Source organism: Lycorma delicatula, chromosome 11 (assembly GCF_047948215.1).
Source record: "Lycorma delicatula isolate Av1 chromosome 11, ASM4794821v1, whole genome shotgun sequence".
NCBI classification, from domain to species: Eukaryota; Metazoa; Arthropoda; class Insecta; order Hemiptera; family Fulgoridae; genus Lycorma; species Lycorma delicatula.
Window position 1 is genome coordinate 13,182,084 of NC_134465.1, and position 121,896 is coordinate 13,303,979.

General features: G+C 31.0%; 4 protein-coding genes across 9 annotated transcripts; 2 read left to right on the top strand and 2 right to left on the bottom strand.

Moving 5' to 3' along the window:
• Positions 1-25,067: 25,067 nt before the first annotated feature.
• On the bottom strand, positions 25,068-28,665 carry LOC142332578 (RNA-binding protein squid-like). The gene is made up of 2 exons (XM_075379078.1): positions 28,527-28,665; positions 25,068-26,654 (listed from the first exon to the last, which is right to left on the bottom strand). Exons 1-2 carry the CDS (start codon positions 28,530-28,532, stop codon positions 25,833-25,835), a joined length of 828 nt encoding a protein of 275 aa, XP_075235193.1. The 5' UTR covers positions 28,533-28,665; the 3' UTR covers positions 25,068-25,832.
• Positions 27,065-41,258, top strand: LOC142332577 (uncharacterized). Of its 4 annotated transcripts, none has more exons than XM_075379072.1 (5): positions 27,065-27,381; positions 29,050-29,440; positions 33,681-33,919; positions 38,432-38,640; positions 40,934-41,258. In XM_075379072.1, exons 1-5 carry the CDS (start codon positions 27,184-27,186, stop codon positions 41,241-41,243), a joined length of 1,347 nt encoding a protein of 448 aa, XP_075235187.1. In that variant the 5' UTR covers positions 27,065-27,183; the 3' UTR covers positions 41,244-41,258. The 4 variants fall into 4 exon arrangements, with proteins under 4 accessions (XP_075235187.1, XP_075235189.1, XP_075235188.1 ...); XM_075379074.1 differs by having other exon boundaries at positions 29,090-29,440; XM_075379073.1 differs by lacking the exon at positions 27,065-27,381 and adding an exon at positions 27,596-27,739.
• A 6,099-nt stretch (positions 41,259-47,357) lies between these two features.
• waw (Translation factor waclaw) lies at positions 47,358-115,020 on the bottom strand. Of its 3 annotated transcripts, none has more exons than XM_075378716.1 (12): positions 114,355-115,006; positions 109,568-109,689; positions 101,701-101,910; positions 96,757-97,105; positions 87,765-88,033; positions 79,875-80,114; positions 75,522-75,649; positions 72,004-72,141; positions 58,967-59,181; positions 49,990-50,118; positions 48,767-48,850; positions 47,358-47,547 (listed from the first exon to the last, which is right to left on the bottom strand). In XM_075378716.1, exons 1-12 carry the CDS (start codon positions 114,379-114,381, stop codon positions 47,422-47,424), a joined length of 2,037 nt encoding a protein of 678 aa, XP_075234831.1. In that variant the 5' UTR covers positions 114,382-115,006; the 3' UTR covers positions 47,358-47,421. The 3 variants fall into 3 exon arrangements, with proteins under 3 accessions (XP_075234831.1, XP_075234834.1, XP_075234833.1); XM_075378719.1 differs by having other exon boundaries at positions 109,584-109,689; positions 114,355-115,002; XM_075378718.1 differs by lacking the exon at positions 48,767-48,850 and having other exon boundaries at positions 114,355-115,020.
• A 264-nt stretch (positions 115,021-115,284) lies between these two features.
• Positions 115,285-121,476, top strand: REPTOR-BP (REPTOR-binding partner). Its single transcript, XM_075378720.1, has 4 exons — positions 115,285-115,472; positions 116,647-116,737; positions 117,671-117,792; positions 121,109-121,476. Exons 1-4 carry the CDS (start codon positions 115,422-115,424, stop codon positions 121,202-121,204), a joined length of 360 nt encoding a protein of 119 aa, XP_075234835.1. The 5' UTR covers positions 115,285-115,421; the 3' UTR covers positions 121,205-121,476.
• The last annotated feature ends 420 nt before the right edge of the window (positions 121,477-121,896 follow it).

A 121,896-nucleotide genomic window follows, 5' to 3' on the forward strand; every position in this document is an offset into this window, starting at 1 on the left:
GCACTGCATAGCTTATGTTTCTATGTGGATTGGTTGAGACAACAGACATTATCAATCAAAGCAAAGGTTTTGATAATGGGAGGGATCAACCTCCCTGGGAAAGCCCAGGGAGGTTGATCGGTTGAATTCGTTTTGATATACAAATGTCAAAGGTAAAGAAAACCTCGCTTTAGAAGAATTTTATTATTCTTTCAAAAACCTAAAAGTCAAATGTAAGTCGGTGCTGTCAGACTTTGTATCGTATGATCAATGTGTAAATTATTACGTAGAAAATGTACCAACTTGTACAAAAAAATTAGTAGTAGTATAGTACCAAGGAAAATTTATAAATAGATTTTAAGTCAAAAAAGACCTATCTGTGTAAGTACATATGATGGCGAGAGTATTTCTACCTGCAAAGTTATTTTTTTATAAATTGACAACTTTTTGGTGACAGACAGTCTTAAAAAAAAACAGAACAGTCTTAAAACTTATTACAGAAACAAAAATTTCTGTAATATAAATAAAACTGTTTTTAACAAAATGATACTGATATCAAACAAGGTAAGATACTACATTTCTATTATCAAAATCTATTTAATTTAGAATTTTCTTTAAAAAAAAAAATAAAAAAATCACATGTTAAATATACGTAATAGATAATAGATATACAATGATAGATAACAAACAATGTTTAAGCGTTCCATATACGACAAAACATTTGCCTACCGGTCGGCTTTCAAACAGATCATTGTACCATCCAACAGATTCATCAAATTTTCCCTAATATTCAGACAGCTTCAGACAAAAAGTCTGCTCTGCTTGTTCTTCTTGATATCTGCCAAGTCAAAAGAAGTGTAACATGCTGGCCTTTTTAAAATTAATCGACATCTACATTATCAGTTTTTTAACATTTTCAGTTCTTTTTTAAGTGATAGATATTTCAAGATTACATTCGAGACTGAATTATCTCTAATATTTTCCGTAACTGTAGGCACTGCTCAAGGAAGTGTATTCTACATGCACTTCCAATATGCTTGTTCTCACAACACTACAATAGCATATTTTAAGCGATTTGCTTGTAGTGTGTAAAAGTAATTCACAAGTTCACAGCACCTTCAAGAAGAGTTAAACAACATTGAAGCATGGCAGAAGTTGTGACAAATAAAGTCTAATGAAAATTAAAAGTACACATTTTAGTTATGCATTTTCAAAGCAGCAACTAAAGTGTTCACCAAAGCATTTTAGTGAATACCAAAATGCTTTGGTATTTACTTTGACAAAAGGCTCACATTTGTAAAAAAAGGAACAACTGAATACTACTAAATTTTGTCAAATGTACTGGATTCTAAATTGAAACTCAAAATTATCTCTGAACAAGATTATTATTTACAAAGCCATCGCAAATTTGATCTGGACTTACGGCAGAAATATTAACAGAATCTAATATAATTATATTATGTATACAATACAAAGTTTTACACATCATCACATTACAATAAACCACCGAATAAATGTCATTGGCACCGATGAGAAACAGCTGTGAGGTAGACTTTATTTCCTTACAACTTTGTACAATACGAATAACAATGTACATGATTCAAGTACCTATAGTTACAGAAGAAATCTCAATTTGTAAACCAAAACTCAACAGTCATCCAAATGTTCTGACAGTTAATCTTTGACATTTATATCCAATTGACCTTTTTTTAAAATTCAAGATCTTTAAGAAGTAAATCCTTTTATGAGAAGTATGATGTAAATAAGAGTTAACTTTTGCTGTTAAGGTTCTCCTTCAAGACAGTTGTAATCATTTATTCATTGTCCTGAACAAACGGATTATAGGTATCTATTTGCATTAAAAAAAAAAAAGTTTATACAGTTGTTATTTATTTCAACCACATTCTAAAATATGTTAATACGATTTAAAAAAATAAACCGCCTAATAATGTCATTTGGAACCAATGAGAAACAGCTGTGAGGTAGACTTATCTCCTTACTCAGTTACTGTCATGTCATAACTGCTTCATGTCGTATCTGTACACCAGCGAGTACGATTTTTTCTCGTATCGTGATGTCCTTGATGATGTCAAGCAGATGATCTTTGTGTGTTAAGTAGACAAATCCTAGGTGTTGTTGAGCGAACCACCGGGTTAGTCTAGTGGTGAACGTGTCTTCCCAAATCAACTGATTTGGAAGTCGAGAGTTCCAGCGTTCAAGTCCAGTTACTTTTAAACAGATTTGAATACTAAATCAAAGATACAGGTGTTCTTTGGTGGTTGGGTTTCAATTAACCATGCATCTCAGATATGGTCTACCTGAGACTGTACAAGACACCTCATTTACACTCATACATATCATTCTCAGAAATAATACCTGATGATGATTCCTGTAGGTTAAACAGGAATAAGAAAAAAAAAGGTGTTGTTGAGTAGCCTATGGTATAGGAGTTCATTAAATGATACTCCCAGAAGTGAAAGGTGTTTTAGTGGTGATTTTGGTAATGTAAAGTGTTAGATTACGTAAAATGAGTGTTTCTTAAGAATCATACGAGTGGGTGTAATTTACTTTTGTAAATTAATGAGTAATTGAGTAATCACGTTTTCAGTGAAGTGTACTTCAACTGTTATAGTGTTTTTACATTAAGAGTGGCCAGTTAGATTCGGCAGGATTGTTACTGTCAGTTTTGTAGTGTACAGCTATGGCAATATTCTAAACAGGTATTGCCAATTGGAATATTTTCTAAGTCTAAGGTGAGCTATAAGGGGAAATTCCTTCTTTTTATTTTCAGTTATCTCCGGATCCCCTGACTTCCACCAAATCATATCCCAGATTTAGTTTATACATTTTCCGACCCCCCTGCCGCCCCAAATAGTGAAAGTGGGTACTCAAATTTCAGATTTTTTTTGTGTAATCAGTTTCTGAACTCGGTTTGTTAAAAATAATTTTTTGTAAAAATTTATAAACATTTAAAGTTTATGGAGCCACATAATTAATTTCTATCTCCTACGACAGAAAGCGTTCTTCAGTGATGTCTAGGAAGGCGTAAAGAATAAGTCCAACCAATGGATGTTGCCTCTGGCAGTAAGGATAAAGAGACGGTGGTCACTGGTATAGATGTTAAAGGGAAATCGACTGAGGTAAATGGTGTTAAGGCAGCTGACAAGCAACAGGCAAGTGTGTCTGTTGAAATGGATATATGTTGAAATGGATAAGTCGACTCCTGAACAGGAAGTTAGTGGTAGAAAGGAGACGATCAGGCTACATATTAGGTTGAGTAAGAGCACTCGAACAGGGCGGATGTGTTGTTTCTTTGCTCCATGTTTTTTAGAATTTTTATTGGTTTTTCAGTTTGGGCTATTGGTGAATATATTAGTTCATGTGTTTTAAAGAAAATTGTGATTAAAGGATAACAGACTACTTTTTTATAACGTCGACCTTATTGCCATAGGCATTAAGGACTACATTTGAGTGGCTGTATTGTTTTTAAGATTTGACAAGTAACCAAATACAGTAAACAAGGACTTAGGAAATTTTCTTCAATCTTCGTGGTGAGCATGTAAATTTTTTCTTAGTCCAGAGACAGGAATATAAAGCGGAACGGTTTTTCCTCAATAGATCTCTTCCTGTACTGCCTACCCCCAAACCCCCTGGGATCTATCTGTCCCAGGTCCTTTCCGATCCACCTTCCTTTCCCAATTTTTTTGACTTTATTTTGGGGGGATACATTTTCGACCCCCCCCCAAATTTTTGGCTTCATAAATTTTATCTAACCCCTCCAAAAAACCCGTTCCCCCTTTTTTCCGAGCCTCAAAATCCGGCAGCAATAAACAAAAACATAATGGATGAAGAGGACGAGTCCTCTTCTGTCTCGACCGGCTTGTCAGCATCCAAACCAGCTAGATCTGACAAAGGACAGAAGGAGTTAAAAAATCATCAACGGATTAAGAGGATCCATCATGAGGAAACCTGAAAACCTTGACCAACAGACTGGGGCTTGCCCTGTAGATTTTCAGACAGAACCACGGTACTGGATTTCATGTTTTTATCAACACGCACGAAAAAGAACTGCAAGCTATTCTCAGTGGTCTCCAGGAACTGCTTGACTTTACTACACCCACTAAACGAACTACACAGGGGACACAGACTGAAGAACCACACATGTTCAATATGCGTAAAATCCTAGATGAAAAACTGACTGATGCTGAACTAATCAGCTTAACAAAAAAAACGCTGGCCAACAGACCTATCTGGACACGTGCAACTGCTGGCCAATGCAGGTTTGGCTGAGGGAGATGTCTGCACATTCAGAACTCTTGAACGTCGGCGGGACTCGGTAAATGTGGGTGCACAGCCCTCAGACATTATATTATTGAATGGGGATATTATTGAAGAAGCTATCATTATGGGCAAGAAAGCTAATAAATCCTTTAAAGGAAAATATAAGATTTTCTATGACCTGGAGGAAGGAGAAGAAAATACAGTATGTGGCAGCTTAGGGACGATTAGGAAGGTGGTGGAGGATTCCTCGTCACCGAGTTTTGTTTTACCAGACAGAAAAATCTGTATGGCAATAAAATGCATGTTAATATATATGCTGAGAGGGAGAATTGGTAAAATAAAAATGGTGTTGTCACAGACAACGGCAAAAGCTCAAAGTGGACCTGTTCAGAACGTCAGGTTGACGATGCCAGCAGTTTCTGGCAGTACCACGCTAATAGTAAGATCCGCGGGAAGATCATACGCTGACCTTCTTCGCACTGTAAAACAATGTGTTACAAGAGAAGAGTGTGGAGATGTCCTGGCATTACGTATGGGTGCTGATGAGCAATTATGCATTCGGGTCAAGGGTCATACGAATGCAGAGGATTTAAAAAACGTACTCAGGGACAGAGCCGCAGACCTACAGATTGATTTAAAACAAGAGGCAGTCGCAGGACTGTGGTCCAGCTCAGACTTGGACTCAACACAACTGAGAATGAAATAAGAAATGTGGTGGCTCAAGTCATTGGTGATAAAGATGAATTTAAAATATCATCAATAAGACCCGCTTACGGTAGTATGCAAAATGCGTCACTTATCACAACACACAGAGCGACAATGAAATTTATACAGGCGAGAATTTGTATACAATGGGTACTTTATAGAGTTCAGATAAGAATCCTATACTCTCTACTTTAGATGCTGGGAGATGGGTCACTCCTCCTCTCAATGTTACAGGGCTGATCGCACTGGTCGTTGTTATAACTGCGGCGGACAAGGCCATAAGAAAAGAGACTGTACGGAGTCTTCAAGGTGCCTGAAATGTAATAAGGCTGGCATCAGACTGACAGTGGGGCCTGCAAGAAGACCGACTGATGAAACTGATGCAAGTCAATGCAAACCGTAGCGCCTTTGCGCACGACGTGATTTGGAGAATGGCCATTGACTTGGAAAACATTGACTTTCTAGCGGTTTCAGAACCTAATATGAGGAGGGTGACTGCCTACACTTGGGAGGCTGATGCAGCTATTCTGAACGTATCAGGTCGGTATGCACAGAGAGGTGTCTCTAGACATAATGGATTTGTTGCTGTGGAGTTGATTGAACATATACTAATATCTGCATATATCTCCCCCAACTCGGGGATGGCAATGTTTTCTGAATTTATAGAAGAACTTGAAGAATTTATAAGAGGACATCGCAAACCCATTGTGTTAATGGGCAATCTGAATTTTGAATGTTGTAACCTGGACGTCACAAAGATTTAATTTTTAATTATACTGTTAAATTTGAGGAATCTTTAACTAATGATTCCAAATATTTCTTTTAAATCTACTAACAAAAATGATGACAGATCTTCTATTTTATGTACTTATGATTTTCTATTCACAGGTTTCATGCCCATTTATCTGAATTAAATAAATAAATAAAGTTAAACATTTACCACACTTACAGAAATTTAAAAAAAATATCAAATACCAATTACTCAGCCTTTGCTTGAGGATAAAAATGGAAAATTAGCTCTTAACAACAAAGAAAATTGCAAAATTATAGAAAGTACTTCAAAAAATTATTATGTTGTTTGAGTCTAGCGGGTCCATTACTACCACACACCTCGCAAGCTTATCAGTCGATACGATGTTATATCATTAGATGGTTTACCTAGTTTGATTGGTTTCAGCTATTTTCCATAGATCCACAAAATATTTATTTTTGAGAATGGATGTAAAGCACTAATAATTAAAACTAGCTAAACAAGAACGTTATGACGAGCAAAGTTCACATTGTAGATAGTTTATGAATTACATGGTATATGAACAATCTCAAAAAAAACATATGAGTATGTGTATGTAGTAGTGGAGATTTATGGGTTGAAGGATAAACTTTAATGAATTGAATTAATGAACTGAGAGTCTCTGTCACTGTGTGACCTGGGTTTGAAATGAATGATTCATATTGGTCAATTGAATAATATTACAAAAATAATACAAGTAATATTAACAAAATTTCTGTAACAACAAATTTTTGTTACAGTAATAAAATTTCTGTTTAGCCATGAGACTTCCAGTGGGGACTGCATGTGAGGCTAGAGTGATGAGATATATGAGCACCTCATGGGAGGCTAGACCAATCATTACCATCACTGGTAACAAACAGGACGCCCCTAGGACGCTGTTTTAGGAGATGCAATGTGGTGCTGTTATAATATCTTTGCACACAATCATCCGATTTTCAAAATTCAAATGGAGAATATATATATTATAAATTATAAAGTTATAAAGGTACATATTACATAAAGCTGCAGTAGATGGCAGCACTTTTTCAAATAAGGATAATGAATAAATAATTCAATTTAATTCAAATCCACATAGTACTTGGATGGATCAATTTGGTTTATAATTTGTATATTAGTACAGAGGAATATGGGTCTTCAAAAAATTGACTTTAAAAAGATTATTGTATATCTATATAAAATAAACAGAAAATTAATAAAGACCTGAAATGTATAGATAATATTATAAACATCATTAGAAATATACGTAAACAAAATTATTTTAAGTTTAACAACAAATTTTTACACACCAGATAATACTTTACCCATGGGATTTCCATCATTGGCCGTTATGGCCAAAATTTATTTACAGGAATTTGAGAGTAGAATAGTATATGGTATTACCCACATTTATAAAATTCAATCACAGGTTTGATATGTGGATGATATTTATATTTTGGTAATCTATGAACCTATTATAAATAATGAACAGTTAATAATTTTAAAAAAAACTTAATTCTTATAATAATTTAAAATTTACATTCGAAACTGACAAATACAGAAAAATATTTTCTTTAGATGTTGACAGAAATTAGTAAAAGTAATAAAATTATAACACATGTATATAGAAAACCAACAACTAATAAAATAACTATTAACAAAAATTCAAATCATCCTTGGGCTAAGATTGCACATTCTCAGTTCGACCATTCCTGAGATGTGTGGTTAATTGATACCCAACCACCAAAGAACACCGGTATCCATGATCTAGTATTCAAATCCGTGAAAAAATAACTTGCTTTACTAGGACTTGAACGCTGTAACTCTCGACTTCCAAATCAGCTGATTTGGGAAGACGCTTTCACCACGAGACCAACCCGGTCTAGTGACCGGGTTAGTCTAGTAACGGACTTAAATCAAATCTTATTATAATCTGGTTATATTAATATAACCAGATATAATATATATTATATTAATTATCTTACACTGATTTCTTATAATCTGGTTTTATATTAATTTATTGATCTGTATAATGTATTATTCTGTTCTGATGAGAATAAAGATTAATTTATTTTACTTAGTGGAAATGAAATACAATATTCTTATACGTTTAGGATAAACTAAATGACAATAATTATTTTCAAACTTGGATAACCGTTGCATTATCCTAACATTGTTACTTGTATGAGCAGAATTCCCATTAATTAATGATAATATTTATCATAGCCCATAAAGTGAAATTTCTGGTTGTTATATTAGATGGCAAATCCTCTTAGGATCAAACTGATTTTTTTCCTATTCTTTTGCTTTAAAACACCTTAATAAACTTGTAACCATGACAATCTACTATATTTTGTTTATGAATATTCTTATCTGAAATATGTCATCTGTTTTTGAAGGAGGCTCCTTCAAAAAGTTAAAACAAGTTTCTAGGATACAGAAATGGGTTGTTAGATCGTTATTTCACAATAATAAGTATAAACTTGTAAACCATTGTTTTTTTTTTTTTTGTCTTCAGTCATTTAACTGGTTTGATGCAGCTCTCCAAGATTCCCTATCTAGTGCTAGTCGTTTCATTTCAGTATACCCTCTACATCCTACATCCCTAACAATTTGTTTTACATATTCCAAACGTGGCCTGCCTATACAATTTTTCCCTTCTACCTGACCTTCCAATATTAAAGCGACTATTCCAGGATGCCTTAGTATGTGGCCTATAAGTCTGTCTCTTCTTTTAACTATATTTTTCCAAATGCTTCTTTCTTCATCTATTTGCCGCAATACCTCTTTATTTGTCACTTTATCCATCCATCTGATTTTTAACATTCTCCTATAGCACCACATTTCAAAAGCTTCTAATCTTTTCTTCTCAGATACTCCGATCGTCCAAGTTTCACTTACATATAAAGCGACACTCCAAACATACACTTTCAAAAATCTTTTCCTGACATTTAAATTAATTTTTGATGTAAACAAATTATATTTCTTACTGAAGGCTCGTTTAGCTTGTGCTATTCGGCATTTTATATCGCTCCTGCTTCGTCCATCTTTAGTAATTCTACTTCCCAAATAACAAAATTTTTCTACCTCCATAATCTTTTCTCCTCCTATTTTCACATTCAGCGGTCCATCTTTGTTATTTCTACTACATTTCATTACTTTTGTTTTGTTCTTGTTTATTTTCATGCAATAGTTCTTGCATAGGACTTCATCTATGCCGTTCATTGTTTCTTCTAAATCCTTTTTACTCTTGGCTAGAATTACTATATCATCAGCAAATTTTAGTATCTTTATCTTTTCACCTTGTACTGTTACTCCAGATCTAAATTGTTCTTTAACATCATTAACTGCTAGTTATATGTAAAGGTTAAAAAGTAACTGTGACAGGGAACATCCTTGTTAGACTCCCATTTTTTTTTTACGGCTTCTTTCTTATCTTCCTCAATTATAACTGTTGCCGTTGGTTCCTGTAAATGTTAGAAATTTTTCACCTGTCTCTGTACTTAAACCCTACTTTTTTTTTAAAATGCTGAATATTTTATTCCAGTCTAAGTTATTGAATGCCTTATTAGGTCTATATATACGTTGGGTTTGTTTTAATTTATCTGTGCGGTAAAATTGCTTTCCCTGAAACCAAATTGATCTTCTCCTAACACTTCTTCTGTTTCTAATTAAAATTTTTGATGCACGACTAGTTAAGCTAATTGTTCTGCATTCTTCACATTTATCAGCTCCTGCTTGTTTTGGTATCATGACTATAACACTCTTTTTGAAGTCTTGACAAAACTTCCCCTTTTTCGTAAATATTACACACTAGTTTGTATAATTTATCAATCGCTTCCTCACCTGAACTGCACAGTAATTCTGCAGGTATTCCGTCTATTCTAGGAGCCTTTCTGTCATTCAAATCTTAATGATCTCTTAAATTCAGATCTCAGTATTGTTTCTCCCCTTTCACTTCCTCTTCTTCAAAAAACACATTTTCCAATTCATTTCCTCCATATAACTCTTCAGTATATTCCACCCACGTATCTGCTTTTCCTTTCGTACTATAAATCGGTGTAGCATCTTCAACACATTATTAGATTTTAATTTATGTACCCCATAACATTCCTGTATGCTCCATTAATTTTACAATGTTCATTTCTCTTTCACTAGTTTGCACTTCCTGTTTTTCTTAACTGTCGATAGTGCCTTTTACTTTCTTCATCACTGGCATTCTTATATTTTGGTGTAAGTTCATCCATCATCTGCAATATATCTTCTGAAATCCAAGGTTTTCTACCAGTTCTCTTTGTTCTGTCTAAATTCACTTCTGCTGATTTAAGAATTTCCTTTTTAACATTCTCCCATTCTTCTTTACTCGGACTTCTTGCTATGTCTTCCTCAAGCATCTCTAAATTCCACCGATTCATCTGACACCTTTTCTTCAGGATTTTATATCCCAATCTACATTTTATTATCACTAAATTATGGTCGCTATCAATGTCTGCTCCAGGGTAAGTTATGTAGTATCACCTGGGTTTTCCATGTGTATATTCTTCTATTACGATTTTTAAACTGGGTGTTGGCAATTACTACATTATACTTTGTGCAAAACTCTCTAAGTTGGTTACCTCTTTCATTACTTTTGCCCAGCCCATATTCACCCCAATATTACCTTCCTTGCCTTTTCCAGTGCTTGGATTCCATTCTCCAACTAATATTAAATTTTCATTCCCTTTTACGTGTTTAATTGCTTTGTCAATTTCTTTGTATTCACACTACCTCATCATCATCATGAGCACTTGTAGGCATATAGACGTTAATAATCGTTATTGGAAGTTTCAATTTTATCCTTATTACAATGATTCTAACATTATGCAGTTTGAAATACTCTACTCTCTTCCCTATCTTCTTGTTCATTACGAAACCTACTCCTGCCTGCCCATTATTTGAAGCTGAGGAAATTATTCTAAAATCACCTGACCAAAAGTCATTTTCCTCTTCCCACCAAACCTCGCTAATTCTTACTACATCTACATTTATCCTATCCATTTCCCTCTTTAAATTTTCTAACCTATCAACCTTTTTTAGACTTCTAACATTTCACGCTGATTCGTAGAATGTTATTTTTTAATTTTCTGGTGATTTCCTTAATAGTCCCCACCCAGAGATCCGAATGGGAGACTAAAACTACTAGTCTCCCATTTGGATCTCTGGAGGTAAACACCTCCGGAATATTTTACCAAGGAAGACACCTGCACCTTTGTTATATGAAAATGCACAGAGCAACATTTTCTTTGAAAAAAAGCAACTGTAGTTTTCCATTGCTTTTAGCTCCTCAGTATCATCAGGTGATGATATGGTTGTTTAAGTCATCCTGACCTACGCAAACAACTACTGAAAGAGCTGCTGCCCTCTTTCACGAATCATTCCTTAGTCTGGCTTTCAACAGATATCTCTCCAATATGGTTACACCTTTGTTCCAGCTACTCTGTATCACTGAGTATCAAGCCCCCTCATCATCAGCAAGGTCTCAAGATTCATAGAGGGAGGGTAGTGTATGCCGATAACAAAAATTCTCCTAAATCATACTGTATATATGTGAAAATGCTAATTTAAATTTTGCATCCCAAATCTTCAAAGCATTGTTATTTATTTCATAATGGAATAAATACTGTAATACTTCGTGCTATTATTCAATTTACTTCACTCACAAATATTAAATGAATATATAACGGAAAGAAAGAATATCTATATAAATACCACACTTCATTTATTTTTTTAACGTCAACTTTTTATTTAATAATCTACTGGCACAGAGTAGAATGATAATAAACATGTGCTACAATCCTTCCAATTTGATGCATTTTTTGAGGTGTATGTATTTAGCAGTTAAAAAAGAAAATGATACAAAATCTTTTATTGAAATTAATATACATCTTTGTGTGCATCCAACTGACTTCAGATGGAGATTGTGTTTTAGTATCCTGTTGTCAATCTTGTTGAGTAATTCATGTTATTTACAAAATAATGTCCAACATTCAAGACTATATACAGTAATACACATAAATAGGGAAACAAACCTCTAAACATATCAGGTAACAAAAATTCAATTTTTTTATATTCAGAAAAGCAGGAAAAGATGTTTATTTTTTAAAATTATATTGAGAAAATTTATAAACAATAATGTATAAGAAAAAAATTGGATAATCATTAAATCACATAAAAATAATGAAAATGTTAATAAAATAAGGATAAAAGCAACAATATATTCATCAACATTCTAGAACAAAAGTGTACCATTACTTACTGATATCTTAAAAAGAAAGAAAATAATTAAACATTAACAGAACCAGTTAAAAAAAAAGAGCAATAAACATCTGTAATTGAAATACAAAATAAATTCCACCCTATTTTAAAATGCTTCAATATAATTTTTATACTAAAAATCCAATGACAATATATTACATATTATTAATAAATGCATTATAATTGGTTTTATATTCAGCTACTACACTGACAATTAATAAGAATTACTAGTTATTATTTTAACAGTATAAAGTTAACATTTTTTTAATTTCAAATCTGATCAACTTATATAAATAAGCATAATAAAAATTTTGGGGCTATTATAACATAATTTAATACTAACATATAAATATAAAAAAGCTCAAGAGAAGTAAATCTGAAAACCTAAACAATAAGTCGACATCAGTGTAATGTAAATACTCTGTACACACGTTTTTCCTTATCAGACTCTCACTTATCCAGTCTTAACTATCCATAAATATAAAAATATATTAAAGAAAATCGGCTGGAGTCAATTCAAGTATTGCACACTATGCACAATATTGACACGTTCAGAAAAAAAAAATATTACATATTATTACACAATTATGACAATTTAATCGACTAATGGAAGGGAGACAAGGGTATTTTAACATGCAAAATAAATAACAATTAACTTATATCAGTATTTCTACATACTTACATGTTAAAAGCTTGAAACAAAATTTACCCCCGCTGTCCAATCATTCATTCAATATTTATAGCTTCTGGCTCAAAATAAGAATGAAATTTTTTAAGTAATTGGGTAAACGCATAGGCAAAATATGGACAGTTGTTCTTTAATGTTTTAATACTAAGCAAATTTCAAGAATCTATTTTAAAAAACATTCATGGAGGCCACAATCAATCATTTTATCATGAATATATTCCATTCTTGAAATGGAAATTTCACACATATTTAAATCTAATATCACATAATAGATGTCTATACATCATTTATCTTTTAATAATTTTTTGGATTATTTAAATGCAACAGAGTTTGCCACTACGCTAATAGAAGGGAGAACAAAAGGTATTTAAAGATGTAATGTGAATAATAACAATATGAAATAACCTATATTAGTATTTCTTCATATCTACATGTTAAAAGTTCAAAATAAAACTTCTCAGCTGCACATTCAGTCATTCAATATTTATAGATACGTTTTTAATAATAAGCACCAGATAAGTAAAGAGAATTATCTGTACTTCAGTTAATGCATAATAAATATTTAAAATAATATGCCTAAAATTTTATTTTTACTTTGCAAAGTAAATAATTATAAATTTTAAAAACTTGTACTTGGGAGTTTTTAAAATAACTTAATAATGTTATTATAATAATCACACAACCTTCAGAGTGATGAAATGGATGCTCCTTAATAGCTACAGTATATTACTTAACTTTTTACTTTTATTACATCAGTGATAAATCATCTAATGTTTGTAAAGCAATTCAAAAACAGTAGAAAAATTATACACAAAAATGGAAAAAACACAGTCATAATTAATTTTTGTTCTTGTGTTTAGATGTCTAGCTGCAATAATTTGTAGTTTGTTACTAATTTTATCAAAAAAATATTGATGTAATATAAAAAAATTTCTTATACATTTTTTTTCTAGTGTATGGATTTGGACAAAACTGTACCCCATCCCCTGTTCTGTATAGACATAATTTCTATAAAGTAGTTTACAAGAAACCACTGCCTTACATATATAGACAGTCAACTATACTACTTGTACAGCAATATTTGCTGCTATTGTAGCAAAGAAAGATTTCAAAGCTGTCATTATAGACTTGAACATTTTTCAATATACCGTCAACCAGGGCTACTTTGTCCAACATGAAAAAGAATTAATTTTTATACTGAATAAACAATACATGATAAAAGGGAGTTTTGGGCTTGAAAAATATCCAATTTTAGAGTAATTTAATAGTTTGGGGCGAGTTTAATTTTTTGTTAGTGGCAACACTGGGGGTTTTGCTTGGTTAAGAGTTTTACTGTTCAAACTTTCTCCTGTGAAGCAATCTGGAAAAGATTGCTTCACAGGAGAAAGTTTGGTAACTATGATGTGTGATCATAGTTTTTCTTTAAATTTTTTGTTCAGACAGTAAATTTAAAAGTTTTCATGAACATAACCTAAAAACCAGTTTTCAGGGGCTACTCTGTGCCAGGACCAGCTACTTATAAATACCATTTTTGCCACCAAAATGTTTTTAACATTTTTTTCAAATGTTACTGTAGTTATTTTTGTTCCATTTGCTGAAAACATCATGATGAAAAATTTTAAAGAAAGACTGGTTTGAGAAAATATGCTGAGATCTTGCAAGCTTGTTCGATGGTCATAAGAAGTAGATTAAGAACACAAAGAGATGCAGAAAGTCAGTCAGTATTATAATATACCTAGAAGCACAATAATAAATAAAAAACCAGGCCAAACAGGAGGTAAAAAAATGGCCATCCAACAGTGTTTTTTTTCAAGAATGTTCATTTGAATTCATATCAACAGGTCGGCTAAATTTGGATTGGATTTCAAATTATTGATCTTGATTAGAGATACTCCATTAAATGCTTTCTTGACAAACAGGGGCATACAGCAAATAACTTTAAAAAACAATTTCTCAGGACATGATTGGGTAGCATTGTTTAGAAACACCACCCAAACTGTCCTCAGTGATGTGCCAGATGAAAATATCTGAACTACAAGACGACCTAAGGTCAAGCAAGGTTATTTGTAAAAGAGGACTAAAGCGTGTAGAACATATTATGGAGTCCAGAAATCCATTTACCAATTTTAGTAAATATATGACAAGCGAGCGGTTGGGATATGTAAGTCAGTGGTATATGGCACTGTGCTTAGTCCGCTCACGCTGTTAGGTAAGCTCTAGGAGCTATTTAGGATACTGGTCGCTAAACTGTTTCAAGGCTTGGTAGCTGTTTATGGTGCAGACATTTGCAATTATGCTTACAGCAACTGAATGGGGTGGTGGCGGGAGAAATCCCAAGCAAACCAATTCCCCTACAAATGCGCAAAGCATAAAGCAATGATTGTATTGAAAAGTTGGCTGTGAACAGTATTCATTATTACACCTGACTGTGTTTATTTTGTAATTTTAAGATGATTGATACCTAAGTCTTATACTTTTGATAGAATGATGACGGATCTATGTCTGACTGTTTTCAAATATTTTGGTGTAATTTATTGTCTTTTTGATTTTTAGAATTTTTAAAAATATATTTTTAATTTCTAGAAGCTTATTATATATAGTAATACCTCGACTTACGCGGATCCAGTTACGCGATTTTTGAATCTTCCAATTCAAACTAAATTCCTCACTCCACCTGCACTAGTGTTCAGTTCAGCTTACGACATGGTCAGACACATGTTTTGCACAGAGTCAATACATAGCTACAAATTATTATTTTGTGTTAGTTATTGTTAGTGTGCTTTTTATATTGTGTTCGTTATATCTATGGAGACTTGTTAGACTCTACTGCGTCATCCAAATGAAGTAGAACTGATTCTTTTGCACCAAATGAGAAAAGAAAAACATTATCTTTTGAATGTTAACTTAACATTATCAAAGACTTATGCAAAAACAGAAATCTGTGAATCGGCAAAGAAGTTTGATCTGACAGTCAGAACAATTATAAAAGGCGAAGAAAAAATTCTTGAAGCTGTGAAAATGTTCAATCTTTGAATTCAAGCATCATTCGTAAACATCATTGTATTATCGCTGAGATGGAAACAATGTTAAAATTACGGTGTGATAATCAACTAATTGTGAAAAATTGTCCTGTTGATAAGAACACGGTGTGCTCTCAAGCTAAGCTGATTTTTGAGAGATTAAAGGAAGCTGGGGAGATGGCTAAAGATGAAATTTTTAAAGATAGTAAAGGTTGGTTCATCCGATTCAAGTCGTAATTGGCATAGCATTACAGAAAGTGCTGATAAAGAGGCTGCGTCTCTCTATACAGAAAAAACTCAAAGCTATGATGGAAGAAAGAGGCTACACCAGCCATATCATATTCAACGTGGATGAGACTGCCCTGTTCTGGGCGGAACATGTTGGTGGGGGGGGTGGCGACCAAAATGTAACTAGGCGGATGTCTTCCCCTACGGGATTGGGATGCCTGTTCTGGAAAAGAAGATGCCTAAAAGAACTTTTATCGCACATGAAGAGAAAACCTTTCCAGGTTTTAAGGCCGCCAAAAATTGATTGACAGTGATGGTTGGCATGAATGCAGTTAGTGATTGTAACTTAAAACCTCTCTTAGTTTATTGTTCAGAAAATCAGAGCATTAAAAAATAAATTAAAGCTGGCTTGTCTGTGATTTGAAAGTTGAATTGTAAAGTTGGGTGACAGCTTCCCTTTTTGAGGACTGGTTTGGTCTTCACTTCATACCTGAAGTCGAACTTTATTGCCAATCTAAACAGATCCCACTTAAAGTGATGCTGTTAATCGACAATGCACCAGGTCATCCTCCGGCTACTTAAACTAATTTCAACCCACACGTAAGAGTAATATTTTTGCCACCAAATACCAGCTTGCTTCAACCGATGGACCAGGCAGTCATCAAAACATTCAAAGCTTATAACACCAGACAATCATTTGTGCATTTGGAATCATTGTTTTGAGACAAAACAATGAGCTGTCTGTTACACTTCTGGAAAAAATTCAATATTTTAGATGCCATGAGAATCATTAGACAATCTTGGAATGGAATTTCACAAAACACTTTAAATGGCATATGGAAATACCTGTGTCCATTTTTTTCACCACTGAAACTCAGGTGGAATCAGCGCCAGAGCCTGATTAAATTGGTAATGTGATTGAAGTTGTCGATCTTGCCAGACAAATAAATTTAGAAGTTGATAGTGATGATGTTCAAGAACTGCTGGATTCACACAAACATGAGCTGACAACTGATGAGCTCATAGAAATGCCTGATCAACAGACATTGAAGAATCTCATTCTTTAGACCTAGTTCAATTAGAAGATTAAATGACGATTGGAAACTAGACAGAAGGCCTCAGTTCAATTGAAAAGGGGTTACAAATTTTGGAAAACATATACTCCAAAAGAGCACATTTCTGCTACCAAACAAGGAAATATTATTAGCATGCTAAGAAGAAATTTGTGATGAGAAGTCGTTGATATGTCAGATAACATTGAATTTATGAAGCCTTCTACATCAAAATAACTATGGTTTACGTTTTTGCGATTCATAATATGTAATATAATTTGTTTTTAAGTATTGTATCATCTAAGATTTTATTTTACACATCTTTCTCCTAAATTATTGTTTTCTTTAGTTTTTGATCCCAATTAAACATAACTTGTATGCATTTATAATGCAAAATTGTACCCCGATTTACTTGATTAATCAACTTGATTCACCCAAGTACAGAATTAAGAAATATCTTACCTTATTTTGTTGTTTTTCTACAAGAGTACTTTCGCGGGATCCCCCATCATCAGCTGTATGTAAAAAAACATTTTGTATAATTACAATAAAACATGAAAAATATTAAGAGATTAAAATATAAACACATATGCTGGCCACATGCATGTTACCCGATTGACTCTTTATTCTAATTTTATCGTATCGTATTTTAATCTTTTAAATTTTCAATTTTTAATTCTAATTTTAATAGTTTAATATTTTTAACTGTAAAAAGTTTTTTACATACAACTGATTATGTGGGATACCACGAAAGTGCTCTTGTAGAAAAACAATAAAATAAGTTATCATATTTCTTAATTTTGTACTTGGGTGCATCAAGTTGATTTACATTATATATTTATTAGTACAAAAATGATATGGGTCTTGAAAGGGATGATTTTAGAAAAATAATAGTATTGAAATATTTTAATTTTAATTTTTTGCACTTGAAATTTTTACTTTATGATTTAATATTGTAAGATTTACCATGAGTCAAACATCGTAATGACTTCTAATATTGAAAGGCTTATGTGAAGTTGTGATATTACTGCAGCCTAAATATAACCAATTTACAGCACATGTTCTTAATCTTGTACCATTGTACTTTTTTTATTAAATTGTGTTACTATTTAAAACAAAAGTAATTTTTTTAAATAGTTCAAAGATCACCATTAATTAATAATTTTATTAAGTTATAGCATAAATTTACAAATAAATACGTTAGGAGCATTTGTAGTAACAAGTGATTTTTCCAGGGTCAACAAGTTCTAATGGTACGTCTATTTCGGACAGTAACTTGGAGAATACTAATATTATGAGAAAGTTGATAGAGTTGAGGATCAGAGTTGTAATAATGGGCTTACTTCGAATGAGACCTTGAGACACATTGGACACACTCAAGACCTTGGATAATACTGCCCTATTAGAGATAATTGAAGGCAAGTGACATTAAATTACTTTATACATCAATACAAAATTACTATACAGTTTTAACAAAGAATATTAAGAAAATCTGGTATAGAAGTTTAGCAATTAGTAACAAAGTTTTGTCTTTATTGCATTGAATGATGAAAATGAGATGTAACCTCTTCACACTACCGATTCATATTCTGTACCAGGATCAAGTTCTGAATCATTGTCAGAGCTTTCAGATGACACAGAAGCTGATTTTGATTTAACAAGTTCTGAATTAACGGAAAGTAACACTCAAAAAAAAGAAGCAGAAGACACAATCTAGTCAACGATCAAACTTCAGATAAAATTAAATCTAGAGAGGCAAGCATTACCTGCACATTGGAAAAAGAATAGAATAAAATTCAATCTTACAAAAAAAAAATACCACCATGCCAGATTGATAAATGTGTGCTCCTTGCAGTATACAAGTCAGTTTCAATGCAGCAATAAATTTACCGATGGTGATTTAACATATACAGGCCCTGGCTGATGTTAATAATCAAAGATACTTTATTTCAGTAGCGTGCTTGAAATCTGCCCAAAACGTAGGAACTTTTATACAAAAACCTGAATAGCATTTGCACAAACCTAATACTGCATTTCATTTTATTAACTCAAAGAAGGTATGTTGTGTATGCAAACATTTATTCACAGCCCCATTAGGAATCACAAATAGATATATTTGTATGATTTTGGTCAAGAAAAAATGGCGTTTTGAGGATGATTGTACAGGAAAACATAAAAATAAGAAAAATACAAAGTGAAATAAAAAAAAAGATACTTGTACCTATCTCTAAAATAACAACAACAAAAAGTCACTATGTTAGAGGATGCACTGAAAAACAATTGCTGGATGGTACAGGGCCTATAAGGATGAATGTGAGAAAGAAGGAAAGTCTTACGGAAATTTAACAAAGTCCAAAAAAAACAGTGTAATATTTATGTAGCTTATGAAAATACAGAACGAGAAAGGCAAAAATGACTTGCAAATATCATATCAGATTCATGAAGAGGAGGAAAGATTAAGCCGACAGGGAAAATTATATGACAAGAACAAAATTAATAGTTTATATTAAAGTGGCTTGTTTTGATCTGCAAGCTGTATTACAGTCTCCTAGAGACAAAATTTCATCTTAATATTTATTACAAGTCTAAATTATCAATATAAATTTACAATCTGAGTTAAACAGCAAAAGAAATAAATGGTGATATTCACAACTTTATATGACATGACAGGGAGGGAAGAACAGAAGCAATAGAAACAGGTTCATGCTTGCATTATTTCTTAAAATATGGCAGAAAAAGTTTTATTTCTAAAAACATAGCAAAAAAAGGTGAATCAGAAGTTTTTGTAGTTATTTACTTTAACTGCTGTGGACAACAAAATAATAAATATATATTTCTGTGTGCTGTGGCAAATTGTAAAATAAAAATTTTTCACAAATTTCAAAATGAAGGAGATGCAGTGCATTCAATAACTGAAGGGGAAAAACCGTTAAACTATTGTTAAGGTCTGGACCAATGTATACTTAATATCAGTTGGTATATAATACACCAGCTCAATATGCAACACTAATAAGGATAGCAAAAATATCTGGAAATCCTATTAAATGAAATGAAATGTAAAAAGATTGTATTTTAAGATCTGAAATGGACTGTACAAGTTTAAATTTCAACAAAAATACAGAAGGTAATTCTTTTAAATTCGTTAATATTTCAGTATTAAAAACTGAAAGTATGGTACATACTTTCTCATATAAACTATCCTACAAAAGTATTTGTATATCTAATTTAATACCAAAGTGTCATGCCAGCTTTTAAAACGCACTGCAACATTCTCAGTAATTTACGTTATTACCTACCAGATTCCAATTAACGTGATCAAAAATTTTGATCATTTTAAAACTGCCAAATATTATTTGCCCTTGTTTTTGTTTCCATTTTTTCTCAATTATAAAAAAAAAAATTGTTTTGGTTCATTTGAAGTTAATTTGAATTCAAAATCTGTTTAATTCGTTTTGTGTTATGCATCACTGTAAAATTTTTTTTCTAAAAAATTTACAAATTATTTAATAACAAGCACAATTTTTCCAGATTACTGTTCATTTCTAAAATATTTTTTATAATAAAAATATATTTTTGAAGGTAAAATAGTACTTCATTTAATGGTCTATTAGTTAGAACTTCATAAATTAGTTGCAAGAATGGAGTGAGTAGCTGTGGCACAACTCAGAAAGGGGTTGTTTCTTTTGGTAAAATGCAATAAAATTCACAATTTTTTTTTTAAATAAAAAATTACCTTATACTTGTGAAGGTGTTTGTTTTACCAGAAATGTAAAACAAAGTTTGAAACTAAATCCAAACGGGTGGAAAAAAATATTTAAAAAATCAAACTTTGTTATTTTCATTCTTGAAAAGTACTTTTAATGAATTGTGCCACTATTGCTGCCATGAGCGATAAAAAAAAATATATAATTTGCAAAAAAAAATTATTTATATGTAATTTACGTCAAAGAAATGAAATTTAATTAAGCAAATACTTCATTTCTTTGACACAAAAAACTGATTTTTATCATTTCACTTAAAATATTTTCTACTGTACAATCACAGATTAATAATTAAATCAACAATTATCCAAATATATACATTATATAGCATTTCTTATTGTATTAGTTCCAAAACCTATAGTAATTTATCGTTAAAAAATTAAATACCTGAATCTGTCTCCCAAGAGTAATAATATCCAATATTAATTAAAGATAAAAATCCATAATCATTCTATAAAACTGAGAATTGTGTGGAATTATGTGATAATGTGAAAATTTAACAAAAAGAAAAATGAAATATTTTATTAATAAATAGAACTTTACCCAATACTCTGGGTAAAAATGTTTAACTATGTTTAATTCAATGCATAATTACTCTACTAATAACACAAAACAATTATTTGTAAACTAATGGAAAACTTTGTAATTATAATTATACAAAAAAAAATTACTAAAATTAATTCTACAAATATATTGTATATGGAAGAATTGCAATATTTTAAAACAAATTGACCGGTTAACATCATATTGAATAATTGTGTGTGCTCTTTGAATCAACATATAATGAGCATTTACGCTAATTTTTATTAAAAGATAAATTACATTATAATTTACAAAAGCTGAAGGGGTGGCATTAATACTTTATATACACTAGTCATCATCAATTTAAAATATAATTAATCATTAACGTGAAATGTTATTTGTAAATACAAATTATCAAGAATTTTTTATATTTTCTTAAATAAAAAATATGATAAATTAAAGGGTAATTAGTGAATAATTTTATCGTTGATAATAATAAAAAAAATAAATAATCTTTTTATTTTATATGACAATGCTGAAAATATTTTTATTAATTAATTTCTTTGGCAGCATTATATCTCCGAAACTAACTTAAAATACAAATATTAACCGATGGTAAGCAACAAACATTGAAGCAATATCATTGCACCTAAAATTGGAATTATATAATGCTGAAAATTATAAAGCATGACTTTGCTATGAGCACCAAACTAAGCTGCTCACACCTTCATTAAGAACATATTATTTTCCATATAAATCATGTAAACTTGATCGATACTAGCATTGTGCTATAATCTAATGCAGTATAAAAACAGGTTTTTACAAAAAAAAAAAAAAAAAAAAAAAAATTTTCTATAACAGTAAAATCACTACCATTACACTGGTTAGAATTTGGTAACAAGACGTTTCAAAACACAAAAATAAAAATTAAATATAAAATTACTTGCTACTGTAACATCATATTCACACTAATTATTACTGTAAGAATTTCTAATCTAACATTTTTAACTGCCTATTAATATTACATAGCTTACTAATTAAATGGAATATTAAATAACTACTTCTACAAGACTTGTAAGACACGAAAATAAATTCTTAGTAATATAATAAAAAACCCACACATTAACATGTTACAATAATAATTCACATATAAATACAATAAACAATATTTTTAATACAATCTTTTAAATAGTACATTATATTACATAATTTTTAAATAACTTACTGTTAATAATTATTAATTTGTACTTAAAAATTATTCTGTATTTTTTTATTTATATATTTTTTGTACTATATTAGATTTATGTGTTAAAATAAATAAAAATTGTTAATGCATTAGATTTTTTTACAGTTATATATAGAATAAATTATTGACCCTTCAGTACAATATGACATATATTTACACATAAGCATAACAAATAAAGTATTGGCCACAAATAAAGTTATTTTGTATGGCCACACATTTCATTTCTAGAGGTCTTCACTTTTTAAACACCACATTTTATACTACAGATTCTACAAAAAATTATCCCAGATAATGTTTACATTCTGCTAATTAAAATTTACAGTTTCTTTTTATTTTTGTAAGCGATTAAAATAAACATCTATACAGTACTGAGAATATATTACAGTTAAAATTGTGTAACTGAATTATAACATCGTATGAATCTCAGGTTAAACTAACAGATAATATGCCGATAGAAAAACACCTAATCAGAAACTGATTAAGCTCAAATTGCAAAATAAAAGTGATTCTAACAAATTAAAAGTGAATCAGAAAAGTAGACAAAATGCAGAACATATGTTAAATATGGACTTTAATTAGAAAACAGTTGCACCACAGAAGAATAAAAAATCTGTCAACATAAATTTTGAAGCAGATTTGTGTATTATTTCCTACACACACACACACACACACACACACATACACACAAAGAAAAAAATGGGATAGATAAGATTTCTAAAACAAAAGTATGACAGAAGAATAAATATTACATTAATAAATAAGTCTAAAATATTTCTGATAACAAAAATTTCTTAAGTCACTTAATACAAAAATTATATAAATAATAGAAAAAACTACGTTTATATACAAGCTAATAAATTTCCAGCGCAACAGTTGTTCATTATAAAATTATCAGCTTAGAACATCCATTTATTCACCTTGTCTATATACAATGTACGCACATTTTTTCCATTAAACTAAATATTCCCAGCACAACAGCAATTTACAAGATATTAAAAAATAATGGTGCCTGCATATAATTGATGAGAGTACAACAGCACTTATAAAGAGAAATGTATTGATATTTAAAATATTCATTAATGAAGGACATAAAGGATATGTCATGGTGGGTGCACTTTCCACCATTTAATTGACATACAAATGATTGGTATACAAATATTGGTCAACCAATATCAAAGTATAAAACAACACAAAGCATTGCAAAAATTTTTGTTATGTAAAAGAAGAATTGTTTTTTATAGTTCATTTTAAAGAGAGAAACTTTTTACGTGTAGCATCTGGTAGAGGTTTGTTCTTGTGGTTAAGGAATCTAAGACAGCAGTAAAGGGAAGACCTCTTCAAGTGATGTTAGTAAAACCACAACAGCTAGCTTTTGTTACGATTACAAGACCAAAATAATTATGACTGCATTTTCAACTGTAACATTAAAACCTTTAAACATTTTAAATGTTTATTATAAAAAAAGTGGTTAAATTTATTGGCACTACTCAAAATCTGGCTCAATATGATTAATTTATGAATAATAGTAAACTGATAAACTTTTAAACCGGTTATAAAAAGATTTAATGGTTTTGTTTTTTTAAAACAAGCCAAGGCACATATAAAATAGCTGAACTTTATATAAATTAAGAAAGTTTAAAACCGCACTGAAAATACTTATGTTACAAATACAAGATAGGATTAACAACTAAATTATTACTAATGAATTTGTAATAACATTTTGATAAATAATAATGAAAATAAAAGTAATTATATTCATATGTTGAATGTTTCAATATAGGTGAAATTTGGAATGGTATAAATAATACATAAAAATAAAAAATTACATAAAATAGTACAAAAAAAGTTAAGTATTATTCAACAAAGTATTAACTTTTAATTAAAAAACATTAGTAATTCAGAAAACTATAGTAAAATAATAATATTGAATAACAGTAAAAATTAAATCCATGTGGGTAAATTTCTTAAAGAAAAAAGTAAGTAAATTTAGCAATAAGACAAACTTAAAAAACTGTAATGACAAAAAAATAATCACAGGTAAAATTAATTACATGATCTTCAAAATAAATGTTATAAAAATCACTATTAAGTTCATAAAACTTGATTAGTAATAACCTACCTGATAAAAAATAAAATACATTGGCAGTGTAAATGGCAGGAAGGTAAACAGTAATTTAGTAATTATAATTATTTTAATCTTTTAAAATTGTATAAGAAAAATATGGCATGAATATGAAATCTCCAATTCAGCGGCATTAGCTATTAAGTCACCAAATTATACAGTGTGAAAATTCACGATGAATTTAAGATTGGCAGCACATGTAAGAAAATTTAATAATCAAACTGTTAATACTTACATCAAAATACGTTTACTGTTTTTAACTTAACAAAATTAAAAAAAATAAATAAATAGAAAATACATACATTACAGATTATACAGTAGATCCCAGTTACTTCTATGTAAAGGAAAAAATTATATCATAACAAGAAGTCTGGCAACTATTGAAAAAAAAAAAACAAAAAAAACTAAACAGCATTTATATTATGTAAAATAAATATTAAGTACGTAATTAAAAACACACATACATAAGACTTGCATAAACCATGATGAAAAGTGTAACTGGGATTCACAGTACTCAAGACAAAAAAGTAAAATCAAAAATAGTCTTAATTCCAAAACAATTTTAATAACAAATTTAAAGCAATTCCAAAATATACTCATATAAATCAAACAGTGTTTATTAAGTTACATACAAATAATTAAAATTAAAAACATAAAAATTTGCAATTGCTTTAATCATTAAACATCTGGCTTAGAGATCTACTTCATTATTATAATTACAGAATCTCATTCAATTTTGAACTTGAAAATAATATACTTTCCAACTAAAATTCATTATAAATAAAATATTTATGAACTGCATCCAACAAACTACTACCATTAAATGCTAACAACTGGTAAAAAATGTTAGGAGATATCTTAACTTTATATCTTAACAATAACAAATTTAGAAGAGTACTTGTTGAAAATTGCAATCACTAATAATAGTGATCATAGTAACTATAATTTCATGAAGGGCTTATGTACACACTTTATATACCGTATTACAAAATGGCATGTTTTTGTTTGTTTACTGTTTAAACTACACAAATATTAACCTAAACATAATAAAAACTACGCTACTACACAAAATATCAAATACATACATCATACCAATACTGTTAAAAGTATTTTCTTTTTTTTAACCTATACATAAATAAATATATATTTAGAAAACAAGGAACATTTAATATGGCTGATGCCGTTGATATTGGTTTTCACGGAATTTTCCACCTCCAGCACCAGTAGGAGCACTACCACTAACTACACCATATCCCCCTTGAAACCCATAGCCATTTCCACCATAAGGTCCATAACCATAATCCGCATATCCACCATAATAATTTTCATAACCGTCATAGCCATAACCACCAGTGTAGGCTGCTTGTGGATAGCCTTGCTGACCAAAACCATAAACTGGGTACATAACTTTCCCACTTCGGAAACCAGTTCCCATTGTCTCTGGGTTAAATATAACTTTCTTTACATCTACGTTTTTACCATTAATTGTTTGTTTAGGAGATTTCAATACTTTATAAACAATATCTTTACTTTCAAAGGTGATAAAACAAAAGCCTTTCCTTTGTTTTTTCTTTTTGTCCATAGGAGCTTGGTATTCAACAATACTACCAAACTGTGAAAAATAATCTTGTACTATTGAATCTGTCATTTCTGGTGTAAGTCCACCAACAAAAATTTTACAATTTAATGGTAACTGTTTTTTTGTCACCTTTTTTGGATCAATCTTTTTGCTACCGATGTAGTGTGTACCAGCAGATAACAATTCATCGATAACCTTTGAATTTTTAAAAGTTACAAAAGCAAAACCTCTCGATTGTCCAGTATACTGATCTACCTTAATGTTAACACTTTCAACCTCACCGTATTTGCTGAAGTAATCTTTCACATCTTTTTCAGTCAGGTTGCGTCCAAGACCGCCAACAAACAATTTTCTGTCATCATCATGTCCGGGTCCAGAACCATTAGTTTGTCCAGCCATTATCAATACCTAATTAATTTAAATATAAGTATTATCACAAGGGTTCTTAATTTAAAATATAATATATTAAAATACTAAGAAACTATTATAAATATCAAACCGGCAACAAAACAAACAACCCAAGCTAAAATGGCGGTAACCCACGCAATCTCCTCAAATGAACAGGGATACAAAATAACGCGTTCTTACATAGAGATTAGCGTAAAAAGATAATTTTTTTATTGTAAAAGAGACCTTACACTAATAAAAATGTGATTTACCTAAATTTTGTTTATGTAAAAAAATTATTGAGGCGATTCAATTTAATTTCTACAAAATTATAACATTTCCATATGTAATTAAATTTCTAACAAAATAAGAATGTTCGCGTAATACGTTTTTTCCTTGTATGGAATATTTTATCAAAAAGTAGGCATTCTTTGATTACGTAGTATTTTCTTTTTGTCACTACTAAATTGCAGTAATGCGAGGTGTGTTAAACGGGTAGTTAGTTGGCTGCATACAATTGCATAAAAAATTCATTAGATATGAAGTTATTATGTGTTCTATTAAATATAATCGAACTGAAGTAGTAATGGATAATCCTTTGTGTAGTATTATTTCAAATTGGGGGAAATGGGCATTTTCTACAGAAGCCAAAGATTGCATGAAAAAAAAAAATTTCGGTAATGAAGGGAGTAATGAATTACCTCTAACTTGGCAGTTGTTATTATCTCATTTACCTGAAATTAAAAAGGTATGTGCCAAGATATGTCGCAGTATCTAAGTTACTGTTATGAATCTGTTTATATAATTCATATATCTTAAATTATTACTGGTTTGCTCTTTGTAAAGAGTGAATTCCTAACTTCAAATATATCGTAAATCAGACATTTAAATTATAAGTGATTTTGTACGTGTAGTACTGAATAAATATTTAAATCGGCGATATAAAAATTAGTCATAAAATTTGTTGACAGTATTCCAGCTTTCATTAGTAAATCTTCGAGTAATACGTATTTTGCGTTCTTAAATATTTTTTACAGCATTCAGGACCTTTTTAAACGCTGCTAGTACATTCGTTGTTTTTTTTAATGTTCCGTATAATAGATAATGTATGAAATACCAATTTATAAATTGAATCTGCTTTTGTCAAATTTAGGATTACTGTGAATTTCATGTTAAAGTATGGTTAGATGTTTTTTGTGTGTTCCGTTCACAATTTCATTTTGTGGTTGTCTTTGTTCATTTCTATGAGTGAATTGCAAAGTTTGATTCTTTTGCTATGTTTAGTTTATGTATATATTTTTTATATCTGTGGGTGAATGTGTATGCATACACAAGTTGGTGTTATCAGTATTATTAATTTGATGACTGTGTATTTCATACTTTTGACTAACTTGCCTATTATTTTGTATCGCTTGTCAACTGTCATAATTGTGTGTAGGTATTCTGATTTTTTGTGTGTCATGTAGAATACTGCCTGTAACCAGGCAGGTGGGTGGGTAACCTTTAATCTGTGCCAAATATTTTATTATAGATTTATTCTTTGCAGTTTCCTAAAAAGGTAAATCTGTTTTTCTAATAAAGGTAAATATGTTGTAAAACATGTCAGCTGTTATGGATTTTCTGTATCTAAATGTGTGTGTTTATTTATTTTGGATATGGTTGGTCAGAGAAGTAATTTGATGTGTTCACATTATGCAGTGAAAATTAACCCTTTTTTTGCTTCAACCTAAATACATTTCATCATAATAGAATTTAAGTTATTGAATACATTATACAGTCCATAATTTGGTTTTAAAATTTCTGTATAACCATATAAATTGTTATTGTTAAAATAATATTTACTATTGTCATTTCTGCTAAGATCACCATAGTTTCTATGTTTAGTCTTCTTACCTTCATTCTTTTATCTGTAGTTGGTGCATTTCTGAACCACTCCTTTGTCAAAACTTATTTTACTGACAAAAATTTCTTTTAAAAGAATGTTAATCTTTATATTCCGTTTAGTCAATTCCCCTCCCTATATTTGACATCATACCTTATCTGGCCTTCTTGTTTACTTGGTTATACTTATCTTTTAATTTTATTTATCTATTTTCCTGTTTTTAGTAAATTGAGGTTCTTGAAAAGTTATCAGCTTCATTATTGATCTGTTCATTTATGATGATATTATTACTGCTTTTTAGTGTAAAGATTCCTAGATTTTCTAAAATCTTCCTTTAACACATTTGTGAATTAATTTTTTGATTCTTCCATTTTAATTGGTATAAAAAAAATAATAGAAGGACATATTTCATTAGACTCTCATTCCCTCTTCAGGGAATGAGTTTGATTATGGTAGTTTACATCTTGTCCAGTACCATACTATGTTTTATTCTATTATTGCACCTTGTAATTTTTAAAGTATTTTTATGTTCAGGAACAAAATGTTAGTGAAGAAGATGATGAATCGTTTTCAGATTCAACTCTGCCAATGGATGTTGATGAAGAAGAATGGGAAGATTTAAAGATTTATGCAATTAGAAACAAAAAATTACAACGCATACGTAGTGGGAAATCATGTACACTTCTTAAAAGTAACTTACATGATGAACCAAATGATCGATTACAGATTAGTAAAAAAAGTAATTTTTTAACTGCAAATATAAACAGTTGGTTTGATGGAAACAATTTACTTAATAGTGACAATATTCATTTAAAAATAGATGATGGTAGATGTAAAATGAACCCAAGGAAAACACAGCCAAATGATTGCAGTAGCATATTCAATGATATTTCAGATGTTGGTATAACTGCATTTAATATTTCTAGTAAGTAATGTAAATCGTTGTACAGTATTTATATATGTTATATTTTTACAATTTCAGAAAATATTAAATAGAGCAGACATCTTTACATGAATGATATTATGATGAAAATTACTTTTTTTCTTTTTTAATATAAAATTGCATTTAGTACAAGTCGAATGGGGCATAAATGATTGATTCGTATCTGGCTTAATTTTCTTGCAGACAACAGTACATAAATGCTGACTTCCTATTAAAATAATAAATGTTTCTTAATAACTTTAACTCTATAATAGTTAGTTATATTGTAAATGAAATGTTTTTTCTCAAACCAAATTAATTGTGTAAATTATGAAACTGTAAAATAAAAAAAAATCTGATGTCGATACTACATGACTTCCTTGTATGCCCATTAAATTATATGTACACATTTTTTTTTAAAATTAAAAGTACATAAAATGTTATTTCATTAATAACTATTTTTTCATATTTTTTTATTGCTATTATTTAATTATCATTTATTGTAAAAATGTTTCCACAATCAAAGGTTAATTAATTATTTTTTGGACACTTTTGGTCCACTGGATTGCAATCAAAAGGGGAGGTGCACAACTAAATGTTATACAACAGTCCTAAATCCAAAATTTGAACATCTAACGACTAATTGTTTTTTTGAGTTATGTACATATGTCAGTCACGCCGAAAAATGAATATCATTTCGAAAATGGATATTTCTGTTGAAATCTGAAAACAGAGATTTTACTTTGTACAAGGTAAAAATGTTAGTTATTTAAAATAAATCTAAAAAGATGTATATGGTATTTAAAATAAATGTTAGAAAATAGAAGTGATAAATGAAATTTTTTTTTTTTTGTCTTTAGTCATTTGACTAATTTGATGCAGCGCTCCAAGATCCCCTATCTAGTGCTAGTTGTTTCATTGCAATATACCACCCCTTACATCCTATATCCCAAACAATTTGTCTTACATATTGCAAATGTTGCCTGCCTGCACAATTTTTTCTTTCTACCTGTCCCTCCAATATTAAAGCGATTGTTCCAGGATGCCTTAAATATGTGGCCTATAAGTCTGTCACTTCTTTAACTATATATTTCCAGATGCTTCTTTCTTCATCAATTTGCCACAACACCTCTTCATTTGTCACTTTATTCACCCACCTGATTTTTAACATTCTCCTACAGCACCTCATTTCAAAACTTCGAATATTTTCTTCTCAGGTACTTTGATCGTCCAAGTTTCACTTTATAAAGCTACGCTTCAAACATATATACTTTCAAAAATGTTTTCCTGATGTTTAAATTAATTTTTGATGTAAACAAATTATATTTCTGAGTGAAGGCTCATTTCGCCTGTGCTATTGGGCATTTTATATCGCTACTGCTTCATCCAACTTAGTAATTCTATTTCCGAAATAACAAAATTTTTCTGCTTCCATAATCTTTTCTCTTCCTATTTTTAAATTCAGTGGTCCATCTTCGTTATTTTTACTACATTTCATTACTTTCGTTTTGTTCTTGTTTATTTTCTTGCGTAGGACTTCATGCCATTCGTTGTTTCTTCTAAATCCTTTTTACTCTCAGCTAGAATTACTATATCATTAGCAAATCATATCATCTAGGTCTTTTCACCTTGTACTGTTACTCCGGATCTAAATTGTTCTTTAATATCATTAATTGCTAGTTCTATATAAAGATTAAAAAGTAACGAGGATAGGCAACATCTTGTCAGAATCTTCTTATTATGGCTTCTTTCATATGTTCTTCAATTATTACTGTTGCTGTTTGGTTCCTATAAATGTTAGCAATCGTTCTATCTCTGTTTTTGAACCCTAATTTTTTTTTAATTCTGAACATTTTATTCCAGTCTACGTTGTCGAATGCCTTTTCTAGGTCTATAAATGCCAAGTATGTTCGTTTGTTTTTCTTTAATCTGCTTTCTACTATTAATCTGAGCCCTAAAATTGCTTTCCTTGTTCCTATACTTTTCCTGAAACCAAATTGGCCTTCCACTCCTCTCAATTCTTCTGTACAGAATTCTAGTATTCTATTTTGTGGCAATTCGCCAGACTCCATCCTTTTGATAACTTTTATTTAAACAAGTCCTGATAATTCGCCTTTCTGTTTTAAGTAATTTCTTCATTTTACTTTCATTCTTAATCTGAAAGATAGTCTCACAAGCACAAAGTGCTACCGGGACATTTTTTATGGTATGTTTACCAAGTTAGACTTTGTGCTCTTTTAATTTTAGTTATTCTGTTTTGCCATGTTTGTTTTTCCTTTAATCTGCAGTGAATGATTTTACCTAAGTATTTAAATTGTTCAACTATTTTTATTTCTTTATCATTAACTTTGATTTTGCTTATACAGAGGGAATCCATGCCCATTATTTCTGTCTTTTCATAAGAAATTTTCATGCTAATCCTTTGGGAAATTTTTTCTAGGCTGGTGATTTGTTTTTTAACCTCTTCAATTTTTAGTGCTAGTAAGGTCAAATCATCAGCAAATCCTATTATATTAGTTTTGATTGAATTTTTACATGTTTCTATTATTGCCTTAACAACATTTTCCTTTGCCAAATTTTAATTATGTAGTCCAGTAATATTAATAGCAGTGGGGAAAGTCCATCACCTTGTCTCTTCTTTATCGGGAAGGGTTCAGACATCACCCCTCTAAATTTAACCTTGGACTGTATATTTATTAATCTTAATTCTATATAATTTTCACCAATTTTGGGTGACGCCCATAATTACATAGGATTTCTAGCATAGCTGGTCTGTGATTATAATCATATACCTTTTTAAAGTCAATGAAAGTTATAAATAATTGCTTGTTATTTATTTTAAAGTTTTCCATTATTAATTTTAATGTAATCTGGTCTGCACAACTTCTACATGGCCTTATACACCCTTAATCCAGCAACAAAAAACAAGAACCATTGTCGACTTTGGTTGGTTATGTTAGATTTTAATTTATGTACCACAAATATTTCCTAAACTTTCCTGTATGCTCCATCTACTTTACAAATGTTCATTTCTCTTTCCACTTCACTTTTCTATAATCCACTCTTCTTTTGCTAGTTTGCACTTCTTGTTTATATTATTTCTTAATTGTCGATAGTTCCTTTTACTTTCTTCATCACTAGCATTCTTATATTTTCTACATTCGTACATCAGCTGCAATATATCTTCTGACATCCAAGGTTTTCTAACTGTTCTCTTTGTTCCACCTAAGTTTTATTTTGCTGATTTAAGAATGTCCTTTTTAATATTCTCCCATTCTTCTACCTTATCTTTTTTTATTCAGACCTCTTGTGATGTCCTCCTCAAAAATCTTCTTTACCTTCTCTTCCTCAAGCTTCTCTAAATTCCACCGATTCATCTGATACCTTTTCTTCAGGATTTTAAATGCCAATCTGCATTTCATTATTACTAAATTACGATCACTATCAATGTCTGCTCCAGGGTAATCTTTGCTTAACCATGATATGTATATCAGACACCTTGCAGTATCACCAGGTTTTTTCCATGTGTATATTCTTCTATTATGATTTTAAACTGGGTGTTGTCAATTATTAAATTATACTTCGTGCAAAACTCTATAAAAGTCGGTCCCCTCTTTCATTACTTTTGCCCTGCCCATATTCACTCCAATATTTCCTTCCTTGCCTTTTCCAATGCTTGCATTCCATTCTGCAATTATTATTAAATTTTCATCCCCTTTTATGTGATTAATATCTTCATCAATTTCTTTGTATACACACTACCTCATCATCATCATCATCATGGCCGCTTGTAGGCATATAGAGGTTAATCATCAGTTTAGGTTTTGATTTAATCCTTATTACAATGATTCTGTTGCTATGCATTTTGAAATACTCTCTTTCCTATCTTCTTGTTCATTATGAAACCTACTTCTGCCTGCCCTTTATTTAAAGCTGTGTTAATTATTATAAAATCACGTGACCAAAAGTCGTTTTCCTCTTCCCACTGAACCTTGCTAATTCCTACATCTACATTTAATCTATCCATTTCCCTCTTTAAATTTTCTAACCTATCAACCTTTTATAGATTTGTAACATTTTTGGTTCATTTGTAATATAATATACACCTTTTTAATAAGACCACAGAAGCTTTGACAGATTTCAAGAAAGTTTTGTTTTTATCTTAGTACTTTTATAACTTTTTAATTTATTAATTATTGATGTGTTTTATTTAAACAGTTTTTTTTATTTATTTTTGCAATAGGTCAGCAAACACGAAACGAGGGTAGCGTTGTTTCTTTACTGATAGAACTGTTAGAAAAAGAAGATCCAAACTTTGAAGAAGTATTTAATTTGTTAAATTCTCATGAAGTAACAAAACAACAATTAATATATGTTTGGTCTGAACTTACATTAAATACATCTCGATTATGTTTATGCTCAATATTAGCCAATGATAAATCAAAAAATGTATTTTTATGCCAAAAGTTATTACTTCCTTGGGTAATTTTTATATTTCTTATTATTTAAATAAGGTATTAGGAGTTTTAATAGTAAGGTAATATATTAAGCCAGAATCTAATGAATGTGAATAAAATTACAGCTCTGCTTGTTTCTAATATATATATATATGAAATAAAATCAATTCTTTTTTTTATTTGTCCATATTTTCCTCTGTACCCATCATGTCAAAGACAAAAGTATAACGCAGTTACACCAACTACCAACAGTACAGAATTCAATAATGCCTCGCCTTATGCTTATTGTTTTTCCATTTTAAGAGTGCTTTTGATGGTTTCCCTCATCATCAGTTAATAAAAACTTTTCAGTCAACATTAAAATTGTCGCATATTATAAAAACATGTAGTCAAAAAATTAAAATAAAATATTTCATGTGGTCAGTCGCACATATAGTACTGTACTAACATTACTTAAAATTTTATTTAATATAAAAATGTATTGTTATCTATGGCAGTTTTGATAAGAAAGTCATTATCAAACTGTCTGTACATAATCAAGTTAAACTTTTTTCTACACTTGTATGAATAATATTTTTTTAAATATTTAATTTTTTATTATCATCCTTTAATAATTTCCATTATTTTTAAATTTATATCAGAGTCAGTGATTGAATGTTTATTGATTATTAAATGGTCTGCAAGATTGCAGAAACCTAATTTGTTGTTTTTATAAGATCCTCTAATTTTAATTAGATCTAATGATCTGCAAACCTTGTTCTAAATGATCTACTAGTTTTCCCAATATTAATTCTCCAATCTTGCAGATCATTTAATAATCAATAAACATTCACAGACTCGGATACAAATTTAAAAATAATAGAAATTGTAAAAGGATGTAATAATAATAATAATAAAAAATTAAATATTTTAGAAAAATATGTATAGAAGTATAGACAGAAGTTTAACTTGATTAATGTATAGACAAGAGTTTGATAATGACTTATAAAAACTGCTGTAGATAACAACACATTTGTATAATTTATTAAATAAAATTTTAAATAATGTTAGTACAGTACTGTATGTGTGGCCAGCCCCACATGAAATATTTTATAATTTTTTGATTACATATTTTTATAATATGCGACAATTTTAATGTTTTTGAGTTTAATGTGCGGTTTTGAAAAGTTTTTATTATTATGATGAGGGAAATCCTCAAAAGCACTATTAAAATGGAAAAACAGTAAGGATAAGGTGAGAGATATTATTGAATTCTGTACTGTTGGTGGAAAACTGTTATACTTTTGTCTTTGATATATATATTTTTTTTATTTTGAGAATTCAAGTAATTCATTAACATACTGACTGCTGTGGTACTAAAATTTAATATTAAATGAAATTTAAACCACCAAAACACAATAAATAGATAAGATAAACTTACAATCTTAATTCCAAGAATTTAGTTTTACGAGATCCTGCATTTTCATTTGGTATTTAATTCTATAATTTTATTAAAATAAATAAGTTTTAATAATTTTTGAATTTGTTGAAAATTTTAGTTTTATAAATTTTGAAATTATGGATGAATACACAAATTCTGTAGTCTAGTAATGGAACGGTTTATTCCAACAAGATGGCGCCACAGTGCACATAGCTAACAGGTTAATAACTTTCTTACAAAATGTCTTTGGTGAACAATTCATTTCGAAGGATTTGTGGTCTGTATGATTGCCCAATCTGACTCCTCTATATTAATTTCTATGGGGGACAGAGAAACAAGCAGTGTATCGTAACAGACCATGCAAGATTGACAAACTAAAAACTGCAATAATGGCTATGTACAAGACATTCCAGTATATCTGCTGCTCAGAGTGTTTGAAAACAAATTGAAACACGTGCAGTGTTGTATTGATGTTGGAGAAGGTCATTTTCAACACTTTTTATAAACTATTCCGGTTGTTGTAATATCAGTTTCTATAAAATAATGAAATAAAAATACTAAGTAATAATTTTCTGAATGGACTATATTACTCTACAAAATAAAAATTTATATTGTATATTATTTCTTCAAAATTTTAGCAGTATTTGATATTAAGGAACTAGGTCTATATTTTGAAACATTGTGTTATTATCTCCAGATTTGTAAATAAGAACCACTTCAGCATTTTTTTAGCGCGTCTGGTCAAACAGCTTGCTCAGTACATAGATTAATTATATACATTACATTACATTAATTATATATATATTATGGACACAAATTATTTTCAGTATGTTGGTGTTTCTCATTAATTTCTTATCTTTTTTTGTATACTAGTATATATAATTTTGTTTATTGATATATCTGTCAAAAATTAAATGTATTTAATCTGAATATTCAAGTACATAACTGAACCACATGCAAGTTGACAATAAATTTCCATGATATGAAGGTCAATCAAATATGAATCGGAATCTTGATTTTAACATTTGTTAGTGCAGGATTAAAATACAAAACATATTTACTGTTTTTCTACTTAGTCTCCCTAAAATTCTACAAATTGTCCTAATGTATGGGAAGCTCTTCTTCGTAAAAGGTTTGAGGATATGTCAAGGGCCAATTGCGCCTAAACTCCTCTAGTTCATTATCGATGCCCTTCAGTGACCAAACAAAAAGAAATCACAGAAGATAAATCTGAACCGTATAAGGGATGTTCTAAGGTTACCCAGTTTTTTGGAGTGGTAACGGCTATATGAGGCCTGATGTCATGAAGGAGACTTGGATCTCTGATTGTGCCTTTTGTTCCTATAAAAAGCAATTTTCACATTGGCCAACAGCTGGCAGAAGTACACAGCATTTACAGTATAACATTCATGGAGAAAATAAACAAGACTTTCCAGTCCCAAAAGACAGATGCAAGGATTTCAACAATTGACAGGTGTGTTTTTGCCTTTACAGGACAACGATTTCCCCTCTTATGCCACTCCATACTTGTCGATGACACACATAGTGATGGAGACATAATTATTGTGCAAAATGTTACTCACCTCTTATTAAAATCAATTCAGATTCCTTCGGAAAATTTTTTGTCAAGCCTGTTTGATTATTTTACCCAAAGAAATTTCTCTCTCTCTCTCTCTATGTATATATATAATATAGAATGCAACAAAAAAGTGGTACTCATTTTCAGATTCTATTTATCAAAATGAACAAAAAGTGGTAATTCCTGTTAATTTTTATTCTTCCTGTCATTTTGTTTTTTAAATCATTTCTCAAGATTAAACAGAGGACTGTATTGAAACATGTTTAACTTCTAAGTATAAATAACTATTTTGAAAAAGTAAAACGCAGAAAGATTGATATCAAAATAATTAAACTAATAATCAGTCATTTTCAAAATTAAAAAAAAAAAACACTGAAAAGAATGAAAATAACTGATTAGTACTACTACCCCTGTACAACAACTATTACAGCTGGTCAAATTTACAACTATATTAATAAATGTAATTTATATACACTTTTTTATTGCTGTTGGAGATAAAATCTAGCTGAAAATTATCTTGTAAATTTTCTACAATAACTCTGTTATTCATACTGATTTTCAAAAATATGGTGCTATTTTGTTTACTATGAAAAGGCTTAATATTTTACTTACCTGATAAAACTAATGATTAGCTTTAAATGATTAAAATTGATATGGCTGTCATTTTGGATATTATCATTCTTTCTCCCTTCAAGCTTGATAAAATTTTTTTTTTTAACTCATAAAACATTTATTGTTATCTTTTATAAGTAGAATGTAAGAATGAAGCACCAGGTATATTTTTTGTTACTCCTATATATATATATATATATATATATATATATATATATATATATATATATATATATATATGAACAAGTTTGCAGTATTTCTACTTTTCATGATAGCTGGCAGTTGTTAGAACATATGTATCTTAAAACAGTTTCTATTCATATCAGTTTCATGTTGTATCTGTAAAACATAACTAATACTGATATCATCACCTATCAATAACATGCTAGTCATACTGAAAATTATATCTATTATCATATAAAAACATAAAATGAAACTAAAAGTAGAAAAGAAAAAGTAATACTTTGTTATGGAATTAAAAAATATTAAAAATAAAAAAAAAAATCAATAAAACCTCTTATATAATTGTATAAAAATTAAAATAGTACTCCTAGTTGGATTGTCAGTAATTGTTACGTAGTAGCACTATACTGTAAACCCAATAACAACCTTTAAATTTATAATTGATCTGCCTAGCGGTGTTCACTATTGTCAAGATGTCACTATTAACACAAAAAGTAAGCTGGAATTTCCTCTTCAAAGTTAATAATTACCTAAAATGATACATACACGTTTATCGATTACTGTAATTATTCATGTTTAAAATTAAACTGGTCTGATTTTAAACCATCATACCATACCAACAATTATGCATGCCATACAGGAACATCGTATATTTCATTACAAGTATAGTTAAAATTCTAATTTCATAAAAGTACAAATTTTCAAATAAATATTTAAATACAGTTATTTTCATTTTGTTTCAGTTTGATGATCAAACAGCACAGATACGTGAAATTGTACAAAAGGTATCGGATTTTTTACCAAAATTTTCAGATGTTGCTGTTAAAAATTTAATTTTACCTATATTTAATAATGCAACTGAGTGTAATAATAATCCATTTAGAAAAGATATATATTTACTGCAAGATATAATGTCTAAACTTGGACCTCAATATTGGACATTATTATTTAAGTAAGTATAAATAAATTTTAAGCGATTTTTTTTTTTTTTTTTTTATTTTTTTTTTTTTGTTTTACACAAACCTTATAGTTTGTGTAACTAATTTAAAAAAAAATTATTTTATAAAAATTTATACATTTGTTAAATATTTTACAATGTAAACTTTTGCATATGTGTAATTTATAAAAATATGTAAAGAAAACATTTTCTGTGAATAATTTGGATATAGCCAAAATAGAATTTGAAGAAAGTAGTTATAAATTAACTGAAAACAATAAAAAGTACACAGTAGAATTTTGATTTTTGCAGTATACAAAGTTTTCAATTTTAATTTAATAAATGTAACTTTAATAAGCGTTTTAAATAAATGAATGCTGGAAGTAGAAACTGGATCATCATATTTTGACAGAGGCTCATTAAATATATTTTTCAAGCATTTTAATACAAACCTAACAAAAAAACGCATGATTATTATTATCATGCGTTTCAAAATGAATATCAGGGTTTTAAAGCTTTAATATTTCTCAAGTTTCATGTACATTGATTAATTATACATGAAATGAAAGAGGAACTCTACAGTTTTAGTTATGTTGTGCAAGCTTATAAACCGTTTCCTATACCTTCTGCTTGAAAGCAGCTAATGGCAAAGATGGTGACCCCTCCCCCCACAGAAAGCATTTTTTTTTAACCTCAGAGACCACCATCTCTGGTATGAAGTAATACGTAACGTATTACTTCAGAGAATGAGATGAATGACAATTTTGTAGTGTGTGAAAGTGCCACTCCTGATTCATACCTAGGACCTACGGATGAAAGCTGAGACACTACCGCTTGTGCCATGGAGGCCGGCTGTGTTTTTTAGTTAGCAAAGTGTGAATTATACTGTTCAATGTGCGCTCGGTTTCTTTCATTGTGATCCTCCTGAGTGACAATAACATTTGTAGATGGTATAAACAATTTGAATCCACCAGCTGTATTTGTAAAGGGAAGAGAGTACAGGATGTCGGAGCGTGTCCAAAGACAATGTTGAATGTGTAAGAGAGCCTTTGTGCGCAGTCCTAGGAAATCCGTAAGGAAGGCTGGCCACAAATAAGCAGTTCCAGTGATGTCTGTGTGGAGAGTTTTAAGGAAATGTTTACAATTGGGTCGATATCATTTACAGCTTACAAGCTCTAAAGCCTACAGATTGTGGTTTGTGTGGTAGCTTTGCAAGCGAAATGATGTACCGTGACTATGAAGACTTTCTTTATTGTGTCGTATTCAGTGACGAATCGACTTTTCATGTTAATGGAAAAGTACACACTCATAATGTGCGTATCTGGGGATCAGAAAATCCTCATGAAATATTGCAGTGTGAACGAGACTCCCCAGAACTGAATGTTTTGTTTTTGCTTTAACTGCAATATGAACCACAGAACTTTATTTGGAAAAAAGACGGTGTGCCTCCTGACTGGCATTAACACTGTACATGATCGGTTGAATGAAATTCTCTTCAACTGCTGGGGACCACATAACACAGGGCTTATTTGCCATGGCCTCCACTTTCACCTGATCTGACCCCATGTGATTTTTTCTTTGGGGGTTCATAAAGGATCAAATATATATCTGCCACCATTACCAGCTGATCTATCTGATCTTAGGACAGGATTGAAGCAGCTACTGCATTAATTGCTCCAGACTTGCTGAGTATGGAATGAACTCTCCTATTGGCTGGATGTGTGCCGAAGTTAAATTTATGTGAATTATATAACTTCAAAATATTCATTTTGAAACACACAGTATTTGTCGGCAAAAGTTCTTATTAATACTGAATCGCTTTAATTGAACATAGAAACAAAGATGAACTCAAATTTAAAGCTTTGATATTGTATTAAATTTGTTTGATCATATTTCAAATAATGGTTCATGTATAGGCTTGCAATTCTTTTATTATGGACATCCAATTTTGAAATTGTTTGAAAATAAATCACAGCGATACAACACTGTTTTTTTTCAACATTCATTTATTCATAAATGTATAAATCTTTTAAAATCAATTATTCATAAAACAAAACAGAACCTAATACTAATCTATAAATATTAGTCTGCAAGTAGGATGTAGTTACGTGCCCCACTATTTGCCAATAATTTTATAGCCAGATATAAAACAGTAAAAACATAAGTTCATCATCACACTGTTGCTAGCCTCACATTTTCACCATATAAAATTCTTTTTTTATTATAAATAAAACCATAAACTTTATTGACATAGCAGCTGCAGCTTTAGTCTGTTTTACAAATGACTACAACCTTTTTTTTTTTTCAGAGAACTCCTTACTGATATGACTCTAGAAGAATGGAATATACCTTTCTTCAAGCTGATAATTGAATCTATGGATAATGATGGTGCAAACACCGATAATTTAAATAAATTATTGCATTTAATGAATTCAGTATTAAATGAATTTTCAAATAATAGAAATTTTGGATTATTAATTATTTCACTTATAAATAAAATTATTAAAACAGAAAATACTTCACTTGTAATTATAAAACAATTGACAAATATTGGAGAAAATTATAAAGGATCTATGCGTTTTAAAATAATGAATTCTATTAAAAAGATTCCTAAATGATATATTTTTTAGTCGTGTAAATAATTATATAATAAATTTTATATATATATATTTTTTTTAGTAATATTATTTGTATTTTTCCCTGATAACTAATATATAGTAAAGGTATTTGCTTTTTTACAGATTTGGATACTAGGTCATGGATACCAGTATTCTCTAACTATTAAAAATAATGCAATTATATAATTATTTATATTAATTATGTATATAAATATACATAATTATATAGTGAATGAAATATCTAGGCTTATCACTAAGTATAATAAAAAAAAAAAATTGAAATATATTATGTGATTTCATACATACAATTAATTGTGAGACAGACACATTCTGGGCAGTTTACATGTTATCGATTTCAACATGATGCAGCAATTATGCACTTTCTTATCAACATCATTCTAGTTTTAATAGTACTATAATAATGTTAAATAAAATACAAAAGAAAAAATCAAACTCGCTAATTGTCACCGGGCAATTTGATTTCATACAATAGCCTACACCTATAAGTTTATCCCTGAACCTTTCTCAGTTTTGGTACCCAGAGACTATGACATTAAAATGTCTTATGGATTAAAAGTTAGATGAAAGCAGGGAATCATAATACAATCTTCAAAATCAGAAATAATTCAACTTTATAAATTTTGATATTTGTTTAATTTTTTCTGTTGTTGAAGATCTAGTCCTTATTTATAATGTTTGAGTAAAAGTTTCTTTGTATTTTAATGCACAAGTAAAACAATTTAAATTTAAAATGAAGTTTCTTAAACCAAATATGTACTGTTTTGATTCATTACCTTTCGACATTTTTTCAATAAATACATAATCCCATCGCTATAGAACTTTTGTGTTTTCACATATAAGTGATTTTCACAGGCCTCTTTTGAAGCCAGCTTTATATAGTTAATGAGAGTTCTTTAGATACTAAAACAAATGTTAGTGTAATGGTGCAAGGTCAGGAGTATATCACAGATGTATCAAAATTTCCTGACCAATCTCTTTCAATTGTCAATAGGTCATCAAAGATGTATAGGGTCTGGCATTGTTGTGATGGAAGACGACACTTTTCCTACAGATTCATTCTGGTCGCTTCAATTCAATTGCTTGGCGTAATCTTTTAAGCTGTTGACAGTAGAGGGTAGAAGCTCATTGTAACAATCCCACCGCATACACAAAAAAATCACTTTTCTTGGCATCAGTCCTGGCCTTGCCCCACCATTTGCAGTGATTTAATTCATTAAATAAAATAATGAGTGATCAATCAACTTTCAGATGGTTTTAATTTGTTTAGATATAATTTCAATATGTAGAAATAGGTCTGGTCTTACATCACTAAGAAAATTTTGTCCTTCAACAAGAATATTTAAATGCATTCGAGGGGGGGCTCTGAATAGTAACTTTCCTACATTAAAGAGCTCTGAATAGTAATTATTTTATATTAGAGCCTCTCGACTGCATTTAAATATTTTTGTTGATGGGTTTTCTTATCGATGTAAGACCTGGTGAGATCTTAACATTAGACAACCTTAAATAGCTGCTATTTCTACAACATGAAAAATATATTTAAACAAATATAAACAAAAACTGTCTGAAAGTTGATTGGTCACACATTATTTTATTTAATTAAATACTGCATAATGATTTAGTCCTTTATTTCCATACCCTGTTTTCTTTTTATTAGTTCGATTCATTGTCCCCTTTTCAGTAGTTGTTTTTAATAGTTAAGAACTTATGGATATAATGTATTCAACATACTGAGCCAAATGAGGAAACCGTATCTATTGAATTATATCAATCTATTTAATTGGTTATACTATTCTTAAGCGATTGTTCCTCAAGAGACTTTTTATCATATGGCTCATACAGCAATTGTAGTGTCATCAAACAATACAAATACCATTTTTGGGAGCTCACTGGTCTCTGTGTAGTGCAGGCCAGTCAAATTTTTGTTCTGGTTTTGTGGTTCCATTGTGATTTTGTATTATACTAGCAATTACCCTGTTTGAATTTTGAAAACTAGAAGATTGGATGCGAAGATAAAACATTTCCGAATAACCTGATCTGTTAGATTGAGTGTACCTGAAGCGTTCAAAACTTAGCCTTCAACCTACTGATAAATACCTCATGTGGATTTTGAAAATTGGTTGATTGAGATTATAAGAGCACCCCGATTGCACCTCCCAAAATAGCGTCCCAGGGGCATCCCATCTATTAATTACGAGTTGATGATTATTGGTTTAGCCTCACATGAGGTGCTCACATCACCTCACCACTCTAGTCTCACACACAAACCCTGCGGGAAGTATTATTCATTATTACTATTATTATTTTAAATTTATTTTATTTAACATAAATTTAATTCTATTATTTTTTAATATTCTTCATTCGATTGATTTGAATCATTCAATTCAAACACAGTGATAGAAGCTTCACGATTCATTAAAGTTTGTGCTTCAACGGCAAATCTCCACTACTACATATGTACTAGGGTTGATGGAAAGTTTTGAGCTTCAACATGAAGATGGCAGCACTTGTCAACAAAAGCTAGGGAATGTATTCATGCATACGTTAAAATTTCTGCCATTTTGGATGCTCAGTTGTCGTTTGATAATCGTCAAGTCATTGTGAGTGTTTTTGTGAAAATGAAAAAAATTGAGTAAAATGCGGTGACTAAATACTTGTATTTGAAAGGCAATATGTCTATGCAAATTAGAACAGAGTTGGATGCTGTTTACGGGGACTCAGTCCCATCATTTGCCACCATGAAAAGAGCAGCTGAATTTAAACATGGTCGTACCAGCTTGATTGATGAGCGTTCAGGACAACCAAAAACTGCAACCACAACCAATATCAAAAAACTTCACTAAATGGTACTGGACGACCAACAAATTAAGGTTAGAGAGATAGCAGAGGATACGGGCATATCGAAAGAACATGTTTGTCGTATATTAACTGAAGAATTGGATGCTGTATTTTTTCACTTTGAACCAAAACCACTACATTCCTGAGATGAAACAACAGTTAAAACAGTGGACTGCAAAGGGTGAAACTGCTCTGAAAAAGGTGAAGACGGTTTCATTGGCCTAGAAGGTGATGGCAACTGTTTTTTTGGGATAATATTGAAATTTTGTTTATTGATTATCTTCAAAAAGGTAAAACAATAACAGGAGAGTATCACGCATCTTTACTTGACAAGCTGAAGGCAGAAACTGCAAAACAACAACCCCATTTGAAGAAGAAACTGCTTTTCATCAGGACAATGTGCCTGCTCACACTTTGATGGTTGCCTTGGGTAAAATTCATTGCACTGAATTGGTTAACCACTCACCATATTCACCAGATCTGGCCCCAAGCGGCTTTTTCTTTTCTAACCTCCAAGTTTTGCCTCGAGGAAGAAATTTTCATTGGACAAGGAGGTTATCACATACATAAAACCTATTTTGTGAAGAAAGACACCAGCTACTATTTGAAAGGGTTAAAGAGGTTAGAGTATTGCTGGAAAAAGTGTATCAACTTGAAAAATACGTCTTTCTATGTTAGGCTCAAAACTTTAGACAACTTTCATATATATATATTTATTTATAGCCTATGACACTCCTGGTAATGTAAAGATTCCAACGTGGGGTCAATACATCTAAATTGGTTCGGCCATTGAGCTGCTACGGTGGAATATACATACGTACATCCTAAATACATTATTCTCCTTTTTGGGCAGTTGTGCATACAAAATAAACATTTTTTAAATGTTTTTTCCTTTCTCTAGAATTTTTTTGCATAATTACAGAATCTATACAAATCTGAGGGTGATAGAATCTTTCTGTTGGCTTCATTTTAATAAAATGACACATTAAGGGTCTATAAAAGATTAATTAATTAATGTTATGGGATATCATATTTACATTAAAACTTCTTAGTATGTGCTTTTCTTTTGTAGGAAGCATCAAATGCACCTCAAATTAAGTTCAACATTAATCAGCTAGCATGTTAACACAATATTTGTCTTTTTAGAAACATTCAGATTGTTCATCATTTAATGCCCCAAGGTTTGGCTGGAGGAAATACAGATGTGATATATTACATCCCATTACTATGTAAAATTTATATGTTAACTACAATATCCTGGTAATTTTGTGTTTTATGTATACCCAATGCTGTCCAAGTAATAACTTCTACATTGATCGATAGTTTTTAATTTTTGCTTCACTTGCTTTTGAGAATTTTCACTTTGTGTACAAGAATCCTTTACTGTCCTTCTTTATAGCTTTTACAAAATTTTCTTAATGATTCCAAGTTTTTTTCACCAGGAGTTAAGTTCTCACATTTCTTTTGTTTTACTATATAATGCTGATCCCAGTTAGGTTGTCCCATTCACAAATAAAATAGTATGCTTAATAAAAAAGCTATTACTTTTAAATTTCCACATCGCATTCCAACTATGCTTTTTGTAATTTACTTTTACAATAAAAGTTTTCATAAAATCGTACTTTTCTTTCATGTTAATCTCATACCAAATTGGTAGAGAAGGATATTTATTACTTTTGTGAAGAACTGCTTTTAAGCTATACTTACTTGGATCAATGAAAAGGGGCCACTCATCAGGTTCATGAACTTCCCCTAATTGTAACATAAGCTCATCAATATTCTACAGTAATCTAAGTAATTTCTATCACCAAAGTACTGTAAAAAAATCTTTTGTCAGCTTCAATAGTCTGAGATTTTTGTATCTTTTTAAAGTAAATTCCAACCTTGCAATCTTGAACCTGAAGTTCAGATTGAGTTTTTGGTAAGTTTTAATCTCTTAGTCATTAACCTCTGTGATATAAAATCTGGCTTACTGGTTTGCAAGTCAGTCTGACTCGTGACTGTCTTTTTCTATAATGTCTGCTTCTTCATCACTGTTTTTATGATACAACTTTTCAGGAATCTCTGAAAATGTTGATTCCTGAAGAATCTTCAATTTTTGAGAGTAGAAGTTAGGGCACTTGTCCTGTTAAGATAGAAGAGCCAAAATTGGTCAACAGTATTAGGATGCAGAAGGCAACAGGAAACCACTCCATTAAAGATCCTGAAGGATATCCCTTTGAGTTCATACGGCATGGCTCTGTTTAATGTAAAATTATAAGGACAGCCAACCTTTGCTAAGAAGAATGCACTTAAATGATTGTTTTGGTTCATTCCAAAACACTAAATGACAAGGTCTAACTAACCACCAAAGGGTCACCAAATGATAACGTCTTTTGTGTGCCTTTTATTAGCCATCCTTATAAATTGACTGCACAGTTACTACATATACAACCCACCGGGTTGGTCTAGTGGTGAACATGTCTTCCAAAATCAGCCGATTTGGAAGTCGAGAGTTCCAGTGTTCAAGTCCTAGTAAAGTCAGTTATTTTTACACGGATTTGAATACTAGATCGTGGATAGCAGTGTTCTTTGGTGGTTGGGTTTCAATTAACCACACATCACAGGAATGGTTGAACTTAAATTGTACAAGACTACACTCGTACATATCATCCTCTGAAGTAGTATCTGAAACGTAGTTACCTAAACAGGAAAAAGAAAGACAAGTTACTATATATACAGAGCCCATGTCTTATCCTGATCACTGATTTTACAATCAAAGTACAATTTATTTAACAAAAACTGTGAATCATTCACACATTTATGATCCATTATGAAACTTTACTGTTCATTCACTTAATACAGTTATCACCCTGACTGAAGAGATTATACTATTAAAAGCAGTAGGCTATCAGAGCCAACAATCTTGTGTTGTTTTGAATAATAGTCATATGAATCTTGTTCATGTATGCTTCAAATGATGACATGATACGTGATGTATGTGTTATGACTTATATTATTGTTTTATGGTTGGTAATTGATTAATTAAGTAAAAAATACATACAGAGCACATAAATATAAAATAAAACGAATATATTTTTTTTATCATGCATGCATTATTACATCGATTTTCAAAATTTTAATTCTAACATCTTTTAAAAACAGTGATGAAAAAATTCTGACTTCATATTTGTTTTCAGCATTAAAAAACAGATCGGTTTCATCTTAAACAAATATTGTGTTTATGAGTATTATCAGAATGGAAGCATAAAGATAAAAACATAAAAAAAAAGTTTATTAAATTATTTAAATAACAAAAAATATACATTTTACTATCATTTTATCTTTTTAAGACCTCAATAAAAGTTTCCCTAGGTATTTGGATATTTGCAACTAATTTCATTCTGCGTTTTCCTTCAGCTTGTTTTTTCAGTAATTTCATCTTCCTAGTTACATCTCCTCCATACTATGAATAAAAATGAAAAAAGGACATTTTTAATTGTAAAAAAAAAAATAAAGTAATACACAGAATTAAGAAATGGGTATTTCTTACATTTACTAATTATGATATTAATTTTTTGATTTCTAATGCATTTTATATTTATAAATATTTAAACTCTCAGAGAGCACATCTTAGATGGACTGGCAGCCACAAAATAAATCTTAATGTATTAGAATTTTGGAGTCTATGTTTAAAGAAACATAGACTCCAAAATCATTATCAAATGTATACCAAATGCATTAGAAACCTTTTAAGATTGTGAACTATAACCTGGAACATTTTCAATGCCAACAGCCATATAAGTAAATTCAGTAAATCACCTTTAGATTATTAAATTTTAGTAATATCAGGTGCAGTTTGAGTGTTTATTTGTTTGTAACAAATAACCACAGCAATTGACAGTAATAAAATTTATTTTTAAAAATCACTGTATAAAAAAGATATGTAATGATAGAAAATTTCTATCAGTTCTATTATGTTTTTCAAAATAAACCTCTATTAAAGTGTAAAATTTAATTTTTTCATTTATAAAAGGATGGTTTATAAAATAATGATATATTAAATCAAGCACCTGACCTACTTCACAAAAATGTATATTCTTTACATTAAATATAAATTTCTTAAACATGGTTTTCGCTGATATACTTAATAAAATAATAAAAACGTCCACCTTACCAGCAAATAAAAATTACACTCTCTAGAGTGTAAAATACTAAAACTTTGAGTATACTGTTGAAAAGCAAACAGTCATGACTGCAGTTCATTTTAATTTTTGACTTTTATAAGACAGTGTAATTTTTATTTGCTGGTAAAGGTAGATTTTCACTTTTTAATTATTTTACATTAAATGCAGAACAGTTTATAACAGGTAGAGAGCAAAGTTCTAGTCTAAAAACAAGGCAATAGAAAAGGTTTTTTTTTGGACAGATGTGATATTACTATTCCGTGAATTGAGGAACCTGCAGAACTACATATACGTCCTCGATATGAAACATGTCAATTCATCTAGTCAATTTTTTTTTAAATTACAAAAATATAATGATACAATTATAAAATATTTTTCTTTAGGGTTAATCATTATATTCAATTCTGTTTCTTTTAAATACTTTGCTTCTAAAACTATAAAACAAATAATACCATTTTGCATCACCAAAACAACATATCAATACAAATCATTTCTTACAAGTTTAGCAGTAACATCTTTGCGATAAGCTTTTAAAGTCTCCCTGGCATAAACTTTATTCCCCACTGCTGCTTGAATAGCAATCTGGAAAAATAAATAAACACAGATAATATTTATTTATATTTCTTTAACCACTAAAATCCAGTTAGGATAGTGAGTGAAAATACTTATCATGCTTTCAATTCTCAATTGCATCATCAGCCAAATAATTAAAATAATTACATATAAATTAAATTAGCAGAATGTTTCACACGGTTACATAATAATGTTCCTTGTTATCCCTAAAGGCCTAAAAATGAATTATTTTTAATTACTTTCTTATTATCTGATATATCAATTCTGTCAACTTGAATGATTCCTTATTCAAATATCTGGTGCTTAATTATCCATTTACTACATACTTCTTTTCATAAGTATTTAATATTTCTAAACTATTTACATTTATGCCTTTTTTAATAATTTCTTCTGTTTCACTGGAGAAGTGGACACTTCTATGTTTGTAATATGATTACATCCTTTTTTAAATTATGTTACAGCCCTTCAAATATAAATGTCATTGCAATTATTATACTTTATTTTGTACGTCCCACATAAATCAAATTTTACATATCAATTAGATTTTTGGTTTTCTGTTCTACCTCTTTTATTTCATTCCATTTCAGTTATTTTTATATGTTTAACAGATTTACTTTCTACTACATATTAATGTATTAATTTCTGTACGATCCTTTGATCTCATAGTAAAGTAACATTTACTCAGGGTAGTGATATTACAGGTTTCTTTTTATTCATTTACCATGAGTAAAAAAATAATTTTTCTATCTCAAAATGTTTTATGACAATATCAATAACACACATTAAACAAGGGTCAATAAATTAAATAAATTCACATCAACAATTACAATTGTAACTAATACTTAATTGTGCACAATTCTGAGCAAAAAAAAAAAAAAAAAAAACACTGAATTTTCTTCAGTCTGCTGTATAATTTAAAAAAAAAAATTATGTAAACCATAGTACATTTTGTAACAAAATTTGAAAACAATGTGTAACATACTACTACAGCTATAAAATAATTATATTTGCTTACAATATGCTTCAACATACTGTGAAAATGATATGAATCCTGCAGCAGCAAATCACAACCCACTATTTAAAAAGGATAAGTAAATAAACAATGTCACTGTCAATAAATTGGTGCCTGATGATCATAAAAATAATACCTGATACTGCTGACGTGGAATTATTTCAACAAGCTTTTGACATAATCTACGACCAGTGGCTTGTACTTTTGATGAATGAATAATAGTAGACAATTCTTCCACTGGAGTTCCATTAAGTAAAATATTCATCTAGAGGATAATTAAATTAAAAAACAATTGTTAATGAATGAATTATATATATATATATAAATACAAATTTTTTTACAAAGCTATTTTTAATTTTGAGGTGTCGCAGTAAAATTTAAAAATATTTATTTTTAATTTACATGAAAAACTAAACTTTGAGTTATTAAAAACATGATAGTAAGAGCAACTGGTTGTTAAATAAATTAAATATGTAGAATATATAAAAAAATAATAATTTGAAAATGATAAGACTATTTTTAACATACAACAAAAATAATCAAAAGCTAGATGAATTCTGAAATCAACTACAATGAATAACTGGCAACAAATAAAGATATAGAGATGACAGGGAAAGAAGGAGAGGCCTAGTAAACATCTAAATTTAGAGCAACTTAGGACATAAATCCCTCTATGAATCATGGGACCTTGTCGTTGGTGAGGGGGCTTGAGTGCTCAGTGATACAGAATAGCTGGACTGAAGGTGCAAGCCTATCGGAGAGATATCTGTTGAGAGCCAGACTAAGGAATGATTCCTGAAACAGCTCTTTCAGTAGTTGTTAAAGGCGTAGATCAGGATGACTTAAATGGCCATATTAACATCACTCAATCCTCTAAGTACTGCGTAGCTGAAAGCGATGGAAAACTACAGCTGCTTTTTATCCAAGAAAATGTAGCTCTGCATTTTCATATAAAAATGATGGAGGCGCCTTCCTTGGTAAAATATTATGGAAGTAAACTAGATATTATGGCCGATCAGATCTTCGTGTGGGGACTGCTAAGGAAGGGACACCAGAAACTTAAAAAATAACATTCTACGAATCGGAGTGTGGAATGTTAGAAGTCTAAAAAAGATTGTTAGGATAGAAAATTTAAAGAGGGAAATGGATAGGATAAATGTAGATGTAGTAGGAATTAGCAAGGTTTGGTGGAAAGAGGAAAACGACTTTTGGTCAGGTGATTTTAGAATAATTACCTCAGCTTCAAATAATGGGCAAGCAGGAGTAGGTTTTGTAATGAACAAGAAGATAGGGAAGAGAGTACAATATATCTAAATGCATAATGTTAGAATCATTGGAATAAGGATAAAATCAAAACCTAAACCGACAACGATTGTTAACGTCTACATGCCTACAAGCGCCCATGATGATGATGAGGTAGAGTGTGTATACGAAGAGATTGATGAAGCAATTAAACACGTAAAAGGAAATGAAAATTTAATAATAGTTGGAGATTGGAATGCAAGCATTGGAAAAGGCAAGGGGGGAAATACAGTGGGTGAATACAGGCTGGGCAAAAGTTATGAAAGAAGGGACTGACTTGTAGAGTTTTGCACAAAGTATAATTTAGTAATTGCAAACACCCAGTTTAAAAATCATAATAGAAGAATATACACTTGGAAAAAGCCAGGTGATACTGCAAGGTATCAGATAGATTATATCATGGTTAAGCAAAGATTTAGAAATCAACTTGTTGACTGCAAAACTTACTCTGGAGTAGACATTGATAGCGACCATAATTCAGTGTTAATGAAATGTAGATTGGGGTTTAAAAACCTGAAGAAAAGGTCCCAGATGAATCGGTAGAATTTAGAGAGGCTTAATGAAGAGGAGGAAAGGAAGATTTTTGAGGCCATCGCAAGAGGTCTGATTAAAAAATAAGGTAGAAAATGTAGAAGAGTGGGAGAATGTTAAAAAGGAAATTCTTGAATCAGCAGAAGCAAACTTAGGTGGAACAAAGAGAACTGGTAAAAAACCTTGGATTTCAGATGATATATTACAGATGAATGTAGAAAAATAAGAATGCTAGGGATGAAGAAAGTAAAAGGAACTATCGACAATTAAGAAATACCATAAACAGGAAGTGCAAACTAGCGAAAGAAGTGGATTAAAAAAAGTGTTCAAAAGTGGAAAGAGAAATGAACATTGGTAAAATAAATGGAGCATACAGGAAAATTTTGGGATACATAAATTAAAATCTAATAATGTGTTAAACAAAGATGGTACACCGATATATAATACAAAAGGCAAAGTCGATAGTGGGTGGAATATATTGAAGAATTATATAGAGGAAATCAATTAGAAAATGGTGTTATAGAGGAAAAAAAGAGGATGAAAGGGGAGAAACAATACTGAGATCTGAATTTAAGAGAGCATTAAAAGATTTGAATGCCAGAAAGACTCCTGGAATAGACGGAATACCTGTAGAATTACTATGGAGTGCATGTGAGGAAACAATTGATAGGTTATACAAATTGGTGTGTAATATTTATGAAAAAGGGGAAGTTCCGTCAGACTTCATAAAAAGTGTTATAGTTATGATACCAAAGAAAGCAGGAGCAGATAAATGTGAAGAATACAGAACAATTAGCCTAACTAGTCGTGCATAAAAAATCTTAACTTGAAGAACAATTTAGATCCAGAGTAACAGTACAAGGTGAAAAGACAAAGATGCTACGATTTGCTGATGATATAGTAATTCTAGCTGAGAGTAAAAAGGATTTAGAAGGAACAATGAACGGCATGGATGAAGTCCTACACAAGAACTACCGCATGAAAATAAACAAGAATAAAACGAAAGTAATAAGATTATGGAGGTAGAAGATTTTTGTCATTTGGGAAGTAGAATTACTAAAGATGGACGAAGCAGGAGTGATATAAAATGCTGAATAGCACAGGCGAAAAAGCCTTGTGAGAAATATAATTTGTTTACATCATAAATTAATTTAAACATCAGGAAAAGGTTTTTGAAAGTATATGTTTTTGTGAAATGTAGTGCTATAGGAGAATGTTAAAAATCAGATGGGTGGATAAAGTGACAAATGGAGAGGTGTTGCGACAAATAGATGAAGAAAGAATCATTTGGAAAAATTTAGTTGAAAGAAGAGACAGACTTATAGGCCACATATTAAGGCATCCTGGAATAAGCACTTTAATATTGGAGGGACAATAAAAGGAAGAAATAGTGCAGGTAGGCACAGTTTGGAATATGTAAAACAAAATGTTAGGGATGTAGGATGTAGGAGGTATACCGAAATGAAATGACTAGCACTAGATAGGGAATCTTGGAGAGCTGCATTAAACCAATCAAATGATTGAAGGCAAAATAATGGAAACACATATTCTTATCTTGTACATCACAAAATATTAATTGTCATTGATGGAGAGACACTATTTATTTCTAATTCACTATCATGGATTTAAACAAAAATGCTTTTCAAAAACTGCAGCAGTTCTTTATAAATCTTAAAATTTTGTAGATATAATTGGGTATTACACCAAGAATATGGTATAAGTGGAAGAAGACTCAGATGAAGAGCAAAATGGAATGCGCAGAACAAGAAGAAATGAAATTTTCTATTAATGTTATTACTCCCAACAATTTATTTTAATCATTATGTAAAACATAAATAAAAACAGAATGAAAATAATAATATATTTTTTTAGGATTCTTCTCCTTTGCCCCAACAGAGAACTTCTTTCCTCTGAACAAAGAGAGAAGATGGGAAGCATTAAAAAAAAAATGAGGAAAAAACATACAACAAAAACTAGTATTGATAAGCCAATAATTGCTTTACACATCAAAAGCAAGCAATTAGAGAAGAAAGAAAAAATCAGTTAATAATTTCAGATTTCAACTAAAATTATTAATACAGAAATACCATTATATTGACCAATGAAACTGACCATATTTCAAGTCAACTGCAAACCTCATTCATCTAATGCTAGGATGCTGTACTTTGCTGCCTGGGACAGTAATTTCTTATTCAATTTTTTGTGTCTTTAGTATATATATATATATATATATATATATATATATAATTCTGTATCAAGACTGTTTCTGATTGTGTGTCAAAAGTTTCTGATTTTGTTTTGGAACCCACTTGCATACTTTGCAGAACCCAAGGAGTTTTGTGGGAATGGAATGGGGACTTCAGTGACTGATACCCATTTCCAATATAATTTCATTAACTTTAGTGCTATTCGTCTTCATGGACTGTTCGAATGTTGTTCTCTGTCACACTTGTCCTGGAATGCCTACTGTAATTCATTTTCTACGGCTTCATGCTCTCCTTTAAATTTGCTAGCCCTCACAGACTAGGGTATGTGACGTCACATGCTCAAACTGGACAAGGTTTAATGCCCTCATTCATTAGAAACTTCACAATATTACAACGCACAACCAATGATAAGAAAACCTCGCTCTGATACGATTCTACTGACCAGAGATCTGAGGTGACTGAAGCATCCATCCCCTTCTCACATCACCACCGTCCAAATTCCACCACACTTCCCCACTTATATTTGTTTGTGAGATGTGAATCACTTAAGTCCAGTTTATTTTTGATATCCTCATTCTTACAGATTTTAAGATCTAAAATTTACATTTAAGCAAGAAATTAAGCCATTTTGACATTCAATATTATTTCAGTGTGTGTTCTATTGCAGGTGATGATAGAATAGTTTAAATTACATCTCACACAAACTTTATAAAGCAACAGGCAAGTAATCAAATTATGGAAAGTCTTGCCTTTCCATAATTTCATTATGTTTGGCTTTGCTTACTATATAATTTACATGTCCATTCATACAATCTGCTACCCAGTATCACGCCAAGGTTCCCGACTTAACTTTCTCTTTTAATAATAAGTGAATGGATGGTGTATACAGACAGAGGTATCTGTTTTCTTGTAAAAGATTAGATGAAATTTGCTTCAATGATATTCTATTTTTTAGAGCCGAGTTAGAAATAGTTTAATGTTTCTCTGTAGAAAAGAATGGTCAGTCAGAGATTTAATTTGATGATATAAGAGGGTTATTTTTTTTTCAAGGTCCGATCGATTACAAAATTAAAACCACAGTGAAAATAAAAAATTTTTTATTTTTGACTAGTACTTACTCTGATTTAGACATTTGTTGTAGCGTGGTTCCAACTTTCCAATACCCTCGTCATAGAACGGAGCCGCCTGTGTTTTCACCCATGTTTCTACGCCGGTCTGTAGCTCGATGTCTGTACCAAAATGTTGTCCTCCCAGCCAGCGTTTCATGTAAACAAAGAGGTGAAAATCGGATGGAGCCAAGTCCGGGCTGTATGGTGGGTGATTGAACACTTCCCAACGAAAACGCTGCAGGATCTTCTTTGTTATACAGCTGCAGAAATGTGGCCGAGCATTGTCATGGAGGAAGACAATGCCTGATGACAACATTCCTCTCCGCTTATTCTGAATTGTCCAGAAACGAATCACTCAATACAAAAATTGTGAACCAACGATTTTCTCGAATTGTCTTATCCACTTGCTCAACGAGATCATCGGTTGACACTCACTTCCTTCCCTGACCGCCTGCATCATGAACATCTGTACGTCCTGCTTTAAAGTTCCTGCATCATTGTTGCACTTTGCTGTCACTCATTGAAGTTTCAGTACACATTACTTATTTGTCGATGAATTTCAGCCGCATTACACCCCTCAGCCTGAAGAAATCGAATTACTGCACGCACTTCACACTTCTGGCGGGAGATGCTATTGTTGTAGACATGTTTACGTGCTAGCTGCGTGTTCAGAACTAAATGAAGTGACGCGGCGTGTGAAGACCATACTAGAGATGCTGTGCAACACATATGCAAAAAGGTTCATCTGATTTTTGCACAGATTTTTATTTCGCGACCGATCGGACCTTGAAAAAAAAATAACCCTCGAATATTTTTTGGTAGTTTGCAAAAAGTTTAAGAATTCTTGAAAAACTTCAAAAATACCATTAATAAATAAAAAGAATAATAAATCCAATATGGAGATCTGTGGTAATCTGCAGCTAGCTCTTAAAATTGCACTTGAAGCAATACCAACAAAACATACTTTAAATCTTCTGTCCCAGATATGATGCAATCTACCTGATGAATCTTGCTGAAACTACACTTGTGAAGCTTCTGTAATACAATATAATGTGGTGTTTAATTTAATGCCATTTGAAAATCAGAGTAATGTTGTCAATTTGACCTTTATTTCCTACAACCAAAAAAAAAAAGATGACAAGAAGAATATAACATAATTGTAAATGTGGTTGCAGATAACGCTTTTAAAAATTTTGAAAAATAAATTGAGGACAGAAATAAAATGGTAATTTAATTGTAGGAGTTTCTGTTTGAAAATAAGTTTTACAATAGTAAATTCCAAAGATCAGGAAAATACCAGAGGATGAACTCCAATTATACAATAATATAAGAATGAGGGAAGTGGTGTGGTCGATTTCTTTCATAATAAAAAGTATAAGTGGATCTAGAATTCAGAAAATTCATAGAAACAGCAATATCATCATTCTGATCCCAAAGGGAAGGCACCCTCCATGGTATATAGGTCGCTATACTCTACTCCCTCCATACCTAGCTCTTCGGGGCTTTACCGGAGATTACCTTCAGTACTTCAGCAACAGTCATCTCCCAGTCTCGACTGCCTAAGTCAGAATGCCATGAATGACACTCCTTTTGGTGAACTAATGCTAACCTAAAGGAATGTACTTAAAACGGTCTCAAACAAGTCCTCAATGATTGAGCTGTTCCACCCAACCTACCCAAAAATGGTAAAAGGTGAGCTGGACACCAGATGAAAATCAAGAAGATATAATAAACTAAATTAATCCAAACAAAACAAACGCAGACTATAAACATGTAAATAACCTAAACTAAAACACCAAAACAAGAGTAGCAATCAGGTATATTTTTGAAGTTCTGGTAAATTTTTTTTGGAAATAATTTCACTCAGTAATAATAATAGCATTACTGCAGCAAACAACAGTAAAACAATATCACTCTTTCTTAATACATGCTTGGTAACAAACTAAATTTTAAATAGAATTTGAAATGATTTTATGAAGATTATCTACTGCTTCAAGAGTAGAACACAAAAGTACACTGCACCAACATCCCTAATATTCTAATACAGGGATAAAAATTAACTCTGTGACCGTATGAAGGCAACAGATTGCCAAACTGAATCCAATGAAAGTTCTTTATTAAAAAGAAAACCGATGTCTGATAAGCCAATCCCGCTAAGGATCATAATTCAGTGTGTCATTTGTTTCAATTAAATCTAATTTTAAGAAAAATGGCATATCACCAATTTTAACATTTGAAGAAAAACTGTGTTTATACAGTCCACAGTAAAGGTTGCATCTGCTTAACATTTAGCATAAAAATGAATGTCAGGTCAAGTGAATGTGTTGTTGATAAACATACTTCAAAAACATTAAAAATCCTGAGAGATTTTTTCTTAGCATTCCTCCCCTTCGTTTCCTACTAGTATTTTTTAAGTCTATCACTAAAGTTTTGTTTTCCTGAATTCTGTCCCACACTTAGTAGTATTGATTAAGTCAGAGCTGACTGAAGAAACTTTTAACTAATAGATGAATAAACAAATGGAGAAAAGTAATGATTACCACTCAATAGGTTCTTTCACTAGTATTTTGAAGCATCACTTATTTCAGCAGCAATTTTTTGACAGGAAACAAAATTTAATGCTGACTGTCTGTTCTTTATGATCACCCATCGCAAAAATCCACAGAAATGTTTTACAAATATCAACAAAAACAGACACAGAACATCTTAGCAATCATCTGAACAATATAGAACGATTTCATTTAGCAGAATGCCATAGGATTCTTCACACACTTAATAAAGAGAATTTACAATTATGTCTAGGTTGCATGCCCGGTAAATATTCGGTTACTTTTTTTTGGTACATCCTTGTACATGAAGAATTCAGTCTTTATTTGAACAAATCAAATGTAAAAATGTAACTTAGTAATTTATAAAAAAAATGATCTCCCACTTAAAAAAAATTTTGATTTCAATTGTAGCTTATATTCTCTTCAGAGGAAGTTGTTTAAATGCTTTTTTTTTACATTAACTATATATTATTTTAATTATTATATGACTGCATTAATAAATTATTAAGTTATTAATTAAAAATGAAGATCTACGAAATCATAGTACCATTAAGACATTTCTCAAGTTGGTCAATTTGCTTTATTGCAATACAATATACTTTGTTAGTTATTATTGATAAATTTTTTTTTTCAAGATTGATAAGTATTTTATCAAACTTCTACCACAAGCAAGTTAATAAATATTTAAGAAATGTTCAATTTTTATTTAAAATTCTTAATCTTACAAGACCAGGAAGATATGATAGTTTGATCTAATATTTAAAAATAGATTTTTCAAAAACTATTGAAATTTTTAATAAATGATTCATATGAGTGTGCACACACAGAATGAGAGAGGGGATGTATGGCTTCTTTTTTTGCAAAACATCTTTTATTGGTCTAGTGATTTCCTTTGTCAGAGGTTATATCAACATTCTTCAATTATTTATGGTTTTGGTGATGCAACATTATTTCTTCTACTTCTGCTAGTATTTTTGATTGTGTGAATGTAAATGATTTTGTATTTATGTATATGAATTAGTGTAAGATAAGATATATTTTAGATAACAACCAGTTGTTATTAGCAAAAAATATTAATCATTAAATACAAATATCAAATCACTAACCAAATTATATGTTTTTGGGGAGTTATTACACCATCAGTTTTTTAATATATAATTACAAATTTAATGCAGTTTTATAAAAGAAAAAACTGTCAAGAATGTATTATATGTACAATTTATTGACATATATTTTTAAAAGGAAAGAAAAAAAGATCAATAACATTTTTCAGTACTGTTACATAATTTTGTTAAGTACTTTTATTTTTATATAATTACATACATACATAAAAACGTAACAAATGATAAATACATTTGAATATAATATATGAATAAAAATAAAAGAAAAAAGGAAACTAACAGAAATAAACTTACCTTGACTAATTTAGAAGGTACATAATCATGATCTTCATAATCAAAACTAGCAAACCCTGAAGTAGCAGATTTTAATGAATCATGAAAATCTACAATTATTTCATTTAATGGTAATAAAAATTGTATCATTATACGATTTTTGTCAATGTTTATTATATTTTTTTGTATACCACGTTTTTCTATACAAAGTTGTATAATTCTACCAACATACTTATCTGAAACAAAAGAAAAAACTTTTTTCTAAAAATCATAACTATTAAATAAATCAATACCAATAACATTTAATAAAAACTGACAGTAAGAGTTTATTTTAACTTCATTTTTCTATAACAGGTTGCACTGGAAATTATCAGCTGCACATTAATTTTTTTTTAATTAAAGAAAAAATGATGTTCCACAATGTCTTTTTAACACAAAAACTGCAGATTTTGGATCGACGAACAATCATGGTGTTCTATAGTGAGGTGTAATATTCTACTTTCATGCCTAGTGTGTTTTAATACCTCTACATTATAGTAGATGTAATATCTTAAGGCGGATTCATAATAAGCTATGGCATCCCCTCCACTCCTCTTTACATCACTCAGTGAGTTCTGCTCACACCAGCAGCCATAGTAGTGTATCCTAAAAGTCACATCAATTAATTTGCAGTGACTTACACAGTATCTATTTATAACGTCACTATTTATACAAACAAAATATGTTCTGGTAATTTGTTATTGTAAATAAAATTATTTATGAAAAATATTTTTGTCCAAGATATATACGAAGCAATTTATTTATTCATTCATTGAAAGAATATGTTTTTTTCAAGTATGATAATATAAGGTTTTGCTATAAACAAATACTGACGCAATACAAAGAATATGAAATGAATTGTTTATTATAGGCTATAATGTTATGATTTTCTTTGACGTGGCATAGTTATTTACAAAAATAATTTTTTAATAGCACATATGCATTACTTAGTTGCAAACAGAAGCACGTGTTACCCATGCCAGGTTTTAGAAGTGGAGTAGAGAAGGCAAGTAGAGGCAGCTTAGAGGGAGGATCCCGCCTTTAGATTATACATGTATTATAATTCCTGCCTGTTTTATAATTCCCTAGGTCTAATCAAATGAATGTAGACTAATTTTATTTCATGTTTAGACCTCTCTAAACTCTTAAGGACACTTAATAGATGTATGAAGGAAATCTAATGAACACACTGAAATGTAATACAGCAACTGATTTACAGTTGTTTTTTTTTAATATACAATGTGTGAAAATAACCAAAATTTTTATAATTGCAACAGTAGTAGCAGTAAATTAAACCAAAATTAACCAAAATTTTGCTTACTCATTACATCTATGTCAAGTCATGGGCATACTATGTGTGACAGACCACACTGCACATGTCAAAAATTCAATTTTACATTTGGTATATTTTCAAATATGAAATTATAAATTGTTATAGTACTAGAATTATATGAGTATGTACTAAAAAAACACGAAAAAATGAAGGTAGATTTTGTGTCTGTACTCTTAAGTGTTAAAAATGCAAAAAACCAGCAAAAATTCAACACCAGGTACCCCTGTCCCAAGATTAATAGAATGTACTTAAAAACAATCCAAATGACAATAGTTTAGTAGGATATTTGAATAAAGAATTAATTTTAAAATTAATCAGCATTTCAAGTGTTATTGTCGACATGAATGATAATTTTGTAAACTAACTCAACCTAATCTCTCATTTAGTAAAACATAAATACAAAAAAATTAAAAGAAAAATTTATTAGAAAAAGATAAGTTGGATGAGGAAACATTTAGAAAAGTTTACAGTTTCCAGTTTTTTTGAAGTGTGGAAGTGAATTATCTCTGAACTGTTCATAAAGGTAGAAAACCATTTCATTTACATTTAATGTAAAAATAGGATAAGAAACTCAAATTTTTTTTATATAAATAAAAATTTTCCAGGAGGATATTTCTTGACTGTTATCAATAATCTTGATTTGTTAAATTTAGATTAGATTAGATTATAGAGGAATAACAGACCTGATTTACTTGTAGTCTCAAGCTTAGTTTATGCAATCTCCAGATGAAAGCACAGAGTCTTTAAACAATTCTACAGGCATATCTGCCTACTTCACTGAGCTCTAATAAAGAGCTGTCCTGTCAGTTAATACCAGATGATGTTACAAGGGTGACGGCTGACCCAAGTTTCATGATATGTATCCACAAAATAACAAATAGAGTAAAAAAAGGGAGGAGAGAGAGAGAGAGAGAGAGAGAGAGGGAGAGAGAGAGGGTGAGAGAGTGAGAGAGGACTGCTTCTAATCAAGGAAGCTTACTTACTATCTTCTTGCCCAGGATCTGGGCAAACTGTTTTACATAAACTGTTTTACATCGAAACAGCAGTAGCATATAAACTTTAAAATGATACAATGGAATGATATAAATAAAAAATTGCATTTATCTATTTACTTTTTTTATTTCATAATTTGAGTAAAAAACAATTTTCTCCAAATTAATGTCAAAATCTGAAAAAATCATGAGTTTCTCCAACAGGAAAAGCTAAGTTTTTCTTAAATATATAAAAAATAAAGCTAAATATTCTAAGTTTGAAAGTTTGCTATGAACATCAACTAGTAAACAGTACTACAAAAAAAATATTAAAAGGAGTATAGGAGGAATTAAAAAAAAAAATCCAAGCAGCAGTTTTACGTTTATACGAGGGTAAGTCAATTATTATCTGCAATGTAGTTATAAATTTTATTGCAATACAAATAGGAAACTTTCATGTACTCATTTTTCAACAAGCAAGATCAGGACTATATGGAGGATGAGCCAGTACTTCAGAGTTGTGTTTCTGGAGCGTTTCAGCATTGTGGACGAGCATTGTCATGCAACAACACAATACCTTTCGACAGCAGTCCTCAGCATTTGCTTTGAATTGCAGGCTTCAGCTTGGCAGTAAGCATCTCACTGTAAAGCGCACTGTTTATTGTCGTGCCCCTTTCCTCATAATGTTCCAGTACTGGGCCTTGTGAGTCCCAAAAAACCGTAAGAATCAGTTTTCTTGCAGATGGTTGGGTCTTGAACTTTTTTTGCAGGGTGAATTTGGATGTTCCCATTCCATATTCTGTCGTTTATTCTCTGGCTCGTAATGATGGATCCATGTTTCATCAACAGTGATGATTCTGTCTCAGAAGATGTCCCGTTCATTCCATAGCGATCCAAATGTTTTTGGCAGATGTCCAAGCGTGTTTGTTTATGCAACTGTGCGAGTTGTTTTGGGACCCATCTTGCACAGACTTTAAGATATCCAAGTCTATTGTAGATGATTTTGTAGGCGGAACCGTGACTAATTTGCAGGCGATGTGCAACTTCATCAATAGTTACTCGTCTGTCTAAGAAAACCATGTCACATGCACGCTCAATGTTTTCCTCATTTGTGGCAGTAAATGGCCATCCGGCTCCTTCGTTGTGTGTAACACTTGTACGACCATTTTTGAATTTTTCAATCCATTCGTAGACATTCCGTTGCGGCAACACACTGTTCCCGTACTGTACCGAAAGTCTTCAATGAATTTCGGCCCCTGATACACCTTCCGACCACAAAAAAACAGATCACTGAACGTTGCTCTTCTTTGGTGCAAATAGAAAGTGGAGCAGCTATGGTTAACAGCAGGGCAGCGATAATGGAACTAGCCTAGCAGCATCAAACCTACACAGACATAACAACAATTAAACCACGCATGCGTCATCTATGCAACACGGCAGTACTACCAAAATAACAAAAATATAACTAAATTGCGGATAATAATTGACTTACCCTCGTAGATCTTTCTGATTTTAAATCTTAACTGAAACTGAAAGTTATTTCACTAAATGCTAATAAATGCCAGTAGCATACAGTGATACGCCAACCAGCATCGTTCAACGTCAGTGATCAATGGGGAGTGTAATAAAACCATGTTTAATTAGAACTTTTAGCCGATGGCATTTTTTTTTGCTTCAAAACCTTAATTTCACAATAAAAAACCAGACTTCATTTACTAAAAAAAAAAAAACTATTTTTTACATGAAAATAATATTGGCCAAATACAATAGACAGTTCTTTTTAACCGATAAAAAACACTTAAAGGTTTTTCAATATTACGCATAATTTTTTAATGTACTCCAAAAACCTTACTTTTTATTAAATGCACTGACTTTGAAGATTCTTTTTTTTATTTTGTAAGAAAGTCCTGGTGGTTGAGTTTTTTTTAGACTTGGAGATTTTTTAAAAACAAATTACAAGTTTGAATTTTTATATCCATGATAAATTCTATTACTCTTTTGAATAAAGTGATATACCCAGTTAGCTATTAGGAAGGGAGATATTGTGTTTGAACCCGAAGGAACTGGTGACTGTTACACACGATTGGCTCATCAAAGAGAATATTGGACTTAACTGGGCTAAGGATAGAGGCATGTGGAGAATAATACAAAAGAGATAAAGAAGGCAGATTTACATGTATATAAATAGAGGGAGGGCAATATTATTGTAAACTAATCAGATGCCATCAGCCAAAATGTTTTTTATCAATAATTTTTTTTGTTTTTAAATAACTATATTTTTAAGCAATTTGGGAAGAATGGGAAAGAAGAGGGTCTCTATTAATTTTTAGATTATATTTTGTTATAAAACGCATGGCAGTATTATACATGACCAATTATTAGGTTATGAGTATAATTAGTGAAAGGGGGAGATTTGTTTTTGACTTATTTTGATTACAGATAGAAATTGCTCGGTTAATAGAACGACTTAGAATTAAGGTTAATTTATTCAGATCATATGCCTCTATTGATAATTTTGAGATCTCTAGTTACAAAGAGAGATGAACACTTCCACTTTTATTGAAGTTAAACTGGGTTAAAAAGAAATGAATTGAAACACGCAACAAAATAAACTAATAACTGTAGTAATATGGAACATTTACTGGCAGATAATGAGACACTAGTAGTATTAAATAATTTAGTTTATAATTTAGAAAATTAACTTTTAATATACAGGGTTGAAAGTTTATGTATCAATACTGGTATGATGGGAAACGTGAGAAAGTTAGGAAATGAATATTTGCATTATTATAGATGTTTAAAAATAATATTAAAAATGGTTAAGACTGAATATTTTAAAACTTGAGAGAAAAACATAAGAGCCTATATAAAAGAAAGAATATCATATCTACTGAATTTAAAAAAACTATGGATGGATGAATTTTGAGAATACAACATAAATTTACTAAGAGAGTTTGCTTGCAGTACAAGTACATATGTGGGAGAGCAAGTTAATTATTTTAAACAGCTGTGTATCTCTGAGAGATGCACTGGGCTGGCACAATTTGATGTCCTGTTAATAAATAAACGGTTGTTAGATTTGCCTAGTCATATTAATTGTTAATGTATTAAAAAAAAAGTATTTGATAATAAGACAACAGGAGTTGTTAAAATTTCAGGGGATTTTATATACAAGTACCTTACAAGACAGGAAGTTGCTTGTAAAATTTTTTAACGCTTTGGATCCTAGACATTTGTGATATGCATGATCCCTATATCCTTTCTTTTCTTTCTTTTTTCTATTTACCCTCCGGAATCACCGTACGGTATTACTTCAGAGATTGATATGTATGAATCCGAATGAAGTGCAGTCTTGTAGAGTCTTGGATCAACCACTCCTGAGAAGCGTAGATAATTGAAACCAACCCCCAAAGAATACCGGTATCCATGATCTAGTATTCATATCCGTATAAAGTACCTTCACTAGGATTTGAAACTTAGAACTCTCTACTTTAAAATCAGCTGATTTGCGATGACGAGTTCACACTAGTCTAGCCCGATGGGCTATGGTCCCTGTATCCTGGGACTTATTAAGTGTTAAAAAAGTGTGAATGATATGAACATGTTTAGAAAGAGAACAAAATGCAGTTTATTTTAATGTATTACACGAAATACTTACTTTACTTATTTAAAAAATTATGATGTTATATACAAATATTGTTTTAATTGTACTTAGCTTTAGTATGGTAAATTTTGAAACAGTCACGTACACACAAAGCTACTGCAGACTCAGGACAACACCAAGTAGTTTCCTTTCTTCCAGCTTTCCCTGTGGCTGGCTGCCTTTGTTTTTTCAGAGTAAACTTTACAGACCCTTGCGGGCTGCACTTTCATTTCAGTCAGGAGTATTTTCTCAGGAAAGTGACAACCTGTTAGTCTGTTTATTTTTAATGCTCTTGGAGTGAGTGACTTCCTGCGTAAGAACTCCTGCCTTTTTTCCTAAAGCCATTCCAATCGATATAATAAATTTTTCTAAATAAGATTTATGCCTCAAATGTGATGGTTGTGATTCCCGTATAAGATAAGGCATGGCGATTGATATCATAAATAAATAGAAAAATAATTTTTTCCCCCACTTTATTTCTTATATTTGAATGGATAGGATGAAATAATCTGATAATTTCTATCAGTCCCCATTTTATTTTTATTATAATCGATAATAATAAATCCAGTTTAGTTTTTGAAATCAAGCCCCCTTTAGAGCGCACATGTACTTCACTTTCAGTCATTTTGTGAACTGAAGATAAGGCTAATATATCACTGATGTCTTTTCATTTAACACATAGGAGATAATTTCTTCTCATGTAAATAGACTAGTTTCATTTTAGTTTTTTACTACATTTATTTTTGGTAGCTCTTCCAATTAAATATACAAATACCAACACCTTTAGTTTGTCGCTGCCATAAAAAACCAAAAACAGCTGGTGAGCTGTAAAGCCAGTCCATGAGTATTGTATGTCCCTTGTCAAGATAATCAGAAATAAACCTTTGGAAAGAGACCCTTATGAAATAATTCTTATGTTATTACTGTCAGATTTACCCCGTGTAAATTTCAAATTAAAGTACATTTGCAGTTGACGAATCACAAACAATATGATATATTGTAAAATAATTTTATACCATATTTATCCGACTTGTTTTTGTTATGAACACAAAATCATATCCTGCCTCTAAATCTACATAGTCCTTCATAAACTGTCAAATTTTCCCTTGGAGAAAAGCATGCTGGATAATCAAGAAATCAAATGGTTCAAAAAAGGCATCAATTTGTTCATAGGATCATGGCATACCATGTTATAAGGTATATAATGAGTATTACCATTTACATGAAAATTAGCAACAATAGCAAAAAAACGACCTCTAGTCGTTAGTGATGATGAAGTATTTATAAATTCATTAATTAACCAATAATCCCTCAGTTTTGGTTTATAGAATATACATATATGCAAAACGACTGAAAAAAATCCGTAAACTTCATGCAACCTGACAGTTGTCCAATTACCCCACAAGCTATTAGTTTTCAATTTATCAGCTCTCTTCAGTTTATCAGAGTATGATCTTGAATATTTATTTCTGATTTAAATAATTTCATAATGGATTCAGGGGAAAAAATTGAAAAAACCTCAATGTGTACAGTTCATTTACTGGACCAGTAATTCCAGTCTTTTGTTTGAAAATTGGAAGGGCAGATTGAATGTCTGTGAATGACCAGACCAAATCTGAGTAAAATTGTATACTTTGTCTTTTTCTGTTAGAAGTGGACAGACTGGGATCAATAATGTTACTATTAAACTCTGAATCTGATGTAACCTCAAAATCAGGATCCTCATCAGTATCGTTTTCCGAACCCGAATCGTAAATCGGCATGTAAATTTTTATGAGAAATTCCTACACGTGAATTATTTTGATGTCCACGAACAAAGTTATTACTTGGTTCAGACTCCGAATCTTCACAAGAATCGTAATCTGATAACATTTCACAAAATAGATCTAAAGTTTAGGGATCATGAATATCCATATTTGGACAGAAAACGATAAAACTTGAAACTAAAATATACACCGATAAATATTTTTACTTACGAATAAAAAAAAAAAAAAAACAATTACACAAATAATTACTTTGTTTATAACCAATTCAATATGACAAACAGCATCTCTAATCCTAAACAACGAAAAAAAAACCATTAGTTGCTTATACTCAACATTTTCAAAAATATCCGGCAGAGTGCGTTTTAAAACAAACAAATCATTCCAAATGAACTAAAGAATGATCCGATGAACCGTAACAACGAATGCAACATGTGTGAAATTTTATAATGGAATTAAATATGATTGCCCATGGATTTCATAGGCTCCAGTTACTACACAAATTTTGATAGCTTGTGAATTCTACGGACTTAGGATTCAAAGTGTTAATAATTTTAGAAAATGAGTTGGTGGTACCATTGTTAACTCACTCTATAATTTCCCATTACTAAGAAGAGCCAGACAAAAGAGATGTTAATAATTACAGGGGTATTTTATTTATAAATACTGCATCTAACATTTTTGTAGCGATTTTATTGGAGAAATTACATGGGTAGGAACAAAAGAGGAAAATTATAAGGGAAAATCAGGCACGCTTCAGATGTGAATATTTGGCTACATTCTGACCCTGAAGTGGAAGATCCCGCCATATGACGATTCCGATTGCCAAGCCACCCCCTTCATACTTAGTCCTGATGGGCTTTACCAGAAGTCATCTTTTGAACCCACAGACTGAATAAAATTTCTCAGTTAACAGCTTGGTCTTCATCAGGAAGCCACCAATGCAAATGCCACAAATGACATTTCCATCGGTGTAAGAATGTACTATCAATTACCACAAAACAAACTACTCAAATGAACAGAACCAAACAGGAATAAAATATTTAAAGTTTGAGCTATATCCCTACCACAAAATAACAGAACAAAACTATGGAATGCCTATCTTGGTGACAACAGAACACCCAAGCCACCTGGGTAACTCAGAACTCCCCATCCTACACGCCCTTCGCAACTCGCTGAAGAACCAAATATTTCATGAAGTTCTCCACAATTGACCATTCGACCTGGCTTTTCCAGTTAACATTTAAATCTAAAATAAACCAAGTATCCTTGAGCTGTCTCAGTACTTTTAATCATCTTTCATCATACTGATGACAAACATAAAAAACGTGAAAGACATCATCTAATACGCCACACCATGGACACAGACCCAAATCAGCCAAGCCGAAACGAGAAAACCTATCCCTAAAAGCACCATGGCGTGAAAGAAATGAGTTATATACTTGTTAGGAGACAGCCAAGAGGTGCTCTGCAGACTCCTCACATAAGGGAAAAGACGATGCATGGGCACAGCTGAAACACTACTACTATTTCACAGTTGAAATCCATCATTCTCTATCTATGTAATTTTAACAGAAGTTAGTTGATCCAACAGGTAACATTATTGTTTTAGCCAGTATAATGAAATCATTGGAAGAAAATCTAATGTCTTTTTTGTAGATTATAAGGCTGCCTTTTATAATACATCAAAGATACTCTTTCTTCAGATAACATGAGTTACGTATTTCAAATAGATTTAATAAAAGAGTTATATACACATGTCTCCTTCAGTCCTTACACATACACTTTTGTAGAAATATATTTAGCAGTTTAATTTTCTTAAATTGTATATTGTTACTGAATTTAATGTGTTTAAAACATTCTTTAAAGAGTAAACCTGACACCTGAATGAGTTTTGAGTTATTCAATTTCTTTATTTCTTTTTTAGTCTTTTTTTTTTTTAGTTAAGTTATTAAACCTTTTTAAAAAGATGTTACTTAATAAATGTTTGTAATAAATCATTTAAATTTTACAAAAGTTGAGGTTAGCATCCAAAATAATTTGTATACATACTTTTATATTAGATCTCGCCAATTATGTAGCTTACAAATATTTATACAAATTTGTGTACAATGAGTACAGTCTATATGGAAATTTAAGGTAAATTATTATTATTATCATTACTAACTAATTATTTTTAGTCATCTTACTTAAAATTATGTATAAAATTGTATACAATTGATAAATGAAATTATGGATTACATTTTTCAAAATTAATTTTGTATATTTTAGTTTGCATTATTCTTAACCGTACTCAATTTTTTTATGTTTCAGAAACTTAATTTAGAAACCTACCCTGCTAATCGATGAGGAACTGTTTGAGGCACTTAACAGTGAAGAGCAGGATGTTAATTATGTTCAAATGAAAAGACAGTGACATGAATACAGATTCTGTCACTGTTAATGAAGTTCTCAATTAACTTAATTATTTTAGCCCCCTGATTTTCATTTTGTTTTAATTTCTATTTAAAATGAACATTCTATACGATTAAAAAAGTTCCTTTTAATAAGTATTGTAATGTTGCCTTACTTTATGCCTGACAAAATATTTATACATTATCAACCATCCAACATGCTTGAGACCTATTGTGCATACAATATCTACTCACTTATGAGGTCAAGAGGCATTGTAGATGCATCTGTATAAATTATATTTTACAATATAAATGAAAAATAATACAAAAAATATGTTAAAATATAATCTAAAAGTATGTCTCTGATTAAAAAAAGTAGTTATCGTGAAAAATATTCTATTAATAGGGTGATAGAAAAGATTCTACCATTCTGTTGATAAAAAAAACAACATCCAGGTTGATAGAAAATTCAGACGTGAATATTTGGCTACACATAACATTTTTTTTTTAACCAGTATAATATAATCAAGGTTGTAAATAGAAAATCAACAACCTGGATATCACTGGTATTTTCTTTTCTTATATAAAACAGCTGATCGCTGTGGTGGAGTGGTAGCATCTTGGCCTTTCATCCAGAGCTTCTGGTTCAAATCCTGGTCAGGCACGGCATTTTTCATACGCTACACCAAATTCTTTTTCCATATCCTGTGCACGCACAAGCTTCATGCTTATGTAGCAAATTCATCAAGGAAATAAACACAAACACTTCTGATGATACAAGGGGTGGTCTATTTTTAGCGGATATTAAAATCAACAGACTTCTTTATGCAGATGATGTGGAGATATTGGCAGATAATAAGTTAGTGTTACAGAAAATGATAATTTAAAATTACACTGTAAACTCCCCTTTCTACAGTTTGAAATGAGTAGTGGTATGATGGTGAGAATCAAAAAGCAGTTGTAAACGGCTATAAATACTTGGATGTAAGTTTTACAACATTGTCTGCAGAAGAGGATTTTAGGAAACAAGTGGTAGCAGCAATATATGGTATAAATGATATTTAGAATAATTTAATTGTTGAGGAAACCTTGTCAACAAGATAGGTTTTTAGGGTAGTTGTTGTTACAGACCTCAAAAAGGGGGTATTAGCAAATTGAAGGTTTTCTTAATTTTTTTATAAAAAGGTTGTTTGGACTTCTTAATAATATTCCCAATTATATATTCTACATGGATAACAGAAGAGACATGCGGGTAAGCAAGTTGAAGAATGTTTTGAATGCAAATGTTTTCAATATATATTGGAAACATTTTTCATTTTGCCTTGAAAGTTGAAATTTTATGTGGAAAGTTTTTCTATATAAAACTTGCTCATCTTTTTGTCATTAGGAATTATCAGTTAGCACAAGAAAATGGTTAATCTGGAAAATACTTATGGTGTGGAAAGGGATAATATACAGAAGTGAAATAGTTGTGCTAAATAGAATAGCAGCTTAATAAAATAAGGTAGGGGATAAATAAATGGTCGAATAGGGCAATTTCATAATCGTACACTAAATTTGGAGAATGTGGTTAGAATACATTACCCAATTGATAAAAAAAGAATTAATATGGATATAATTTCCCAAGTAAGACAAACACTATTTTTCTTAACTATGGACCACACAGAGAGGAGGGAAGGTATGCACAATCTGTGCATACCTTCCTTTCATGCACAATCTGTGTGTAATATTGATATGAACAGAAATATTCCATTTTGTCTTTTTCTGTTTTGAGGGTGCATTTTTGAAAAATGCAGTGTATTGAGGGAGCTGCATAACATATGGTTAAAGAAAAAATTTTTAGAGGAACAAGAAGTCTTTATCATCTGAATGGGAGAAATTGGGTCATATTGATTGGCAACATTATGGAAGCATTATGGTACAGGAATCAAGACCAATTGATAAGTAGTATACTATACAGTTACTGTACACACTTTGTACTGTACTCTCTGTACTACACTTTGATTGAAACATATAGACAGGATAATTAGATTGTTTTGTGAATTAATTAAATACAGGATGGAGATAAGTCTATGAATACTAGTGCGAGTGAAGCTAGGAAAACGAGTTGATTTTAGTTTTTATTTTTTTGAGTCGAACAATTTAAACCGAATAGGTACTTAACTGCAAGTTTGGTGTGTGGAGGGAGAATTGTGGATGACATATGGCCAGTCTATGGTGGTCACTAACCACCAGATCTCAATTCAAATTTCTGATTTAATTCTGTTTATAAAATTAATCAAAGTAAAACATTATTTATTATTTAAACAGATTTTTTTTTTTAATTTTGACAAAATTTAATAAATTGTTTATACATCTGCTATAACTAAGATTAAGGAAAAACGAAATTTACTTGAAAATCTGGCTGACAGACTATGGCCTAGTCTTGTGAATTATTTTTATTTTGATTCTTTAATACTAGGATCGCATTTATTATTTCTGTATTTTACATTTACTTTCAACTTATTTAGAGTTAAATAAATACATATTATTTTAAAAAGAAACAAAACAAAAACACACAGACACAAAATAAATTTAAATGGTTTTTTAATTATGTTTACATGAACATTTCTCTTAATATAGATTATCCATGGTAAAATCTGTTTCCTTAGAATGTTCTAAACCTCAACTAGGAATGGCATTTTTCACGTACTACAAATTTTTATTTTTTCTTTCTTTCTAGTACGTTGGCATCAGGTCATGTATCTGGTCATAAAAACCCCATTCACCTGACCCCAGAAAAAAACTGGAAAAATTAATGTAAAAGTAATTTACAATATGAGGAACTCATTAGCAGAACATCAATCAGATAACTATATTTACACTTATAATATTATATACTAACAACAAACAATTACCATTTTATTATCAACTTACCAGGAGTAATAATTGTCCCTAAAACAATCGGTTCCATTATTTCTTTAATAATAGAGACATCAGGCCAATGTGCTGGGTTAGAAATAGATACTACTTCTCCGCCATATTTTTCAATATTTTTCTTCCCAACTATAGTAACTAAAGTGAAAAAAAAGAAACAGTTTCTTTATGCCCTTCTGCAAAAAATACATTAAAAATAAATGAATGAATTTTTTCCACAAATGCTTAAATAATACTAGCAAGAATTAATTTCAAATCAAAAGGAATGCGGATAAGTACATGTTATATACCACAACCAAATAATAGAAGATGACTGAGCCGTAGGTCACTCCCAAAAATGGTAGAATATAAGCATTCCCATTCCCAAGAATATAAGCACCTTTTGGAAGGCTTAAGGCTTTAATCGACGAACATTTGCTATAACTCACTGCTCAAAGCAGATTAATTAATCTCTTCATAAATCCTAATTTTTAGTTCACTAATGCTTTGAGAGAACAAGAAGAGAACGATGAACTTTTTAAAATGCTAGTAGAAAAAAAATCAAAATAAAAATATCTGGTGAACTTGAAGGACAAATCATATTGCCATTCCACAACGTGATATGATTTCAGAAAAACCATGTACAGCAGTAATTGATATTCTCAACTGTGGATTATAGCTTCATACTGCTGAAACCATACCTGTTATACACGATAGTACTTTTTAGTTCATTGCTGAGAAATATTAGTATTATGTTGCTGTATAGTTCTGAATCACAGTAACTATACAGCCATCACTTTCAAGAAATTATACTACGCAATTTTTCCTCCTAACAATGTATATCACATTGTCACTTTTTCACTATGTTTCAGGAGCTTGCGGTAAAAGAAGTGAAAGTTCAGTTTGTTAACAAAATAATTTAGATGGTAAATTTGTCTGATGGCTTCATCAGACAAAATCACTCTTCAATGAAATCTTGACGACAACCACATTTAATTTCTGGAACACCTTGAATCTATATAAAAAATACAACAAGTCCAATAGCATTACAAGAGTCAGATGAGACTCATCATAGGTAAAAAAGTTTAGTTTTTTCAAAAAGTGTGAAAGTTCTGTTACAATTCAATGTAGCATTAACATAAAGCATGTTCCATAAAAGATACTATTTAATTTTTTAATAAAATTATTAAAAAGTATATTTTAAATAAATAATTTATTAAAGTTATTTTAATTCTAATGCAAAATGTACTTATAGTTAATTATACAATTAAAAAGTAAAAAATTATAGTTAAAATACAATTAATAAAATGCATTATAGTTAATTATACAATATAATATTAGTGAATGTTCCTGTAACCCCCTCTGCAGTCACACTCTTCTTCTTTCAATAATATTTCCGTTGAACTTGTGTGTAATTTTGCGGCTCAGTTTCAGTAACAAATTAAATCTACATCACGAGCTTTGAATTGTTTTATAATTTATTGAAATCAACATGAAATTTCACAAACCCCATACCATAGAGGAAGAAATCCCATAGTGTGAAATTGCAAGACTTGGGGCCAATTTTGGTTGCAGTTGTGGAAGATAAGGATGGGAAATTTTTTTATAACATAATCAGTTGTTTCACATAAGAGTGTTGTACTATCTGGCTGAAATTACTTATCTTCCAAATCCATTCTGTCCAATTAAAGCAGAAAAAGAACTTTCAATTATATTGTTGTCATACATTCACTTTAATGTACTTCTTTCAGCTTCATTTTTAAAAGAATATGACCTAATCGCTTCCACAAGCAAGATTTACCAAGTAATGACTCATCGAGAGGTAACTGCTTTCAGGGTTCTCTGGGCTCCAAACCCAAAATTTTTGTTGCCTGACATACCCATTCGGTTGAAAGTCTCAAAACTAGAGATGATTTTCATAAAAAAAAATTTTTCCAGTTCTTGGTTACCCAACATCTAATTGACAAATTCTCAGGGTTTCAAATTCAGATCTACCGGCTGGAATTCTTAAGGAAGTTGAATCTTATAGACATTTAGATACAGATCTTCTTTGAAAATTCATTGCATGGTGATTCTCAGAATGACAAATTATTGTGAAAAAGCTGACAACACGGTTGTAGGACTTTCCTATCATGTGGCTAAGGCCGTGTTGTCACAAAATCCTATAACTGTGGATTGTTTCTGATGCATGGCTTGCACACATATATACACACACACAAGTTAATTTAAAATATTTATCATTTTATTTAAATATAACATTTTTTTGTTCATTTAATTCAATAATTTCAACTAAAGAGTGTGTGAATATTGTATTTAATTTGCACAGATGTAGCGGTACTAGCAGCAACGGTCGGCGCTAAATAAACTAGTGTAATTTCACAATTTACATAGAACAAATTTTGCTTTTATGGTAGCCATGAGGATTAATGCACAAGGTACCGAGTCAGCAGACTCAGTGCTCACCTGTGATATCACAACATAGCAGTAGTTAGAACATTTTTTGGGATAGGGTCAATTTTGCAATTGTCAACAAATAAGTCTAAGAAAAATATGACTTTAATTAGGCGAAATCTTGAGGTACTCAGGGTTACCATGCTCTACAAGTTGAAAATTTAATGGCATCAATGGCCCATATATAGAATATATCTGATCAGTTTGGTCATAATCGGCCCAGTAGGTCTGGAGATGTTCGGTGATTTAGAGGCCAACACTGAAGACAAATACATACATACGAACATTAACATCCAGAAAATTTCCATCTGGTTTTTTTGAGTTCCTTATGTTCAAAACATCAAGGTCTGGTGAAAACTGCATATGCCCAAATCAGACCGATTACAATACTTTCCCTTCTAGAGCTACAGCACTATCTAGATGGGAAAGTAAAAATGGCAAATCAATTTCCCTGGACTAAAATTGACATTTCCTCTCCAGACAGTAATACTTTCAAGAGAACAACTAGCAAAAGAAAACCTTCAATTTAATCAACATAATCAAACCGGTTTCTTTGAATTTCTTAATCGATCTCTGAACTACTGACTTATTAGGTGCATTTTTTCAACTAAAGATTCTGTACAATTTGAGAACTCACTAGATTACTGCCTTATTTGTAATGCATTTTCACTAAAAAAAATGCGTTGTTCCTTTAAGTAATGTTCAATAATTACAAAAAAAGTAAATAAGTAAGGAAGAGGTGCTGCCACTGACCTAACAGAGACAAAGACACAAAATTAAAAAAAAAAATGTCTTCTATATGGAGGACCTTATATAATTAAACTATATATCCTCCATCATTCTCGATTCCAGTTAGATGGAAAATTTAGAAAAATCCATTAAGACCTGCTTTTCCTCAAGGTTTATAAATTGACAGTTATTGAAAATCTGCTATCCCTAAGAGTAATTCTTCAGAAAATACAGACTTGCTGTATATAAAACTGTAATCTATTAATTACTAGGATTTACTATAATGAAAGAAATGAGTATCGCTGAACTAAAGTATATCCATAAATTACATGTTGCAATAATATTATTCTTAATATTACCTTTATACGGCACACTAGGTGCTGCAATAATAGCATGAGCGTTGTGTTCTTGTTCTAATCGCTGATTAAATACTTCCATATGCAATAAACCAAGAAAACCGAGTCTCCAACCTTGACCTAATGCTGGACTGAACAGAGTATAAATATTTTTTATTAAAATAATACACGTATCTATTTGTGCTGTAATCATAAAGCTTGTAAGTGATTTGACATGAGAAATTCCTAAAGATGGCACAGCCATTTCCAAGAATAACAATCAAGGTGAATAAAAAATAATAAAATTAGGATTTCCAAAATCTTGACTTTTTAATAAGAAAATATAATACATACTCAAATAATTTTCATTATACTACATCTTTATTCACTTTCTTTGCTACTGATCTGTGTATTTATTATTTTGAATATTAATATGAAATTTCAACATTTTGTTTATTTTATAGTAAGACATGCATTTTATGAAGCTGTTTTGACAAGACAAAGATTTTACCATAGTTTCCCTTGATCCATCCAGGCAGATGCATACATTCCATTTTTATTGACAAGATAGAACTTTATCCATTCTTGACTATACAATATATTACAATGGCTTCAACTACACTGTAATATCTATATAACGTATGTAAATTATAGATGTACAAATATTATTGCCGGTATTTTAACAATTTAAAGACATAGCAGGTATGATTACATTATTTTTAATGAGAATTTCGTTAAGGCTGAGGTTATTTCCAACCAAACATACAAATTTTAATCCTAAACAATAAATTTATATATATATATATATATATATATATATTAATTTATTTAAATTAAATTTTTTGTAGTCCATATTTCCTCTGTATGTAAATTATAGCTAATTATATAATAAAATCTTATTAAGCAATAAGTACACAATTAAAGAACATTCTTACCTTACTTTTTTTCATCAAAGCACTTTCGGGCATAAGCCCATCTTCAGTAATATTTTTTTTAAATTTACACATTAAAATACATATTACATGTTAAAATTTGTAGAACAAATATTTGTTAAGTCAATAAAAAATTTTAAATGTCATAATATTCAAATTTCTTTTAACATGTTGTCAATATGTTAATTCAGTACTGTGCTGATTATCTGATTTATTTATAATTTCTAATAAATGTATTACCAACTTAAATAATATTTATAAGAATGTCCCCATCAAATTCTGTCTGCAGATTCATTGGGCTGAATTTACACTATGTTTATATAAATAAAATCTTTCTAATTTTTTATTATTACTTTCATGCTCAATGTTTACTTTTTCAATTATTTCTAAATTATTTTTCAAACTAGTTATGTTTGTTAATTTTTAAATGGTCTGCTACACTTTTTTAAATAGTCTACCTATTTTTTTATTTTTAAATGACCTGAGATGGTCTATTTTTAAATGACCTATTTGTTTTTCCAATATATATTTTTTCACAATTATTGCATTTTATTTCATAAATACCAAAAGAATCGTATTTATTTTTTACTATTTTATTATTATAATATTTCAAATGTTTTATTATATGGTTATCAGGTTTATATTTTTTATCATTATAAGCATTAATTAAGTTCTTTATAATTTAATTTTTGTAGGAGTAATTTATATAAATATTTTTGTTGTTTTAATTTTCATTTACAGGTTTTAATGAAAGCAATGAAAATATTTTCATTGGAGTAATTTATATAAATATTTTCATTGATTTCATTAAAACCCATAATGAAAATTAAAACAACAAAAATATTTACATAGATTATTACTCCTACACAAATAAAATTATAGAAAACTTAATTAATGCTTATAATGATGAAAAATATAAACCTGACAACCATTTAATAAAACATTTAAAATATTATAATAAAATAGTAAAAAATAAATACGATTCTTCTGATATTTACGAACTAAAATGCAATAACTGAAAAAATACATATTGGAAAAACAAACAGGTCATTTAAAAATAGGTAGACTATTTTAAAAAATTTAGCACACCGTTTAATAATTAACAAACATAATATAACTAGTTGAGAAATATTTGAAAAAGTAAACATTGAACATGAAAGTAATAATAAAAAATTAGAAATTTTAGAAAGAATTTATATACATAAACATAACATAAATTCAACCTAATGAATCTCCAAACAGAATTTGATGGGGATATTCTTATAAATATTATTTAAGTTGGTAATACATTAATAAGAAATTTTAAATAAATCAGATAATCACTACAATACTGTATTAACATATTGACAACATGTTATAGGAAATTTGAAATATTATGACATTTTAAATTTTTTATTGACTGAACAAATATTTGTTCTACAAATTTTAACATATATGTATTTTAATGTGTAAATGTAAAAAATTAAAAAAACATTACTGAAGATGGGCTTATGACTGAAAGCGCTTATTAATAAAAATGTAGGTAAGGTAAGAATGTTCTTTAATTCTGCACTTTGTGGAGTGGCTAAAAAATTTATATTATATAATTAGTTAGATATTTATATATATATATATAAAATCACTTATAACAACTTAATTTATCATATACCTGTATTACTAATGTTCAATGGCTGAAATCCATAACTTTTCATACTTTTAATTAACCTGACGAACGTTGCCACTAGAATTTTGTGTTGTCCTCCTTCATACAATGGCTTAAGTTTCACAACTGATTATGCTATGAAATTTCTTAAATAGTTTGTTCCACTTCCGTAAGTTTTTTATTTCTGTATCCCTAATATATTTTAATTAAAGCTTTTCTAGCAGATCTTTCCAAAAAGAAAAATCATCTTCAAATCCCAATAAGTCTATATTACTTAAGTCCGAGTTTAACAACCATATAACATCATGTTACTCATGTTGCCATATAAATAATAATTTTCCAAAGTGGAAATTATTGACATTATGGTACCATATTACAGCAACATAATGAGAATTACATCACACCCAAAGTAGCTAGTGGATACATTAAAATTAAAATATATTAATTATTACATTACAGTATTATTAAACAAAAAAAATTATATATTCGAGGTCTATAAATAAAGTAATGAGACTAGTTCAGAAAAACTTTTAATTTACAATCCAATTATACATGGACTCTATCACCTTTGAAATAGTTCCCTTGGGAAGCCCCAAGGACTGAGTTCCCACTCGGTGTTGGAACTCAGTAACTGGAATATCCGTCAAATGGTCGGTTAAATTTTTTTTATGTCTTCTACTGTTCCAAAATGGTATCCTTTGAGGTGTTTTTTTTTTACATCAGTAACAGGAAAAAGTAATAGGGACTCAAATCAGGTGAATAAGGTGATTGAGGAACTACAGGAATGCTTTTGCCAAAAACTTATTAACTGAAAGTGAATTGTCATGATGCAGCATCCAGTTGTCTTCTTTGATGGCTGGTCTCACATGGGCAATTTTTTTCCGCAGTCTTTCAAGAATTTTTCAGTAAACATATTGATTGTCCTGTAGGCAAAAACTCTTTATGAACAATGCCATTACTATCGAAGAAACAAATTAGCATGGTTTTGAGTTTTGATTTGCTCATTTTTGCTTTTCTGAAAAGTAAAAGTAAAGGTGAGTTTGAAGTGTGCCACTCCTTGCCTTGGCATTTTGTTTCTGGTTCGTACTTAAATATCCAAGATTCACCACCAGTAATAACATTTTTTTAGAAAATCAGATCAGTTTCAATTCACCCTAGAAGATCGTGGCACAGTTTCACTCTGTTGTTTTTCTGTTCAACAATGAGGTTTTTTGGAACTAATTTTGGACAAACTTTTTTCATGTCCAATTCTTTGTCAAAATTTGATGGACTGTGGTACGGCTCAAATTCAATTGTTCTGCAATCATTCTGACAGTTAATCACCGGTCATACCGTATCAAGTCACTGATTCGCTCAACATTGTCGTCACTTTTTGTCGTTAACGGTCTTCCAGAGCGTGAATTGTTCACAACTGATTCCCGGCCATCTGAAAATGCTTTAAATCACCTAAAAACAGAGCGTCATCTCCATATGCCCTTTTCAATTTTGAAAAAGTTCCAGTAGCATTTTCACAGAATTAGAATTTAACACAAAACTTGATTGCACAACGTTGCTCATAATTAGAATAATTCATTTTTGTAACGCACAAGAAAAACTTGTTTCATGAAAAGTCTGTTTATGTCTCACGTGGGAACAATAGACTAAAAATATTAATACTTAATATAAATCAGCTGTTTATATAACCATATGTTTACTAGTAACTTTACAGTGTTGCCACTTCGGCTGCCAAAAAAAAAACTAGTCTCATTACTTTATTTACAGACCTCGTATATGAAAAAGTAAAAAAATAAAATGTATACAAACCTAGCATCATTAACAACAGTAACTGCAGGATCATTAAGTGTTAATTTATCAATTGCTGCTCTAACAGCAGGAAACTCTGATTGATCCATAGGATAAACTCCAGCAAATACCATAGGTTTTGCTGGTTTAAAAGGTTCTAATGCATCAACTGGCTGTGATTTTAAATACAAGGTATCTCCAATGTATGCTTCTTTAGTTGAACGCATATTACAAATTATAAAACCGACTTGGCCACCTAACCTTAAGAGAAAAAAAAAATCATCACAGTTATAATCAGGATCCTGTATCCTCCGTCATGAATGAAATAATCAATCAACAATTATTTCAATTATCACTAAGGATGTGGGATCCCGTGATCCCACGGTACTTTTTGTACTTAGTACTTTTCTTGAAAAGTACTTTCAAGAAAAATTATGGTAAGATATGTCATATATCAATATTCTGTACCAGATGGTTTATTTAATAGAATTTAAAAATAATTTAACAGTACAGAGATATAATATAAATCTTAAAAAGTTTAAATTTCAGTAAAATGGACAAATAAACATTTCAGCTTTCAAGATATAGTAATGAACTAGATTATATTACAACACGTTGGATCAAATGATGCACAGTTAATTGTTACATACATTTTAGCAATTTTTTCATTTATTTCATCCATCAACCTAAATAATTTTTTTTTTATTATAACACAAGGTGTCAGAGAATGGGAAAAGTACACAGAAAAAAATGTTCACTGATCAGAACCTGCCAAAAAATGGTGCATGACCACTGAATTTCGCAATTTATTTTATTGCTCAAACAAACTTGAAATAATCTAAGTCTGAAAATGTTTATTCAAATAAACAATAATACGGAATAGCATTAACACAATTTTTTTTTGGACTATATTTTGGAAAATTATGTATGCTTCTACTTTATAAAAAAAAGAATGTTCCGAGGGTAGAAATGAAATCAAAGAAAACCTTATAAAAAGGAATATAGAACAATAAAAAATGTGGAATTAGTGAAGCAGGAGAAAATATTTTAAAATATTGAAAAGTTTAGCAATGATTACAAATGTTATTCTGAATAAATTAATCCAGAAAAAATAAATTATAAAAACAATTTTTTTAAACTCAATTATAGAAAAAAGGTGCAAGAGAAAGAAAACTACTACCAGAATCAATTATTTTTCAAATAGTTGATGTTTCTAAAGAAGTTAACATAGAAAATTACAAAATAATCACATTTTTTATTTTGAATTAAATTTATTCAAAAAATAGAAAACTTGAAAATTTTAGGAAAATGTAAAAAAAAATACAAAATTTATAAAACTAACCATTGTGCAATATACTGTACAGCCTTGTGAAAAACCTAGGGCATCAACAACACAAATCAACAAATCTGCTCCCACCATTTGTAGTTGCACTGGCAACTACAAACGACACCTGCCTACCATACGGTCTATGTGAATCAGAACAAACCCATATCCATCCAACAATCTATGTGTTCCCGCATGAATGTGTTGGTGTATTAGAACATTCATTCTAAAAGATAAAACATGTTTGTACTATTTTTTTAAGAAAATACATCAACTAGGAATTATGTGGGATTAGGAAACAGCACTTTATTTGATGGACACATTGGTCCTAGGTTTTCCTAGGATAGGAAATGGTAATTTTAAACAGACAAGAAATGAAAATCCCTACATCAATTTTTAAGCAGAGTTGCTCTATCAAACTATGCAATATGAAAAATTTAATCAAGATTCAAATATGGAAATTTGAAGATTCTTAGCTTGAAATCAGTTGCCATCCAATTGTTGGAAATAAGGGATCAAGAATAATTAAAGGTTGAAACATACAATTCTAAGAGTAATAAATTGAAAGTGTAAGTGAACAAATCAAGCATTACATGAATATTTGATTACATTACATTTTATAAGAAGTAGCTTGGCTTTATCCAGTAGGTAAGGAAATCCAGTACGTAATCCAGTGGTAAGGATCAAGGACTAGTGTATGAAATTTTGTGATTTTTGGACGACGGATTACTTTTTTATTAAGGTTTTTCTTATTCTTAGCCATATTCTAATCACACAGAATATACTGTGTGATTTTCAAAGTGTTTTTTGGACTGGTTTACTTGAATTTTTGGAATTGGACACGTTCATTTCTTAAAGAGGCAGAGGTAAATAATAAGTTTTGAAAATTTCATGAATTTTGGAGGTCGGAGTAATTTTTTATTAAGACATTAAGGTTAGGCGTATTATACAGTAATATAGAAATTTGCTGTAAAAATTCTAAGTCGATAGACAAGCAGATTCAGGTCAGTCTAAACTGGTAAACAACAACTTAAAATATTTTTGTTATAGTTGTAAGACATAAAAATTTTTTTCAAGTCAAATGAGTCGTTTACTAGGGGAACTTTAAACCCCTGTAACTTTTGATTGGATGCGCCTAGATCAAAACCCTTTTGGATCTAGGCGTTTCAAAACTTTTCTGACCTTTTGGCCTGCCCCAAATGTTTTGCCTGGGTTTGGGCCCTTTTTTGGGGGGGCTATATCTCCTTTTGGGAGGCGCCGGGGCAAAAATCCTTCGGGATCTACACATTTCAGACAATTCTGGTTCTTTTGGCGTGCCCCAAAAGTTTTCTCAAATTTGGGGGCCCTTGCCCGAACTTTTGGTACCCCCCCCCCCCCACTTGTGGGGTGTCTAAACTCTAGGAATTGGGCGTAGATTACGCAAAAGATAATAGAGACATAATCTGTTGAGTTCTATGGAGGAAAAGATGGAGATTAATCCACCTGGAACATCAAAGACCTCGGACACGAAAGGCTGGAAAGTAGCTGAATCCAAAGGTGCTAAACGTGCCAGGGCGGGTTCTTCCGAGGAGGAGGAGGTCCCGCCAGTACTTAAGGATGTGACTTACAGGCTGGGACACACACTGCTTCAGTTGAGGAAAGCCTGGGTAAGACCGCCCGGCTTTCCTAAAGAATCATGAGAAAGAGCTGACTGAAATTTATCTCCAGCTGCAATTGGTAAACGAGGAGTTATCCGAGAAAGAAACCAACACTCAGGGGACCCAGACTGATAGACAAAGCAAGGAAGGTGACATAATAGAATTAGAGCTCACTGATGAACAGTTGGTTGAGAGACTACCGAAAAGATGGTCCACTTGGGCTATGAATAGATTAACTCAAGTCTCTGTGGTCGATTCAGGAGAGGATAGCTGCCATTTCATTGATGTCAGTAAACAGAGACCGGGTAGTCAGTACCATGGCACTCAGCCGGGTGCCATGATCATTCAAGATTCTACGGTCCTAGAGGACAACAGAGTTTCCACCAAAGGTACCAGATACACAGTTGTATACAGCTTGGAAGATGGAGATAGGACTGCTGCGACACAAATCATCAGGGCTATGAGACGTGTGGTTGGTAGATCTGATTTGGCCGTGTATGTCATCCCCTCGGGACAAATTGGTACGATGATCCGTAAAATTATCATATATCTGCTGCGTGATGGTAAGTCACCTCCGAGGATGATACTCCCTAATTTGGGTGAGCAAGCCCGTGACAGGTCCAGGTCCGCCTCGGTGCGAAGAGGCACCCCACCCGTAGCAGACAGTAAGACAGTTGTCATTAAGGCGCCCGGTAGGTCCTATGCAGACCTCCTTCATACTGTTAAGGATAGAGTATCCAAGGAGGAAGTCGGCGATGTCGTCTCCATCAGGAAGGGGAGGAATCAAGAGATGGAGGTCCGAATCCTGGGGTCACAGAGGGCAGGAGAATTTACTAATTTGTTGAGTGACCGAGCGGCTGACCTGCAGGTAGATCTGAGGACCAGAGGTGACCGGAGGACTGTGGTGCACATCAAAGATCTTGATTGTGACACCACTGAAAAAGATACCAGCGAGGCACTTGATCAAGTTCTTGGAACATCGGAAGGCTACCGCATTTCTTCGCTAAGGGGTGCTTACGGCGATACCAAGAATGCAACAGTTATCACAACATATAGAGGTGCGAATAAACTTGTTGCAACGAGACTCAGGGTGGTGTGGGTAAACTGCCGCACCTATATAAGGTCCGAAAACGAGCGCTGCTACCGTTGCTGGGGGTCTGGGCACGGTAGTAGAGACTGTAAGGGTCCCGACAGACGAAACCTCTGTTACAACTGTGGCGGTGCGGGTCATCTAATCCGGGAATGTCGGGAGGCGACTAAATGTTTGTATTGTAGTAGTTCAGAACACAGAACCGGGAGTCCTGATTGCAAGAAATGATCAGGTTCTTACTTGCGAATAACAACAGGAGCCTCCTTTCTAGCGACCTGGTTGAGGAAATCGCAGTTAGAGGAGACTATGATTTTCTGGTAGCAACGGAACCAAATGTATACGCTGCGGCTAGGACGCAGTGGGTGTCGGATATGGCCGGAGACGTGGCTATCTGTAGGATTACAGGCAGTGGGGGGTACGGCCTCTATTATAGAGCCGAAGGAGTGGTGGCCGTTGAACTTGATAAATACATAGTCTTTGGAGTGTACATCAGCCCGAATATAACATTAGCCAATTATAATAATAGGATAATTCAGCTACAGCGAATTGCGATACAGTCTCCCAAGAAGGTCTGTATTGGGGGACTTTAATTGTAGAACGGTCGCAGCGGGTGTGGGGTCCTCCAATGCGCGAGGGGAGGTACTGGAGGACTGCGGCCACCGGAACAGTATGCCTCAATGACGGTACCCCCACATACAGTGCTAGGGGTCTTCAATCCGTTTTCGATTTGGTGATCGTGAAATGGCCCCTGATTCAGTTATGGCTCAAGTCTTGGATGTAGAGTCTGGCAGCGATCACCTGGTGGTCTCCCTGGTTATTGAGGACGCTGTTGAAGCTCCTACTGTGCTACAACCTACGTCTAGATTAACAGAATGGCAGGTTAACAGAGTCGTCGAAAGAGCGGCGCATAGGATCAGAGGGGAAGGAAGGCCTAACCCGGAGGCTCTACAAGAGATAATTATGGATGAGATTCAACAATTGCCTGTTACTATCCCCAGACACCACCCAGTCTACTGGTGGAACTCGGAAATTGCAGAGTAAAGGATGGTTCTCCAAAGATGTAGAAGGACGGCTCAAAGGTTCAGAACAAGGATGGGTCTTACTGCTGAAAGTGAACGGGCGATGAATGATTATAGAGCGGCACGAAGAAAATTAAATTTTATGATCAAGAAAGCCAAAAAAGAAAAATGGAGGGATCTGTGCGGGGAGCTGGACGCCGACCCCTGGGGACGCGCCTTCCAGGTTGTCACTAAACATCTGGGAAGACGTCTGCCAACGCTTAACAAAGAGAAAGCGACACAGCAGATGATGGTGCTCTTCCCACGGGAAGAGGAAGCGAGGACTGGGGTGGTCCTGTGTGGAGGTGGCAGATTCACACAGGACGAAGTGACTGTTGCTGTCAATAAACTTAAGGATAAAAAGAACCCCGATCCCGATGGAATCCCGTATGCGATTATTAAGAGCCTGATGAAGCGTATCCCATGGGAAATGACCGATATAGTTAGTTACGGATTACAGCACCGTTTGTTTCCCGACTGCTGGAAGGCGTCCAGGACGGTCTTTTTGCCCAAACCTGGTGCAGAGACGGGCACTGAGACATATCGTCCCATTAGTCTCATCAATAACATGGGCAAGGTTGCCGAAAGGCTGGTGGCGGACAGACTAATTGAGGAACTAGAATACCGAGACAGCCTGCATCAGGAACAATATGGTTTCCGGAGGAGCCGTTCCACTGTCCAAGCGATAGAGAAGAGTAGTAGATTGGGCGGCAGAGGTTCGGCAGGGCACATGGCGTACCAGAAAAATTCCTCTTGTAATACTATTGGACATCAAGAACGCATTTGGTTCCGTGCCTTGGTCAGCAATCATGCGTGCGCTTACCAGGTTAAATATCAGTGATTACCTCCTAAATCAAGTAAACTGTTACTTGAATAACAGGGTGACAGAGGTGTCTACGTTAGAGGGTGTCGAGAGATATCGGATCTTCGGGGGTGTCCCGCAGGGATCTGTTCTGGGTCCCTTATTATGGAACGTATTCTATGATGAAATACTCAGATTGGATTACCCAGATGGAGTCAAAGTTATTGCATACGCTGATGACGTGGCGGTGTTGGTCGAGGACAGGAAATTGGATGTTGTAGAGGCCAAGGCCAATCTCTCCCTGCGACTAATTGATGACTGGCTGATAAGCAACAGTATGGAGGTGTCCCCCGTCAAGAGCAAGTGTATCCTGTTCACGGGGAGACGGAGACTTCGTGGAGTCAATGTCAGGATCCCGGGTGAGGGTATTGCCGAGGTCAATAGTACCAAATACTTAGGCGTAATAATTGACAAACATCTGAAGTACGGTGGACATATTGAGTCCGTGTGTAAACACGTGGTGCCCACTATTAAAGCTATTAGGGGCGGCTTGATCGCTGGACGCTCCATACCTAGGGCCTCTATAAGAAGATTGATTATGTCTGTAATGGTATCTTCTGCATTATATGCGGCTTCTTATGGGCTGAGGCTATGAATATTCAACGTAATAGAGGGAGGTTGCAGAGTATGCATAGGATGGCTCTTCTGGGGGTGGTATCGGGTACCATGTCGTACGTTGCTTTGTGTGTCCTAGCGTCGGTCCCGCCTATAGATCTTCAGGTCAGGGCAAGAAGGCTCACGGAGGAGGGTCACAGCAAGGATGAAATAGAGGCAGTCACAAGACAAGAGTGGAAAGCCAGGTGGGCTGGCTTGGCGGTGGCTGCTTGGACCAGGCGTCTGATTGGTGACCTGGACGCCTGGATAGACCGTCGACATGGGCTTTTACACTACTCAGCTCATGACGGGACATGGCTGCTTCTGCCAATATCTTAATCGAATCGGTAAGCGGGAGACCTCGAACTGCGATTATTGCCCGGACATAGATGATGCAGAACACACGATTTTTGAGTGTTACAGGTGGGCACAGTACAGATTTGGATCGGGTATAGACAACTTGACGGCAGATAACCTGGCTGAATGGCTGTTGGCCAATCAACAAAACTGGGATAGATTCAGGAGTTTTGCGGGCACCATTCTCCGTATCAAAGAGAGGGAATCAAGGGGACGCGATCGATAGTGTTGTCGGTGCGGGGTAGGGCGGACAGCCTCGTCCCGGAGGGCCAGCATGCTGAGGTGTGCTGGTTTCGATGAAGGGGCGGGGACTCCTGGGAGTATTTGTCAATTTGTGGGGAAAATAAAAGACCTAGTCCCGGCTGGTGGGGCTGGTCTCCGGGGGTGCTTGCACTCCTGGGGTCGGCTCCGCCAGTTAGAGGCAATGGCATAAAGACCGAGACCCGGTTCCCGTTGGGGGGGCGTGGAACGGCATAGCCGGGCCAGTCTGCCTCCTGGCCGGGATTTGAGGCAGGCGCATTAAGATCAGACACCGGGGGGGTTGACCTGCCTTGTCGGACATACAGCCGGCGGGAGGGGAGACCGCCTTAGAGTTTATGGACACGTCCCTGGGCAGAGTATACTTAACTGGATGTCCTGCCCAGGGATGTAGGGGAAAAAAAATAGGTCAAATCACTAATTTAACTTTCTGTGCAATATCTGGTTTGGAAACAGTCGCTGAACAGTTCTACAGGTAAAAGTTGAAGGTTGCTGCTCAACAGAGCTTCAACAAAGAAGTTACTTCTCTGCCAGCAATTACAAAGTCCTAGTATGAGTCACTGATGGAACTGAGGCAGTGACCGACTCAATTTCCACGGCACTCATCTGAGGAAGGAATAAAAGATAAGGGAAAGAATGGAAAAATGAAAGACCATGTTGGGGGTTACTAGTATAAAAAATTAATCCATAATTACTGAGAAAAAGTTAAAAAACCTAAACAATATACTAACAATTCATCAGTCAGTTCTTCATGGGGACGTAAAATACCAACACTACGAACAGTATATTCATTTTTGGAATAAGCTGAAACAACTACATCACCGCTTTTAACTCTTCCATCTTTAATGTAAACAAGGGTGATGGCACCTTTATACCTATCGTACCAACTATCAAATATCACAGCTTTTAATGGAGCATTACGATCTGTGTTAGGCGGTGGAATGCGTTCTATGACAGAATTCAAAACTTCTTCAACACCTGTTCCTAGTTTTGCTGATATCTGAAACAAATGTTCACAAAATCCCTAAGGTATCTTCAAAATAAACAAATAATTAAACATATTCAAAGAAAATGAGATATTATTAATTATTAGCTGTAGCATAACATACGACTACATTATGCGATATAAGCAAAGAATTATTTGTTTATTTAGCTGAAATTAGAAATTTAAACTTTATTTATTAGTCATTTGAATAAATCACCGGTACAATTTAGTTATTTAAACATCGATTCTAATTATTTTCTTTTTATACATATTTTTTTTAATCTGTAAATTTGAATGTTTGTTTTTTATTAATCCACAAATAGTTTTAAAAAGTTCAGTTATTTAACACAGGCTATACAGATTATTGTTTGTTTGTATTTGGTTAAAAATAACTAATTTCAATGATAAAGTACTTTTAATATGAAATGATGAAATTAATTTTCTCTAATATTGTTATAAACCCTTTAATGTGTTAGTTATACAGGTATTTGTGACCCCCCTATCTGTGTGGGTTATGTTTTTAAATAAAGTAGAGAAATGAGCATGTTAGTTGAATTTACTTTATTTTAACTTCTACTACGATATGCGTATAATATTTCAAACTTAAATAGTAAACATTCTAGAATATTGATTAATATTTGTTTTAGCATGAAAAAGGAGGTATACAGTTAACTTAAAAGGTTTTGTTAGCGTGATAGATCTCAAAACATGGATCTATGCACAAGCCAGCCTCACAGTTAGGACATTGGTAGGAAGACACTTTCCTTTTACCATTTTTATAGCAAACAACACATCTCTTTTGTGGATTGGCTTTTTTACCTATAGCTGGAATTCTTTTTGGGAAATGTAGGTCAGTCAATCTGGTTGCTTGGTCAAGCTTGATTGTTGGCTGTCCACAACAGAGTTTTTTGTTTTTACAGTGTTGTTGAATAAGTTCACCAATTACAGATAATCTCAGCGACAGATGGTTACTGTTTGGTGATTCTTCTTCTAGATTATATGAGATTTTAATATTTATTAATCTTTTAAAAAGTTTCATATACCACTTTTTCTCAAGTTTGCGTTCAACAGGATAACATTATAACTATTGGTCACATACATGTACACCATCCATGTTATAACGTTAAAACGTAAAACAATAGATGGTTTCATTTCATTTACTTTTGTGTGGTTTTTAGTCTTTTCTACAAATTCCACATTGTGATTATGTGGATATGAATGAAACTAATTGTTTTTTCAAGCTATTTTAAGATGGACACATCACCAGAATGTATTGCACACAATTCACCATTCAGCAATTTTTTTTTTATTTCTTGTGGTATATTCTTTCTTCTCAGATTCAATGTGTCAACACAATCTGTATTTTTACTTTTTAGTACACGGGTTAAATTAAGACTGTTATACCAACTGTCCATGCACAATGTGTAATCTTTACCCAAAGGTTTTTCTATGAGTGTGAGGACTACACTCAGATTTAGCTACCCCATCAGAGATTACATCTGAATCAAACTGCATATCTTTTCAGTATATACAATGAAGGACCATGTGTAACCAGTTGTTGATTCACAAACTCCAAACGTTTTCACACCAAATTTTGCTACCTTGTCAGGCATGTACTAGCAAAAAGACAACAAGCCTTTCCACAAAAGCAAAGATTCACCGATGCAGATATGTTTCAATAGAATATAAGCTTCTTGAAATTTATTGTTAAGGCGAGAACCTACAGGGTGAATTTTGAATAGTGTTTTGCTCCATTAAAATTTTCTACTTGTATATTGTCATTGAAATGAAGAAATTTTGACAGCAACTCATATTTGTCACATGACATGATTAAAAAAAAATGTTGCATTCTAGTAATAAGTTTTTTGAAAAATAAGATCTTAAAGTCGGTCTGTTGGATATGCCCATGAGAATAAACATAGATATTGGCAGCTACAGTGTCATCAAAAAAGAATTTGAAAGTGTCAGAAATGCTAATGAAATTTATTTGTGGTCCAGCATTACAAACAGTAAAATTTTCTACCTTACCCTGATAATTTTTCATCCCCTCCCAAACAACAGTAGTATTTCCCTTATCATCTTTTGCAAACTTAAATCCCAAGTTATTACTTTCAGTGACTTGTAATGCACCCCAGAAAATAAATCAGTCATTCTATTAAATAAAAATTATATAAAAACAGGATAAAAATTTTATCCTGTAGGTCTACTGCATCACCAGAACCATTATGCATTATACTACCAAATTCATCCTCATCATCAATCTTATCTAATGTAACAATATCCAAATGTTCAGCATCAGAGAAAACACAGTCTGATGCTAAGTCACCTAATAACCTTGCTACTTCATTATCAATCACATAAGTACCTTCTGCCATGTTTGAAATGTTTACTTTCTACATAAAATATCCCTAAAACAAATTGAAAACAAATCAAGCGCATACAAATTCCCAGAAAAAAAAATACGGTAAAGAAAGAAAGCTCGTATTATAAACAAGCTGTTCTTATAACCGCATTTGGAAAAAGAAAACGTTACATAAACACATTAATAAAAAGCAAGATAAGAACATTAAAAAAAAAAACAAGATAAATACAACTTGTACTTGTTTTTAAAAATAAGAAAATTACATTAAGAAAAGAAAACATACTTTAAACATGATGATTTTTATAACAAAAATTGCAAAAACGTTAAGTGTAAACTGCTGAACAACATTGAACGACATGGCGGAAATCGGATGGCAGTGTGGTGGGGGAACTGGCTACAGTAAAGGAACATTCAAAACAGCTGTTCCTCTCGGCAATTGTTACAGAAATTAAGCCTATGAGTAACATTTTATAGCCTAATGATACTATTCCCCTATATTACTAAATAAATTGGGTCTAAGTAATTTTACACAGCAGCGGCTGATAGCAGTACACCAAGCACACTATTATGGCAAAACGCCATGGAACTGAATTTTCACTACCATAAAAGTACGGCAAAACGCCTCTAAAAGTTAATGAACTTTATATATAGGTATAAATTTTATATGTGTAAATCTAAAATAATCATTAAAAATTAATTTTAACCGGTTTCTACAAGTCCATTAATAAAATTTTAGACTTTATTTATTATCTAATTATACACCTATAAGCAAAATTTTTTAATTCATTTTAAAAATTTATTTAAATTATCAGTTTTTATTGTATTAACAACTAACAATGATGCATTAAAATGTATTTTTGAAAAACTGATATATTCTTAATCTATAAAATTAATCTCTCTAATATAAAAAAAATCTTTAATTTAAAAAAAAATCTATCTGATTATCCTGAGTTAACTTGGGTGTACCCATTTATTAAAAAATAATTATAAAAAATTAACTAGTGACGTGGAAACCGGTTTTTTTTTTATTTATTAGCCCGAATCAAAATATAAGGTATACTGAACAAATTACTGTTACATTTGGCGACTTTCACAACATTCTTATGACTTCCACAACACTCAACATCTGTACTCTTCAACAATCAAATCATGCTTCATTCAATTATCAACCCCACCAGCATTTGTGCTTATTAGTTCAATAAGCACGTGCTTTAGAAAAAATCTTCAATATCTGAGAAGCTTAGATCAAGAAAAACCATGCTTGTTCTTGTTTTTTAACAAACTCTGATAAAATAACAGCTCTAAATTTCCAAGACACTGTACAAAAACAGAAAAAAATATCAATCCGAATGATATTTATGACATCTGTATTCATAAAAATCATTCTAACAGAAATAAAATAAAACAGGAAACATTACTTCTGCCCTGATTGTAAGCTAACATTATGCGTGGTGAAATGTTTCAAAATTACCATACGCTTTTAATTTTTAGTGAATATCTTTGTAATTTTATTTGTTAAATTTGTGATTTTTAATAATTTATTATAATATTGGCTATTAGAACATTATTTTAAAATATTTATACTGATCAAAACAAAACAAGCCCACAGGTTATCTTGGGGAAAATATTTAAAAATTGTTCGTGACTAAAAAAGAAATTGTTAAGTCTTTTGAGTTTCATTCTGATAATAAAATAATTAACAATTTTATCAAGACAAATAAAATGATTAGGTAACTGGGAAATTCCATACATATGTATAAAATGTTTACTTTAATTACTTTATTAGAACTCAAAAATCTATGATGGACATCTTATAAAAGTTAATTAATTTAACACACACAAATAGATGTAAATGATCCTATTTGGCAAAATTATCTTTGTTTTATCAAAAATTAACCTTTAATAGAATATTCAAGTATTTTCCCTAAAAAAATTGAAATAAAACTATTTCTTAAACATAACAATTATAAAGAGCAAATCATGAAAATAAATCAATAAAATAAAAAAGAATAATCAAGCAAATCAAGACAGAAAAAGTAGACGAATTCTTGAGATACTTTAGAAAATTAAATAATCAAAATTCCAAAAATAATATTAATATTCTACTGGGAGATTTCAACACCCAGAGGGATAGAGAAAGAAAATTTAAAAATAAGAATTGAATTTGTTTAATACTCGTATTATTAAATATTCATTGTTTATTACTGGGTTATATATAATAGGAATATCATCAACATACAATGTCCATAACAAAACATTTATGTGTATGAATGATAATACTGTGCGCTAATTTATTCTCAAAATCCTGTAAATATATATATATACTATAAATATATGTATATTTTGGATATAATAGCTGATAACAGAAATTACATAGGTAAGGTATTCTTTGGTGTACAATATTTGTAATCAAATTCAAAATAGTTTTGTCTACATATATTTCACATAATAGCAATGATGCCTTTAATAAATTTTGGATCTTCGTGGTCGCTTTGTAATTTATTTATTTTTATTTTTGTTAATGTCAACAGATATGCTAGGATATATGTTAATTATGTCATAACTAAGCATTCTAACATCTTTATTTACATTGAAACAATTTAATTTATTTATTAATTCATAAATTTTTTTATATTAAATGTATTAGGTAACTTAATTTTACTCCTAATAATTTTATGTATTACTAGCTGACCCGGCAATGCTTCACTACTCCTAGATTTGAGTATATATATATATATATATATATATAGATTAAATGAACACAATTGAAAGTTTGATAAAACATTAAAAAAATGAACATTAAAGAACTTAACAAAATTTAACCTTTCCATTTTCCCTTTCCTTTCCCCATTTCTCTTTTCATTATTTCCCTTTTTCTTCTTTTCTCCTTTCCCCCTTTTTTCTTGTTTTCATTTTCCCCTTCTTCCCTTTTACCTTTTTTCCCTCTTTTTAGAAAAGAGGGAAAAAAGGTTTTTAGAAAAACTGCAACAGATAGCAGCACTTGAGTAAATTAATATGCAATCATTATTTTAGTATTTTTTATTTTTATTATGCAATAACAGAAATATTTCATTCATTACTTTAGTATTTTTTATTTTTATTATGCAATAACAGAAATATTTCAATCACGACTGAGAATGCGGGATACCGTAAAAGTACTTTCACGAAAGATTAAAGTAAGATATATCTTATCTCAATATTCTGTACTAGGTGATTTATTTAATAGAATTTAAATATAATTAAAATTAAAATTAAAATTAACAGTACAGAGGAATAATGCGAATGTTAAGATTATTTTTAGTAAAGAAATATATCCTGGCAAACTACATTCTAGCAGCAGAAAATAACTGCTTGAAAAATTGTTTTACTCAGCTTAATTTTTTCCTCCACATTTAGCAGTTTTGAAATCCTATACCGATTGAAATGCATGAAACATTGATTTTTTTTTATATAAGTTTTGTCACATGATGTTGAATCACGAAAAAGGGACATGACTGGGTCAACTCCAGACTACTTTTAAAAAACACAAAACTAATCAAACAGCATATGATTTAAAAATTAATCACTAATAAGTTAGTTGTATCATTTTTTCTCAGTAACAGTTTTATCAATATGATATAAAACATGATGCTCATAAGTTGCTCCCTGAAATCGCAATCTCAAAATTCAGATAAGCACAACACAGTAAAAAAAATAGTACAAATCAATAAAGCACAGTATTAAATCAATACAAAGTATTAAAAATAGTACAAATCAATATAAATATTCATTTTCATTTATAACACAAACAATTTACCCTTTTAAGGAAACAAGATATACTTCCAACTGTTAGGTTATAATGCATTTGTGGCAAATGCAAACAAAAAAAAAAAAATGTTTAGTAATTTTAATGTTACCATTAGCTATAAATATCATTTTTATGTATTGTATTTGAAGACAAAATAAATATTAAAAAACACAACTGCCAAAAAAAAAATTGCTGACAAACAGTGCTCTTTAATATAGGATAATTACTAATGCAAGTTAATTAAAGAGCATACAGGTGACAATCTAGTATGTAGTATAATTTTGTATTCAAATTCTTTACATTTATTTAAATATATATATATATATATATCTAATGACACTCCCGGTAGGTAACATAAGAATTCCAACACAGGGTCATACACCTAAATTGGTTCAGCCATTGGGCTACTACAGTGAAAGCACACATACACACACATGCGCGCACGGCTTTACATACATTACTTCTTTTTGGGCAGTTGTGTAATAAATTGGAATGAACCAGAGCAAGTATTTTTTAAACTAAATTAAAATATTTTAATTTTTCAAAGGTTAAATTTATTGTACTACAAACAACTGTTTTTAATTTTTACAAATTTATAAGATTTTTTTATTAAGCCTGTTATTAATAAAAATTTACTTTTTTTTATTTTTCACAGAATTTATTAAATCAATTTTCTGAAAATAAAATTTTCTGCGCGTTTTGATAATAAAATTTATGTATTTATTAATCGTTTAACAAAGTTACTGTACTTCAATCCTAAAGAAATGTTTCTTTATCATTATGGGAGCTATAGATCTGGGATGTTTTATTCGATTTTTCAGGTGAAAAACATAAGAACAACCAAAAGTTTACCCCTAAGATACTGAAATTTTACTGAGGGAACTGAAATCTGTGTGCTGTAACAAAGCATTTTCACACATATGTTTATACGAACATTTTTCCTTATTTCAAACTCTAGAATCGGTTGCCAGAATATTTCCCTTCCTTTTCAGTCACCTGTATATACATATTTATATAGCCTATGACACTTGCGGTAATGTAAGGATTACAACGTGAAGTCACACATTTAAATTGATTCAGCTGTTGAGCTGCTACAGTGGAACAAACTTACATAACCCTTAATACATTATATTTCTTTTTGGGCAGTCGTGAAAAAGGTATGTAACCAGTACACTATGGTTACGTAACCATTATATTAAACTTTTACAGGAAAGCTCGTTTATATTGTCATAATTATGAGGTCTGTAAATAAAGAAATGAGACTAGTACAGAAAAACTTTTCATTTACAATCCAATTATACATGGACTCTTATCACCTTCGAAATAGTTCCCTTGGGAAGCCACACAACAATTCAAATGGTTTTCCACTCTTCACAGCAGTATTGGAACTCAGAAACCGTTATATCCTTCAGATGGTTGGTTACATATTTTTTTTGTTTTTTACTGTTCAAAAATTGTGTTCTTTGAGGTGCTTTTTAGTCAGGAATAGAAAAAAAATTGCAAGGACTTATGTCAGGTGAATAAGGCGGTTGAGGAACTACAGGAATGTTTTCTTTGCCAAAAATTAATTAACTGAGAGTGCAGTGTGACAAGGGGCATCGTCCTGTTGTCTTTGATAGCTGATCTCATGCGGACAACTCTTTTCCACAGTCTTTCAAGAATTTCTCGGTAAACACTGATTTATAGTCTGTCCTGTAGGCAAAAACTCCTTATGGACGAACAATGTCATTACTCTTGAAAAAACAAATTAGAATGGTTTTGATTTGCTCATTTTTGCTTTTTTGGGACCTGTTGAGTCTGGCGTTTTGTTTCTGGGTCATACTTAAACATCCTAGATTCATCACCTACATTTTTTTGAAAGTCAGGATCAGTTTCAATTTGCCTTAGAAGATCGCAGCACACTTCCGCCCTGTTGTTTTTCTGTTCAATAATAAGGTTTTTTGGGACTAATTTTGCACAAATTTTTTCATGTCCAATTCATTAGTCAAAATTAGATTAACTGTGATATGATTCAAATTCAATTGTTCTGCAATCATTCTGAAAGTTAATCACCAGTTGTACTCTATCAAGTCTCTGATTCACTCAATATTGTCATCACTTTTTGATGTTAATGATCTTCCAGAGCATGAATCGTCTGCAACTGATTCCCAGCTATCTGAAAATGCTTTAAATCACCTAAATCTTGGGCTTATAACAGAGTATTATCTCCATACACCCTTTTCAATTTTGAAAAGTTTCAGTAGCACTCTCACCAAGTTTAACACAAAACTTGATTGGACAACGTTGCTCATAATTAGTATCACTCATCAGTTACACAAAAAGTTTGTTTACATATCACATGGTAACAACAGACTAAAAATATTAAGACATAATATAAATCAGCTGTTCATATAACCACATACTAGTAATTTTAGTGTTAACATTTTGGCTACCAAAAAAAACTAGACTCATTACTTTAGTTACAGACCTCATATCTAAAGCATGCAATTAATGTAGACAACTGCCAAAGTGCCGGCAAATCAAGAAAAACCAAATGACAAACAATTTTTTTATTATATATCTAAAAAATAATTAAACACATCTAATCACCTTCAATACATCCTTTTCTTCAATACCAAATAAATTATTAAGTTGTTTTGCAGTACCTTCTGGATCAGCATACTTTAAATCAACTTTATTTAAAACAGGAACAATAACTAGTTCTTTAGTAAATGCTAAATAAAAATTAGCAACAGTTTGAGCTTGCACTCCTTGATTAGCATCGACTAATAAGAGAACACCCTGACAGGCGACTAATGATCTTATTACTTCATTTGAAAAATCTACATGACCTGGCGTATCAATTAAATTTAATAAATATTCTTTCCCTTTGTATGTATACAACAATGATGCAGTTTGTGCTTTAACTGTAATACCACGTTCTCTTTCGACTTGTAAGCTGAAATTAATACCATTAGGAATAATAATAATAATAAATACCATCATTAGGAATTTAAGTTTGTATTAAAATTTAAAAGCTAAGGAAAGTTAACAAATCAGTAATAAAATTATTAAATTACAGAAAATGTAGCAGCATCATTACCTCTATATGCCAACAGAATATAGTAACTTATCTCTACAGAAAATCACTCAAGGATTGTTTAACCATAATCAAATCTACAGGAATTAGTTCATTTATAACATTACATTAGTGGACATTTCATTGCTACATGAAATCTTTTTTTTTTCACAACAGAGAAGATCTATGAATATTCTCTGATGTTTCAGGTAAGCAACAGTTGTAAGAAATGCAAACTACATTTTCTCAGAACCTATTTCAATATTATTACATTAGATTACTGATTAATTGCAACACATCATTACCATTTATTTTTTCTACAGCTTAATTAACTACATAGCTTATTGTTTGTCTTTTTAAATCAAGAACTTTTATTAATTAAGCCCGATCACACAGAACTAGTTTGCAATACAATAAAGTCAATCACTTAATCATATTGCCAATCCTTTTATGTCTTAATTAGAGTTTTTATTTAAAAAATTCTACAAATCATTATTTACGTCTTTCAGAAAAAATAGTTTAGTTTTTCAAATCTATTTTTTCTTCATTAACTAGTTTCCTAGTTTTCTTTGTTATATATGTACATACAAAAATAAATAAAATGATGAAATCTACAAAAAAATTTTATTCTAATTTTATTTTCCAAATTAATTTACAGAATCTTATTGAAGACTTTGACATCGGTTCTAACAACTGGATTATGATAAATGGGTTCTAATAAGTGAATCCATAATGAATCTAAAAAGAGTTCAGTTAACCCTACATCCCAGCAGTACAATAAACAAAATGTTTTTCTAAGGGTAGGATTCACAAGAGGTATCCAGTCAAGCCAATTCTACTGAAATTAAGTTCCTAACTCTAGCCAACTCACATGAGACAAATTATATCAGCAGACAAAACTGACCATAGTGACCAAATCTGATTTGGGATTACCCACTCACACGGTACAGTTACTTCTTTTCATACGGCAGAGAGACTCCTTCTTAAAACAATTCAAGTCAAATTACAGCCTTCCTGTCTGGCCTGAGTGATAAGAGCCATAGTTTCCATGAATCTTAACATAAGCCTATCTCAAGATCCTTTGACGTAATCGCCATGCTGATGAAGGCTAACAGCCACCAACAATACCAGACATTCTAGTTAGATTTGCACATGGATTTGTAAAACAGACTGCACGCTCCCTTGATTTAAGCCCTACATAGATTAGAGCTTAGGTTGGTCCAGTCTGGGTCAGTGTAGAAAATATGAATGATAATTTGGATAAAAACACATTTTTATTAACAAAATTTGATAAAATTAGTCAAGTATTTAACAATTTTATGGCTTACTAAACCCACTTGTGCCCAATGTTGATATTTGTCGACTTTGTACATTTTGTTTCATTTCAACTGAATAAATGATACAATAATAATTGCAATATTTTCCTGTTATATGTTGGTACTTCTGTAACGTGATAGCATGTGAAATCTCCTTATACTATAACATATCATTAACCTGAACTGTAATGCCCATATCTTGACCTGATGCACCATTCAAGACACCTGCTTTTTTGTTTTTAGCAGACTCATCTGATTTTTTCCCATAATCAAAATACATTACTCTATCATCCAATACAGATAGTGTACTTTATGTTTTTTATAATCGGTAGAAATCAGATGTCCACATTTGTCTACAGTGGGTTTCAATAACTAGAGTGCATAATCTAAACATTTTTGGTTATTTCTTGTGCAGATTCATGGTGAAGGAAATTTTGAGCTTGTTAGAAGTAAAGAGATCATCTTGATGACACAGTTTACAGAAAACCTCCTAAAAATCATTTTTTAACCCGGGACCTCACCCAGAGGTTCTGGGTTTTAATACTGGTCAGGCATGACATTTTTTCATACACTACAAAATTCTAATTCCATATCCCATGCACAAGCTTTTCAAGCTTATGTGGTGATACCATCAACCCCCCCAAAAAAGCAATGGTGATAGTTATGATGATAATGATCACCCAGTAGGAGATATGAACCACCTTACAGGAAATCAACTTCATGCGAGTGTAGAATTAGTTTGTGAAAAATATAAGAGAAGTATGTAATGACAATGAAATCTCACATTATTCAATTCCTAGTACATCACCTGAACATCCATACACAGTAATTACTTCAGAATTACTATATCTGCAGAAAATGAAATCTCAAATTTCCCAGTACACTGTCTGATCCAGTGCAAGAAATGATCTCACAAGTAGTGTTACAATCACATGGAAACGAAACTTCAGATCTTTCAGGTCCCAGCGCACCAGGGTCGTTGCAAGCAAAAATTAAGAAGAAAAAACAAACAAAAACAAAAATAAATACATGCGATGAGCAGAAATGGATAAACCATGATATGTAAGAGAAATTTCAACAAGAATTCACTAGTATGGATTTCTTAAATGAAGATTTTTCACCCACATATTTATTTATTACATTTTTTACGATGAAACATTTGATTTTATAATTGAAAATTCAGTTCATTATGCTACTTTAAAAAGGGGAATACATCATTTAATAATCAAGAAATGTTAATCGCCTTTTTATAACCATTTTGTTTATCAACAGACCATGATGCCTTGTTTCAGTAGACATGGCATCAAAGCAACATTTGCATAGTAAGCAAATTCTTTTGTATATAAGGTGTGGACTATTTGTAGCAGTCTTGGATATATTAATTTAAGTAGTTAATTTATGCAGTCAATTCATACTTAGGTATGTGTTCTGTAGTCCAACCACTTGCCATTAGGGGGAGGGCAAGTAAAAATGTTTCTACACGGATATGCTGGAAGTAAGGTATGATCAAAAATACCATTTTTTTTAGAAATGAATAAAACCCAGATACGATGTGCACAATGTAAGGAAGCTGTACAGAAAAAATGCAAGAAGTACAAAGTGGGTTTCCACATACACTGTAAATAAGAATTTCACTATCTTAATGTTGAAAGCCAGTAAATTTTGTCTTCCTGAATAAGTCAGAAATATCAACAAAAAAAAAGTAGTAACTAGAATTTAAGTATAGTATTAGTTAAATTTTGTTTTATCCATCTGGATGGAAAATTACATTAGCAAAGAAAGCTAAGTTGTTAGTTAAGCATGTAGATTTTTGTTTTACATTTCTATATTTTACATTTAGCATCATAGAAGACAGTCAGTCAAGTGAATGATTTAAACAATAGTAGCAGCATATTATTTTTTAAAATTTTAATAATTACATTTTAACATCAGCAGTCTTCCCAATACTAAATTCAGTATTTCTGCTAGAGTATGTTTTATTTTCATAGGTAGTCTGTTTTTCATCTTTTAGTGTTTTGTTTAATTTTTTCAGTAAATTTTTTTCTCTAAATGTAATTTTCTGCTCTTTGGGTTTCAGATGTATTTTTACCTATAAAATATATGTGTATTTTTGTGTTCTGTACTTATGCATTTCATCTTTCTTATTTTTTATTCTATATTATTAGTAATAAATAATTATAAAAGTGTAAATATTTATAGCTGCGACATTAATAATTGTTTTTTAAAATATAAATTGTATACAAGAAATAAAATTTATCAACGTTTTAATAAAATGTGAGAGAAAATAATTTTAATGTAAAAGAATTTGCATTATTTTAACTTCCCTGTCATAGCCACCATTAAAAATTGTCAATATGTAATTATAAAGCGATGTCTACACATTCATTCCCACTGTCGACATTTGTAGACATATGAAAATTGTTGAAAATACCAAAAAAATAAAATTACAAAATTACTAAGAGGCAATTCTATTATTAAAATTACAAGTAACAAAATTTTAGGAAATTGGAAAACAAATTTGGCCACAAACAGAGCAAGAATAAACAAAAGACAAACATTTTATCAGTGAAATAAATGCTCACTGCAAATAATGGAATTACAGGTATAATTGAAATATAAGTCACTAAAAAGATAAATTACAGCTGAAAAATATAAGAACAAAAAATGTCCCTAGTAGCTACATAAAAAGAGACTACCTCCAAGAAGACTAACTGTCATAGCTCTAAGTACTCGGGTTAAACTTATCCTTTATCACTTTCAGAAATTTGATATGCACAAGACAGCACATTAATCTGATAAGAACGGTTGAAATTTTAAATATAACTGTCCTCAGAAATCGGTAACTCAATGATTTACTGTTTGCAACTTTTCCATGAATTTAAAAAATAACTAGCTTTGTAAAAATGTACAGATTTAAAAAACCAAGCACGACAGAAATGTTTGGTTAGAAAAATATTTTGTTTTATGTAAATAAATGGGAGCTCTATTAATAAATTCAAATATAAGTGGAACATGTAAAAGCTCATCTACTGATGCCACTTTATAAAAGAAACACCAAGTTAATGTAAAATAAGTAAATAAAGAAAGTTTCCTCAGCCAGCATCATTCAATTACTCTGTAAATACTAAACACAATAATTAAATATAATGTTTTTCAAACCGATCTAAAACTTGATTTTCTCCAGGTGTGATTTTCAGAGTTCCAGTCATTTCCAGCAATCTATCAGCAAGAGTACTTTTACCATGATCAACATGAGCAATAATACTAAAATTACGTATACAATTATCTGGTATCATTTTAAAATTTACATTAACTCTTTCAACAGAACCTTTTTTCTTTCCACCATCACCTTCTTTTGATGCAAAACATCTAAGGAAAAAAAAGAATAACTCATTAATCACTCCATACTAAAGAAATGAAAAATATTCATCTATTTTTAACAGCGTCTCAACTGTTTAATGTATGATGTATTTATTAACCGATTATTGTAATGTTCTTAGAACTAGTATAAGACAGTATTTGCATCTGAAAGTTGAATAATCATGTTCAAGAAAACAATTATTCAATGCCAGGCATGCTAGAATGAGTTCTAAGAAGAAAAGGAAAAAGGTTTCTACACACTTTTTCAAACTAAATGAATAGTATTGCTAATACAAAGATTAATATAATGCTTGTGATAAACATATAATCAACTTTCATCGGTATTTTCTCTCTGTTCAACTCATAGGCTTGCTACAGAGTGAACATCATTGATATTAAAGAAAATAAATTTGTCTGTACTTAGATACTTTAAATGCAATCGTGGTTATAAAATGTATAAGTTATATAATATCCAGAAGAGAAATAATGGGTTATAAACAACGTATTTAAAATCTTACAGGGTTTGCTTCCATTTTACTATAACCTTTCATTCTGCAAAGATTTTGAAAAATAAATATATACATAAAGATGAACCTGTTTATGGAATAGACCAGACACAGAAAAAACTGTAAAAATTTACATCTTAATGCATTTTTAAAAATATGGCGTTGTTCCTAGAATACAAGAAATTAAAATAAACAAGAATTAAATTTAAAAAATACATAAGGTGGCAGCCATCAGGCAATGGTGAGAAATTATATAAATGCCACTCTAATACGAGAGCCTGATATCTGTTTGTGTATGTGACAATGCATACCACGATTCAAATATTAAACAAAAAAATTACATTATACACTTAAAATTTCTGATAATCTGCCTGTCACGGTCATGATTATACAATGACCTAACCTCAATCCAAATACAAATACAATGGATGAAAACACTACAAAAATTTTTACAGTGATAAATAAGGAAGTAGGACATAATCTGCACGAAGAATTATAACTCACATCAAATGTGAGTAATATTAAACATATAACAATATAATAAGACATTACTTAGTGATGAAGTGGATAATTATAAATAATTCAAAACAGAAATACTGCTTCTGAGGGAGCTCAATCAATAATTAAATGATAAAAATTTGCTGCAGAAATAACTATTCCATAAATGTAAACAAGAAAACAGTAACAAAAAGGCTAATTACACTACACTTTTGAAAAATGATCATTACTAATATGTATATACTTAACTTCATAATCAAAGAAAAAAGTGAGGATATGAAAATGAAGACATATGATCAAGTAATCAACAAGCTGGAAAAAAAAAATTGTTATCCCAGTTAAAAAGAATAACTAACAAAGTAGATAGTTAGGTCTTCATGGATAAATCAGGTGAAGATTATGAAATAAAAATGTCAAAGATAAATCTTCCTTAGATAAAAATAACAGGCATCAATACAGATATGACCGATGAAGAAATAGAGAATGATACAAATAGCAGAAATTTATGGAGTCAATCTGTCCATGAGTATATTAGTAAACAGCTACAAAAACAGAAAGAAACTGTGATACTCGAATTACCTAGTGAATTATATCAATATTTAAGAAAACAAAATTTATATAGAATATCAATGTTACAGAGCATATGATGATCTTAATATTAATAGCATATCCTGCTACAAATGTGCAAGCACATAATGGCATCTCAGTACATAATGGCAATAAATATACTAATAATCATAAGCGCTTCAGATGTGCTGGTGATCGTATCTCAAATGATTGCAAAATCTTGAAATCTGTAAATATGTAAGTTGTATTTATAGCGATGAGCATCACAGTCATACTCATGGAACAAATCATACAGCAATAGGTACTGAAAACCGAATGTTTAAAATACCAAATAAGCAGAAAAATAAACAGTACTGAATACTTGATTCAACTGCACATTCCAAAACAACTTCGGTTCTTGGTAACAATATAAAGCAAAATAAGTTAAGGAGCACCAACCACACGAACTCAGTCTTCAAGAAGAAGGATAACAAGGAATAATTATAATAAGTAATATAATAAGTAAACTATTCAAAAAGAATCAATTCCATATGAAAAATCTTTCGATAATATGCAAACTCTCAATAAAGCCATTAACAGTGTAAAAAATATTATACGTAAATATTAGAAAGTTAAATGTTAACTTTTCTAGACTGGAGATATTTATTGAAAATCTAACGACAAAACCATTCATCATTGTACGTTCAGAGACTTGGTTCCTACAACATTATAGGTGTTATAAATCTACCAGGCTGTAATATCTACAGAAGTCTATCCATGCTGTATCTGATACAATTTTATTAAAATTGTGTAACATTGTTAAGTAATTTCACATTATGCATTCTCATAACTGGTAGTCACCAGCAAAAGATTATATAAACAGATGTAGAAAATTGTGTTCACCCCGTAACAAAAAATGTTTAAATATAATATTACTCAACATTTTGATGAAGTTATTAGATTAAATCATCCAGAAAACCAGTATTAGTCAATAACAGAATTAATTTGTGGATCTAGTAAGAGTTGTTAACCTAAATACTATGGACAAGGAATTAGAGTACCTTCCACCATACACGGCTAGGCTAACTAACTGAATATTTCATGCACATATCAAATGCTACACTAATTTAACAAAAGGGAATAATTGTGCCATCTGTTATAAGAATTGCACTATACTGGTAGATTTAAACATATTATATAGAAAATTTTGCATTAATAGTGTTTATACCGTAATAAAAAGTATTTAATATAATAAACATGTTCTGATAACTACAGCCTAATTTGTGTTATCTGCTCAAGTCATCTATTACTATTCTATGTGATATCAACGTCTAAATAAAAATGGTGGTGTGCAAGATTCATGAGTAAGTAATTTATCAGATAGTTGAGGTACATAAATAGTAATTTAACTGAAATGGTAGTTTTCCACAGACAAACTTACAAGTATGAGGTATTGAGATTATCAACAAATATTTATGAACTGAACATGATTTAATAAGTATGATCTTAAAGACTGACAACACTAAAATAAGATTTTAGTTTCAGTGGATCTTCTAAATATGAAGCCACACATTTCCAACAAAAAAAGAAGAAAAACATCACGCTGAAAGTAAACAAATATTTTGCATGCATAGATAAACTATGAAAATATTTATTTTCTAAAAGATAAGTTTGTCTTTCAGACCCAAATTTATCAAAAATACTGGTAAAGTTCAAATGTTGATAGCATAAAGAACACTGGCTCCTCAAAAATATATTTTCTTTTACATTGTGGTCACAAAGTCACTTTCCATATTAGGAAATAAACATGGATTTTTTATCATTAGTTTATTTAACATTTTTACACATAGAAGTTACTTTAAATTATTTCTCATGTGGTCCTCCACACTCTGCACAGTTCTATCAATCAGCAGGCAGATCTAGACACATTATGTTGAAGGATCAAAGTCATAGCTGAAAACAGCCTTCGACAGCAGTTTTCAGCTCATTAACATTCCTTAGTTGGAAGTTTTTTCTTTTATCACAAAGGGAATTTTCACAGATATTTAAGTTTGAATTTCATGGGGGGGTCACTGAATTTTAGAGCCGTTACCAATTTACTACCTCTCAAAATATTAATTTAAAAAGCCCTTACCAACTTAGTATAATTAGCTGGTGTTCCATCTTATAGTAAAATGGTGTTAAATGCAATTAATTCTCCACCAATCACAAAAAAAATATTTAAGCGCATTAAAGGTATGAAATGTTGTCAACATTTCCTTCAAAAACATATGGTCCTACCAGGTGCATTTCAGTCATCACTGCAAACATCATTATATACGGTGTGGGGGTAGTCTGTGATTTCCTTATAAAAGAGGAAATTACCTCTACACAAAAAAAAAAAACACATACTCAGATATTCCAGCATGGTTACACTAGTAGAAGAATAAAACTGGTTTCAATGATTGAACATTGGGAAAACACCTTAGAAAACTTTGCAACTAGTTTCCATTAAAGCCATGTCCAAGCTAGAAAACTCATTACACAAGCAGATTTAAACCACAGATATTTTTTCATTATTTTTTTAAAGTGTTGAATGAGGAATATTTAGCTGTGAAGACCTTTTCTCGGTTGCCTTAAAAAAAATCATAAAGAGGATTCAACAACAATAGCAGAGCTATTCAATCATCGTCCAGATTTCATTCAAATCCAGGACTTGACCAAGAAGAAAATGTTTTTTTCCTAAAACTGCTACTACTGATGAAGTTTTCTTACTATTGCTGAATGAATCTGTCTCTTATGTTTTCATTTGTATTTGTATGCTCATATACCTGAACACTAGGAACAGGTTTTTCTTTAATTGAATACTTGCTTGTCTGCTGATTAAACTTTGCATAAAACAAGTAAATTGCACAATTATACGATTAACGATTGCATCAATCAAATTTTTTACTGAACACATGAAAATAACATCAACTTCTAAAAAGTTTGGTACTTTGTAGAGTAAATGAAAGCACTAATCTATTTTTTTTTTTCTTCAGTTATTTGACTGGTTTGATGCAGCTCTCCAAGATTCCCTATCTAGTGCTAGTCGTTTCATTTCAGTATACCCTCTACATCCTACATCCCTAACAATTTGTTTTACATATTCCAAACGTGGCCTGACTACACAATTTTTTCCTTCTACCTGTCCTTCCAATATTAAAGCGACTATTCCAGGATGCCTTAGTATGTGGCCTATAAGTCTGTCTCTTCTTTTAACTATATTTTTCCAAACGCTTCTTTCTTCATCTATTTGCCGCAATACCTCTTCATTTGTCACTTTATCCACCCATCTGATTTTTAACATTCTCCTATAGCACCGCATTTCAAAAGCTTCTAATCTTTTCTTCTCAGATACTCCGATTGTCCAGTTTCACTTCCATATAAAGCGACACTCCAAACATACACTTTCAAAAATCTTTTCCTGACATTTAAATTAATTTTTGATGTAAACAAATTATATTTCTTACTGAAGGTCGTTTAGCTTGTGCTATTCGGCATTTTATATCGCTCCTGCTTCGTCCATCTTTAGTAATTCTACTTCCCAAATAACAAAATTCTTCTACCTCCATAATCTTTTCTCCTCCTATTTTCACATTCAGTGGTCCATCTTTGTTATTTCTACTACATTTCATTACTTTTTTTTTGTTCTTGTTTATTTTCATGCGATAGTTCTTGCGTAGGACTTCATCTATGCCGTTCATTGTTTCTTCTAAATCCTTTTTACTCTTGGCTAGAATTACTATATCATCAGCAAATAGTAGCATCTTTATCTTTTCACCTTGTACTGTTACTCCGAATCGAAATTGTTCTTCAACATCATTAACTGCTAGTTCCATGTAAAGATTAAAAAGTAACGGAGATAGGGAACATCCTTGTCGGACTCCCTTTCTTATTAGGGCTTCTTTCTTATGTTCTTCAATTGTTATTGTTGCTGTTTGGGTCCTGTACATGTTAGCAATTGTTCTTCTATCTCTGTATTTGAACCCTAATTTTTTTAAAATGCTGAACATTTTATTCCAGTCTACGTTATCAAATGCCTTTTCTAGGTCTATAAACGCCAAGTATGTTGGTTTGTTTTTCTTTAATCTTCCTTCTACTATTAATCTGAGGCCTAAAATTGCTTCCCTTGTCCCTATACTTTTCCTGAAACCAAATTGGTCTTCTCCTAACACTTCCTCCACTCTCCTCTCAATTCCTCTGTATAGAATTCTACTTAAGATTTTTGATGCACGACTAGTTAAACTAATTGTTCTATTCTTCACATTTATCTGCCCCTGCTTTCTTTGGTATAATGACTATAACACTTTTTTTGAAGTCTGACTGAAATTCCCCTTTTTCATAAATATTACACACCTCTTAAATTCAGATCTCAGTATTTTTTCTCCCATTTCATCCTCCTCAACTTCCTCTTCTTCCTCTATAACACCATTTTCTAATTCATTTCCTCCGTATAACTCTTCAATATGTTCCACCCATCTATCAACTTTACCTTTCGTATTATATATCGGTGTACCATCTTTGTTTAACACATTATTAGATTTTAATATATGTACCCCAAAATTTTCCTTAACTTTCCTGTATGATCCGTATATTTTACCAATGTTCATTTCTCTTTCCACTTCTGAACACTTTTCTTTAATCCACTCTTCTTTCGCCAGTTTGCACTTCCTGTTTATAGCATTTCTTAATTGCCGATAGTTCCTTTTACTTTCTTCATCACTAGCATTCTTATATTTTCTACATTCATCCATCAGCTGCAATATATCGTCTGAAACCCAAGGTTTTCTACCGGTTCTCTTTATTCCGCCTAAGTTTGCTTCTGCTGATTTAAGAATTTCCTTTTTAACATTCTCCCATTCTTCTTCTACATTTTCTACCTTATCTTTTTTACTCAGACCTCTTGCGATGTCCTCCTCAAAAATCTTCTTTACCTCCTCTTCCTCAAGCTTCTCTAAATTCCACCGATTCATCTGACACCTTTTCTTCAGGTTTTTAAACCCCAATCTACATTTCATTATCACCAAATTATGGTCGCTATCAATGTCTGCTCCAGGGTAAGTTTTGCAGTCAAGGAGTTGATTTCTAAATCTTTGCTTAACCATGATATAATCTATCTGATACCTTGCAGTATCGCCTGGCTTTTTCCAAGTGTATATTCTTCTATTATGATTTATAAGATGGGTGTTGGCAATTACTAAATTATACTTCGTGCAAAACTCTATAAGTCGGTCCCCTCTTTCATTCCTTTGCCCAGCCCGTATTCACCCACTATATTTCCTTCCTTGCCTTTTCCAATGCTTGCATTCCAATCTCCAAATATTATTAAATTTTCATCTCCTTTTACGTGTTTAATTGCTTCATCAATCTCTTCGTATACACATTCTACCTCATCATCATCATGGGCGCTTGTAGGCATATAGACTTACAATCGTAGTCGGTTTAGGTTTTGATTTTATCCTTATTACAATGATTCTATCACTATGCATTTTGAAATACTCTACTCTCTTCCCTATCTTCTTGTTCATTATGAAAGCTACTCCTGCCTGCCCATTATTTGAAGCTGAGTTAATTATTCTAAAATCACCTGACCAAAAGTCGCCTTCCTCTTCCCACCGAACCTCACTAATTCCTACTACATCCACATTTATCCTATCACTAATCTATATGTTATACTACCTAAAGGGACTTTGTGGCCACTCTATATGTATAACAGAAGCCATAATTTTACATATTAGACACAATTAGAAACAGTTGCAATCATGAGCAGATTAATGTCTATGGCTTTGAAAAATGGTTAATGGAAAAGACAAGATTCTCACAATTCTTTCACAGAATTTTGACTATTACGGGGATAAAGCTCTCTAGCGAATTTGACTATTGTGGCAGACTATGCTTCCTACCATAGCTGACAGGATGACAATTATCTTAAAATTGGCTGGAAGACACAGTATAAAACTCTATATTTTGTTGACCAAGAAGTACTTTGCTTAAAAAAATAATAACATAAATCAGAATTACAAATGTACTTATTGCCATTCTAATCTATGAAAAAAAAATAGAAAAATTTAATAAGTATTTTTAATACTAAATACCTTTTTGATAACATACATAGTTTAAAATTAGTAATTCTGTCAATAACACTATCTCTGTATGAATTTGATAAAATGTGAGATCTTTGTTTGTACGCAAACACTGCAAATAACAACTTATCTATCTGAAATAAAAACACATGGGTGTGGTATAATAAATACATATCAAAAAATTAAATTAAATTTATAAATAAAAATTAATATAAGACTAAAAATATTTGGTATAACTAACTACGTGGTGATAAAGCAAGTATGAATAAACAATTATAAAGATAATATCTAATGAATCATATTTTATGTTTCTTTGTCTATTTAATTTGGTAATACTTATAAAATAAATCAATAAATCTTTATTCTAATCGGTACATAAAATTATATAGATCACTTCAATATAAAAACAAATTGTAAGATAAATAATAAATGTATTTCAAGCATGCTAATTATTTACATGCAAATACATGTAAAGTTAAAGTAAATACATTAAAGATAAATAATTAACAAAATAATTTCATAACTCATTTGTTATTACTGAAAATTATTTTGAGCACATAATTATATAAATGTTGAAAGAGATGGAGATAAATAATTTTTTTTGTTTTTAATTTGTATTATTTAAAAATTCATCAACAGAATATTGTTTTCATAAAAAACAATCTTTTAATTGTATTTTAAATAACTGATGGACAGCTTTTTCAAATGGTTTGGTAATTTATTAAAAATGACAATGGTAGCATAATAAAGCCCAACAACATTCCACAAAGTACGCTTCGGAGGACATTACATACAGACTGTGTTCTTATCATGTTCAGAAAGTTCAATACCTCCTCCAGCTTGGTGAACATGCTGCCAGACGACTGCAATTCTGTCAATGGGTTAACAATAATAACCACTTAAAACTCTGTTGTAATATTTTCAGACGAAGCTACTTTTATCCGTAATGGTATAAACAACACATGGAATTTACATGGCTGGTCTGAAGAAAACTCACTTGCAGTAGTCAAATAAAATTTTCAGCAACGATTTTCAGTAAATGTTTGGTGGCATGATCGACAATCAGTTATTAATATGCTCATTCATACTAGAACAATGTGTCATTCTGAAAAATTAACTAGAATTTCTAAACAATGAATTTCTTACAGTGCTTGAAATGTTTTCAGAGGAGAAATGAACTGAAATGTACTATCGACTTGATGGAGCACCAACACGGCACGAAATTATCTCCCTTTCCTCCTGAATCACTCTGTGTATAGGCATAATAAATATTTAATAATAATTTCAAGCTTAGTGTTTTATTAAGGTGCATCAGAGCAAAACAGTACATTTTGATTTTGTTATAAACAAAATCTTCTGGGTTCTGGGGTTTGATTATTCCAGAAGAACTTGTCTAATAAAACAAGACATTTTGATTTGTGGGCAACAGAAATGTATAAAACACTGGTATAAAATACAACTGTTGTCATTAATGGGAATTCTGCCCACACGATCAGCAATGTTGTCTATCTGAGAATCTCAATGAAATGCTTTTATCAATACTTAAAGTTAGTTTTTTTTAGCTGCTATCACAAAAATGTTCAATTCCTTTTAAATAATTATCTTTTGATATAGATACAGTTGAGTCATCTTCGAAAATGGGTTTCAAAGAATGGCTACAGGATTTTAAGGCAAGTCATTAATAAACAATAAAAAAATCAAGGAACTGAAAGCAGTTTCCTAAGAGCATCTGCATTCTACATCCTGAATTGAGAACCTGAATTTTGCATGTATATTCTTATCAAAATATGACATTTTACCTACTTGTTTATGGTTGATAAAGTATGACTTTAACCAATTGTAAATAGCTCATCTAATACCACTGCTACTATATTTTTCATCAGTAATAAATACAGAACTAAATGAATGCTTTACTGCGATTGCAAAAAACTGGAAATCAATCTTTTTTTTATGTATAGAATTTAAAATATTTTCCAAAAACTGGAAAATGGTTGCATCAGTAGACAGTTTTTTCCTAAATCCATGCTGAAAGTTTTTTAATATGGTATGCATTTTAAGAAATAACAAGTCATTTTTTTATAATCTTTTCATATACTTTAGAAAACACAGACAATAACAAAATTATTTTGCAATTTTGTAAATTAAGTGCCAAATCTTTTTCAAGGAGAGGAATAACAAAAAAATGTTAACATAAATGTTAACTTAAAACTATTCTACTGCTAGCAGAGTATTCTGGTGTTCACAATGCAACCTAGAATCACTGAGGAGGAAGTCTTGAAAAGAATTCGAGAACACATAATTACAGATATTTAGACAATGGAAAGAAAGAGAGAATTTAGAAAGATTATATTAAATTGCTGGAGACATCATAACGAAGAAAATAAGAAATTTTTATACAGATCATATTTTTGTAGAAATATAAGTAAATAATTAATAAAAATTTATTAACAACTTAAAACAGTTATTTATCACTAAAAAATGCCAAATACATGCAGTGACAACCAGGACAACTGGTAGCTGTGTATGGCTTTAACCAATGGCAAACCCGGAGCTTACAACAGAACAAAGGCTCTAGGTAAGATAATAAAATTATTATTTCTATTACAGTGACATCCCAGTTTTGAAAATACTGTTGTGAAAGTTTTTGTTCAATGTTAACCAATTTTTAACAGAAAATGAAATCTATGAACAAAGAAGTAATGAAACTGCAAATAAAAATGTTTCATTCAAGATGTATTTTTAGAAAATGCGTAATTTACAATTTACATTAAAAAACTTAATTTATTTATCTTTAGTTACTATGTAAAGAGACAATTATAACCAATTATTTTGAATTTCCATGGGTATTCAATTCATTTACTTGCACACTTGGCTTATTTACATGTGTGAAGACATTTATCAACAATATACTACTTAGCTAAAAATTTAATAACTTAAAAAATTACATATGAGAAACAATTATTAAATAACATTTGTGTTACAACTGTGAGTAGACATTTTGTGCTAGTTTCCCGGTGACATCAGACAACACAAAATAGCCATATGCACAATATCATTTGTAATAAGTTGTTAATGTATATGACTACTGAATACTCAATAACCTTATGAGTTACAGAAGGAAGGGTACAAGTAATTAGTTTAGCCTGTTTTGTAAATCATTAGTTTACTGAAAGAGATTTGTTACATACATTTTTGTAACCGTCCATTAGAATTGCTCTAAAATTCTGTAATGACGGTCAAAATAAAAGGACTGTGTATACCAATACTATTCTCAATGATACTCAGAAACTGGTAACAGCAACTCAAAATATTTTATCAGAGTTTATAAGATCCAGCATAATGTTTATTTATTTTTTTTTGGTACTTGTAACTCAGGGTTAGACAAACATCTTTTTCAGTACATGAGTGGTTGGGAAGTATATGTTTGCTATGCGCAAACAAAGTTATGAGAAAACTATTTATAATTATTTGTAAAACTCATCTGAGCTATGCAACACAAGTATCACAGAGAAAACATATGCACAAACATTTAACTGTCCCTTGCGTAATAACAATATATTATTCTTAGGAAGTCATTCCTAAGTGTCTTCCTAAGAATGTTGCAGTATCTTTTAAATTTAAAAGATAATACTTTACAACCTTTGTTCATGATATTAAGCTCCTTGTGGGTTTTCTTGTTCCCAAAAATCAATTAATTTGTTTTGCAATAAAGAAAGTATACAAAATAAATCAAGCATTCAATAAATTCAAGATTCAAACTCAAAAAGAGTCTTAAGACAAGGCAGAAGTGCTGGAATCACTTTAAAATAGTTCAATGAAACTATCTTAAAGGTAACAAACACCAAATGCAAATAGGGTAAATATAATAATATATATACATATATAGGAAGAGAGAGAGGATAAAAAATTTTTTTTTTTTTTAAATGTTTAGTTGCTTAAATAGCTTTCATTTATTTTTTCAGTATAAGTAATTTTGGGGCTCCTTTATCAGCAAAGTTGAAGGTGACCATTAATGATAATAACACCCATGTTTAATTAGTTAAAAAAAAGCAACCTTTAGTATATGGTTTAATACAATATATGATATAATAATTATGTTTTTAAAAATGTAATACAGTTTAAGCAAACAGGGAACACGACTTTCATGCACTATGTAAAATTTGTTATGTTGGAGTAATATCTGGGTGTGGGTGTCCAGTTTCTTAAATGCAAACACTTATTTGATTATGGGTGAGTTTTTCTGAATCTGTGGAAGACACACCACAAATTTATGAACTAACATCAAGGATCAATTTATGTCTTTCTTTTTCTGTTTAGCCTTCGGAACCACCATAAGATAATACTTCAGAGGATGAATGAGTATGATATATACGAATGTAAATGAAATTTAGTCTTGTACAATCTCAGGTCGACCATTCCCGAGATATGTGGTTAATTGAAACCCAACCACCAAAGAACACCAGATTCCACAAACTAGGATTCAAATCCATAAAAAAATAACTGCCTCTAGAACCTTAGAACTCTCATCTTCAAAATCAGCTGATTTGCGATGTCAAATTTCCCACAAGAACACACTGGCTTATGTATTGCTTGCCTACTAGTTGCGTTCCCAAATGATTTCATAACAGATGTCATTAACAAAAGTGTCAATTGCAACTTTACTAGAGAAGAAGCCATATAGCAGCTCCGGAATGATCTTCTGTAAGCACAGTCTATATTTTTGAAATATATTAAGTCTATTAATAATAATATAAGTCACTAAATAATGTAAATTTAAAAGTAAATAAAGGCTCAATTACCTTCATTCTGTTGGGATGGCATATCATTTCAAACTTTAACAAACAGATATAACCTACATAAACAATGTTAAGTTGACTGATTGACTCAACAACTGGAATAACACGGCAATCAGATACACGTATATTACATTAATCCAACCGCTAACACTGTCATAAAAATTCATTGACGTACGGCAAATACCGGAATCTTACCGACATTCATCAATATTTGAGAGGTTATTTACACATGATAGCAGGAACAAATTTTTCCTACATCCCTACCATTTTTCATTACTTGACTCATTAAATTTCGCAGAGCGATAACAGCATTGCATTCATTTTATTATTAATATTTTCATCAAAGCAAATATTTTATTTTTACGTCACAAACACTAATAATTGGCTTAAATTAACACATACGGGTGGGCGCACAGAAAACTACTACTAAATTAACGGAAATAAACACTTCGCCATAATGCAATCAGACAGAGCAAGGTAGCTTTTTGTATTTTAAATACAAAAATATTCCCTACTGAGGGGGCAGATTATATTATAATATTATCTATATCGAGGATAACAGCAATACTACTGGATAAGATGTTATCACTACCATCTAACAAACTCAAATTTTACGTTCATCATATTTTTGAAGAAATTATTAACTGGCCTACTTAATAATGTCTTAGATAATTTTGAATTACGCAATCCCAGTTTACTTATACACTTATACTTCATACACGCTTTTATTAGTCGTATCAACTTTCGTTAAAACATTTTTGCTACTAGTATTTAAATTCTAACTTTTAGGTTAAAAAGACTGCCAGCAAAAATTCAGGAAATGTTTAATTGATAAAAATAGTAATTTTCTGTCATTACTATTTACAGAAAATGTAAAACTTAATTAACTCGTAAGTATAATAATTGTTTATTATATTCGAGGTTGGTATTTGTATTTACGACAAGACTGGGGGGCGCAGTGATAAAAACAAAAGCGTTCTTAGATAAATTAAGTTTAACAAACTGCCTTACGTAACTGCTTTTCTTTGTTTGATTCGTTGTAGTGTAAAATTTGATTAAGCGTTTTTAAAATGATGGATTTTGATGAATCATTTATTGCAAATCAAGATTTTGAAGAAACTGTAAGTTTAATTAATAAAGGAAAGTCAAGGTCAAATTAAATCATATGATTACAAATTATTTTACTTTTAGGTGTTTGGCATATAAAATAAATGGAATTTTGGATTTTATTACGTTTTTAGCAAGGAACAAAGATAATTGGAATAAAATTTTTATTTACAGATAGTGTTTATGTTGAAAAATAAATTGCTTTGTTTACAAAAATGAAGTGTATTGTATGTTGTGTATATTTAACGTAATTTACTAGTGCCGAGTATGTAACATTGAATAAAGTAATGAGTTGTTATTGTATCAAAAAGAAATTGAAAATGTTTCAATATTGTTATTTACTGAGAAGTTTTCATATTTTAGCAATTACAATAAATTTTATGTTAAATACACTACTCTTAAAGGAAGTTTAATCATGAAAATTTAATAAAATTGTTAATTTTAATAAAACACTTTACATAGCTTGTTTTAAATGTAAAATTTTAAATTAACGTAAAGAGTTTTATTACTCTAGGGGAAAATATCCATAAGAAATTAACAGAAATCAATGATCTACAGTTTAAGTAATTATAAATATCTAAATTATAACTCCTTAAGTACATTAAAATACTCAATTACATGTTCATAATTGAGAAATGTGTACTTTATTTGAAAATGAATGCAATTGCATGCATTAAATTTGAATTTGGTAGAATGTGTGTGGCCTTTTTAATTCATTTTATGGAGAAATTTTAATTTAAAAACAATATCCCCTTGATTTTTTTATATACGTTAGTTTTCATTTTACAAAGATTTTCAGAAGGATACCTTTCTAAATTTAGCTTCCTGAAGAGAGCGCACATTTCCCAATACAATTATGATAAAACTGGTACTAATTCCATTTATATGTTGATAATATAAAAGATTAAAGAAAATTACTAACATATTTTATCAGCCTATGAAGTTAGACTGATATGAATGCTGACTTACTAGAAAAACTATGAAGGCATTAAAACATAATACATTATTCTATGAGATTAGAGTAATTGGGTAATTAGTGTTTTATATATATATATATCTATAAAGATCCCATATTATCTATTACTTACTGCGTAAAAAGTATTATATTTCATACTTATTTCCTAAATTAATATTTGTTATGTATTATTAATTAGAAATTTGTATTATAATTTATTTTTTTTTTTTTAGGAACAAGCTCAAGAAGCAAAAGAAGGACCTAAAAGAGGTTCAAGAAGAGGAAGAAAAGCAGCTGATAAAATTGATGTTAAAGCTAAATTAGGTTTGTGAAAATATTTATTTTTAACTTTACTAAATTAATTAATTTTAATATGGTAATTAATAGTTAATTATATTTATTCTTTAAATGTAAAAAACCTTAAAAACAGGTGCAAATCATTCCATTTGGCTCTTTGTGGGTTCAGTGTTACTTTTTTCACAGATTGTTTACATATCCCAGTAAAAGTTTTACTGCTCTTTGAAGAACACAATCTTCTTCCAAATTTAGTTACTGCCATTGTTAAGGAATTTATCATAGTAGAACAGAAGTTGTATTCCTTCATCGTACAATGATGTTGCTTGCAATGTAAGCACAAATTAATGACTCATTTGACTATGTTGTCATGGGACCTTTGGGCAGCAAAGTAGGTTGTAATTCATAGAAGCAGGCAATAATGATGTTTGGTGTAAGGTCTGGGTAAACTAGTTACATTGATTCTATATCGCTTGATGCAATTTTTTCAGCATTTTGTAAAAGAGATCACTATTGATTTGTTACAATGCAAGTTAATAATATGGAAAATACAGGAAATGAAACATATCTCTTGATATTTACACATTATTCCATTTATATATTTATTCTTGTGCAGATTGATTAAGTTTTTATTTTACTTGTCCATCATTCTTATTCAAAAAGTGTGTTCTACATAGATATTAAAGCATGTTTAAATCAGTTTTAATATAGAGATACAAATGATATGAAGTGATAAATAAATTCAGATCTCCCAATGATAAATCGATTGTATGTTACCCACTACTTTTGTGAGAACTATATCTATGAAAATTGGGGATTTGAGTCTTAATTAGGATGTTAACTAATATTTTTAAATTTGCTTGTTGTTTTAGACTTAATGATTTGTTAAGTTTTTTAGTTGTTTCCTTTGATTTAAAGCAAAATATTTGTACTTATAGCTAACAGTGTAATTTTTATATCTAGAAAGAAGCAGACAGAGTGCAAGAGAATGTAGAGCTCGTAAAAAGTTACGTTATCAGTATTTGGAAGAATTAGTTAGCGACAGAGAGAAGGCAGTGTTTGCTTTAAGAAAAGAACTTGAGAAGGTCAGTGTAGCATGCCAAGTTACTAGAACCAAGTTGCTAGAAGTTAATAAATAAATTTTTGCCTACAGTAGTGTGAGGACCAACATACTCTTTAAATAAAACTTCACCCAAAAGAAAGTTTTAATATGTGTTTATATTCTGCTTCTTTAGGCTAAGTGCAATTCAACAGTTGGTGTGTCAAGATAGTTTGAAAAACAAAAAGAAAAAAATTGGCAAAAAGGTGTTTACAAGAACTGCAAAAGATGAAAAACTGCCGCTTGATAAAAAAAAAATAAATAAAAAATAATAATACTTAGGAATGATGTTAAAAACCTTTTCTGCTATCTAGACAAAGTACTTTCAAATTGTCAACCAATTTCTTGAATTTTTGTTCAAAAATACTTTCAATATCAGAATCCATAGGCTGTATTATCATTATTTACATAATGATCTTATTTGGAAGAAACTTTCCTACACAAAATAAGAGCCACTAAAATATCTGGATTTTATATCTCATAAATAAGATTTTTAACTTGTGGACCAAATTAAGAATTACCCAAGATTAGAAAAAATATTGCGAGTGTTTTCAGTAAATAAAAGCTATACTTTTTTTATGAGAGGTTATCAGAAAGTAAGTTCTAAAGTGATATTAAAAAAAAAAAAAATCAATTACATAGTTGTTTGTAATTTTTATACTTTTTGAAGTAAGAAGGAAATGGGAAATTTTTTTAAGTGACTATCATGGAAGTAAAAAAATAAATTTACTAGTTTCATTGTTGAAAACAAAAAGTAAATTATATGCCATTAAATGTCCCAGCATAAAAAATTTTAATTTCTAAAATCTTATGTCCATAAGATGATGGTCACTCGAACGTATGCTGGAAGTAAATGCTGAGATTTTGCATGGCGCTTTGAAACACTTACATGAGAATTGCAGCAATTTCTTCTGGAATCCTCATTTTCAACTCTGTTTGTTGTTGGGCAAGTGGTGTACACTTTGCTTTTAAGGTGAACCCACAAGAAAAATCGCACACCAGCAAATCTGGTGATCTTGGGGGCCAATGAATCTCATTAAACTGTGAAACTATGTGGTTACCAAAGAATTGTTGCATACCTGCCGTTGAGTATGGGCCATGGCTCCATCTTGCTGAAACTAAGAATTATGATCAGGAAAGATTTTTAATGGTTCTGCTATAAAAGTTTTGATCATATCAACATATCGTTGAAACATCACTGTCATTGCATTCCCTCTCTCATCCTCAAAGAAGTAAGGCCCAATCACACCTTGCAATGATACGGCACACCAAACTGTAACCTTTTGGCTGTGTAATGGTTGTTGATCCAATTGACGAGGGTTTTCAGCTGCCCAATATCTACAATTCTGCTTGTTTACATGGAATTGACCCTAATCAGACATGAAAAGGCTGTCAATAAAATTGGGGTTAGCAATAATTTTTTCAATCATTTTGTCACAGAATTGTTGTCACATCACATAGTCTGATGGTTTCAGCTCCTGTACAACTTGAATTTTGTTAAGGGTAAAGCTTCAAATCACTGTGGAGTATTCGGTGGAAATTTGTTCGGTTTAGGTTCAATGCTGCTGCGTGTTTCCTTGTCGATCGTTGTGGGCTCCATCCAATTGAGGCCCGAACTGGTTCATTGTTTCTGGGATTCATAAAGTTTGTTTACTACCTGGTGGTTTCTTTTTTAGAGCTGAACCTGTTTCCTCAAAATTCTCAACCCATGATGGTGCAGCAAGATGAAATGTTACCATGGCATCCTAAATTGTAATGACGTTGGAATTCCCATTGAGCTGCAGTCATACTGTAACCATTCTTGTAAAATGCCTTCACCGCAAATGTATATACCGATCCCCTGGTACAATATTCTAAATGGCTGGTAGTTGTGCACAGAAGAATGCCACTCTCATCTTTCTAACAGCTTCTTAGGGCTGCCACTACTACTTGCAAAATTTCCCATTTCTGTGTACCACCCTGCATTTCCCAATGCGGGACTTAGAGAAGACGACAGACATTTTGAGGGACTTAGCTCTGTGGTTTGGAAAACTGCTGCCATCACAACCAATGTTATTCGCATGGGAGAAGAAAACCATTGCGATGAGAAATGTTCCCGATGAACCACATTGCAGAAGGCCTATGACTCACGCTGAAATTTGTGTTGCTGTGGCAGAATCAATTGAACGATCGTTGATGAAGTCAACCTGTAAGCAGTCTGCAGAATTAGGCATCCTGCGATCAACTAAGGCAGACCATGTGCAAAAAGACTGAATGTTTCATGATTTCAGCCATCCTCAGTGAATGAGTTGAGTGACTGTGACTTGGAACAACATGTGCATCCATGTGAAATGCTGCTCGCACACTTCCCACATGCAGATGATCAAAAAAATATTATGTTCTCGGATGAGTGTGAAATAATAATGTTTGGTTTTGGGCAAATGACAACCCACACTTTTGTCGTGCAATCTGCCGCATGTTATGATTTGGGCAGGGTTAACGGCAGACCATCTGCTTCAACCATATTTATTTTATGGTTCTGTGAACCAGCACAGCTATCTTCGCATGATTAACACATGGTTACTTCCAAAATTAACAGCAAGAGGAATAGCTGATATCATTACACTCAACCACATTTTGCTGTGATTGTCCGCACATGGCTAAATGAACTGTTTCCAAACCAGTGAACCTTGAACCTTTGTAACAATGTTATTCACAATAAATATTAATGTTACCAGACATAAATGTTGTAATATACTGTTTTTTGTATTTATAACAATGTTTATATACATATCTAACTGAACTATGCTATTAACATATAAAGGGACTTTTTGCCCATACTTTACAATGATGAACGGGTTTTTTCCCTTTAATCTTTCCATCAGCTGCATGCACCAAATTGTCACTAATCAAAGATGGTCGCCTGCTCTGTTCATTAAACAATCAAGTCCATCTCAGTAGCATGGAATCATTGCATTTTCTTCATAAATTTCACAAATATCATTGTGGATTGTGAACAGACCAAATTTCACACAAGACTGATACCTCATTTTTTTTAACATTATAAACACAGATTGGACAATTGAATAAGAATAACATGAATCCTTTCTTAATATATCGGACATCTCAGCATGTACACAGAATCATAATTTTAGCGTTGCAATAGCAATATTTAGAAACTGAGCAAACTTTCTGTGTATACTTTGTATTTTTTAATTTTTGGGAAGAAAACTCTTATCCTAACTGTAATAGTTAATAATAGAATAATAGCAACCATTTAATAAGAAAGTGTATATAATTTTATCCAGCTTTTATTATTACAGTTTCGAGTGATAGCACGAGAAGTGGATGAAGGCAAAATTCCTGACGAACTTCAATTATTATTAGAAGAATTGGGAATAATAAAATTAGAGACTTGAAAAAATTGAGCCTGCAGATGATAAAAGTTGTTTGATCATAACATTATATCATGATCATGAGATTGTATTCATGAGATTTATCCAAAGTCCATCTACAATAAGATTTCTTAACAATGTAATATATGTTTAATACTTAGTTATTATAATTAGAGATAGTTTTTTTATGGATTGAAATGTATGTATTATACATCTCTTAACTGCTTGTGTAAGAAATAATTATTAATTTATAATGAATTTCTAGATACTAAAGAATACCTAGTTCTTTTACCTTACACCCGCATTTCTTTTTTATTGAAAAATATTTTTTGTTAAATGGACCTTTTTTCATTTGATATGAGATTAAAACATTTCCTGTTCTCATGAAATTTAAAATTTTACCAATTAATTTTGCCTTTGACCTGATTATTAAGTCATTAAAATATTTTCATATTTATCTGCAGAAATAAAAAATTATGAAGATCATTTAAATATAAACCAAAATTTTGATGTGCGGACTGAGGAAGAGCAGTGAATATGGTTTGGGGTGCTGCAGGTAGTTAGTTGGGGGTTAATGGAGGGTCCCATATCAGTAGCAGAATATCTGAACAGGAGGTACCATTGTTTATTATGCAGAAAATTATAATTCTCACCAACAAAGATGTCAAATCCTCAGAAATTTTAACTCAAATTCTGGCACAATTCAGAGATGCTAC

Excerpts from the sequence above, each read along its gene's own strand:
- REPTOR-BP (XM_075378720.1), top strand. The coding sequence starts at position 115,422 with ATGATGGATTTTGATGAATCATTTATTGCAAATCAAGATTTTGAAGAA. Across the intron at positions 115,473-116,646 it reads ATCAAGATTTTGAAGAAACT|GAACAAGCTCAAGAAGCAAA; the intron begins GTAAGTTTAATT and ends TTTTTTTTTTAG. Across the intron at positions 116,738-117,670 it reads TGATGTTAAAGCTAAATTAG|AAAGAAGCAGACAGAGTGCA; the intron begins GTTTGTGAAAAT and ends TTTTATATCTAG.
- waw (XM_075378716.1), bottom strand. The coding sequence starts at position 114,381 with ATGATATGCCATCCCAACAGAATGAAG. Across the intron at positions 109,690-114,354 it reads GCCATCCCAACAGAATGAAG|ATAGATAAGTTGTTATTTGC; the intron begins GTAATTGAGCCT and ends TTTTTATTTCAG. Across the intron at positions 88,034-96,756 it reads AAGAAAAGGATGTATTGAAG|ATATCAGCAAAACTAGGAAC; the intron begins GTGATTAGATGT and ends CATTTGTTTCAG.
- LOC142332577 (XM_075379072.1), top strand. The coding sequence starts at position 27,184 with ATGTGTTCTATTAAATATAATCGAACTGAAGTAGTAATGGATAATCCT. Across the intron at positions 27,382-29,049 it reads ATTTACCTGAAATTAAAAAG|GAACAAAATGTTAGTGAAGA; the intron begins GTATGTGCCAAG and ends TTTTATGTTCAG. Across the intron at positions 38,641-40,933 it reads TATTGGACATTATTATTTAA|AGAACTCCTTACTGATATGA; the intron begins GTAAGTATAAAT and ends TTTTTTTTTCAG.